This window comes from Bufo gargarizans, chromosome 5 (assembly GCF_014858855.1).
Source record: "Bufo gargarizans isolate SCDJY-AF-19 chromosome 5, ASM1485885v1, whole genome shotgun sequence".
In the NCBI taxonomy this organism is placed as follows: domain Eukaryota; kingdom Metazoa; phylum Chordata; class Amphibia; order Anura; family Bufonidae; genus Bufo; species Bufo gargarizans.
Genome location: NC_058084.1, coordinates 210,977,719 through 211,121,897, shown reverse-complemented (window position 1 = coordinate 211,121,897; position 144,179 = coordinate 210,977,719). Strand labels below are relative to the sequence as shown.

General features: G+C 45.0%; 1 protein-coding gene across 1 annotated transcript; it reads right to left on the bottom strand.

Annotated features, from left to right (window-relative positions):
- Nucleotides 1-62,625: 62,625 nt before the first annotated feature.
- On the bottom strand, nucleotides 62,626-133,335 carry SFRP4 (secreted frizzled related protein 4). Its single transcript, XM_044293640.1, has 6 exons — nucleotides 132,583-133,335; nucleotides 93,546-93,626; nucleotides 90,205-90,270; nucleotides 87,438-87,636; nucleotides 71,171-71,234; nucleotides 62,626-63,351 (listed from the first exon to the last, which is right to left on the bottom strand). Exons 1-6 carry the CDS (start codon nucleotides 133,019-133,021, stop codon nucleotides 63,172-63,174), a joined length of 1,029 nt encoding a protein of 342 aa, XP_044149575.1. The 5' UTR covers nucleotides 133,022-133,335; the 3' UTR covers nucleotides 62,626-63,171.
- Nucleotides 133,336-144,179: the final 10,844 nt, after the last annotated feature.

The following is a 144,179-nucleotide window of genomic DNA, read 5'->3' as shown; positions in this document are numbered from 1 at the left end:
GCGGTAAAGTGTGCAATGTGTATTTTGGTCGGAAAGGGGGCAGGGCCATTCAGCTTGGCCAGGCTGCCTAAACTCAGGGGTCCCATAGTGACTGTGCGGTCTGTCTCTGTAGATGGTATGCCTCTGTCTGATGCTATCTCCTTTTTCTTCATCTGCACCATAACCAATGCACTTGGCTAGACTCAAATTATCTGAAAAAGCATGTCTGCATAGGCATTTCAATGACTTATGCCTGTATTGTGGTACCAAGGGGCACCATGTCTGCACTTGTCCTTGCAAGGTCGAACTCCTGAGCCTAGGGATCATAGGAGAAAAGCCCTAGGTGAGACCCTCTCTTTCCAAAGTTGACTTTACCAGTATCATTGCCTTATAGTGGTACCCTGTCGTTCAGGTCTTCCTAGACTCTGGTGAACCAGGACTGTATACTAGTGTTGGACGAGCATGCTTGGCAGGACACCTTTTTCACTCGAGCATCGCGATGCTCGAGTCTCCTCCCTGGACGTTTGTTGGCTGCTATGCAGCCAATAAACATGCAGGGAAGTAGTGCAACTCACTGTAATGCCGTAGCCATGTTGGTTACTGGCATTACAGTGATTGGCTGGCTGAAACGCATCAACGAGTGCTATATAGCGCCCGATGACATGTGATTCGGCTTAGACTTAGGCAGAGCGAGCTGCAGCAGAAGGGACAGATAGTGTAGGGAGAGGAATTGTGTGTTTTTTTTTAGGGAGTTTTGAGTGTTGAAAGGTGTTATAGACCCAACAGTCCTTTTAAGGACTATTGTTTTATCTGGCTGCAAAATATGTTAGCGCAACGTGAGCTCAATTGCGTGCAATTGTTTGGCTGCTGGTGACATCAGCGACATTACCTGCGCTACATCTCCTGTATAACATTAGTCGCTGGTGACATCAGCGACATTACCTGCGCTACAGCTCCTGTATAATGTTAGCCGCTGGTGACAGCAGCGACATTACCTGCGCTACATCTTCTGTATAACGTTAGCCGCTGATGACAGCAGCGACATTAACTGCGCAACATCTCCTGTATAAAATTAGCCGCTGGTGACAGCAGCGACATTACCTGTATAACGTTTGTGCTCCTGTATAATGTTAGCCGCTGGTGACAGCAGTGACATTACCTGCGCTACATCTCCTGTATAACGTTAGCCGCTGATGACAGCAGCGACATTAACTGCGCTATATCTCCTGTATAAAATGAGCCGCTGGTGACAGCAGCGACATTACCTGTATAACGTTTGTGCATCATAAATATCTGTGACATTCAATTAACTTTTTCCCCGCTGGTGACAGCGACATTACCTGAGCTACATCTGCTGTATAACGTTTGCGCATTCCTTAATATTAGTGAGATTCGGTTTAATTTATTTGCGCATACACTTACAAAACCTGCGCTACTGTACGTGTGACATACTTTTAAGCATATATACCATTTAATATGCTCAAGGCGAGCAGTAAGGGACGGGGAAGTGGTCGTGCTGCTGATGGTGCACACAGAGGCCATGGCCCTGGGCGCAGTGAAACTGCCAGAGCACAAGAAACACACTCATCCACGATACCTAGCTTCATGTCCCAGTTTGCAGGGCGGAGCAGGACACCACTCTCGAAGTCACACCAGTGCGAACAGGTGGTCGGTTGGATTACAGCAGATAATGCTTCCAATTGGTTAAGCACCACCCTGTGTTACACAAAGTCCAGTCTCAGTAGCCAAGAGTCTGGTCAACAGAATCCTCACCCTGATCTTCCTTCCTCCCACCATGGAGAGTCTTGGCAAACAAGTGATCCCACACTCAAATATTCAGAGGAGCTCTTTTCATCTCCATTCCTTGATTTGGCCCTCTCGCCAAGCCCACTTGAAGAGTGACATGAGGAGATCTTGTGCACCGATTCCCAAACTCTTGAGCATCCATAGTCAGAAAAGGATGACGGTGGGGAACGCCAATTAGTCTTTCATGAGGTGGATGATGATGATGAGACACAGTTGCCAATAAGTCAACCGCAATTAGTGTCTCAAGAGGTTCATGATGAGGATGAGACACAGTTGTCAATAAGTGAGGTTGTTGTTAGGTCAACAAGTCAGGAGGATGACCAGAGTGAGGAGGTGGTGGATGATTAAATCATTGACCCAACCTGGGAAGGTGGAAAGCCGAACGAGGACAGCAGTACAGAGGGGGAGGGATCTGCAGGACCGCAACAGGCTGGAAGAGGCAGTTAGGTGGCAAAAGGGAGAAGGCGGGCCACACCAAACAGGCCCACAACTATTTCCCGGAGAATCCCCTTGCAGCAATCTCCCTTGCTAAGGGGTAGGTGTTCCGCAGTCTGGTCCTTTTTTTAGGAAAGTGCGGACAATTACAGAATTGTCATTTGCAACCTTTGCTGTACCAAAATAAGCAGGGGTGTGAACACTAGCAACTTCACCACCACCCTAATAGGTTGATCGAACGCCTTGGTCCACAATCAGTGTCTGCGGGTCACATTACTGCCTCCTTTTCCTATTACATGCTGGCTAATCCCCTGTCCAAGATGCAGGCCTGGATGCCTCCCGCCCTGCACCTGGACCTTCACCATCAGCTAGTACATCCACTTCTGTGTTCCAGCGCATTGTACAGATGTCCATACCCCAGGAATGAAAAAGTAGTGATGTAGAGTCGCACTCACCAGATCTTGCGGTCGTCCGGAATGCAGCAGCCTGCCTGGAGCCCTAGATCCATAAAGGCTCCTACATGTAGAGTCCAATAAGTGATAACGGAGGCAGCATGTCCGGTGAAAAAAATCCCTTTATTGGGAACTGCTTACATGCAAAAACGTGTTAGGAGAGTTGCTACGTTTCGGCTAATACATAGCCTTTATCAAGCACCAAGTGTTATCCAAAAGATCCTGTTTAAAAAGTATAAGCCACACCTACATGTATGGACGTGGCCAATTACATAATTGCACCCTCTAGTAATTATTCACAGTGTCTCCAAATGTATACATATAAATCCACTTTTCCTATATATCAGTGTTCTCCCATGTGGAGCATAAAACCTAGTAAGACACATACCTCTATGGTGCACACTTCCAGCACATTCCTCAGCAGCCAGTGTGTATGTCCGGGGAGGAGGGGCCATTCACTCACGTGTCCGTCACTCGGCACATGATCGCAGACTGACGTGCCCAAGCAATCATCAGTGACGCCAAGCCTCCTCCCACTCCTCACCCAGGCAGCGTGCCGTTGCCAGGGACGCACAGAGAGCCGCCCGCCCTCATTTCTACCGCTTGAAAAGGCATCCTGTCCATAAGCGCCAGCGATCGTATATGCACTCTTAGTTGTAGAGAGGGGCCAATTCTCCAATCAGGTGGATTGTGAGGCAGTGTTCAATGTATAACACACAGTGAACATAAGTGAATATAAAATTAGTGTAAAAAACAGTTATCAATTAAAAATCACTATACAGGGTACAAATTCATCTTAGCATCACTTGGATCACCTATACGTTCCCCACATAAAACTCCATGTTCATCCCAAAAGGCTGGAGTGCCTTCAATTCGAAGATCCACTTCAGTTCCTTTCTACAAAGGATGCGATCCCTCTCGCCCCCACGTTCCAATTGACCAACTGAATCAATAATCCGGAACCGAAGCTGGTTAACCAAATGTCCACGCTCCAAGAAATGTTTAGCTACAGGCTTATCCACTTGGGCTCTTCTAATATTGCTCTTATGGGAATTGATCCGCTCACAGGCCTCCATCGTGGTCTCACCTATGTAGATGAGACCACATGGGCACGTGATCATATACACCACATCACGGGATCTGCATGTGAAAAATTCTTTGATTTTGTAAATTTTACCACTATAGGGATGGGCAAAGGTATCTCCTTTCACCATGTTGCCACAGTTGCAGCAGCCAAAGCAGGGATAACATCCTAACTTCCTTGGCGCCAGATACCTTTGTACAGCACCTCGGGCATCCCCAACTTCTGTCTTCACCAACTTATCCCTTCAGTTGGCACCTCTTTTGTACGCAATCATGGGGAAACTCTCAAACTCAAGAATTGTAGGTAACCCTTTCTGTAGAATATGCCACTCCTTCCGTATGATGCGTGCTATCTCTCCACTAAGGGAATACCCCAGGATTGAAAGCGCAAATCCCCAGCCACCCACCCACAGGCCATAGCACTAATTGCTCACCTTTTCAAATTGCTGGCCCTGAAAATGCTGCCATTTAGGCTTGTGGACACTGAGACTTTCCGCAGCCTGATGGCGGTGGCGGTCCCTCGTTACTCAGTCCCCAGCCGCCACTATTTTTCCCATTGTGCTGTCCCTGCCTTACACCAGCATGTGTCCCTTAGCATCACCTGTGCCCTGACCAATGCAGTTATTGGGAAGGTCCACTTAACGACTGACACATGGACAAGAGCTTTTGGCCAGGAATGCTACATTTCCCTGACGGCACACAGGGTGAATGTTGTGGAGGCCGAGAGTGAGTCGTACCCTGAAATGGCACAGGTGCTACCGACACCAAGGATTGCGGGCCCTACTTTCATCAGGATTTCCGCCACCACCTACATTAGTAGCTGCAACCCCCCCTCCTCCTTCCCCACCTCCTCCTCCACTTCCACCTCTGAATTCTCATCTTGCAGCACCAGACAGTCAGTAGCTGGAAGCAGTGTAGCACTGCAGTGGGGAAGCGGCAACAGGCCGCGCTGAAACTAATATGTTTAGGTGACAAACAGCACACTGCTGCAGAGCTGTGGCAGGGTATAAGGGACCAGACTGAGCTGTGTCTCTCGCCACTCAACCTACAACCAGGCATGGCTGTGTCTGATAATGGCCGTAACTTGGTGGTGGCTTTGGAGCTCGGCAAGCTCACACACATACCATGCCTATCCCACGTGTTCAACTTAGTGGTTCAGCGGTTTCTCAAAACCTACCCCAATTTGCCTGAACTACTGGTGAAGGTACGCTGCTTGTGTGCCCATTTCCAAACATCATCTACAGCTGCCGCCTGTCTGGCAACGCTGCACCAGCGCTTGCAATTGCCAGCTCACCGACTGTTGTGCCATGTGAGCACGCTCTGGAACTCCATGTTCCACATGTTGGCCAAGCTTTGTGAGCAGCAGAGGGCAGTAGTAGAATACCAACAGCAACATGGTTGTCACCTTTCCAGTCAGCTTCCGCTCTTCACAAGCGACGAATCAGACGTGGATTTCTGACCTCTGTGAGGTTTTACGCAACTTTGAGGAATCAACACAGATGGTGAACGTTGATGCCGCTATTATCAGCATAACCATCCCACTTCTGTGTCTGCTGAAATGCTTGCTGCTCACAATAAAGGTGGACGCGTTGCATGTGGAAGAGGTGGAAATGGGGGAAGACAGTACACAAGGTGATAGCCAGATGATGGTGAGGAGGAGGAGCTGGAGACAGTTGTCTCCGCTACAGAGTGTAGTACCCATAGTAGTTAGCTCAGTGGTTAGCACTGTTGCCTTGCAGTGCTGGGGTCCTAGGTTCAAATCCAACCAAGGGCAACATCTGCATGGAGTTTGTGTGTTCTACCCGTGTTTGTGTGGGTTTCCTCTCACACTCCAAAGACATACTGATAGGGACCTTAGATTGTGAGCCCCATTGGGGACAGTTGGATGATAATATCTGTAAAGCGCTGCGGAATATAGTAGCGCTATATAAAATGCATAAAATAAATAGCAGGTTTATTCCATCTGTTCAGCGTGGATGGGCAGAGGAAGAGGATGAGAAGATTGAGAGTCATCCTCCTGACGAGCACAGTGAAGTCTTGTCTTTTGGGACCCCTGCACACATGGCTCACTTTATGTTATGGTGCCTTTCCCGTGACCCTTGCGTTGTACGCATATTGGCCAACACCGATTACTGGGTGTTCACCCTTCTCGACCCCCGCTACAAAGGGAACTTCTCATCTCTCATTCCTGTGATGGAGAGCAGTGCCGTAGCATCCAAGCATGCCAAAAATTGCACCCCCCTCTAACCCGGGCACGCCCCTTTTAACAGATACCGTAGTAGATCACTAGCAGTCCTATGTAACACCACAGATAACACACAGATAATGTAGTAGATTCACCTGCAGTCCTATATAACACCTCAGATAACACAGTGATAACTCTCTGAGTACAGATAATGTAATGTATTTTCCCTGCATTCCTATGTAACACCTCAGATAACACAGTGATAACTCTCCGTGTACAGATAATGTAGTAGATGTCACCTGCAATCCTATGTAACACCACAGATAACAGTAATAACTCTCTGAGTACAGCTAATGTAGTAGATGTCACCTGCAGTCCTATGTAACACCACAGATAACACAGTAATACCTCTCTGAGTACAGATAATGTAGTAGATGTCACCTACAGTCCTATGTAACACCACAGATAAAACAGTGATAACTCTCTGAGTACAGATAATGTAATGTATTTTCCCTGCATTCCTATGTAACACCTCAGATAACACAGTGATAACTCTCCGTGTACAGATAATGTAGTAGATGTCACCTGCAATCCTATGTAACACCACAGATAACAGTAATAACTCTCTGAGTACAGCTAATGTAGTAGATGTCACCTGCAGTCCTATGTAACACCACAGATAACACAGTAATACCTCTCTGAGTACAGATAATGTAGTAGATGTCACCTACAGTCCTATGTAACACCACAGATAAAACAGTGATAACTCTCTGAGTACAGATAATGTGATAGATGTCACCTGCAGTCCTATGTAACACCTTAGATAACACAGTGATAACTCTCTGAGTAAAGATAATGTAGTAGATGGGTGTGAGCCCCCAGAATTCAGAACACGCACAGTGTGATCTGAAGTCTGGGGCCAAGATGCAGCAGGGTGGGCCATATTCTCAATCTCATCCCCCTACCTTACCGTGAAACATATATGTGGATGGACATTATTATATACAGTAGAATACAGCACTATACCTGTTACACCCAGTGACGTCTCCTGTGATGTAGACTTTCCTTCAGCGTCTTCATTCAGAGATAAGACCACCATGATACCTTCTTTCAGCCACCTCTCGTCTCTGCAGAGTTTCACAGAAAAAAAGGAGATATGGGGGACACACAGCAGTTCCAACAGAAGCAGGGCAACACTCTCCAAGGCCTGGGACAGTTTCATGACACCCTGCCAGCACCCTCACCCTGATGCGCGGCCTAGTGTCACAAGTAGGGAAAAGTTTTGGAAGATGGTGAAAGAGTACATAGCTGTCAGCGTCCTCAATGATCCCTCTGTGCCTTACAACTATTGGGTGTCCAAGCTGGACATGTGGCATGAACTAGCGCTCTACGCCTTGGAGGTGCTGACCTGCCCTGCTGCCAGCATTTTGTCAGAGTGGGTATTTGGTGCTGCTGGGGGCATAATAACTGATATAAGCACATCCGTCTGTCAACTGAAAATGCTGAAAGGTTGACTCTTTTAAAAATGAACAAGGCCTGGATGCCCCTGACTTCTCTACTCCACCAGAGGAAAGCGGCTGAACATAAAGGCACTTTAAATGTGTCTTTTATGGTGTATTAAAATACTAACTACAAATTGGCGTGGTATTAAAAAGCAGGAAGTGCTCAACCCCATATGCAGTGGAGGATGCGTGCAGCGGACCACAAGTACCACAATGGACATCCTACACAGAATAGCAAATGTGTGGATGTGATAAACAGTATATATAATATAACAAAACCAAAGACAGGTGCACTCTGCGGTCTTACTAAGCCCTCAAACTGGTGTTAAAATTTAGAGATTAGCCAACATGTCCTACGTGAGGACATGTCTGAGCCCGAGCACCGCGTCAAGGTTTCTCAAGTAGCTCGGGACCTAACGCTAAACCTACCTGGGCCATGTGGGCAATACCAGGAGCCAGTGGGCGAATTGCAGGAGCGCAAGGTCTGACTCATAGCAATCTCCCAGTAACCTCCAGCATGTGACCATGCATACAATGGGAGGAGGCAGAGAGCTCTGAGCCCCATCCAAGACTGGCTGATATAGCCCGGGCCTTACATATGCACCAGAATGCTTCTGGGGATTGCCATTAGCAGCGGACCTCAAGTGCAGGATCTGCCCCCCCCCCCCCCCCGGTATAGATGCACCACTGCTCATGGTGTTGAGCACTTCCTGCTTTTTAATACCACGCCAATTTGTAGTTAGTATTTTGAATTTTTTGGAGGTGTAGAAAATCCTAGTCTGAATGTGCCTTTATTTCCATCTACAGGCAGCATTCTGGTGCACATGTGAGGCCCGGGCTATAACAGCCAGTCCCAAGCTACTTGAGAAACCTTGACGCGGTGCTCGGGCTCAGAAATGTCCTCACGTAGAACATGTTGGCTAATCTCTCAATTTTAACACCAGTTTGAGGGCTTAGTAATAGTGCACCTGTCTTTGTTTTTGTTATATTATATTTTATGGTGTATTGAATACACCGTATTACCATGCATCCCTTCCACCACAAAAAAGGGTATATGGTTCAATCTTCCTTTTCTCGTCCTCCTCCATCATATCAACATGATTATTAGGCTGCCCTTGCTCCTAATGTTTTAGAGGATCAGTTCAGCAGCAGACCCTCACCCCTAATGTTTTAGAGGGTCATCAGCAGGCCCTCACCCATAATGTTTTAGATGGTCAGATCAGCAGCAGGCCCTCACCCCAAATGTTTGAGGGTCAGCTCAGCAGCAGACCCTCACCCTTAGGCCTCATGCACACGACAGTATTTTTTAATGTCCCGCAAAACGTGGTTCCGTTGTTCCGTGATCCGTTGCCGTTTTTTCTTTCATTGTGCTTCCGTGTGTCCGTGTTACCGTTTTTTTTGCGGCCCGTCAGAAATCCTGGAATGGTTAAAAAAATGGCATTTTAATATCTCCACCCAGGATACTGGTATAAATGAAGGGCACCTGAGTTTGGTTTTGTGGCCATTTTCTGTAGTCTTTCCAGAGTACAGAGGTTATTTTGGCTGCTTCTCTTTGCTGTATCACCATGTCTAATTCAGAGGAAGAGGTCTTACTGCATTGGCTCGTTTCTCGGCAATGGGGTCCGCGCCCTCCTTTGTTGAATGAGGAACCGACTAGAAGGCGACGTTTTTGGGTCCATCCGATTGTTTCACAATGCTACCGGAAAGGACACTTCCATACCCTATACCAAGATCTTTGGCAGCATCCAGAGAAGTTCTATTCCTTCTGTCGGATGTCAGTGCCTACATTTGATCGCTTGCTGTTGTCTCTACGTACTGTCCTTACCTTTATAGACACCAATATGAGGCGCAGCATTACTCCTGAGGAAAGGCTCATCGTCACGTTGAGGTAAGCAGTATAGTACTTGTAAAGTTTCACCAGTAATGTGCACGGCTTGTGTCAGGAGGAACATGTCCTTGAAAATGGCTGCTGTGAAACATGTGCTACTGTTTCCTGAAGTAACCTACTTATTATTATATTTTTTTATTGGGGTGTGTTGTTTTTTGTTTAACCTCTTGAAAACCTGCAACATATGATTCATTTTTATTTGGTTTGGTTTATTTTGGCTTTTTTAAAACGTGTGTTCATCTAAGGGGCTCCAGACACTCCATGATTCCTCTGCATTCGCCTGTAGTTTGGTTAAAATGTTGTTTTTAGTCTGTCAGTCAGCCATGTTACTGCAGGCTGTAACATGCCTGTCTTTTTTGGTTTTTGGACAATTTTCCACAAATACAGGTGTATGCGTTTGTGTTTTGGAGTGTGTGAAAGAATTGGGTCACTCTGTCAGGTTCTCTATCGGTGTGTACCACCCTATTAGAAGTCTATATCCCAGTCTGTTCACTTTTTTAGGGGATTGTGCTGCTGCCAACCCCTCACATTTCCATCTAACGTTCTCATAATGCCTAATGCTCGCAGATTTTTAACCTTGCACATGACTATCTGCATTTTTCAAAGGGTATAAACACAGTTTTTGATAAATGATGCTTTTGTATGGTTTGTATTCACCTTTGCCAATTTAATTTAGTTTAATCAACCATGGACATGGTGCAGTGATGGCAAGCCGTTTTCAGACAGAGTTGCGACTGGTTTACTGCCAAATGCACACAAGACAATTTTGCAGGAATACTGTAGTACAATATAGTTGTGCCTTTTCGTTTTTAAGCATTTGCTAGCCAATGCATGATTAAATTCCATGCTGCCTGTCGTTTGAATTGTGTGCCTTCTGCAGATGAATGCTCTGTAAAGTCGAGGGTGTATATTTGTAAACCCTCGAATTTACAATGGGTGTGGGCGCACACAGAGAGGGCCTTGAGTGCTGCCTCTGGCACCTGTCCCATAGGTTACGCACCACTAGACATAGTGTGGTTACAATCATGTAGTGTATACAACATTGTTCATGAATCCAGACTCTGTTGTTCCCTTACTTTTAGTTTTTTTTTTCTCCACAGATTCCTTGCCACTGGGAACTCTTTTGCATCCCTGCATTTCGAGTTTCTATTAGGAACCTCAACGATCTCGAGAATTGTACGACACACTTGCCATGTCTTGTGGCAGCAACTCCGAGAGACGGTGATGCCGCAGCCCAAGGTGGACGATTGGCTTCGGATCGCTGAGGGCTTCCAAAATTCTGCGCAGTTCCCAAACTGCATTGGGGCAATGGATGGCAAGCACATCCGTGTGAAGAAGCCGCCACACTCTGGGAGCCGGTACTTCAATTATAAACAGTATTTTTCGGTAGTGCTGATGGCAGTTGCTGACAGTCATTACCGGTTTATAATGGTAGATATCGGGGCCTATGGAAGCACTGCGGATGCACGCATCTTTAGTGCTTCTAGAATGGGTGAGCGGCTTCTTGCCAACCAGCTTGCCCTGCCCGAGTCCAGAAGACTGCCCGGATATGCAGGTCCGCCAGCTCCATTTGTCATCGTGGCGGATGAAGGGTTTGCATTGACTCCACATGTTATGCGGCCCTTTCCAAAGCGTGGTTTGGATGTCAGGAGGCATATCTTCAACTACCGGTTGACTCGTGCCCGTCGGTATGTGGAGTGCGCTTTCGGGATACTCTCTAGCAAGTGGAGGGTGTTTTTGTCATCCATACAGATGGATCCGGAGAATGCTACCCTGGTGATTAAAGCTTGTGTTGTTCTGCACAACTTCACCAGGATTCACAAGGCTTCCTCTTCTGTAGACTTGGAAGATCTTCCAACGTCTTCAGATTTGGGCTTATTCTATCTACAAATTAATTTAAATGATGCTTTTGTCTAAATGTAATTAGACTATAACATCTTTCTACTTCGAGTCTTTTGTCCATAAAATTTTCTAATACCTCATCATGAAAGTATTGAAATTTAAAGGTGTGGTGCATCATAATAAAGTGTTGCTTTGGGAGATACTGTGCGTGTGGTTTTTTGCATGGAAGACAAATTGATAAGGTAAACGTTTTGTGGAATGTTGAAATTAAAAAGCAGACACATGTTGGGTGCACAAATGATTTTATACGAAAACTATTCTGCACCAAAACAGGTAAGGTAGGACATTGCTTTGCCCATGACACAACAAACAATTTTAACACTTAAAAACAAAAACAAAACACACAATTCACAACTCAAGAAGGTCCTGAGTAAAAGACCCTGCACAATAAACACATGCATCTATGTGAAGAGTGCAATTCCTAATGTAATTCCAATATAAATGGCAAGATGGGTCAAAACTGGTAAAGGGCTAATGGTAATGTAATGGTAAAACATTGTTTGCTGGTTGAAGCTGTCCTGCGAAAGAAGAGGAATACTCATTCCAGGCCCCAAACCAGTGCGGATATTGACGCCATCTCACCAGTATCTGGCCTGCTTCAACCATACCAACATACAAGACGTAGGGTATAACTTGTTGAACTTCTTTTACGGCTAACAATTAACATGTACTGGGCCACAATTGAGCATGATGAGAGTAGTCATTCTGCGACGGCTGGTCAAGCCTAGAAGGAACATCATTTTAAACCATTATCATAGGATTCTGTGTTTGTCATTTTAGATGAAAAATCCAAGGAATCAATGTTGTGCCTGGTGCCATACATTTAAACCAATGTAACTGACATGGGCAATACCGAATGGGTATCAAATTCCTACTCGTCATAAAAAAAAAGGTATCTATATGGGAACTTTAAAAGCTTTAAAAGCACCCGCTAAAGGCAAAAATGATATACTAATCTGGACTCCCATAAAAACGGGAGACATGCACATTTTGAGGTAGAAATAACCTATCCCTCTGAAATGTTCCAAATATTTTCTTGGTGTATGACCAACAGGAGACAAACACGCAGAACATCTGTATGATGAGATAATGCGTGCAGAGTGCACGTGGCATGTCGTTTGGGAAATCCTTTCCAGATTGAAAACATCTATGTTCCTGGACCAGCCCAAAATTGGTGCAGCAGGAACAAAACAGAGGGGGGGGGGGTGCTATATGCGCACTACACGTGTCGTCTCATCATACAGCTCATCAGCGGGATTGACTGGTGTGACTCTTCCACATAAGTGATGGACACAAACAACACCAGGCATGTGCAAACTGTTGCCCACCATCTGATGCACAACGACAACTCCAAGCAGGACTGGTTAACTTATAGCTATTCAGGCATGCTTGGCGTGTAACTTAAAAAAATGATGGATTGAGTCATTTTGTACATGGCAGGCCCACAGAAAGTATATGCCTTCAATAATACAACACAAATGAACCCATTACTTTCGTGTACACATTAGGTGAGCCATAGACAATCGTAAGTTTAAGCACAATGAGAAATGGAACAACAAATCATAATTTACTTACGGCCTCAAGTCCATAACGGGTTTTAGTAACTGCAACTGGGCAGTGTATATGTATGGTCTCTTCCTGGAGGTACCCTCTCCACTACGGCCCTTACTGGACACCTCACGCCGAAATTGGTACCGGCAACTGGCCCACCGAGTTTTAGTTTGTTTCACTGTTCATAAATAACAAAAAAACAAATTGAGCAACAAATTAAAAAGGACCCGAATAAAAGTACATAAAATGACATTTTACAAAAAAGGGAGAAAAAAAGGAAAAACAAGGTACCAACAAAAAAGGACAGAATAAACAGCACATGGTACAGTCCAGCAGGTGTCTGGATACTAATGCAGACAAACAAGATGGAGGAGACTAGTCGTGTAAGCCCTGTGGCCTTTCAAAAAAAAAAAATATGTGTAGGTGACAACTCTAAGATGCTCAAATACAAGGACATGTGTCTGGAAAAAAAGGGCACAAACATGTGATTATAAACATGAGAACTGTATGCTGGAGCAAATGGAGGGTCAGCCATTTACACATAAAAATGGTGTTGTATGGTATGTAATAGACGTCACTTTAACAAACCATGTTCAGCCCTTTATGGAAAATGAAGAAGAACCGCCCAGAAAACACTATTGGGAACTCAGGGATAAAAAAAAACATCTGGTTGCCACCCAGGGGGCACGGACAGCACAACTACATTGCTCTCACTTACCTAATTCGGCACGGCCTCTGCTATCTGCTTTGGCCCATTCGTTTCTGCGGAGGCTACGGGCCACCTGCTCCCACGCAGCATCCTTTCTGGTACGGTCCAAATAAAGATTACTGCAGGTATCCCAGATCTCTGGCCTCTCCTGGACCAGTGTTATTAATTTGTCCACATGCCACCTAGGCATTTTGGCTGGAAAATTAATGTAATGGCTCCCTCACCACACACAGAAGCTTCCAGACACAGGTGGCTAGAAACTAGCATAACCTGTGACCCTAAACTTCCTGTACATTTTTTTTTTTCTTCAATTTATTGCCACAACTTTTGCCCATGGCAAATGAAATAAATAAACATAGAAACATAGAATGTGTCGGCAGATAAGAACCATTTGGCCCATCTAGTCTGCCCAATATATCTGAATCCTATGAATAGTCCCTGGCCCTATCTTATATGAAGGATAGACTTATGCCTATCCCATGCATGCTTAAACTCCTTCACTGTATTTGCAGCTACCACTTCTGCAGGAAGGCTATTCCATGCATCCACTACTCTCTCAGTAAAGTAATACTTCCTTATATTACTTTTAAACCTTTGCCCCTCTAATTTAAAACGATGTCCTCTTGTAGCAGTTTTTCTTCTTTTAAATATGCTCTCCTCCTTTACCGAGTTGATTCCCTTTATGTATTTAAAAGTTTCTATCATATCCCCTCTGTCTCGTCTTTCTTCCAAGCTATACATATTAAGGTCCTTTAACCTTTCCTGGTAAGTTTTATCCTGCAATCCATGTACTAGTTTAGTAGCTCTTCTCTGAACTCTCTCTAGAGTATCTATATCCTTCTGGAGATATGGCCTCCAGTACTGCGCACAATACTCCAAGTGAGGTCTCACCAGTGTTCTGTACAGCGGCATAAGCACTTCACTCTTTCTACTGCTTATACCTCTCCCTATACACCCAAGCATTCTGCTGGCATTTCGTGCTGCTCTATTACATTGTCTTCCCACCTTTAAGTCTTCTGAAATAATTACTCCTAAATCCCTTTCCTCAGATACTGAGGTCAGGACTGTGTCAAATATTCTATATTCTGCCCTTGCCCTCGCCCCTTATGTTTTAGAGGGTCACCAGCAGGCCATCAATCATAATTTGTCAAGGGTATGTATGATGCCCTCCTTTATGTGTAACAAAGGGTGTATTGAAGTGCCGGTTCCTTGTAATTTTTGGCAGCCATTTCACTTAGTGCATAGGCTTTATGAGTTTAGGAGTCCCACTACATGAACAATTGTACCACAATGTGAATGAGGCCCTTCATTATTTGATATACAGGTTGTATCGGAGTGCCTCTTACTTGTAATTTTTGGCAGCACTTGCAATTTATATACAATTAAATATACAGGAAAGAATGTTTCCTAACAATTTTTCCTCTAAAATTGATTTTATCTTCGGTTTTGTGCGTATTATTGTGTCTGTAAAATTGGCGTACTACTCGGACAACATCATTCTCAGCAGCAACCTGGGAGTCCAAGATGCATCCAGACATCCTCCCCATGCTGTTCCCGACATTTCAGTGATGTTTCCATCAATTTCTGACCTTTTCCTATAAACCAGACACCCTCTCCTCTTCAGAGCAGGGGGTGCCTGGTTTAATGCTCGGGTTCTACCATTGACTTCCATCCCAAAGTGTTCTACTTGAGCACCCAAGCACTTTGGTGCTCAATAAACACTACTGTATACCCATCCAGCACCTGGTAAAACCCTTGGTGGTGAGTTCTGTCAAAGGAAAGGCTCTCTCTGAGACCATCTAGTACATCATTGTGCCCTTGGAGCTTCAAGTGGTCATGCTGTATTCAGAGAAAATTTCCCTATACGTGTTGCCTGTGTCTATCAGTCCACTTATCTTGGTACTGCCTTGGCTCCATTGTTAAAGGGGCTATTAATTATTGATATTTATGCCAATCTCAATAATTAATATTCATAAATAGGTGGAGATCGTCTAGTGATGACTCCGCCTATTTATGCCTAAATTAACAACAAATCACTACTGATTGCCTTACGCTAATCTCTAAACAAGCTGCATGCGTCTTACTAGCTACCGCCAGTAACCACACGTTACACAATAGGTATAAATAACACAGTATTTATTAATCCTTACAGAACATAACACACGTAATATACTAATAATACAATACCAATAATACACTACAACTATTGCTGCAGCGCCTTACTACTACAAAGGAATATATATGTTTATAACTATATATATCTAGATTAAGGGAATAGATATATATAGTTATAGCAGCACACAGCAATAAGTACACACACTATAACAACACACTAATACGGTTCTAACTACACTAACACAGTCCCAAATCCTCCCCAGAATCTAACTACAATTACAATAATACACATACATACACTTTACCAGCAGCCCACCCAATCCTGACAATATACTATCCCTACGGGGAATAACCAGGGGTTATTACGGACACTGTTGCTGCTGGGGTAAGCAGGACAGTCGTGACGGGTGTAGAGACACAGGGGCAATACCAGTGTAACAGGGGATATGAGGGATCTACAATCCTGGGGGAACACAGGGGATATTAGGAGTAAAGGGGGACTCAGGTGGCAAGGAGAAGTTAAGGGTAACCAAGGGTTATACAGGGGAAGGTAAGGGTTATAGAGGGATTAGGGGTATGATGCGTTGTAGGGGAAGGTACCAGGGTTATAAGGGGGTTAGGGGTGTATCAAGAGTCCAGGGGAGGTTCGTTGGAGGTATAGGGGGAGTAAGGGTTGATAATATTGTATGGGGGGTTAAGGGTTAATAGTAAGGGTTGATAGTATGGGGGGGAGTAAGGGTTAACAGGGGTTATTGATACTTAGGGTCTTATGCTCGTTGTCCAGGGGGGCTCATTTGTCCAGGGATGATCCTCTCCGGCTGGGGCTCGTTTACAAAAGTGCCTCAGCGTAGCGCCGCCAGACTATTTAAGTTCGGCAGCGCTCGCTCCCGAGGCAGCCCGTCCTGTGGTGCGCATGCGCACCGCCGGCCAGAACACGTGGGCCGGCGCGGTGATATGACGTCACCACCCCGGCCCGCGCATCCCAGAGAGCGCTTCCAGGCGGAGGGTTCCTTTGATCCTCCGCCTGTGGTGCATCTGCATACCTTGCGGTGCGATAATTATCGCGCCAGAGGTATGCAGATAACAGAGGGCCAACTAGTGGCCATCTTTGATGTGGTTTCTATCTCTTGCACTCTCACTGTGAATCTCGCGATAGCAGCGGTTACGGCGCATGCGCCGTGTTTCTTTCCGAACGCCAACAAGCTCCCATCACGTCCACCATGCCTGATGTGACTCATTCTAAGGTTTTAATCTTTTGTATTTTACACATATGTTCACTGATCACTTTTAATTAACAATTATGAAGTTTTTGTGATTTTATATTGTTTCCTTCACATCACGAAACATTCTGAATGTATTTATAATGCTGCTACTTTGAATTACCTTGTCACATTTATCAGCTTGATATTATGATTGTAATATATATGCATTTGCACTTTATTATATTTTACATCAATTTGTACTTGATTAATTGTTTGCACTATATATAGATGTAATTTGGCACATGTTACTCAGCTGGAAAAAGGCTCCATAGTGAGAGCCGAAACGTCGCTGAGCTGATGAGTGAATAAACCGTCCACTTTTTCACTTTCCATTGGAGTGCTGCCTTCTTTTTTCTACATTATATATATATATATATATATATATATATATACACATATATATAAATACTCATATACACTCACCTAAAGAATTATTAGGAACACCTGTTCTATTTCTCATTAATGAGATTATCTAGTCAACCAATCACATGGCAATTGCTTCAATGCATGTAGGGTTGTGGTCCTGGTCAAGACAATCTCCTGAACTCCAAACTGAATGTCAGAATGGGAAAGAAAGGTGATTTAAGCAATTTTGAGCGTGGCATGGTTGTTGGTGCCAGACGGGCCGGTCTGAGTATTTCACAATCTGCTCAGTTACTGGGATTTTCACGCACAACCATTTCTAGGGTTTACAAAGAATGGTGTTAAAAAAAGGGAAAAACATCCAGTATGCGGCAGTCCTATGGGCGAAAATGCCTTGTTGATGCTAGAGGAGAATGGCCTTGTTGATGCCAGAGGAGAATGGGCTGACTGATTCAAGCTGATAGAAGAACAACATTGACTGAAATAACCACTCGTTACAACCGAGGTATGCAGCAAAGCATTTGTGAAGCCACAACCCGCACAACCTTGAGGCGGATGGGCTACAACAGCAGAAGACCCCACCGTGTACCACTCATCTCCACTACAAATAGGAAAAAGAGGCTACAATTTGCACGAGCTCACCAAAATTGGACTGTTGAAGACTGGAAAAATGTTGCCTGGTCTGATGAGTCTCGATTTCTGTTGAGACATTCAAATGGTAGAGTCCGAATTTGGCGTAAACAGAATTAGAACATGTATCCATCATGCCTTGTTACCACTGTGCAGGCTGGTGGTGGTGGTGTAATGGTGTGGGGGATGTTTTCTGGGCACACTTTAGGCCCCTTAGTGCCAATTGGCCATCGTTTAAATGCCACGGCTACCTGAGCATTGTTTCTGACCATGTCCATCCCTTCATGACCGCCATGTACCCATCCTCTGATGGCTACTTCCAGGAGGATAATGCACCATGTCACAAAGCTCGAATCATTTCAAATTGGTTTCTTGAACATGACAATGAGTTCACTGTACTAAAATGGCCCCCGCAGTCACCAAATCTCAACCCAATAGAGCATCTTTGGGATGTGGTAGAACGGGAGCTTCGTGCCATGGATGTGCATCCCTCAAATCTCCATCAACTGCAACATGCTATCCTATCAATATGGGCCAACATTTCTAAAGAATGCTATCAGCACCTTGTTGAATCAATGCCACGTAGAATTAAGGCAGTTCTGAAGGCAAAAGGGGGTCCAACACCGTATTAGTATGGTGTTCCTAATAATTCTTTAGGTGAGTGTATATATATGAAGCCCACTCACATACTATATCCTATACATAGAGATGTATGCTGCCAAGGGGGCATACATACATCTCCATGTATATACCCCCACACACACGTCCCACCTGGACGGGCCCATAGAAAATGGCCAATACATATGTATATATGTCAGGGCATATACACATATGTATTTAAACACAACACTTCCCTCAACAATCCCCCTGTTGTCGGGAATACGACAAACACGTTTTGGGGGAAGGTTTGGGATGCATTTTCCTCCTCAATTGTACCCTTGGTGACAGTTCAGGGAGGACTAAAGTAATCTGACTCTTAGGTACCTAGACATCACCCATCGTGACTAACATCTCCGTCCTGCCTCTCATCAAAACGTCTCCATCCACCGAATACACCGTCTTCTTCTCCTTGGATAACTTTCTTGGCATCTTATCTTATGAGCTTCAGGTATCAGCCACTCCCAACGTAGTCTATTCCTGACTCCGGAATGGCTTCACCCTCGCAGTCTTTAGATCACTCCACTCAGCGACCGTGTACTGTCCTTTCTTTCTCTTTGCCAGTGTTGCTCTCCTGGCGTCAGTCACCCCCAATGTCAGCACCAGTCTTTCGGTGTCAGTCACTCCCAACGATTCTGGAATGACGTTACCCTTATGCAGCACCTCCTTCTGGGGTATGGACGGCCGTAGGTTGGCCTTTCAACACAAGTACGACTTTTATCTTGATTGAAGACTCAGTTGTTGGAGAGGTTCTCCCATGGACAGATACGTAGATATTTACAAGGCAGGACAGAATTTCTGGTAAGAGGTGATGTCATAGTACCTAAATTCTAACTGCAGGAAGGAACCCCGCACTACCACCATTCAGTCCAACCCTTACAAAAAGGTCACCATTGTCGATGTTAAAGTGGCAAATACTTTAGTAATGAGGGGCCTGACCCTAGGGAATCTACTCTTCCCCACTCACACAAACAGGTCACATCCCTCCCAATACAGCCCAATTCAATTTAGTGTGTACCCATAGAGGCTCCAGCAACCTGGCTTATCTCTCTACACCTCCAAAGATGCCGGTAGTTAACAGACTTCCGTATCATTGGGAAATGACTATAGGATGCAAGTGTGCGTCCAGCCACATTGTAGTATGGCTGTCGCACACTTGCACCTAGAGGGCACACAAGGAACTCACATGCCTATAATAAATATAAATCTATACACAGTATAATGAGATTACAGGGTGGCCTAGGATACATCCCGAACCCTCATACGAAAATCTACTACAATACAATATATATATATATATATATATATATATATACACACACATACACCCAATATTATGAGGTCACAGGATGGCTTTTGGATTTTCCTCCCGACCCTCATAGGAAACAGTATGTCCATACAGTCTCTGGCTTCAGGACTTTGTTGGAGCTAAGTCCTGAGTCTCCTACGATTAACTTCATGAAGCTCTGTCTGGTTCTGGTTTAGTTGGTCCACAAGTCTCTTGACCCTCCTGTAGATTAGACACAGTCCCATGTACATGACGATTACCAGAACCAGAAGAACTATCACCGGGTGTATCAATAGGTTGAAGTAGGATTTTGCCTTTGGACTGTAGCCGAACAGACTTTCCCACCAGGAAACCTTGGAGTCCTTGTCCAAGGCGGTAGTGATTGCCGTTATTTTGTTCTTGTCGTGCGTCAGTTGGATGGTGGCCCGTTTCTCTGTTTCTCGAAGATTCTTAAGTATTTCGTCTTCTTGGCTGAAGTCTAGCAGGAGGTGTTTGAGTTCTATCCCAAAGTCAAGAGGAATCTTCTGGAGTCTCACAGGAACGTCAGGGCGGATGTCGAGTCTCTTCTCTGGGGTGATTGGTGTCCTTCCTTGTAGCTCTGCGACATCTAAACCTAGGACGGGACTAAGGGTGCAATACGCTCCAGGGAGGAGTTCTCCTCTCTCGGTGCAATTAGTCCCATAAATGGTATAAGACATATTTTGCCTCTGGTACCAGCACCAATACCCTTGTCCCAAGTATTTAGGGGAGGAGGGTATTGGGCTGGCCTTCATCTCACAGGACCCCTTGGTGCTCCAACATTGGTGTCTTAACACCCGATCCTGACTACCTTGACAGAGAATGGCATCCTCTTTCTTCCAACATCCCTCTGTGTCTAACAGATAAGGATGGCCTCCCTCATAGGTTAGAACGCCCAAGGGGAGCTGTGGATGAAGCACCGTCTGGTTATTTATGACAATCCCTAGGTTAACTGCACTGTAACCCTGTCTGAGATGGCCAGATACAGGAGCCAATGACGAAGCAGTGCACATGAGATTCCTACAGCCATGCCACTGGACTACCCACAAGTTGGTGTGATTGGCTGCAAAAGGAGATATGAGAGGACTTACCCGTTGGCGGAGGTTAAATGGGAAGTGGCCGCCGTACAATGATGATACAAGATGTTTAAGGTTGCCCGAGAGTTCACTTTGGACTTGCGTACACGTCAGAGCGAGCTGAGCTCTATCCTGTTCCTCCAAGAGACCCACAACTAACCTTCTAAACTTCTCTCGTAAAGCAGAAGATAGAGAGGTAGTGGCATCTATGTGCGAATGCTGCAAACCCTCTAAGACGTGGTTTACATCAAGCTGGGTCTCGAATCCTTCTCCGGCGTGTCGCGCAACATCCCCAAGTTTACCTCTCAGGACTTCCATATCCATAGTGTTCAGGGCGCCCACTCCCAATGCACCTCCGCCTAGTCCCATGGCTATCAGATCTCTTCTTCCCCTGTGATTCCTGTGTATGAGATTGTCCTTCCTTACCTCTTGCCCCGCCTCTATCCAACCTCTTATCATGTCAATTTGTTTTCTCACAAACTCCCCACATCTGTGATCCCACTGGTCGACTCGGAAGTCATCTATGGAAATTCTCCAAGTAAATAGGACGAATTTTGTCCCTGTGATGATCTTCCATGGGGATGACAGTTGAGGAGATATAGGATCTGCCAATTGATGGATAGGGGCGTTGCAAGAGTCTAAATGCATTTTTACAGATTGGAGACCTGTCGCTTCATAGGGGATCCTCACCACTGTTACACAAACTTGCCCTCTACCTCTGAACGGATACCATTGGTCACTTTCTCCAACCTGTAGCACTAGTTTTCCTACGGGTTTGGATTTAGACAGATAGATCCATTGTGTAAATGTCCAGCACCCTTCATCTACTGCCTCGCAAAATGGCCATCTAAACGAACCATCTATATTGATGTCAAAGTTAATATCCCTGCCACTGGGGTCTTTCCAATCGGAAGACACATATCTACCCCGGTATTCCTCATTCATAGGGGTACCGTCCATCCATACATCCACTGTAGGGGTATCCACCCCATTGCACACTAAATCCCAACTCTAGGGATTAGTGTCCAAGGTTACCATCTGGGTATCTTGTTCCCAGTGGGCATAGGTGACGAAATAGTATCCAGTCACCTCCTGAACACAATTGTCTCTCATGATAGTGATCATAAAAGACCGTATGGATGGAGATCCCTTTAACTGAGCATACCTGGGATCCTTGGCATTTGTTCGTACTTTTAAAATGGTGGCTCGGTAAAAGCCTTCCAGTTTTACCGGACCACTCTGGTCATTCCAAAGGGCCTGGCCAGAGTTACCGCAGTTTAACTTTAGCATCATTATACTGGTTCGTATGTAATCTGTGGACACATGTCCCTGAACATAACTGGATTCCCTAGTGATAATCATCTGGGAATCTCTTAACATACAATAAGCTTTTAGGGTGCCCTTTACCGGAATGGGTCTGTCAAAATATGTCCTTACCCTCAGCCCATCTTGGCTATCCCTCCTTATAAAGGTAGCTTTAAGGATATACCAGCCACTATACTCTGCCTGTCACGGCTGTAAGTGAGCAACACACAGTGAATAGCAACTGACCAGACCCAAACTAGGGAGGATAAAGGGTGACCACTGTCAGACCCTAAAAGCTCTCCCTAAGCTGCTATGCACATGTCCGGATCCATATGGTGGATCGAGACATGCCCGCGTACCTTAGGCTGATGACCACTAAAACACCTACAATAGTGGAAGGGGCACGGCCACCGGTGCCCTGCTCAGTATATGGACGGAACCGTGGTCGCTTCGGATCCATTCAGCAAAGAAACAGAAACACACAATGTCTGAACAACTGAAGGTGCTGTGGCTGCAGTGAAAACAGATCCAAAGTCAGCAGACAATATCCGAAGTACTTGCTTCAGCAGAACACAGATCCAGTGAAAAGATATCACACAGGTGAAGATACTCAAACGAGAGATACAGCTCAAATGAAAAGTATAATCCGCACCTCTACAAAGGAGGAGGGGTGATTTAAAGGCAGCGAAATCAAACACAGGAGAGACAGCTTGGAGGAAGGAAACAGAAAGTAAAGACCTCATCACAGGGGCGGAGAAACAGGGCAGAGGGAACTCCTCCAAGCTCTAGTAGTGACATCATCACAGGGGTGGAGAAACAGAGCTGTGAGAACGTCTCAAAGCTCTGGTAGTGACAGTATCCCCCCCCCTCTACGGGTGGACTCCGGACACCCAGGACCCACCTTCTCAGGATGAGCCCTATGAAATGCCCTGATGAGGCGAGTGGCTTTAATGTCCGACACCGGAACCCACATCCTCTCCTCAGGACCATAACCCTTCCAATGAACGAGGTACTGAAGAGAACCGCGGACAATGCGAGAGTCCACAATTCTGGAAACCTCAAACTCCAGATTGCCATCAACCAAAATCAGAGGAGGAGGCAAAGAGGAGGGTACCGTGGGCTGGACATATGGTTTTAAAAGAGCCCTGTGAAATACATTATGTATCTTCCAAACCCGTGGAAGATCAAGACGGAAGGCAACAGGATTGACGACTGACAATAAACTTGGGACCCAATTTCCAGGAGGGAACCTTCAGTTTAATATTTCTTGTAGACAACCACACCAGATCACCCACATTCAGGTCCGGACCAGGCACACGTCTCTTATCAGCCACACGCTTATATTTCTCACTCATCTTTTTAAGATTACTCTGAAAAATCTTTCCTCCTCAGGCAAACCAGAGGGAGCCCCTCCCGAGAATGTCCCAAACTGCGGATGTAACCCATATGCACCAAAGAATGGTGACTTATCAGAAGATTCCTGACGACGGTTGTTCAGAGCAAACTCAGCAAGAGGGAGAAATGAACACCAATCCTCCTGGTTCTCTGCCACAAAACAGCGCAAATATGTCTCCAGATTCTGGTTGACGCGTTCAGTCTGACCATTCGACTGCGGGTGAAAAGCAGAAGAGAAGGACAGCCGAACCCCCAGGCGAGAACAAAAAGCCTTCCAGAATCTGGACACAAACTGCGTGCCTCTATCGGAAACAATATCCGAGGGAATGCCATGCAATTTAACAATATGGTCGACAAAAGCTTGCGCCAACGTTTTAGCACTGGGTAAACCAGGGAAGGGTACGAAATGAGCCATCTTGCTAAAACGGTCCACCACCACCAGGATCACCGACTTCCCTGAGGAACGAGGAAGATCCGTGATAAAGGATCAGAATACAGAGCAGAAACAACCACCCCCTCCGCCAAAATGGGACCCGGGTCCTCGAAGTTTCCTCCTCCCGGAAAACAGCGAGAGAGAGCATTAGCCTTCACATTTTTGATCCCAGGGCGGAATGTAACGACAAAATTGAATCTGGAGAAGAACAGAGACCATCTGGCCTGTCTCGGATTCATACGCCTGGCCGACTCCAAGTACGCCAGATTCTTATGGTCGGTAAAAATGGTGATAGGGTGCCTGGCCCCCTCCAACCAATGGCGCCATTCCTCGAAAGCCAACTTGATGGCCAACAACTCTCTATCTCCCACATCATAGTTTCTCTCTGCCGGGGAGAGTTTTTTAGAGAAAAAGGCACAGGGTCGCCACTTGGCAGGAGAAGGGCCCTGGGACAAAACCGCACCCACACCCACCTCGGAAGCATCCACCTCAACAATAAAAGGTAAGGAAACATCGGGATGCACCAAGACGGGAGCAGACGCAAAACTCTCTTTAATCTTAGAAAAAGCTGCAAGCGCCTGCTCCGACCAAGAGGAAAAATCCGCCCCCTTTTTTATCATGTCAGTGAGGGGTTTGACAACAGAGGAATAATTCAAAATTAACTTTCTGTAATAGTTCGCAAAACCCAGAAAGCGCATCAATGCCTTCTGATTCTCAGGAAGCTCCCACTCCAGCACAGCACGGACCTTCTCCGGATCCATGCGAAAACCAGAAGCAGAGAGAAGAAAACCCAGAAATTGAATCTCCGATACCATAAAAACACATTTCTCCAGCTTGGCGTACAATTTATTCTCCCGCAGAATCCGCAGAACCTGAAAAAGATGATCCTGATGGGTCTGAACATCAGGGGAAAAAAATCAAAATATCATCAAGATACACCAATACAAATTTCCCCATTAAATGGTAGAAAATACTGTTAACAAAATGCTGAAAGACGGCCGGAGCATTCATCAGGCCAAAAGGCATAACGAGATTCTCAAAATGCCCGTTAGGGGTATTAAAGGCCATTTTCCATTCATCCCCCTCTCTGACCCTGACCAGGTTGTACGCGCATCTCAAATCCAATTTGGAAAAAACCTTGGCCCCAACAATTTGGTTGAAGAGGTCCGGGATCAGTGGAAGGGGATAGGGATCGCGAATTGTGATACGGTTCAGCTCCCTAAAATCTAGGCAAGGTCTCAGAGAGCCATCTTTCTTTTTAACAAAAAATAAATAAAACAGCGGTAACAGGTGATTTTGAGGGATGAATATGCCCCTTATCGAGACTCTCAGAGATATAAGTTCGCATTGCGATTCTTTCCGGTTGTGAGAGATTGTAGAGGCGTGCTTTTGGCAGCTTGGCGCCGGGAATGAGGTTAATGGGACAGTCAAACTCCCGGTGAGGAGGGAGCTCCTGAACACCACTCTCGGAAAACACGTCCGAGAAATCAGAGAGAAATGATGGCACCGTTTTAGTAGACACCTCTGCAAGAGTGGCTGTGAGACAATTCTCTCTACAAAACTCACTCCACTCATTTATTTGCCTTCCTTGCCAATCAATAGTGGGGTTATGTCTAGTGAGCCAGGGTAACCCCAAAACTAGAGGAGAAGGCAATCCGTTAAGGACAAAACAAGATATATCCTCCACATGAGTGTCACCTACCGCTAACCGGATATTGTGAACAATGCCCTTCAGGGATCTCTGTGAGAGTGGAGCAGAGTCAATAGCAAAAACAGGTATATCCTTTTCTAATGTGCAAACCTGAAAACCATGCATGGCTAGAAATTGAGTATCAATAAGATTGACGGCCGCTCCACTATCGACAAAAATTTCACAAGAAATTACTTTGCTCCTTAGCGCTACCCTGGCAGAAAGGAGAAAACGGGAACTGCAGGTCAGAGGAAAAGCATCAATTCCTACATCAACTTTGCCCAAAGTAGCAGATGAAGCAGAGTTTGATGATTTACCTTTTGAGGTTTTTCTCTTATTAGAATTCTTAGTACAGTTCAAGAATTTCCTAGACGGACAAACATTTGCCAAATGACCTATGCCCCCACAACAAAAACACACCATTCTCTGAGGACTAAATCCTCTTTTATCAGTGGCAAGTCGACCTAGCTGCATGGGCTCCTCCACAGAGGGAACCGAGAGAGGATGAGGCCCCTGCACACTGAATGAGTCCGCACCACTGCCCCTAGACTGAAAATGACTGGACAGAGAGGTCTCGTTTCTTTCTCTTAGACGCCTGTCAAGGCGTACCGCCAATGACATGGCAGACTCTAAGGACGTTGGTCTCTCATGGAAAGCAAACGCATCTTTCAATCTCTCTGAGAGACCAAGAGAGAACTGACTCCGGAGTGCAGCATCATTCCAACCTGAATCAGCTGCCCATCTCCGAAATTCAGAACAATAAAGCTCCGCAGACAGTTTGTTCTGGCATAAAGAACGTAAGTTAGATTCGGCCAGAGCAACACGATCCGGGTCATCATATATCTGCCCCAGGGCCACAAAAAATCTTTCCACGGATCGAAGGGAGGGATCCCCCGATGGCAACGAAAAAGCCCAAGTCTGAGCATTACCCCTGAGCAGGGAGATGACAATCCTCACCCTCTGTTCCTCATTACCAGAGGAATGGGGACACAAGCAAAAATGGAGTTTGCATGCCTCTCTGAAATGAACAAAATTCTCACTGCCCCCGGAGAACATTTCCGGAAGTGAGACCTTTGGCTCGCAACAGACTCCATGGGCCGGAGCAGAGCCCAATGCTTGAAGCTGAGTCATAGATTGACTGAGATCCGCTACCTCCAAAGAAAGACCCTGCATGCGGTCAACCAGGTCAGAAAGCAGATCCATGTCAAAAAAGGACGGTTTGGTGGATTATAATGTCACGGCTGTAAGTGAGCAACACACAGTGAATAGCAACTGACCGGACCCAAACTAGGGAGGATAAAGGGTGACCCCTGTCAGACCCTAAAAGCTCTCCCTAAGCTGCTATGCACATGTCCGGATCCATATGGTGGATCGAGACATGCCCGCATACCTTAGGCTGATGACCACTGAAACCCCTACAATAGTGGAAGGGGCACGGCCACCGGTGCCCTGCTCAGTATATGGACGGAACCGGGGTCGCCTCGGATCCTGTCAGCAAAGAAACAGAAACACTCAATGTCTGAACACTTAACTGAAGGTGCTGTGGCTGCAGTGAAAACAGATCCAAAGTCAGCAGACAATATCCGAAGTACTTGCTTCAGCAGAACACAGATCCAGTGAAAAGATATCACACAGGTGAAGATACTCAAACGAGAGCTACAGCTCAAATGAAAAGTATAATCCGCACCTCTACAAAGGAGGAGGGGTGATTTAAAGGCAGCGAAATCAAACACAGGAGAGACAGCTGGGAGGAAGGAAACAGAAAGTAAAGACCTCATCACAGGGGCGGAGAAACAGGGCAGAGGGAACTCCTCCAAGCTCTAGTAGTGACATCATCACAGGGGTGGAGAAACAGAGCTGTGAGAACGTCTCAAAGCTCTGGTAGTGACACTGCCCCAGTGACATCCTCAGGACTCAGAACCCCCTCCTTGGTACACAACACCGTGGTAGTGTTGGCTTCCACTTGCTTGTAAGGATGCAAGTGAACAACATCATTATACTGGTTCGTATGTAATCTGTGGACACGTGTCCCTGAACATAACTGGATTCCCTAGTGATAATCATCTGGGAATCTCTTAACATACAATAAGCTTTTAGGGTGCCCTTTACCGGAATGGGTCTGTCAAAATATGTCCTTACCCTCAGCCCATCTTGGCTATCCCTCCTTATAAAGGTAGCTTTAAGGATATACCTGCCACTATACTCTGCCCCAGTGACATCCTCAGGACTCAGAACCCCCTCCTTGGTACACAACACCGTGGTAGTGTTGGCTTCCACTTGCTTGTAAGGATGCAAGTGAGGGTCCCTAGACACCCATCTTAAAGATCTCATAGGACTAGGGTCAGAGTCCTGAAAATCTCTGAATTCCTTGAGGCAGAGGGCATGTAAATCATGTTGTATGGCAGACACATTCTCCATAGGGGTATAATGTTGAATTACACCTTGGGCAAAACTCTCCCTCTGTAAACCATACAGATACCACTGTCCTGGTGTAAAGGAAAAGTATGGTTTCAGGATTTTGCCCTCCAAACATTCCACCATTAAAAGGTCGGGTTTATCAATAGATATGTTAGCCATATCGTTATTAACTCCCAGGCCCTCCCCCGAAGAGGTTGAGCCTGCCATCATCATGCTTACCACCAGTGCCACAAGCTGGAGATGTGCCATGTTCAGAGGATTTCTATATCTTTTTTGGTTAGTGTTAACCTTGGTGAGTCTCCCTCCCGTGATCTGTTAATTCAATGTGAATGTAATTAGTTTCATGGATCCACCCTCAACCCACCAAACCCCCCCCCCCCGGTCACCCAACTCTGCGAGGGTTCATGTTATTGAGTTGGGGAGGCTCGGGTGGCCTTGGCCTGGTTGATATGGATCCATAAAACTCCCTGCCGCCTACGTGACTTTTTCTTGGTCGTCATCGGCCTTTGCACCTTTAGCATGGTGTCACCCATTACTTCAATGACCTGATAGGGTCCTTCCCAGTTTGCATCCCAGGGGCAGGCCCGACGGAAGATTTTCACCAACACTAGCTCTCCTACAGAGGGCATTGGCGTTTCCCCCTGTAGATACGGTCTGTGTAGCCGTATCACTGCATGGGGCAATAACTCCTTCAGGTTTAGTTGTACCTGTTGGAGAAACAGGTCTCTGGCGATGGCGTTCTTCACTGGTTCTGACACTAGGGGTTCATTGGGCAGGCATAGGGGCATTTTACGTCCGGTCATTAGTTCAAACGGGGTAATACCGGTACTGGTAGCCTTGGTAGCTCGGATTCCCATTAGCACGGCTGGCAGAGAGGTTACCCATGAGGAACCTTTCTCCAGTAGTGCTTTAGAAAGTCGTGTCTTTATGGTCCGGTTCATCCGCTTCACGATGCCCGCAGAATGAGGATGGTAAGGCACATGAAATCTTTGCTTTATGTCTAAAAGACCACAAAGCGCTTTCATTGCCTTACCCGTGAAATGGGTTCCTCTGTCTGACTCTATCAATCTGGGGATACCCCATCGTGAGAGAACCTGTTCCCAGAGAACACGAGCAGTGGTTGTAGCCAAATCATTTACCGTGGGGATGGCTTCTACCCACTTAGAGAAGACATCCACTACCACCAGTGCGTAATGATTTCCTGTTGGTAAAGGTCCTATAAAATCTATTTATAGTGCGGATCACGGAACATCTGCAGGAGGAACTTGCTGCAACACCGGCTTCAAGGCTGACGCCCTTGGGTTAACCTGAGCACATACCAGGCACTGTTGTGTAACTTCCTCTACTGTGTTGGACATTCCCGGCCAGTATAATTTGTCTCTCAGGAGAGACAAGAGTTTATCCCGGCCAAGGTGTCCAAACAGTTGGTGGTTCAATCTGGTTAGCTCTGCTTGCAGATGCTGTGGAACCACGGGAAGAGGAAGTTGCTGTGTACCGGTATGTTAGCACAGGATCCCTTGCTATATTGACCAGGGATGCTGTGGAGATGTGAGGTGTGTCATTAGAAGAGGATCTTTGGCTTGTTCCTCCTCAAATGACACCGGGCCTTTACTCAGGTTGGTACGAACTGCAATCTGGTAGGCTGGTAGGGGATCCCAGACACTGCCGCTAGTTTGGCCAATTCATCCGCCTTGTTGTTACCTAGCGTCAAAGGCTCGTCACCTTTCTGATGCGCAGGGATTTTCATGATGGCTGCTTCCGCCGTGTGTGCCATACCCCATTCCCAAAGTTCTTTCAGGACCGACAAATGAGCCAGAGGTTTGTTTTGGCTGTCCACAAATCCTCGTCTTTTCCATGTGTCCAGGTGCAGGGTGAGAGAACGAACTACATATGAACTGTCACTATATATAGTTTGTTTCCCTGGGGGTTGAAGAAGCAAGGCTTCCTTGACCGCCTCCAGTTCCACCCGCTGTGCCAACATGTGACCTGGTAACTTGACAAGACTCTGGGTACTTGTGGTCTCATCCAGCACAGCAAAACCTGTGACATAGATCCCATCCATGTAAAATCGAGAGCCATCAACAAAGATGACTCTGTCTTCTGGATGTTTATCGGTCCTGAAAATTTGGGGCGCGTTAATATGCGCTGGTTGGCCACAGTCATGTTCGGTTCCAGTTAGGTTCAGTAACTGGAACATAACATACTTGGCTTTGTGGTTCACCTGCAGACTCTGGCCACTGAGGTCCATAATCCACCTCCCAAATCTCTGTTGGGAGACTCCAGGGAGTGTATCACGGAGCAAGAGGGACAATGGAGAGTGTGGAGTCTGCAAAGTGAGGGGCCTGAAGCCTACAATATGCTCGGTGGTTTTGACGGCATTGTGTATGGCTGCCAGTTGTTTGGCACACTCATCGAAACCTCGTTCAATGGGTCAAAGCAACCTGGAGAAGTATCCCAGCGGTCTAGTGTCATACCCTATCTGCTGTAGGAGGACCGCTGAGATAGACTCCGTCCCTGCATGCGCCTGTATGGCAATTTCCCCTTAAGGATGGGGTGTGGCCAATACAGGGGCAGAGGAGAGATCCATTTTCAAAGTAGAAAAAGCCTCTTCCTGTGCATCAGACCAACCTTTGATTGATGGGTCTTCTCCTCTGAGGAGTTCATAGAGGGGTTTCGCTTTGGCAGCAAAATCCTCTATGAACTCCCTCATGAAATTATCAACTCCCAGGAATTTTCTCTAATCCTTTAGAGTGCCTGGCCTAGGTAACTTTACCATGGCTTCCACTCTGGCTGCCACAATTCCTTTGGCTCCAAAAGAAATTTGGACTCCAAGGAAAGTCACCTCTGTTCTGGCCAAATTTGCCTTGTGGGGACTCAGCTTCAGCCCTGACTTGGCCAGGAGTCCCAATAGCTCTTTTAACAGGACCAAGTGTTCTTCTATGGTATCTGTGTGTAAGAGCTGGTCATCCACGTATTGCAGAAGGCATCCCGGACGTGAAAATACGGCTGCCAATGCCTGGTGAAAATACGTGGGACTACTGTGGAACCCCTGGGGGAGTACACCGAGCATGTACTGTTTGTCCCCTACTGTAAAGGCAAATTTGAACCTACAGTTTTCCGTGAGTTCAATTGAAAAGAACCCATTGGCCACATCTATGGTTGAGAATATGCGACTTTTGCCGCTTATTCTGGCCATGATGTCGGGAGTCTGTGCCACCACTGGAGCGGACATTGGGGTGTATTTGTTAAGGACCCGGAGGTCTATAGTGAGCCTCCATGCATTGGTGTCCTTTTTCTTCACTGGCCAGAGGGCATTGTTGCATTTGGAATTGCCCTCTATGACCACCCCCCTAGTTTTCAATTCCTGGACGGTGTCCAAAATTGAATGGGTGGCTTCTGGCGGAAAGTGGTATTGTTGTTGAGGTGGAGGGTCGGGGCCTTGTATGTCCACCTGAACTCCAATCAGTCTGCCACAATCATTTTTTCCCTGGGCCCACAGATCGGGGTACTCATACACAATAGGCTCAAGGTCTGGATTATGCGAGATCTCAGGCCATTTGTGTTCGAGTATTTCAGTAGAGTTATCTACTGTTGGCAATGGTGGTCCCAGAAACTGGTGTTGGATGACAAACACCTTGGATTGTCTGGGACACTTCCATACAATACTATTTGCCAGATCTAGGATCCACCCATTTTGTGTCATTGCGTCGGTTCCAATAATGTTATCAGAACCGGGGTAATACCACATGGGGATCCTATGGGTCATGTAACTGGTAATCTGGACGATTACTTCTTCTATTCTGTGGGCCTTCACCCCCCCTTGTTGGTGATCAAATCCGATCACCACACACTGAGGGCTGTTGGGATGTAAATCATGTTTGACATTGGTAATGGAAATTTCCGCACCAGTGTCAAGCATGATTTCAGCGTCCTGATTTTTTATTTTGGCCTTTATGTGGGGTCTCCCTGAAGAATCCAGTATGATGGGACATACTGGCGCCAGATCTTTAGGGATCCCTGATATTCAATCAATTTCCACCAGACTCCCAGTAGGTACCTGTAATGTACCTACTGCCACTTGGTGTGGATTCCGGGGATTCCACACCCCTTACTGAACTCGCCTGGAACATTCACAACAGCCACACGTTTTGGTGTCTGGACCTGTGAATGTCCCAGATTTCTCTCAAAACATTCCCCCACTGGTTTGGCATAATTAGGTTTCATATTGAAACCGTTATTATTGCCCGTTCTCTCAGGATTTGTCCGGTTATTACGTGGCCATTGCGGACAATTCCTCTTTATGTGCCCGTATTGTAAACACAGGAAACATCAAATGCCTCCTGTCCTTTCCAATGGCAGGGCCGTGGGGCGAACAGCTGAATTAACCTTTGTGTGCTGTACCCGTTCATCCTGAGATGTATCGTGTACAGACGCACGCTCCGTCACTTTGACGGATTTCTGTCTGCACTGCTCAATAATCATAGCAGCATCCATGAGGGATGGCTCCCTAGCTGCACTCAACCGGATTGCAGTGTCAAGGTATGGGAATTTCTCCACAATCATACGTATCATACCCTGTGGAATTCCGATACCATGATCCTTTGTAACCCTTCTGTACATTGCTTCAAACCGATTACACATAGACAGAGGTTCGTCATGTATAGTGGGTTTAAACTTGGACAGGATATCTGGAGTGACGTCCCAATGGCCCGTTGCCAGTCTCATGAGTATGGAGAGACGTTCCTCCTTGTCATAAAACTGTCCATTCATGGGTTGCATCCTCCCCGTTACCTCATACCTTTGGTTTAGGTGTGTAGGTAACCATAACTTGAATAACTCCATGCGATATTTGGGAGCCACTGAATACTTGTTACAGTGACCCTCGAAGATATCACACAAAGTAAACAGATCTACACTGGGATCATATTTTGAGATCTCCATGCAAATCCGTAACAGGAAGTTTATCCTTTCCATACTGGAATGGTTAGGATAAAAGTCTTCCTGTCTTTCCGGACGCGTTGGCGGATTGGAAGTGGTAAATGGCCAACCACTTTCCTCTCTGCAATCGTTGTCCTGTTCTTGGAGTAGGTTGCTACCCCTGTTCTCCCTGGGTGTTTGGGTGAAAGGTAGCGTCCGTTCCACCTGTCCCCTAGTCTCTACTGCGTCGGGTATTTGATCCGTGGAAGATCTTGGAAGCATCGCCGCTGTCTCCCCCTGTGCCGTTCCCGAAACACAAACCTGTTCCGTGGGCAACATGCTGTTAGCACCAGGCCGTGACAGATTTGAGATGACCTGCTGCAAATCCGCAATGGTTTGCGTATTTGCAGCCAGGTCCTCTCGAAGTTGAACAATTATGCTATCCATAGATACCGTATTGTTCCTGAACTGATTTATCTCAGTGTACAGTCTGAGCAGTTCCTTGTCCATGTCAGAGTAGAAACTCTCCTTGTCCGAGAGTCTAGACTCTAACACGCAGATCTCCCTGCCCCTCTCGACCGTACACTGGGACTTCTCTTGTAGTTGTGTTTGTAATGTGTGTAACTGTTTAATATTTTCAACACAACAATTGCAGTGAAAGTTTGCCATGTTGGAAACTTCCTCTGCCTTTGTTGTGCTGTTAAGTGTTTCTAGATGTTCTGGCTTCCAAATGATATCCTCAAAGGTGTGAACCAATTTGGCTAACATTTGGAGTTGTTTTTTTGAACACACTACGATTAATGCAGAGTTTATCGTGAGCGTATGCCTGGTCCAATAAAGTGGACCATAGCAGCTCAGTGGAATTGTACGTGGTGGGAATGATGGGGTTGTATGTGCTATGTTTGCTGAGGTGTTGCAGTGTGGTGAAGTTCATACTCACTTTTTGACGAGAGGCCCTCTTCATTGGTGTCGTTGATCATACTGTGTTGCTGCATGGAGGAGGTCCTTCAATATTCGGAACGCCTTCTCCCGACCAGCCAGACGACTTCTGCTTCAATGATGATGGTTCTTCAGTGGTGTATGTGATAACTTCTCTCCAGTTGGCGTGTGTCACGAGGGTGTCAAGAGCCACGTCTGACTCCGTTATACCCGGGGTCAGGAAGTCGCAGCGGGTGGCTGCGCGCTCTATGTCTAAAGATCACGGTGTTTCTTAGTGTTTGTTTTCTGTGTTTGCCTTGCTATCCTTTTTGTCTCACTCAGGGATCTGTAGCTTCTCCTCCTCAGCTGTTTCTTGTCTGCCACTCCCAAACTCCTTATATTCTCCTCTCACACTTCTCTTGGTGCCAGTTATAGAGCTTCCTGCCTGGACATCTATGCTGACCCACTGGAGCTGAGAATCTGGTTGTTGTTCCAGAGTGCTACCCTCCGGATCCCTGTTGGGCTTTTGTTGTCTCCTGTTGTTGCCCACCTGGGATTATATGTTTAGTTTGTATTGTCTGTCCTCCCCTTGGTGTTTTCCTTTAGAGCTAGTGGTGCGGACTAGTGTTCCCACCGCCCTGTTCACTATCTAGGGCTCATCCTAGGGAAAGCCAGGGTTTTAGGCAAGTGATCGGCGTACGGGTGAGGAACCCGTCTAGGGACGACAGGGCAGCCAGGCGCCAGCCGCAAGGTGAGTCAGGGGTCACCACCTTCCCTCTCACTAGGGCAGGCCTCCCTCTTTTCCTCCCTCCGTGTCACGTATGTGACAGTTACGCCGATCGTGATAGCGTGTAAGGGAATCCAAAAATATTAATACACAAAAATTCAGAAAAGATTTTAGATTCTCTGCTGTAGAGTTTCCTCTGTGTCTAGTTCTGATTGAGAAAAAACGCTCTACCTGTCCGAACCTGCAGGCTATGGACGCTCAGAATCCACTGACCGCGTCCTTCCCATCTGATTAGTTCACAGCGTAAGCGATTTTTCTTTCCAAAACCAAACACAGATACAAACTCCTAGCAGTGGGCCTGGCTCGTCAATGTTAAAGGGGCTATTAATTATTGATATTTATGCCAATCTCAATAATTAATATTCATAAATAGGTGGAGATCGTCTAGTGATGACTCCGCCTATTTATGCCTAAATTAACAACAAATCACTACTGATTGCCTTACGCTAATCTCTAAACTTGCTGCATGCGTCTTACTAACTACCGCCAGTAACCACACGTTACACAATAGGTATAAATAACACAGTATTTATTAATCCTTACAGAACATAACACACGTAATATACTAATAATACAGTACCAATAATACACTACAACTATTGCTGCGGCACCTTACAACTACAAAGGAATATGAATGTTTATAACTATATATATCTATATCAAGGGAATAACACAGGTAGAGAGGTGTGGGCAGCACAACTATCTGTAGGGTACAATCGGAGTGCCAGCGGCTGTGGGGGCGATCCACCTCCAAAATATAAAAATTAATAAATTCCACAGCACATCCAAGTAGTAAAAAAGTAGAAAAAAGGCTTTATTCACCAGACACGCGACGTTTTCGACCCGCTCAATGGGATCTTTCTCAAGCAGTGACACAGTGGGCAGTGCAGTGGGCATATTTATGCAGCTTCCCATCATTAAACAATCAACAAGTCAAATACATTCATTAGAGTTAATAAATTCAAAAATAATAATACAGACAGTACTATCCATATATTTGTACAATCACATCCTGTCTCGGATCTAAATACAATGATATAGTGTCGTTCCGTCTCATAACAAATTCAACATAACCACAAAATAAAACATAATACTTTGATTGTGACAATAATCAACACAGGTGTAGGTCTTCTCAAGAACCTAAAGTGTACAGGTGTACCTTCCGTGGGATGATGAATTGGGCCCCAGGAGTGTGCGATGAAGTCAATGCACTTGGATCCCGGCGTCTCAAACATTACAGTGCGCATGTCAAAGGACCTTTCAAAATGCTCTGATCACGTGATCACCTGTTTGAACCGATCGTTGAAGTGTGCATGTCCAAGGACCTTGGAACATGTGATCGTAACATGTGATCGCACATCCGATCATGTGATTAGGTGTATCACGTCATCGGAAACAATACAAGATTCCAGGTACTCTATCAGAGGACATGATCGCAAATCCGATCTTATCATCAAATGTATAATCGCCATATCAGAAGCATTGTAGCATTCCAAAAATGCCTCACAAATATCAGGATGCAAAATCGCCAAGGTAAAACCTGTAAACAAGAGCATGAAACTGACAAATTACACAAGCATACAATGGCTCTTGTCAGAGTCCCGTTGCAATCAGCACGATACTAGCTCCGATGTAAAGAATAAGACAAATGGGTCAGTGATCAACCTGAGACACAAAAGGGTGACTACAAGGACGGAAGTACCGTCACTATAGGGAAGGAAAAAGGTATATAATATGCGGTAGTACCGCCAATTTTCAAATCGAGTATTGAACTCAACATGGTTATTATTAAGTGGCCCCCTAGTCTAAACGAGGAGTCCAGCTAATGTGGCTCGTGCTGTCACCACAAAACCACAGGCTGGAGTATCCCCCCTGTCCGTAGGATACCTTTTCTGGAAATTCAACATGGCAGACCCGGGATCATCCTCTAGATTACGGGGGCAAACTTATAAAAGTCCATTAGGAAATCCTAAATGTCACCGATCTCTCTGAGGCCACTGACTCCAAAGACATATCCACACATCAAACCAGAACATGCAGATAACATAATTGGACATCATAGATATCCCATAGTAATGCTGTGTATGGTCATATTCATGCGCAAGGTACAGGAAAAATAATGCACAGAGATCACATAATCGATCTGATCATTATTATATCCACAAAAAAATTATGCTGTATATTGAAGGAAGTGTATAGGAACTTGTAGTGTAAATAATTCAGGTCCCATCATGATACAGTAGATTGATCTTCCACTGCTCACTCCTGGCGTACACGAGCCCAATATTCACCATAATCCTGAGGGTAATAAAAACAATATATAAGATCAAAAAAGTGTATTTGTTCACAAGAATATTCCAAGGTGAATTTAATATCTGCATCAATAGTGTTCAAAAATTGGAAGAACTCCATGAGTGAGTCCTCTGACCCAGTCCAAATCAAAAAAAATAATATCATCTATGTATCGCCACCACCTCAGAACATGTCGGAAGTGGGGCGATACATAGATGTACGTCTCCTCGAGGAAGGCGACCGCCATGTTGGCGTAAGTCGGGGCCACATTAGACCCCATGGCGGTCCCCTTCCTCTGGAGGTAAAAGTAATCTCCAAATAAAAAGTAATTGCATGTCAGTACCAAATGTAAAAGTTGTAAAATAAAGTCCTGACATTCAGCTGAAAAAGTGGACTGGGTCAGGGCCTTGGTGACCACCTCTATCCCAAAATCATGTCTGATTGAGGTATATAAACTGGTAATGTCTAACGATGCTAAAATTGCATCCGATGGTAAAGTAATCTCTGCCAGTTTATTTAAAAAATCAGAGGTGTTCTGAATGTAAGACTGGGCTGACAATGCATATTGTCGTAATACCCTATCTAAAAAGATAGAGATATTAGACAAAGAGGATCCGCGACCAGAAACAATGGGTCTCCCAGGGGGAGTTTTAAGATTTTTATGAATCTTGGGCAATAGGTATAGGAACGGTGTCATAGGATTTGAGATCGAGAGGAAAACTTTGAGCTTGTCATCAATGATGCCGGCATTGCTGGCCTCTTGTAGCAAGTTCTGTATCTTCCGTTCAATATCCCATCTAGGGTGTGCAGTTTTTGATAAACCTCACAATCTTCTAACTGTCTATTGGCTTCTGCAATGTATTGATGAGTGTCCATGACCACAATCGCACCGCCTTTGTCAGCAGGCTTAATGGTGAGACTGTGGTCATGGACCAACTCATCAATAGCACGCCACTCAATTTGTGTTATATTGGGATGTATAAAACTTTTCTTTTCACTCAATTTCAAAGTATTCACATCTTTCATTACCGCATCAATGATCAGGTCAATCGCAGGGGACGACACAGGTGGAATAAAATCACTTTTGTTAAACAAATTATAATCACTCAATTTCAATTCAGTGTTAGTACAACTATTACCCGTAGATGGATGTGTTGAGAACCAGGTTCTAAGCTTCAGTCTACGGAAAAATTTATATAAATCTGCTTCAAGTTGCAGCCAATCCGTATTATTATTGGGACAAAAGCTTAGACCCTTGGCCAAGACATTCAATTGTATATCTGATAAAACATGTGAAGAAATATTTACCACAATATTAGCATCATTTAATTGTTTTTTTTGACCAGTGGCCTTTTGCTCCTTGTTTTTATATTGGTAGCGGTGGCGCTTTCATCCTCCACGCCGCGTTCGTTTCTTCCTGATGAATTCGTTGTGTACTCTAAAAAAGGCTCAGTAGTAGAATTATTTTGTTGAATTTGGGTCAAGTCCCTGTAGGGTTTTTCTTTCCAGCTTTTTGAGTGCATTGTTGTAACTGATGATTGATTGTCCAATTATAAACATTCCCCGTATTGTAATCTAATGCATCACGTTGCCATTTGCTGTGCTTAGTGTCCTGTATTTCAGTCCTTAATTTATCCAAGTATGGTTGAAATTTGGATAAATAGTCCTGATATTCATCTGTGGACAGCAGGGAACGTAGTGTAACCTGTAGGGATTCTTGTTTTTCTGTAGTATCAACCAAATCTTTTTGGAGAAATTCCATATTCAACAAAATGAGATCCAGTGCAAATTCATTTGCAATGGATTCATATTTAGTGCGAAATTCATTATCATGCATATACATGGTGGGTTGTGAGTGTGTCCTTAATCGTCGGGGTACTCTGCTGGTTTTAAAATATTCACCCAATGTAGTAAGGTGCAAATCAAGACTCACCAATTTCTTGGTAATGCGTTCAAAGTCCCGTTTAGTATCCAAGATGTTAGGAGTGGACAAAAACTCGGCATCTCCCTTGTGTGCGCCAAGGATTCTGCTCGCCTGTTCCTGGGAGTATGAAAAAACCCTGGTGTAGACAGGTCCCCAGTGGGAAGATTTGTATCCCAAGTCATCTGGTGTATATTGGTGTGCTCAGCTCCACTTGATACGATAATAACACAGGTAGAGAGGTGTGGGCAGCACAACAATCTGTAGGGTACAATCGGAGTGCCAGCGGCTGTGGGGGGGCGATCCACCTCCAAAATATAAAAATGAAGAAATTCCACAGCACATCCAAGTAGTAAAAAAGTAGAAAAAAGGCTTTATTCACCAGACACACGACGTTTCGATCCGCTCAATGGGATCTTTCTCAAGCAGTGACACAGTGGGCAGTGCAGTGGGCATATTTATGCAGCTTCCCATCATTAAACAATCAAGTCAAAAACATTCATTAGAGTTAATAAATTCAAAAATAATAATACAGACAGTACTATCCATATATTTGTACAATCACATCCTGTCTCGGATCTAAATACAGTGATATAGTGTTGTTCCGTCTCATAACAAATTCAACATAACCACAAAATAAAACATAATACTTTGATTGTGACAATAATCAACACAGGTGTAGGTCTTCTCAAGAACCTAAAGTGTACAGGTGTACCTTCTGTGGGATGATGAATTGGGCCCCAGGAGTGTGCGATGGAGTCAATGCACGTGGATCCTGGCGTCTCAAACATTACAGTGCGCATGTCAAAGGACCTTTCAAAATGCTCCGATCACGTGATCACCTGTTTGAACCGATCGTTGAAGTGCGCATGTCCAAGGACCTTGGAACATGTGTGTCCAAGGACCTTGGAACATTTTACTGACATGGGCCACAAAGAAAGGGACCTCAAATGTATGTTGGTTGACCATATTCCCACTCCACGCAGGGGTGGCAATAGACATATTCTACTTAAAATGCGAGATTCGATGGATTGCCAAATTAAATACATTGAGACCCCAAGGATTAAATGTGGACTATAGGCCCTGGTTATTGTCCTGAGTGGTTGCGCTTGGGATTCTGCTCGCCTGTTTCTATATAGAGTTGTATGTGGTAGTGCCCCTTGTTTATTAAACAGGGTGATCTTATATATTGTTTTTATTACCCTCAGGATTATGGTGAATATTGGGCTCGTGTATGCCAGGAGTGAGCGGTGGAAGATCAATCTACTGTATCATGATGGGACCTGAATTATTTACACTACAAGTTCCTATACACTTCCTTCAATATACAGCATGATTTTTTTGTGGATATAATAATGATCAGATCGATTATGTGATCTCTGTGCATTATTTTTCCTGTACCTTGCGCATGAATATGACCATACACAGCATTACTATGGGATATCTATGATGTCCAATTATGTTATCTGCATGTTCTGGTTTGATGTGTGGATATGTCTTTGGAGTCAGTGGCCTCAGAGAGATCGGTGACATTTAGGATTTCCTAATGGACTTTTATAAGTTTGCCCCCGTAATCTAGAGGATGATCCCGGGTCTGCCATGTTGGATTTCCAGGAATGCTATCCTACGGACAGGGGGGATACTCCAGCCTGTGGGTTTGTGGTGACAGCACGAGCCACATTAGCTGGACTCCTCGTTTAGACTAGGGGGCCACTTAATAATAACCATGTTGAGTTCAATACTCGATTTGAAAATTGGCGGTACTACCGCATATTATGTACCTTTTTCCTTCCCTATAGTGACGGTACTTCCGTCCTTGTAGTCACCCTTTTGTCTCTCAGGTTGATCACTGACCCATTTGTCTTATTCTTTACATCGGAGCTAGTATCGTGCTGATTGCAATGGGACTCTGACAAGAGCCATTGTATGCTTGTGTAATTTGTCAGTTTCATGCTCTTGTTTACAGGTTTCACCTTGGCGATTTTGCATCCTGATATTTGTGAGGCATTTTTGGAATGCTACAATGCTTCTGATATGGCGATTATACATTTGATGATAAGATCGGATTTGCGATCATGTCCTCTGATGTGTTCGCAAAGCTATAGAGTACCTGGAATCTTGTATTGTTTCCGATGACGTGATACACCTAATCACATGATCGGATGTACGATCACATGTTACGATCATATGTTCCAAGGTCCTTGGACATGCGCACTTCAACGATCGGTTCAAACAGGTGATCACGTGATCGGAGCATTTTAAAAGGTCCTTTGACATGCGCACTGTAATGTTTGAGACGCCGGGATCCACGTGCATTGACTCCATCGCACACTCCTGGAGCCCAATTCATCATCCCATGTCACTGCTTGAGAAAGATCCCATTGAGCGGATCGAAACGTCGCGTGTCTGGTGAATAAAGCCTTTTTTTCTACTTTTTTACTACTTGGATGTGCTGTGGAATTTCTTCATTTTTATATCAAGGGAATAGATATATATAGTTATAGCAGCACACAGCAATAAGTACACACACTATAACAACACACTAACTACACTAACACAGTCCCAAATCCTCCCTAGAATTTAACTACAATTACAATAATACACATACATACACTTTACCAGCAGCCCACCCAATCCTGACAATATACTAACCCTACAGGAAATAACCAGGGGTTATTACGGACACTGTTGCTGCTGGGGTAAGCAGGACAGTCGTGACGGGGGTAGAGACACAGGTTTAACACCAGTGTAACAGGGGATATGAGGGATCTACAATCCTGGGGGAACACAGGGGATATTAGGAGTATAGGGGGACTCAGGTGGCAAGGAGAAGTTAAGGGTAACCAAGGGTTATACAGGGGAAGGTAAGGGTTATAGAGGGATTAGGGGTATGATGCGTTGCAGGGGAAGGTACCAGGGTTATAAGGGGGTTAGGGGTGTATCAAGGGTCCAGGGGAGGTTTGTTGGAGGTATAGGGGGAGTAAGGGTTGATAATATTGTATGGGGGGGTTAAGGGTTAATAGTAAGTGTTAACAGGGGTTATTGATACTTAGGGTCTTATGCTCGTTGTCCAGGGGGGCTCGTTTGTCCAGGGATGATCCTCTCCGGCTGGGGCTCGTTTCCAAAAGTGCCTCAGCGTAGCGCCGCCGGACTATTTAAGGAGTGTTTGCAGGAACATTTGTTCCCAATAATTTGCCTGATTATTAGGCGACTTTCACACTCGCGTTTTGGGCGGATCCATCATTGATCTGCAAAAACAGATCCGTTACATTAATACAACCGCATGCATCCATCATGAACTGATCCATTTGTATTATTTGTAACATAGCCAAGATGGATCCGTCATGAACTCCATTGTGCCAGAGAAAACGGATCTGTTTGGCTCAGTTTCGTCAAGCGGACAGCAAAACACTGCAGGCAGCATTTTGGTGTCCACCTCCAGAGTGGAATGGAGACTGATCGGAGGCAAACTGATGCATTCTGAGCGGATCCTTTTCCATTCAGAATGCATTAGGGCAAAACTGATCCGTTTTGGGCTGCTTGTGGGAGCCATGAACGGATCTCACAAACGGAAAGCCAAAACGCGAGTGTGAAAGTAGCCTTACACTGTATAAATCCACCTTAAGTCTTCCCTAGTATAGGCCTTTGCTTGTATGAAGAGAGTTGCTGAGCTAGTATTCAGAACAAGTATTCAGAATGTCCTGCTTCTGACGTTTTCACTTGTACCATTGTTCCATGAGCTCCAGGGTCGACTACTTGTGGGTTTGAATAGGGCCCATTGTGTTCAATTGCACTTCATGTTGCTGCTTCTCCATGCGTCCCGCTGTTGGTTACTTTTGGTGTGAATAATGCCGAGGTGCTTGTATTCCTCCTCAGTTCTGTATTGTGAGGGTTAATCAGTTCAGGACAGAAGCTGCTGCATATTCACGCTGCAAGTCCGTAGCGCGGAACTCGCTTGTCTGAAAGGGGTCTTACCCTGTGTCCTTGCATTCTATGGACACTGCTAGACTTTTTGAATGATATGTCCGCTGCTTGTGTGAGCATGCATATCTATGTGTCTTGACCACTGCCGTCCAGTATCCGCTATGTTTGAATGGGTTCTTGAAGTCTGTCTACTACTCTTGCTATATAGCTGTGCTGCTGACCTCACTATGCCTGGGCAAGTTGTTCTATACAGATAATTATGTATCTCTAGCTTGCTAGAGCTCATCAAGAGCTATAATACATTTGCCAGGGTACTGACCTCTGCCTGTTTCCTGGTTCCTAATCCGCTTCCACCTGACCCAACCTGTGCCTGTTTTATATACTGATCCTGTGCCGCCTGCCCTGATGTTTGGATTGTTTCATGGATTAACACAAACTCTGCCAGTCCTGACTTCTGCCTGTTTCCTAACTATGTGTATTGCCTGTTCCCTTGGTGCCACACACTGGTGTTTCTGATCCCTGTGGGTCAGATGCCAACCACACCAGGACTATTCCAGGAGGTAGCAGCCTGGTGGCTCCCCTGCAGCAAAGGTCAGTCCTTGCATAGGGATTAAAGGGTGAAAACCAGGAGACCGCTAGGATAACAACTTGTCATGGAACCATGAACCAGACGTACAACAAGAGATAAGTGGAAAATAAGAAGGTTTTATTGAAGAGCAAGCCGTAGCAAAGTCCGAACGGATGGCTAAACCGAAGCAGGGTCTTGCGGAGACAGAGGTCAGGAACCAGAAGGGTAGTCAGACGAAGCCAGGAACAGGAACCAACGGGGTAGTCAGACGAAGCCGGAATCAGGAACCAACGGGGTAGTCAGACGAAGCCGGAATCAGGAACCAACGGGGTAGTCAGACGAAGCCGGAATCAGGAACCAACGGGGTAGTCAGACGAGGCCAGGATCAGGAACCAGAAGCAGCAGCAGTCTTGGAAGCATGTGAACACAGGAGGACCAAGCAAGGAACTGAAGCCACAGACCTCCTATATATATGAGCTAGGCATCCAGCTCCTCCCAGTGGGAAGGAGGAGCCGCAGGGTGGGAGGCTACAAGAAAACCCAGAAACCAAGATGGCCGCCAGCACATGTCAAACGAAGGGAACAGCAAGGAGGTAAGACTATGACAGTACCTCCCCCTCAAGGGCCCCTCCTCCGCGGAGTAAGGAACGGTTTCTGATGGAAGCGTGCGTGGAAGGCTCGGAGCAAGACAGGAGCATGGACATCTGCGGAGGGAACCCAGGAACGCTCCTCTGGACCATAACCACGCCAATGGACCAAAAACTGCACCCGGCCGCGGACCAGGCGTGAGTCCAGGATATTGCTCACCTCATACTCCTCACGATTGCCCACTTGGACCGGACGAGGCCGAGGAATCGAGGAAGTGAAATGATTACACACCAGTGGCTTCAACAGGGAGACATGAAACACGTTGGAGATCCGCATGCCAGGAGGAAGCGCAAGGGCATAGGCTACCGGGTTTACCCTGCGAAGCACTCGGAAGGGACCAACAAAGCGAGGCGCCAGCTTGGGAGTGGGCACTCGAAGGTTGAGGTTGCGGGTGGACAACCATACGCGGTCTCCGACCTGGTAGGAAGGAGCGGGCGCTCGTCTGCGATCAGCCTGGAGTTTCTGGCGCTGCGCAGAGACCTCAAGGGACCTCTGGATCTGTACCCAAGAAGCACGTAGGACGGAAAGGTGATCCTCCACAGCCGGAATATCCTGGGGAGAGAATACCTCCGGTAACACGGCAGGTTGGAACCCATAATTGGCCATGAAGGGAGACGTCCCAGAGGAAGAGTTCACCGCCGTGTTCCTGGCAAACTCAGCCCAAGGCAGGAGGTCAACCCAATTGTCTTGGTGATCGGAGACATAGCAACGAAGGAATTGCTCCAAGGCCTGATTGGATCGTTCTGCGGCCCCATTGGACTGAGGGTGGTAGGCCGAGGAGAAAGAGAGATGAATCCCCAACTGGGAGCAAAAGGCGCGCCAGAACCTGGACACAAACTGACTCCCCCGATCCGACACAATCTCCTTGGGCAAACCGTGCAACCGGAAGACCTCCCTGGCAAAAATCGAGGCCAACTCTTGTGCAGAGGGTAACTTCTTGAGAGGAACACAGTGGCACATTTTGGAAAACCGATCCACAATCATGAGAATGACCGTATGGCCTCGGGATGCAGGGAGGTCCACAATGAAATCCATCCCCAGGTGTGACCATGGACGCTCCCCGGTGGCTATGGGTTGCAAAAGGCCCAACGGAAGGTGCCGAGGGGACTTACTCTGGGCACAAACGGAGCATGCCGCTACAGATGCGGCGATGTCGGAACGTAGAGAAGGCCACCAGAACAGACGTGAAACCGCCCAGGACAGCTGATTCTTTCCAGGGTGCCCCGCGGCCTTGGAGTTATGGTAGGTTCGCAACAACCGAGTGCGCAACTCCTCAGGCACAAAACATCTGCCGTTGGGTCTCCCAGAGGGAGCACCAGATTGAGCCGCCAAAATCTGCTCACCCAGAGGAGAAGTCAGGCTGGTGCGAATAGCGGCCAGGATCTGATTCGAGGGTATGACCGTAGTCGGAATCGACTCCTCCCCGGACAGCTCGGAGTACTGCCGTGATAAGGCATCCGCTCTGATGTTCTTGGAGCCGGGTAGGTAGGAGACCACGTAATTAAAACGTGACAAGAACAGAGCCCATCTGGCCTGACGTGGTGTCAATCTCTTGGCCTCAGAAAGGTAGGTCAGATTCTTGTGGTCCGTCAGGATGAGAACCGGAACCACCGAGCCCTCGAGCAAGTGCCTCCATTCTTTAAGGGCCTGCACGATGGCCAATAACTCCCTGTCACCAATCTGATAGTTGCACTCCGCGGAAGACAGTTTCCGGGAGTAAAACCCACAAGGAAGCAGAGGACCCTCTGGTGTTCTACGCTGAGACAGGAGGGCGCCTACTCCCGTCTCAGACGCGTCCACCTCGAGGACAAAAGGCAACCCAGGGTTGGGATGCGACAGAATCGGAGCCGACACAAAGGCGGACTTTAGAGCCTCAAAAGCTCGGATGGCCTCGAGCGGCCAGACCTGCGGATTACTGCCCTTCCTGGTCAGATCCGTGAGAGGCTTGGCTAGCATGGAAAAGTCCCTGATGAACTTCCGATAATAATTGGCGAAGCCCAAAAAGCGCTGCAGGGCACGAAGCCCACTGGGCTGGGGCCACTGTAAGACAGCCGAAACCTTCTCAGGATCCATGGAGAACCCCTCAGCGGAAATGATGTAACCTAAGAAGGTTACCTGGGATCGGTGAAATTCGCATTTCTCAAGCTTACCGAACAGCTTGTTCTCTCGTAAGCGTTGCAACACTCGTCTGACATCCAGAATGTGGGCCTCCATGGATGCAGAATATACCAAGATGTCATCCAAATAGACCACCACACACTGCTGCAACAGGTCACGGAAAACATCGTTGATGAATTCCTGGAAGACTGCGGGCGCATTGCACAACCCAAAGGGCATAACCAAGGATTCATAATGACCGGTCCTGGTGTTAAACGCGGTCTTCCACTCATCGCCCGCCTTGATCCTTACCAGGTTATATGCCGCCCTCAGGTCGAGTTTGGTAAAGACCGTGGCCCCTTTGAGGCGATCGAACAGCTCGGAAATCAAGGGTATCGGGTAAGCGTTCTTGATCGTGATGCGATTGAGACCCCTGTAATCGATGCAAGGCCTCAACTCGCCGCCCCTCTTTTTCACAAAGAAAAATCCAGCCCCTGCCGGGGACGAGGATTTGCGAATGTGTCCGCGTGAAAGCGCCTCCCTCACGTACTCCTCCATGGCCTCATTCTCCGCTACCGACAGTGGATAGACTTTGCCACGAGGAGGAACGGCACCGGATTGTAACTCTATGGCACAATCGTATGGGCGGTGCGGAGGTAGGGCAACCGCGCGCACCTTATCGAATACATCCCGATACTCTTCGTATTCAGGAGGCAACAGAGAGTCCGAGGAAGTACACAGCAACTTGACAGGCCCATGGATGCAACTAGCCCCACACTGCGGTGACCACGAGAGGATCTCGACCGATCTCCAATCGAAAGTCGGATTATGCTTCTGGAGCCAGGGGTACCCCAAGACCACCGAGTAGTGTGGAGACGAAATAACCTGGAGACAGACCGACTCTCTGTGAACGGCACCAATGGCCATCCCCACTGGAAGGGTCTCATGAGTCACGTGTGGCGGCAGAAGGGGTCTGCCGTCTATCGCCTCAAGAGCCAGTGGGGAACCTCGAGGCTGCAGAGGAATGGAATTGGCGGCAACGAACACTCTATCAATGAACAAACCACCAGCACCAGAGTCCACCAACGCCTGGGTCGTCACCGAGCCCCCGACCCAGGAGAGGACAACCGTGATCAGTGGTTTGTCAACACGGGAAACCGGGGACGAGGAGACTCCACCCAAGATCTGCCCCCGACAGGACCTCAGGTGCGAGCGTTCTCCCGGACGGTTCGGACATGCCAACCGAAAATGCCCACCGAGACCACAGTACATGCATCGGCCCTCGCGTCTCCGGAGTACCCTCTCCCCCTCAGACAGGCGAGCAAACCCCCGCTGCATGGGTTCACCCCCAGACAAGTCATCCCCAGGAGGCGTGGGAGGAGAGGGAGGCACGGGTGGGACAGCAAACATAGGCGCCAATCTGTTAGGAGACCTCCGCAGGCTCTCCTTAAAGGAAGGTCTCTCCCTGAGTCTGGTGTCAATCAAAATCAGGAAAGAAATAAGAGACTCGAGCTCCACTGGTAGGTCCTTAGCTGCAACCTCATCCTTCAAGGCATCCGAGAGACCATGAGAGAAAGCAGCGACCAGAGCCTCATTATTCCAGCCCACCTCTGCTGCCAGGGTACGAAACTCAATGGCGTATTCAGCTACGGATCGTGAACCCTGTCTGATGGACATAAGGAGCTTCGCAGAAGAGGCAGCACGAGCCGGCACATCGAATACCTTCCGAAGAGAAGCAACAAAACCGGAAAACTCGGCAACCACCGGATTGTTGTTCTCCCATAAAGGGCTGGCCCAGGCCAAGGCCTTGTCCGAGAGCAGCGAGATCAAGAAGCCCACCCTTGATCTCTCAGTAGGAAAGGCATGTGGCAGCAACTCGAAGTAAATGCCCACCTGGTTAAGGAAACCTCGGCACTGAGTTGGCTCTCCCCCAAAGCGCTGTGGAAGGGGGGCAGAACCGGTCATACCCTGAAACCCCACAGGCGCAGCAACAGGTGTCAGGGTAGACTCTGGCGCAACAACCGGAGCGGCAGTAGGAGCGGGCCCAGGAGCGACAACCGACCCATCGGCAACGGAAGCTAAATGAGCCGTGCGTTCAAGCAGGGTTTGCAACGCCACAGCGAACCGACCCAACAGGTGATCCTGCTGATCAAGTCTGGCAACCAGCGTAGGTAGCGAGGGTGGCCCTGTACCGTCAGAATTCATGGCTTGGTCCTAATGTCATGGAACCATGAACCAGACGTACAACAAGAGATAAGTGGAAAATAAGAAGGTTTTATTGAAGAGCAAGCCGTAGCAAAGTCCGAACGGATGGCTAAACCGAAGCAGGGTCTTGCGGAGACAGAGGTCAGGAACCAGAAGGGTAGTCAGACGAAGCCAGGAACAGGAACCAACGGGGTAGTCAGACGAAGCCGGAATCAGGAACCAACGGGGTAGTCAGACGAAGCCGGAATCAGGAACCAACGGGGTAGTCAGACGAAGCCGGAATCAGGAACCAACGGGGTAGTCAGACGAGGCCAGGATCAGGAACCAGAAGCAGCAGCAGTCTTGGAAGCATGTGAACACAGGAGGACCAAGCAAGGAACTGAAGCCACAGACCTCCTATATATATGAGCTAGGCATCCAGCTCCTCCCAGTGGGAAGGAGGAGCCGCAGGGTGGGAGGCTACAAGAAAACCCAGAAACCAAGATGGCCGCCAGCACATGTCAAACGAAGGGAACAGCAAGGAGGTAAGACCATGACACAACTTCAGGAATAGCCATAAGCCAAAACAGTTGTTTGGTACAGTGGATCTACATCCACTGTCCATAATGGACCTTTTACACAACCTCAGTTGATTTCATATTTGCAACACATTCATCACATCTATAGTTTTGTTCCCTAAATTATGCGCATTCTCTGATAATCATGGATTCATTTGGCCCAAGTATGTGATATCATGTACATGGACAATTTATACCAGACAGGCAAGATCAAAGTTGGATGTTTGGCACTTGATCCTGGCTGAAAACAGAACCTGTTCAGCGCTGTGCTCCCACTGTTCCAGACAATCACTGGCCTCTGTGGTCACATGGGATACTCAGGTACATTATCGCTGCAGCACCAGAAACAAGGACTGTTGCAAGCACTGGAGCAGCAAAACTGGAACTGTGTAGAATTGAGCAGTTGAGTGTACAATACATTCACAAAGTTTTCAGATCCGTTCACTTTTTCATTTTCTGCTATATTATGGACTTGTTCAAAAATAAAACAAAAACAAAAAGAAAATTTTCCTTTATCAATCTGAACTGTACAGTTCTGGGTTCCTGTGAACAAGACAGACATAGCAGAGCTGGAGAGGGTTCAGAGAAGAGGAACTAAAGTAATAACTGGAATGGGTGGACTACAGTACTCAGAAAGATGATCAAAAACTAAGGGGAGATCTAGAGGTCTCTCCCTTCATCTATTTATTTCCAGGAGTGTGACTAGGGGACATTCTTTTCATCTAGAAGAAAGAAGGTTTGTACACATACATAGAAGAGGATTCTTTATGGTAAGAGCAGTGAGACTATGAAACTCTCTGCCTGAAAAGGTGGTGATGGTAAATTCAGTAAAATAATTCAAGAGGGGCCTGGATGTTTTTCTGGAGTGTAATAATATTACAGGTTATAGTTACTAGAGATTGATTTAGGCAGATATTCTGACTGCCTGATTGGAGTCGGGAAGGAAATAGTGTGGAAAATTGGTTTCTATCTCACAGGGGTTTGTTTTGCCTTCCTCTGGATCAATTTGCAGGATAACAGGCTGACCTGGATGCACAGATGTCTTTTTTCAGCCTTATAAACGATGTTACTATGTTAATTTGCATTCAACACCCCACAAAGATAAAGTAAAAACTGAATTTTAGAATTATCTGCAAATTTATTAAAATGTGGGGGTCCCATTTCCATTGATCATCTTTGAGATGTTTATTTTACCTTTACCACCTGAGGTAAATTATTTGTATTGGAAATGATTTGAAAATACATACCCCTGACTATTTAAGGTCTCATAGCTGGCAGTGCATATCAGAGCAAAAACCAAGCAATGGGGGGGGATTGCCTATAGAGTCTAGATACAGGATTGTGTGTAGGCACAGATATGTATGCAGCTCTGAAAGTATCCAAGAGCAGGGTCCTCCATAATTACTGAATGCAACATGTTTGAAACAACTAGGACTCTTCCTAGAGCTGGCTGCCCTGCCAAACTAAGTAATCTGGGAGAAGGGCCCTGGTAAGAGTGGTGACCAAGAACCCAATGGGTATTCTGGCTGAGTGTCATGATAGGTAGGTAAGCGGGGAAATCCAAACACAGGAAAACAAACAGAACAAATGACTAGGCCCAAAAGCTAGAGAAAAAAGGGTCACTTCCTAGCGATCCCTAAATGTTTTCCCTAAATGGCTGTGCTCATTTGCATACTCTAATGGTGGATATGCACATGCCCTCATGCCTAAACCTATACACCCTGGGCAAACCCTAAGCTGTAGACAAAAGGGAAGAGGCAACCTGCTTCTTCAAACCCTGAGGAAGCAAGCGTCTCCCTAGAGGCCTAGATAAAACACACGATGGGAAATAACAGAGAGGACTTATCTTAGAGCAGAGCTGGAGCAGACGATCCACCATACATCCAGAGCTCACAGGAAAGAACTATAACCCGCACAGGCCACTGGGGGAAGGAGGGATAAATAGCCTCACTAACAATCAAACCCAGTACACCTGAGGGAAGGTGGATCCAGCTCAAACCCAAACCAAAACAAACAGAGAAGTCAGACATGTGCAGCCAGTCTGACAGACCTCTGTACATTCACAGGGCAAGGCGTGACACTGAGCTTCAAAATCCTATGTACAGATGGGAGAAATTTCCTGAATTTCAGCCATCACTGCAGCACTTCATAAATCTGGGAATTATGGCAGAGAGGCCAGAAAAAAGCATTTCCTCAGTAAAAGAAGCATGAAAGCAGGCCTAGAGTTTTCAACAAGCACCAAAAAGACTCCCAGACTGTGAGAAACAAAATTCTCTGGTCTGATTAAACCAAGATTTAACTTTTTGGCCTCAATTCTATGCATCATGTCTGGTGCAAACCAGGGACTGCTCATCACATACCCAATACCATCCATACAGGGAAGCAAGGTGGTGTTAGCATAATGCTATAAGGGTGTTTTTCAGAGTCTGGGACAGGGAGACTGGACGTGGGCGAGAGAATGCTGAATGAATCAAAGTACAGAGATATTCTTAATGAAAACCTGATCCACAGTACTCTAGACCTCAGAAGGGGCCGAAGGTTCACCTTCCAACAAGACAATGACCCTAAGCATGCAGCAAAGATAACACAGAAGTGGCTTAGGGACAACTCTGTGAAAGTACTTGAGTGACCCAGCCAGATCGCTGACCTGAACCCACCAAACACCTATGCAGAAACATGAAAATGGCTGTTCACTGACTGTCACCATCCAACCTGAAAGAGCTTGAGAGGATCTGCAGAGAAGAATAGCAGAAAATCTCTAAATCCAGGAGTGTAAACCCTGTGGCATCATCCCTTGTGGAGGCTGTAGTCGCTGCCAAAGGTCCTTCAACTAAGTACTGAGTAAAGGGTCTGAATACTTTTGTCAATGCAAGATTTTAGTTTTTTCTTTTCAATAAATCAGGCTTCTATTGGCTAATGCAGGTCATTTTTGGTAATATCTCAGGAACGGTACGACCTAGAGAGCTGTGACCCCCACAAGATTTCTTTCCGGGTAGCAAGGGATGTGTATACCAAGTTTAGTTGAAATCAATAGTTGCGTTTTTGAGTGATCGCGGAACATACATAGAAGTCCTTCTTTATATACAGGTGAAACTTGAAAAATTTGAATATCGTGCAAAAGTTCATTTATTTCAGTAATTCAACTTAAAAGGAGTTGCATTAGTGCAACTTAAAGGGAACCTGTCCCCTGGATTTTGGGCATAGAGCTGAGGACATGGGTTGCTAGATGGCCGCTAGCACATCCGCAATACCCAGTCCCCATAGCTCTGTGTGCTTTTATTGTGTAAAAAAAAACGATTTGATACACATGCAAATCAACCTAAGATGTGTCCTGTCCCTGACTCATCTCAGGGACAGGACTTATCTCAGTTTAATTAGCATATGTATCAAATCATATTTTTTACACAATAAAAGCACACAGAGCTATGGGGATGTGCTAGCGGCCATCTAGCAACCCATGTCCTCAGCTCTATACACAAAATCCCGGTGACAGAATCCCTTTAAAATTAGAATATTGTGAAAAGGTTTAATATTCTAGGCTCAAAGTGTCACACTCTAGTCAGCTAATTAATCCATACCCCCTGAGCAAAGGGAACCTTAGATTGTGACTTTGGGGTTTTTATAAGCTGTAAGCCATAATCATCCAAATTAAATAAAGGCTTGAAATATCTTACTTTGCATGTAATGACTCTATATATTAGTTTCACCTTTTAAGTTGCATTACTGAAATAAATGAACCTTGCACAATATTCTAATTTTTCAAGTTTCACCTGTATATAGATTTACTTGTAGTAACAAAAATTTACTGTGTCCTAAATATGCTGACGGTGATTTTCTATGACGAATCAATGTGAGTGCTGTGAACAGGATTTAAGATGCATAAATCCATGCTCATTTTAATCTCTATCCATGGTAAACTTTGTATTATGATACATTTTATGTGACAAGCAAAACTGCATCTTAGATATAATGCTGAAATGTGGATGGCTGTAAAGTCTATTGTTTGTTTTCATTTTTGGCATCCAACATAACCTTCTCAAACAGATTAATGGCCAAAAAAATCTTGGACAGTACCTAGAAATTTCTTTAGAATTCAGGAACTTGGTAGAATCATGCATTAAAACAATCATACAGTAAAGTTTATTTGTTTCTGAGATCACTGCGCTTACAGTTGGCACACTGCTGTTTTGTGTACGATTATAATTTAAGTCAGGGTTTGACAATTTCTCCTTCTGAGTTTTGCAGACTCTTGACCTACCAGGCCACCAAGTGAGATCCAATAAATACAGAATAAGAATATGGATTGCTTTTCTTCTGTTCTTGCTCATGTTCCTCTAAAAGGAACATTGTAAAATTATTATAATTCACTGTATAGCTATTCAGCTCGCCATTTTAGACTAATTCGGGAGTGTTGGTTAATTGAAATCTTTTAAACAGACTGTCCCGTTAAGAAAAGTTTTTCTTTATAAGAAACCTATTGATGTGAAAATACTGTTTAACCTACGAGTAGTATAATATAGGCAGGAGGCACTGAGCAGACTACTAAAGGTTTGTGAGATACGATTAAGTATAATTTATAACTTATTGATTGAAATCCCTGCTCTTTCAATGCTCAGGAGTCTATTAGGTGGTCTTATTCAGTGACTGACAGTTATCTGTATGCTATGGGGACTCACTCTGGTAGTCAGGATTAACGGACGCAGAATAGAGACAACAACAAGTTCTTTGGATCAAACAGTTCAATGTTTTATTCACACTTTAGGCAAGTGACAAAACAAGCCGTCATATTCAAACAAAAAGTCACCTTGCGGTGTTGGTAGTAATTCACACCATGCGGCAATTCTGCCTAGAAGAGTCCTTGCTGATAGCAGCACCAACCTGTTTTCACAACAAACAGGTAGCAAGCCTTTATACAAACACAAGGTCCCCAGATCTCAACACATGGCTTCTGTGCCCAGCTGCCTATTTAAGGACAGCCAGGTGCTGCCAAAACCTGCACCGGCATTTAAAATCCGGTCCGGTATTTGTCCTCACCTGGCTGTAAATCAGCCAAGCAGCACATGCTGGGAGGAAAATACCTGTTTTACCAGACAAAACCTCTCACTGTGTCACAATGCATTTACATAAAGGGAAGGCTGTCAATCAATAAGTAAGCTCACCCACTGGACTCCTAAGCCCAGAATAAGCAAAGACTGCAATTAATTAAATCAAAGTTATATTGAATAAAAAAAATCTAAATATTAATTTGCTCAGGTACTCTACTCTATTGCATGCTGGTGGCAGATCATATTGCATGTTCAACGTGTCAGATTTTCAGAGTACAGAGTACACTTTGATGATCAGTTGATTGCTGGTTGGTGAATCTATAAGTTGTGATATTGCATGCACTCTTACAACTGGCAATCCGGAATGGAAATTGAACTTTACAATAAGTACTCTGATTAATAGAATTTCTTGCCCTGAAAGCCCTCCATAGCATTCTTCATTCAAGAGAGAACCTCTATAAAACCATCAGTTGTTGCCTAATAACTATAAAACCATCAGTTGTTGCCCAATAACAACTACCAAAATAACAAACCGTATGCATGTCTCTGCACCTCCAATGGTAACATGTATTAGTTTTATATTTATTTAAAGGGGTTGTCCAGAAATGGAGCAGAAAAGCCCTGGAGTTCTCCCCTGTACTTCTGAACATAAAAATACCCACTCACCTCTCAGCAGTTCCGCTGCTCCCTTCCTGGCCGCTTCCAGTCTATGCAGTAATGTGGCGTCCAAGACACTGTGACTGCTGAGACCAAGGACTGGCTGCAGCATTCATGGAACCAAGCCGCTTCCTGGTCCTGCATGAAACAGAAGTAGCTGGAAACAAAGCAGCGGTGGGACCGTAAACAGGTGAGGTGATTTTTTTAAGTTCAAGGGGACAAGGGGGGACCTCAGCCTCAGGAGTTGTTAGCTCCAAGGCTGGACAACCCCTTTAAGGCTTATTTTTCCTTAATACTAGAATATTTACAGTACCGTGCAAACGTTTTAAGCAGTTTTAAAAATGTTGCAAAGTAAGAATGGTTTAAAAAATAGAAGTGTTATTGGTTTATTTTAACAAAATGCAAAATAAAGGAACAAAAGAGGAATCTAATAATGATTAGCATTTTCATATGTAAGTTGAAGCACTGCCATTAACTGAAACAGAAACTGCTTGTAGGAGGCTTAAAACTGGGGGGGGGGGGGAGGAATAGCTAAATTCTGCTAGAAAGATGAGGTTGTGGACGACAGTTTTATGTTACAGGTCATACGCCATGGTAAGACTGAGCACAGCACAAAAACAAGGTAGTTATACTACACTAGAAGGGTCTCTCCCAGGCAAAGATTTCAAAGCAGACTGGGGTTTCAAAATGTGCTGTTCAAGCTCTTTTGAAGAAGTATAAAGAAACGTTGAGGATCGCAGACGAAGTTGTTGGCCATTGAAACTTAGTTCAGCAGTTAAAAGACACATCATACTTTGATTGGAAGATGTCCAGCAGTGCCATCTGCTTAGAACTGGCAGAAAAAAAAGTGTGACCCAGGTACACTGTTCTACTGTTAAGAGAAGCATGGCTAGAAGTGGTCTTCATGGAAGGATTGCAGCCAAAAAGTCATACCTTCAATGTGGAAACAAGGCAAAGCAACTGAACTACACATGAAAACATAGCACCGTGGGAGAAGGGGGTGTATAAAAATGGCAGAAGGTGCTCTGGACTGATGAGACAAAATGTTAAATATTATATTTGGCTGTAACAAAAGGCAGTTTATTTGCAGAACAGCTAGAGAACGGTTCAATAATGAGTGTCTGCAAGCAACAGTGAAGCATGGTGGAGGTTCCTTGTAAATATGGGGCTGCATTTCAGCAAAATGAGTTGGGGGTTTGATAAATGGTGTTCTCAATGCTGAGAAACATAGTCAAATATTTATCCATCAGGCAGTTTCATCAGGGAGGCCCAAACATATAGCCAATGTCTTTAACAACTATCTTCAGCATGAAGAAGAACAAGGAGTCCTGAAAGTGATGATATGGACCCCACAGAGCCCTGATCTCAACATTGAGTCTGTCTGGATTACATGAAGAGACAAAAGGATTTTAGCAAACCTACATCCACAGAACATCTGTGATTAGTTCTCCAAGATTTTTGTAACAACCTCCATGCTGAGTTCCTTCACAGAGCACCTGCCACCTTCTGTGCATCTCTCCTCCTCAAAGTTGGTCACACCGAATATTAATTTGATTTAGATTTCGATTTCTCTTTTCTTGATTCACTTAGCATTTTGTTATTTAAATATGTCATTTTCTTTGTCGTCCCCCCCCAACAGACCTTCTGCTTTTTCTATGTTCTTGTCTCCTGCTTCCTTCTTTACAAAGTCCAGTCCACCCTCTTGCCCCCTGCCACCCCCCACACACACACAGTACTGCCACCACCTGTCTACTATATATGTCAACTGTGCAAAACAGTGCAAATACATTCTACATCTACTAGACGACTTACTATAACTGAAGTTCAAATAATAATGTATTCATTTTATAGTTTAAGATTTTTATTATCATAATTGTTAAAATATTTAAACAACAGAGTCCAGCCTGAAGTAAAATAGCAATAAAACTATACGATAGGACACATAATGTTAAAGGATAAAGCATACTCAATAGTTTGACAAACATCACACATTTTGTGTGCTAAATGGGCTTGTCCAATGAGAAATATTGTTTCTGGTTAAGTCCTGCCCATTATAAACATGGTTTGTATGTAAAAACAAAAAGTGCTTCTATCCCCAGATAGTTCAGGAATAATTTTAGTATAGAACCACCTGATTTTTTTATTGAACAGTCTTTCTGTGTCCATCTCAGTAAAAAGGTGGACATACCGGTACATGCTTAGTCATGCTTCTCTCTCTGCTCCTTCAGGTATGTGCAGAGATTCCTGGTGTGGCGACTCGTCCGCTTTTGAAGCTGCATTGTCTTGTCTGCTTTTCAGAAGAGATACTGCATAGAGATGAGCAAATCAATTTGACCAGATTTTTTTAAAACATTCTGATTCAATAGAATAAAAATTGGGTAGAATTTTTCCAGAGAGAGAGAAAGAGAGAGTGAGAGGGTGAGGAACAGAGGTTCTCCAGATGTTTAAAGCACTTTCACTTTGGGTAGAATCGATTTATATCCAAATTGAATTTCTTGGCTCATTTGGACGAATTGGACCTAAACACATTTTTAGAAAAAAAACTAATTTTTTTGTGATGGGAGTGAGAAAAGATTGCACATGAAAGGTGTCTGTATTTTCCCAATCAGTGGCTTGCAGACCAAAATATGAATACAGTCATGTGAATGAGGTCTAATGCTGACCAAGTGATAAGAGAGTGAGGCAGCATTGCTTTAATTGCAATTGCTCAACTTGCTTCACTCTTGAGAAGTAGAGAAGATGCTTCAGATGCAGTTGGCTCACCACACCAGGTATCCCATTGCATACCTGAAGCAGAGAGCGAGAGCGAGGCAAGGCTGAACATGTGTGTCTATCTTGGCACATTTACCCAGTTGGACACAGAAATGCTGTTAAAAAGGAATAACTGGTGACGCTATACAAATCTTATTCCTGGAATTTCTGGGGATGAAAGCATAAATACTAGAAATGTTGCTGGATTTAGCCCCTTCCCACTGCAGCTATTTTCCAGTTGTGCATTTTTTATTCCATTCCAAACGCCATACACTTTAATGTTCTGTTAACATATAAAGGTTTATAAAGGCTTTTAAGTGGGACAAGTTGTATTTTCTAATAGCACTATTTAATATTCTATACGTTGCACTGGCAAGCTGGAAAAATATTAACGGGCTGGAATTGGTAAAAATAAACACAATTGTGACATTATTTTATAGGTTTTTACTTCAACAGTAAAATGACATGTTATTTGTATTCTTCTGGTCAGTGCATTTTCATATTTTAACACCTATATATTTTATATGTTACCATCTACAGAGCTGTGCAATGACTCTTTTTATTGTGGAATGATCTGTCGTTTTTAATTATATAATTTAGGGTATTTATAAAGTTTTAATCACTTTTTACTCTTTTGGGGGGTGGGGAAAGGGAGCAAAAGGTGGTTTGGCCATTTTTTTTACAGTGTTCACAGTGAGGGATAAATAATTTTATATTTTAATAGTTTGGGCATTTTTAGCCATGGCTATACAAAGGATGTTTATTTTTTTAATTGATTATTTTTTAATGTAAAATGAGGTGAATTTTTGCTTTTTTCTATATATTTAAACACACTTTTATTTTTCCATTTCTTTAACTTTTTTAGCCCCGCCTAGGGGACTTTATCATGTGATCATTAGATTACTTATACCATAGACTGCATTGATTTACCATTACAACTTATGGGACGATTGTTGTGTTCCTATTAAGCCCTGCCATTAGCATGGCTTAATGGGAACTTTACTATGGCAGGCCTTAGAGCCTTCTCAAGACCATGGCCAGCAAATGGCTCCACCAATTTCATCACAGGGCCTGACAGAAGCCTTCTCCCACTAAATGACATTTAGATGCCACAGTCACAGTTGACCATGGAATCTAAGGGATTAAATGTCTGAGATCAGAGTTATCTCTGATCACACACACACTGCTGTTGAGTGTCTGCTTTGTAAAACAGCAGGCACCTACTGGCTATGGAATCTACTATTAAACAACTCCTGAGTGCTCACCGACTTTAAAGGGGTTGTCTCAGTTAAACAAATGGTATTTATCATGAATAGGAAGTTAATACAAGGCACTTACTAATGTATTGTGATTGTCCACACTGCCTCCTTTGCTGGTTGGATACATTTTTCCATTGTATAATATAGTGCTTGTTTCCAGAGGTTACGGCCACCGCTGCAGTACAGGTGGCTGGGACGGGAGCTGCTGTGCATGCATGCCTATATGTGCTCCCATGGTCCTGGCCACCAGAGAGGCCGGCGCTTTTTCCTATAGTGTGCAAGTATGGCCACTGCTGCTGGATTGCAGGTCATAACCCCTGGAAATGAACAGTGTATAATGCGACTGAAAAATAAATCAAGCCATCAAAGGACACAATATGGACAATCACAATACATTAGTAAGTGCCTTATATTAACTTTCTGTACACGATAAATGCCCTTTGTTGAAGTGAAACAACCCCTTTAAAACCCCTTCACGCAATATCACGTACATGTACGTGGGGGAATGTGGTGCCTCACCGCATCCCCACGTGCATGTACGTGATCGGCTTTCACTGTCAGCGCAGGGACCGAAGCGCTGAAGATTCAGTGAAGCCGGCGTGCTGGGGTTGCTAGGCAACCAGAGAAGCCGGAAGGAGATGTATTGGCCCCCTGACCCGCCCACGATCGCTGTGATTGGTCCAATACTGCAGAGGGACCAATCGCAGCGCATCGGGGCAGGTAAGGGGGGTTAGGGAGGGACTGTGTGCCTCTCCTTCTCTGATCGTCCCCATTCCTGTCAGGGAAGCGATCAGAGAAGGAGAGAGTGACAATCTGCTGTACCTGACATATGTATACTAGTCATGGAGCACTGCTACTTAGCGCTCCATGACTAGTATACTCCTCATCGCATTTAACTGTCACCATGTCTGCAGACATGGTGACAGCGCTGAGTGCCGGCTGTTACACACAGCCAGGCACTCAGGCTCAATGCCGAGGGGGGTCCTGTGACCCCCCGTATCGGCGATCGGGTAGTTAGGCACCCCCCCCCCTATGGGCGATCGCTTTATGTAGTTTCTGATCCCTGCGGTCCCTGACCGCAGGGATCAGAAACCTAAAAATTGCCCCAAACCGATTTTTTTAACCCCCCTGCACCCCTGAATTCATTTATGCGGCGGGGTGCAGGGGGGCGGTATGTGGGCGGTGCGGGGCGGTGCGGCAGTTGCGGGAGGCGGGCGGTGCGGCAGGCGGGATCGCGATCCCCCGCCCGCCTCCCATTATAATCATCGTTGGCGTCTAGTGGGTTATACCAGGGTGCCAGCACATTGCTGGAACCCTGGTATAAACGGCTGACATCGGTGATGCGATGTCAGCCGTTTAACCCTTTCCATACCGCGGTCCGTACGGACCGCGGTATGGAAAAGGTTAACAGCTCAGGGAGCTCCCTCTCTCTCCCATCGGAGGGCTGCTGTACCTTTGCAGCCCCCCGATGGAGAGGGAGAGAGCCCCCAGACAGCCCCCCCAGAGCCCCGTCCTTACCCTTCCCCGTCTGCGCAGTTCTGACCATAACTGAGCAGACGGGGAAGGTTCCCATGGCAACAGGACGCCTCTCAGGCGTCCTGCTGTCCATGGTGCTGAACAGATCTATGCTGAAAGCATAGATCTGTTCAGTGTAAGTATAATATAGCACAGTGCAATATATATTGTACTGTACTGTATTATACAGACATCAGACCCACTGGATCTTCAAGAACCAAGTGGGTCTGGGTCAAAAAAAAAAGTGAAAAAAGTTAAAATAAAGTTAAAATCAAAAAACACATTTATCACTGATTAAACATGAGAAAAATAAAATTCCCTACACATGTTTGGTATCGCCGCGTCCGTAACGACCTGATCTATAAAACGGTCATGTTACTTTTCCCGAACGGTGAACGCCATAGAAATAAAAAATAAAAAACTATGATAAAATTGAAATTTTGCCCACCTTACTTCCCCAAAAAAGATAACAAAAGTGATCAAAAAAGTCGCATGTACTCCAAAATTGTAACAATCAAACCGTCATCTCATCCCGCAAAAAATGAGACCCTACTTAAGATAATCGCCCAAAAACTGAAAAAACTATGGCTCTTAGACTATGGAAACACTAAAACATCATTTTTTTTGTTTCAAAAATGAAATCATTGTGTAAAACTTATATAAATAAAAAAAAGTATACATATTAGGTATTGCCGCGTCCGTATCGACCGGCTCTATAAAAATATCACATGACCTAACCCCTCAGGTGACCACCGTAAAAAAATAAAAACGGAGTAGAAAAAGCAATTTTTTGTCATCTTACGTCACAAAAAGTGTAATAGCAAGCGATCAAAAAGTCATATGCACCCCAACATAGTGCCAATCAAACCGTCATCTCATCCAGCAAAAAATGAGACCCTACTTAAGATAATCGCCCCAAAACTGTAAAAACTATGGCTCTTAGACTATGGAGAAACTAAAAAAAAATTGTTTTAAAAATGAAATCATTGTGTAAAACCAACATAAATAAAAAAAATGTATACATTTTAGGTATCGCCGTGTCCGTGACAACCTGCTCTATAAAATTACCACATGATCTAACCTGTCAGATGAATGTTGTAAATAACAATAAAAAAAAACGATGCCAAAACAGCTATTTCTTGTTACCTTGCCGCACAAAAAGTGTAATATAGAGCAACCAAAAATCATATGTACCCTAAACTAGTACCAACAAAACTGCCACCTTATCCCATAGTTTCCAAAATGGGGTCACTTTTTTGGAGTTTCTACTCTAGGGGTGCATCAGGGGGCTTCAAATGGGACATGGTGTCAAAAAAACTGTCCAGCAAAATCTGCCTTCCAAAAACCATACGGCGCACCTTTCACTCTACGCCCCGCTGTGTGGCCGTACAGTAGTTTACGGCCACATATGGGGCGTTTCTGTAAACAGCAGAGTCAGGGCGATAAAGATACAGTCTTGTTTGGCTGTTAACCCTTGCTTTGTTAGTGGAAAAAATGGGTTAAAATGGAAAATTAGGCAAAAAAATGAAATTCTCAAATTTCATCCCCATTTGCCAATAACTCTTGTGCAACACCTGAAGGGTTAACGAAGTTTGTAAAATCATTTTTGAATACCTTGAGGGGTGTAGTTTCTTAGATGGGGTCACTTTTAGGGAGTTTCTACTCTAGGGGTGCATCAGGGGGCTTCAAATGGGACATGGTGTCAAAAAAACTGTCCAGCAAAATCTGCCTTCCAAAAACCAAACGGCGCACCTTTCACTCTACGCCCCGCTGTGTGGCCGTACAGTAGTTTACGGCCACATATGGGGTGTTTCTGTAAACGGCAGAGTCAGGGCAATAAAGATACAGTCTTGTTTGGATGTTAACCCTTGCTTTGTTAGTGGAAAAAATGGGTTAAAATGGAAAATTAGGCAAAAAAATGAAATTCTCAAATTTCATCCCCATTTGCCAATAACTCTTGTGCAACACCTAAAGGGTTAACAAAGTTTGTAAAATCAGTTTTGAATACCTTGAGGGGTGTAGTTTATAGAATAGGGTCATTTTTGGGTGGTTTCTATTATGTAAGCCTCGCAAAGTGACTTCAGACCTGTAGTGGTCCCTAAAAATTGGATTTCTGAAAAATTTCAAGATTTGCTTCTAAACTTCTAAGCCTTGTAACATCCCCAAAAAATAAAATATCATTCCCAAAATAATTCAAACATGAAGTACACATATGGGGAATGTAAAGTCATCACAATTTTTGGGGGTATTACTATGTATTACAGAAGTAAAGAAACTGAAACTTTGACATTTGTAAATTTTTCCAAATTTGGGGTAAATTTGGTATTTTTTTATGCAAAAAAAATTAATTTTGGGACTTAATTTTTCCAGTGTCATGAAGTACAATATGTGACGAAAAAACAATCTCAGAACGGCCTCGATAAGTCAAAGCGTTTTAAAGTTATCAGCACTTAAAGTGACACTGGTCAGATTTGCAAAAAATGACCTGGTCCTTAAGGTGAAATAAGGCTGTGTCTTGAAGGGGTTAAGGATCTGACATCCCCATACATGTATGATGGATGTAGGGAAGGGCACAAGTACAATAAACTCATTTTTACTCTTACAATGCTCCTAAAGGCCATATCAAAGGAAGTAACAGACAACATATTTGCACCATAAATATTAAAGTAAATGTAGATTAATGAATGCTTTATTCATAAATATGGTGCAAAGGGTTTGCCCCTACAGTTGCACCAATATTTCTTAATACTAACATCTTCAATACAAACCCTAAACGTATGGATTGTAGTGGTCAAAGTATATAAAGCAAACACTGGTAATTAAAGTGCAGCAAATAAAAAGTCATTGCAAGATCCTGCAAAAGTGTTTCCTGGTGAATGAGTTTAGGAATAATATGTTCTGTCACTGTAGCCAGCTAGTGACTCTCATCATGCAAATACAAATGTTCTTTTGTTGAAACATAGAGCAACTTATGCTCGCTTATCTCCCTGATTCTTCTTGGTTTTAACATTCTTTTTGAAGGTCCCAGGAGGAGGGTTAGGATTCTTAGGGCTTGTCTTTGGGTTTCCACTACGACCAGTTCGTCCCACATTCTTAGTTTTTTCCTGTGCCGTTTTCACTTGGTGTTCTTGTAAGGTTTGCTCCCATCTCTTAAAAATAATAGTATTGGCTATATTAATTCATATTCAATTTGTGGACATCACATACAACACTAAGGACTCTTTTACATGGTCAATTTTTGTAAGTCAAAACTTGGGGTGGAACCTGCAGAGGAAATGTATAATGGAAATATTTGTGTCCCTTCTGTGCTTTGAACTCATTCCCGATTTTGGCCTACATATACTGATGCAAAATACTGAGCAAATACTGATCATCTGAAAGTGGCTCAACACTGGAAGCTAACAAATGTACACATATGTGTCTACCTTAACCTTATTTCAACTTTTATGAAATGGTTATTCCAGAGTTGAATACGTTTTTAAATTATCCCTCTGGGGCACATGCCGCTTGGAGGTCATGTCACTGCTGCAGCCAGTCATTAGCTGCATCGGTGCACGTGACCCCGTCCCTGGTGGAAGTTTACATGCAGGGAATGGAGTGCAGCAAAGAGAGTTGGAAACCAATTGAGTCAGCGTCAATTGGTGGGGAGCAGGTAAGTATTGTATCTTTGACTCCACAGGTCTAGCGGGGAGAAGGGAGAATTAAAAAGACTTAGAAAAAGCTGGAATAACTCTTTGAGGGTACTAATTTCTCATGAAGCTAATTTAATACAATCAGTGGTGGTCTTTACCACCATACAAAGCATGCAATTGTGTTGGGCCCCTTGACAGATGGGTCAGACAGCGCCGCAACTTTGAACTGTATCTACGTCCTAGGGGTTCAGCTACGTTTGTGAAGAAACAGGGAGCAGCCACTGGGAATAGCAGTTCCTGGCTGGCTATCCTAACACCTTACAGCCAGCCAGTCCTCGTGCTGAGCATTTAATCCTGCCTTTGCTGTGGAGTGACAAACTGCCCCAACTGCTGGTGTGATGATCTGGGGAGTCAACGTATATATGACAATCAGTCATTCCTAGTAGTGATGCGAGGGACACTAACAGCTCAGCGATATGTGCAGGACATCCTGCGGCCACATGTGTTTTCAGCAGAATAATGCAGAGCCACACACAGCAAGGGTTTCCCAGGAATGTCTCCACCACATTGCAACACTTCCATGGCTTGCCTAGTTGCCAGATTTATCACCAATCCAGCATTTATTGGAACAGCTTTGAGAATCTACGAGTGTGCAGGATCTACAGGTCCAAATGCAAAATCTGTGTGCAAATGTGCCTCAGGATACAATATGGATCCTGTGTGCCTCCATGTCCAGCCATATCTCATGTTGTATCCAGGCTAGCGGAGGCTCAAAAAGAGACTAGACCCTCCTTTCAATTGTACTTTTATATTGTAAGCACTTACATACAGTATATCATTACAACACGTAAAACGTTTCATTCAATTCCAACATCTCCTTCTCGGTGCATTTTTTTATTTTTTTTTGTTAATGATTGTATTTTGCTTATGTGCATCCACCATGTCTACCCATTTATCAAGTTAAGAAATACTTGAACATCACAGAGCAGGCTCACAATAATTATTTTATGACTTCTCTCTTGCTATGACAAAAAAAAGTACATTGAAGAGAAATCTGCTCAGAGTGTATTGTTTATTTGTGATCGTGGCTACGGCCGGGAGCTAGCGCCACGAAGTGCCGGGAACCTATCAGAGAGAAACTACCTGCCTAACTAACTAATATGGCTGGAGGGGTGCCCTTAGCCATGCCGTGGGTAGGCCTAAAAGGGGGCAAAAAACACACATGAGTAGGGAGAGGAAAACCTTTATTGCAGTGTCCAATTATAGAACCAAACTGTGAAACGCCTGGGATATTTCGGCTTGAGGGTTCGGTATGTAGCGTGTGAAGCAAGAGGAGCGCCAGCGACCCATTTTATGGATGACGTGGCCGGGGACGTTATGCTTTGAAGCCGCGGACGCTGCTCCAATACGGAAGGAGTGCCCCGAAATGGCCTTGGGGTCGAAACCCAAGCCCGATGCCAGGGTGCGAACGTGCGAGATGAACTGTGTGGTCGTGAGGGCCAAGGCCTGGAACGGGAGCAATGGGCTGTCCGGGGCTGCGTCCCCCAGGGATGCCAGCAAACTCCTGAGAACCTGGACCGGGCACCAAGCGTTGGCAGACTGGTAGAACTTCACCTCCACCGGTGGACCCACCTGCGTGGTTTTGGAAGTGAGGAGGTGTAAGGAGAAATGGTCGTCGTGCCATCATAGCTGATCCCTGGTTAAACCCTTGGCCCTGGCTGAACTGCGGGTGAATTCGCCGGGTCTTAAGAACCCGTAGAAACTAAGCTACATTGCCGCCTTGATGACCGTGCTGGAAAGGAGCCCAAAAGGAAGACCATCTAGGGAGGTGGAAAGCTTTCTAAATAATTCCCCTGACACAGGCTGTCTGGACGGAATGGCTGCGTGACCACTTTTCTGAACGCCCCTGAGTGTCGCCCTGACTGCTTGGGATAGGAAAACCAACCTACTTTCGGGGTCTTTCAACATGGAGAAATGTTGGACCCCGGCCAAATACAATTTAATGGTATTGAAGGATAGCCTGAGATCCATGTGACAGTAGGCTATGAAAGCTGTGATATAAGTGGTCTTATCAGTGTCTTATCTTGGATGCAGGCCCATGAACCTGTTAAAGGTGTTCCAAGCGGTCCTATAGTTCCTGGCAGTGTTATGAGATAAAGACTTTTGCATCAAAGACTTTGCTGAATCAATTAAAAGGTTTAATCCATCACCAGATTTTGATACATCGGAGGAGATAGCCCCACACGGTCTGCCTCTGGCATGACCTGAAAGAAAGTTTTAAAATTAAAGCGGGACAAGGCGTCTGCGGCCACATTATGAACTCCTTGAATGTGCCTGCATGCCACATGGAAGTTGTGTTCCAGCGATAGCCATACTAACCTGCGGACAAAGGACATGATCTGGGGAGACTGTGATCTGCCCTTGGTGATTATGTCCACCACTGTCTGGTTATCAGTGACAAACGCCACGGAAGAGTTGGCCCACAAGCTGCCCCACACCTGGGCCGCCGCTACAATTGGATAGAATTCCAACAAGGGGGATGATTTTAACGCGGCTCTGGCGGATGACACTTCCGCTGGCCAGGGGCCCGCAAACCATTGGTTTCCACAGATCGCCGCGAAACCTCCGGAAGGTAGCGGCGTCCGAAAAAACCAATGTGGATGCTGGACCCAGCTGAGGTACGAACAAAGAGACTCCATTCCACGAGGCCATGAAGTCCTTCCACATGGCCAAGTCGGCCATGGCTTGGGTGTCCAAGGTGACGAGGCTGTCTTGCTCGGGGGCTGAGGGAAGTAGCTGAAGGAGTCTGGACATGAAGGCCCTGCCCTGGGGGATGACTCTGGTGGCGAAATTGAGCATGCCTAGCAGGGACTGCAACTCGACCTTGGTGCACGTCCTGCTACCTGCTGCCTTGGCGATGGCCTCCTTGATTTTTGCTAACTTCTCAGCTGGCAACCTGGCCTCCATCTTCCCTGTGTCTAGGATTATGCCCAAGAAGGTAATTACCGTCGCGGGGCCTTCTGTTTTGGAGGATGCCACCGGGACGTTGAGTTGGGCAAACAGCTGAAGCAGAGCCTGAAGCTTGCTCGGCTGGCAGTCTGGGCTTTCGATCAACAGAAAGTCATCCAAGTAATGGATGACCAGAGGGCAACCACAGTGGTTGACCAGGATCCAATGCAATGCCTGGGCGAACTGGTCGAACAGCCAGGGGCTGCTCTTGGACCCGAACGTTAGGCGATTGGCAAAGAAATACTGGTCTTCCCACCTGATGCCATAGAACCTCCAAAGCTGTGGATGAATGGGCAGTAATTTAAAGGCATCGGCGATGTCCGCCTTGGCCAACCATGCCCCCCGATCTACCTGCAGGATCAGCTGGATGGCTTCATCTATGGTGGCGTAACTCATTGAAAATTCCTCCGAGGGCACTAAGGAATTCAGACTGGGTGTGCTGGAGCCATGTGGAGCGGACAAATCGTAGATTAGACGTTTTTTATTAGTAAACTGCTTGGACACAATACCAACGGGGTTTATCCTCCATAGATCAAAAGGCACGAAGGAAAAGGGGCCGATGAGGAACCCCTTTTCTACTTCTGACCTGATCAACGCCCCCACCGGTTCGGGATCACTGGTTGCCGACAGCAGATTGGGCCCCTCCCAAGAAGCTTGTGGGAGAGCTATCAGGCCTGTGTGGAAACCTGTGGCGAACCCGGAGACCAGGAACTGAACGAACTGTGGGTTATGATGATCCTGTAGCAGGGATGCCAGCAGAACCACATTGACCCCGCTTAGTCAGGATGGCCTGGACCTTTGAGGACATGTCATCTGGGGGTGAGCCCTGAAGCAAACTGCACAAACGTGAAGGGCCCTACATTTGTTGTAGTAACAGGCATTTTGATTAAAATTATTACAAACCTGGCTGTTGCCCAGGAAAACTATCGGCCGCCCTAGCTTGTCTGTGGTTGGGCCAGACCGCTGAAGGGACCCGGAGCTGCTGGGGAGGGATCTGCCCTGGGACGTGGAGGGACCTGTATTGGGGCACCACTCTGCGGAGTGGGCAATTGATTGGCAAGAGGCACATGCCGGGGCCCTGAGCCCTGCAAAGTGCCGGCAAAAGAGCTCCATGTCCATTGCGGCCCAGTTTGTGATATGCTGGAATTGGACCAGTGCGGCGGCGGCTTTGGCTGAAAAGGAGCGATGGTAATCGTAGAATGCCTGCCCACCGTACTTGTGGCCCAATTCCGTGACCCTGTAAAGGTAGGTGTCTAACTCCTCCCGCCTCTCAGGATGGACAGAACAGATGACGTCCCTGAATGATGGTTAATTTTCTGTTGAGACGGGGATCCCTAGATTTGAGGACGATGGACATGTCGCCGCAAGCTATGGTTTTGCTCTCTACCGTGTTGTGGGTAGCTATCAGGATGGACGCCAGATTGACGTCCTTGCCCTCTAAAATATCCTTTTTGATGCTGCTGGGGATGAAGTGCGCAGAAGCTACCTCAGGTGCGCAAGGGACCCTACCTGGGGGAACGAGCCCAGAAGTGGAGGCTACAGGCACGGGAGAAGCGGAACGGTCGGACGGCCAGGAGTCTGGACTGCACGTCCGAGACCAAGGAGGCAATTGTGTTCATCATAGCATGTAACTGTGTCAGAGACACTTGCAAAGTGGACATAGAGACTTGCTCCAAGTCCGGGGCAGCTGGTTCAGCCATGAGCAGCCTATACAATTCAGCTTTCCGGGCGGAAGCAGGGTGTTGGATCCCTCTTTTGTTGAGCTCCGCAATTAATTTCGCAATTGTCCAACTCCTTAGTGATGAGGAGCTGGGCCGCTCGGATGCGGGTGTCTCGGGAATGGATAGGGCTTCCTCGATGTTAGAGATATGCGACATGTTGCAGCTGTGAGGTGACAAACAAAAATTAATGCTGAGCTGGAGGCCCCGTATTTATGAAGGCGACACCCGAGCCGTGACTGGTGATAAAAGAAACTAGGGTGGCGAGTGCCTAGCGCTGTAAAACGGGCGTTATTGTGGAGGACCTTGCCAGACTAAGGCATGCAATGACGTACGAGCTACAAGGCTGTGACTTCCGACAGGGAGATTTTTAAAAACATAACAAATAAACATCAAACCTGGAATCGTACCGAAGCAAAAGAAAATGGATTTGAGTCTGAAAAACGTGACAGGCGATAGAAATGGTAATTATCAATGTGATCCTGACACGTAACAGGTTACAAATAAAAAGCTATGAACGTAAGCCCGGCGCAGAACGGGCAACAGATGATAAAATAGGAACGTGAGCCTAAAAAGGTAACAGGTAACAATCATGATACATTGGACACGTGAGCCTGAAACGTAACAGGTAACAGTCATGATACATTAGAAACGTGAGCCTGAAACGTAACAGGTAACAGCCATGGTACCCTTGAACGTAAGCCTGAAACGTAACAGGCAACAGACATGGCACATAAGAAACGTAAGCCTGAAACGTAACAGGCAACAGTTATGGTATGTTAAAACGTAAGCCTGAAGCGCAACAGACAACAATCATGTTATGTTAAAAATGTAAGCCTGAAACGTAACAGGCAACAGATGATGAAAATAAAAAACGTGAGCCTGAAGTGTAACAGGCAACAGATGATGAAAGTTAAAACGTAAGCCTGAAACGTAACAGGCAACAGATAATGAAAATAAAAAACATAAGCCTGAAGCGTAACAGGCAACAGATGATACATTGCAATATGTGAGCCGCCAGAGGCGAGACTGGTAACAGATGAGAGATTGACGTGAGCTTGAACGTGACAGGCAACAGATGATACCTTGAACACCGTGAGCCTGAACCGAGGCAGGCACCCGACATGGTGGGACGTGAGACGTTGCCTTGAGCGTGACAGGCTGAAAAGGTCAACAGTGCGTGAGTCTGAAAGTGTCAGGCCAATGAGGAAGAAGGAGCGGACGCCTGGGCAGAACATGTCGGATGGCCAGAGGCGAAACCTGGCCGAAAACGGCCAATGATACATAGGCCTGACACTAAACAGCCACAGCATGCTATTGACCGACATGACAGTGAAATAAGCATGGTGACATGAACAAGCCGTAACCTGAGCCGCGACTGGGAACAACCCGGTGACTATGGAGTGACCCTGACGCGGGTGACCAGAAGGATTGGAAGTTGCATCGCAGCGTGGACTGAAAGACGGTGAGTGTGTGGGAAAACGGAGCAGTTACCGGCAAGAGTCCGTGGACGAGGCGAAGTAGAAAAGAGATGGTCGGCTCAGACGGTACCCAGGAGAGCCACCTAGCTGACGAGCGCCGCAAGCGTGATGATGCACCCGGGGTCTGCAAAATAATTGTTGGCGTGAGGGGGAGAATATGCAGACCAGAATGCGCAATGGTGTCCCCCGGTGATTTACGGACTCCCTTGAAGGTTTTTTTTTTTTTTTTGCAGAGCGGCAAGTGACTTTGGGGACTAGGAACACCGACACCTCTTGTCAATCCTGGAGCTGCACGTGACCTCGGCAGTGCCAGAGACCGAGGTGCAGCTCCTGCATACTGGGTGTGAATCTGCTGTGGATGACAAGCAGCGTGGATGAAAACCTGTATTAAATAGAATGTTAATTTTTTTAATTTTTTTTTTAACTTTATTGAGAGACAACCGCGGGAGTACTGTGGGACTAGCGGCACCCTGGAGCGGCCCTGGCCCGGGGCGGACCCTCCCCCTGGGGAACGACAGGGCCGAACCATGGGAGGAAGCGAGCTGCAGCTTGCGCCTGGAGCCAGGAGGGGGAGCCTGTCACGTGACGCGGGCCGGGACGCCGCCTCCGCTACCGAGGCAACGGAGACGCTGCACGGCGAACCTGCCCGGCGCCCCACGTGATCTGCAAATGCCGGAAGCGGGGAGAGGGCTGGACGCTTCGCCGGGACCGGAGGTGAGGAGGAGAAGCACGCGGTGGAAGCGGAGCACGTCGGGGAAGGGGATTTGAGAGTAAGACATTGAACTTACCCCAGTAGACGGCACGAGCGACGAGCATCGAGGAGGAAGACCTCGCGGCAGACTTACCTGCTGGGCAGCACGGCAGTAAAAGGCGTGACGTTACTGGCGGGAAATGGCACCGAAAACGCACGCAAGTAAGGAGAGGGCGTGCCTCCTTTTAAGCGTGCCCACGCCCCTCCCACAAATGCAGGCTGACATGTCAGCCTTTAATTACTTGTCCCACCCACTCAGTTCTGTAAGATCTGCTATCGGGGAAATGCTCAGCGCAGTTTCTGGGATAAGAACTGCCAATACAGTAACTCATAAAATGTCATGATTACCACTACAATATAAAAGTCAGTAAAATTACCTTGAATCTCTTGTTTAATTGGTCTTTCCACTTTTCAACTAAACAGCCATCAAGAAGCATCATCCTAGGAGTTAAATATAATTGACATATATGACAGAATACCTAAATGTCATGTGTTTAAGCAAGATCTATATACAGAAAAATCTGAAAAGACAGACAAGACAAAAAACTATATAGACTATCTGTACATAAAGGAATGACCACAAATTAAAGGGATTATCCCATGACTAATGTAAAAAATGAAAATCAGACATCATATAGTACATGCCAACCGCTTTCTAACAAAGCTAGAACCAGCCCTGTACCTCACATGATTCCAGAGATCTCACCATTCATTGCTCTGCTAGACATATATCAAGCTGGCAGCTCAAGGGGAGTGTCTTTTCTGATGCAGCTCAGGGGGCGTGTCCATTCTGCTGGAGCTCTCTCCCTATCACAGCTCAGGAGGCAGTTAAAGGATGTAAGGCTACTTTCACACTAGCGTTCGATCGGATCCGTTCTGAACGGATCCGATCATAATAATGCAGACGGAGGCTCCGTTCAGAACGGATCCGTCTGCATTATTTTAGCATATAACAGCTAAGTGTGAAAATAGCCTCGTACGGATCCGTCCAGACTTTCAATGTAAAGTCAATGGGGGACGGATCCGCCTGAAGATTGAGCCATATTGTGGCATCTTCAAACGGATCCGTCCCCATTGACTTACATTGTAAGTCTGGACGGATCCGCACGCCTCCGCACGGCAAGGCGGACACCCGAACGCTGCAAGCAGCGTTCAGCTGTCCGCCTGTCCGTGCGGAGGCGAGCGGAGCGGAGGCTGAACGCCGCCAGACTGATGCAGTCTGAGCGGATCCGCTCCATTCAGACTGCATCAGGGCTGGACGGCTGCGTTCGGGTCCGCTCGTGAGCCCCTTCAAACGGAGCTCACGAGCGGACCGACGAACGCTAGTGTGAAAGTAGCCTAACTGAGCATGTGCGGCCATCTCAGGGAGCCAGACAAAAAAAATAAGAAGAAAACAAACAGCAGGTGGCGCTATACAGACAAATTTTATTAAATAACTCAGTGGCTATGCTAAATTATTGTAAATTTTTGTGGGACAACTCCTTTTATGGCCATAGACATGAGATTTTTTAGAGCAGATACTGCAGTTTTCTGTAGAAACCACAGCCCATCTCATTACTATAGAGGCTGCCTCCTGATCCCTGTTGGTGGTGGGGAGATAGGGCTCAGATATTGTCTGACCCACTGTTTTCATTGGCGCCACTGCTTCTTTCGCTCCATTAACTGTTCAGCTGGGATAAAATACATTTTCATGAGGGAGCTGGGAAAGAAAGTTGTCATCCAGGTCTAATGCCTATGGCCAGCTTTAGACATTTTCTAGTTGTGCTGTTACTTTTCACATGAGTGATGTAGATGTTGGATGTCTTTCTTTCACAAGTACTTAAATATTAGTAAAGATATAAAATAATCAGTGATCTGCATGAATAGGCTGTTTGAGTTTACCTTATCCAAGATTATATTTTATTTAACCCATTAATTACCAGACCTGTTTAGGCATTACAGGGGTTGTCCCTTAAACAATATTCTACAGTTTTTTAAACCAGCACCTGGATCTGAATACTTCTGTAATTGCATGTAATTAAAAATGTATAATAGCCACTGAGTTAGTCAAAGAAATCTGTATATCGCCACCTGCTGTTTGCTCTTTTTTTTCTAATTTCTCTGTCCTGCTCACTGACATGGAAGCACATGCTCAGTTCCATCCCTCAAATGCCACTCAGCTGCAGCAGACAAGACAGGCCCTCTGAGAAAGGACACGCCCCCTGAGTTGCCCGCTTGAAATAAGTCTAGCAGAACAATTGGAGTAATGAATGGGGAGATCTTTGGATCCACATGACGTATACCGACAATGGTAATCAGACCTCAGCTTAGAGCTCCAATCAAAACCACAATGTTAATCAGACCTCAGATCAGAACCCCCAATGTTAATAAGACCTCCAATCAGATCTCAGATCAGACCCCTAATGTGAAAAACACCCCTCCTATTTCTTTGCAGGATGTTAGAATAGCCTCCCAGAGATGCTGTTTTGATGTGAACTGCCTCCCACCATCATAAATCTTTTACTTGAGGAGACTCCAAAGCTTCTCAATAAGACCATGGAAGAAAGTGGTCAGTCAAACTCTATATACTTTTACCAAGGTCATTTTCACATCTTCAGGGATCCTAATGGAGCCTACAGCTCTCTTCCCATGATTTTGGCCCAAAACATAAGTCCACCACCTCCTTGCTGACATCAAAACCTTGTTGGGACATGATGACCATCCACCCACCAGCCATCCACTACTCCATCCATCTGGACCATCCAGGGTTGCACGAAACTCATTATTAAACAAGACTGTTTGGAAATTAGTCTTCATGTATGTCTGGGGCCACTTCAACTGTTTATGCTTATGAGCATTGGTTAGGGGTGATCGAATACTAGGTTTATGCACAACTGCAAGCCTCTGGAGGATACCACACCTTGAGATTCACGTGACTTCAGAGGCACCGGCAGCTTCAAATACATTTTGTAATGGCATTTTAAAAGCTGTTCTCTTAATCAGTTGTATTTGTCATTATGCCATTATCTGCACAAACCCATTTATGCTCTGAATCAGCCACAAATCTCTACACTGTACGATGATTAATTATCACAGGTGTTTGAGATTAATTTCAGTGATCCAAAGAGCCCTGAGACACACTACCATCCATGAGTTTAATTGAAAAACAAAAAATGTGATCTCTATGACACATAAATCTAATCTGAATAATAATTTGGAACGCAGTGTATGTATACAGATAGCTGTCAGCCATTGATGATAAGATGGTGCTCATGTACAACTGAGCTCAGGGAAAAGCAGAGATTTTTCCCACATAACTATATATCAGTTTACTCAGCTCTATCTGCTGCATAGCATGATAGCTTCAGATTGCATATTGCAGTGCATTTCATGGTGACAGATTCTCTTTAAGGTACTTTCCCACTAGCAAAAGACAGATCGGGTATTTCAATGAATAAGTCCATACCTGTATCTGGAAAAAATATATATCCATTTGCAAACGGATTTCTGGATCCAGCAGGCAGTTCCGACAACGGACCTGCTTTCCGTATTCTAACAACGCTAGTGTGAAAGTACCCTAATTCCTGTAGGTTGCAAGGTGAGGCCTCCATGGATTGAGCCTCATGCAGACGTCTAGTGTTGATCACGAATATTCGAATTTCGAATTTTTATTGCGAATATAGGTACTTCGAAAATTATATAGTTATATATATTCGCAATTTCTTTTTTTTTTTTGATTTTTTTTTTTTTAAATCAGTACACATGATCCCTCCCTGCTTTTAGCTTGTGGGCCAATAAGACGGCTGCAATATACTTGACTTTAGGAGTAGTAGTGTTTGCAAATTTTGCTCTATATTCGCTTTTTACGAATATTTGCTATATTGCTATATATTCTTGTTTTAGAATATTATGAATATTCGAAAAAACGAAGTTATAGCAATATAGCGAATATTCGAAAAAAACTAATATAGAGCAATTTCGCTAATATAGTGCTATAATCTTCTTTATCTAATAGTTGTAAGTTGAAAAATTCGCAATAAAAAATTTGAATCCGAAAATTCGAATTCCGAAAATTTGCATATTGCACAATCATTACCTTGCCGATTTTTCGAGTAAAAAAAAAAAATCGCGGATTTTCGCATTTGCGAATATTCGCCGAAAATTCTACAAAATATTCGCGAAATATCGCAAATTCGAATATGACCCCTGCCGCTCATCACTACAGACGTCCATGGAACACGATCCGTGAGATACCGGACTGGCATCCTGCTTAGTGCAGGAGCGCACAGCATCATTGGTTACTATGACTGTGACGAGACCAATCTCTCCACATTGCATTGGAAAAGCCTGGTTGCCTGCCTGCTTCCTTTAGACTATGGCCACATGTTGAAACGCTTGATTTTCCCCTGCAAAGACATGAAAGCCGGGTCATTTGGTACTTGCCCTATTTGCACAGTGATACCCCAGATAGCTATGCCATGGAGCCCATTCGGATAACGAAAGACTATGTGAAAGACTTTGGCTCCATGGCGATTCTACTGTATTTGTGTAATCTGAGTGCCATTCAGCTAATAATATGCGCTCAGACCTGAGCTATCTGGGGATATGTTAAATGTCTATGTTTAGTTAAATATTCTTATGTCTTTTATTGTCTTTTGCTACCATGTGGGTAATGGAGTTTTGCCTCTGCCCTTGGAAATAAATTTGATTACTTCCCAATCATCTCCAGGACAGAGGACATTGTGTAAAACTGTGTATTCTCCTGCCTGTGATAATTACATTAACCCATTGTGTAAGGTAATTGTATCACAGGCAGAGGGGAGGATTTTGTGTGGGAGTGTCTGAGTGGGTGGTACTAATGTGTAAGAATGTGTATATAAGAACAATAAACACACAGCTCTGGCTGTCCACTGCTTTACCCTCAACACAGAGCTTGGTCTCATTCTTGGTGGGATTGTATGCTGTTCCAGTTCGACTTCTAGGAGTGTAAACCTTTCATATGGTTTTTGCTATTCGGCTGTATGAGGCATTCATATGGTTTCCAGTTTGGGAGATTGGTGTCTTTAGTAGCTGCCTTTGCATCTGGAAAGGGAATATCTCTTAAACAGCTTTTACCCCCTTTTATGCCTGGAGTGCTGTTACAATGACGTTGTGCGCTTTGTGCCACCACCGCAGTACAGTAATACACTTGTATGATCTATACAAGTGTATTACTGTACAGCAGCAGCGGCACGAAGCACGCGGCGTCATAGCAACCAATGAAGCCGTGCGCTCCTGCACTAAGCAGGATACCAGTCCGGTATCTCACGGACCATGTTCCATGGACGTCTGCATGAGGCTTTACATTTATTTTTCCTGCACATCCCACAGATACGAAATTGGACTGAAATCTTCGGAATTTGGAATGAAATGCTGCAGTCACATCCCTGTCACCCACAGCAACTAGAGCTGAGCGTATTGAAGCTGATGAAGTGGAATTCAATCCGATTTTCAGGAATTAATCGATTTGCACCGAATCTGCATTTCCTCACGCTTTGTGGTAACGAATCACATTTTTTCCTAAAATGGCTGCTGCACATGTTAGGACATGGAGCAGGGAACTCTGGGAACGAGGGATTACCTGCAATGCTATGCATGCAGCCAATCAGCAGCCAGCCAGCCTTGTGATGTCACAGCCCTATAAATAGCCTTGGTCGTGTGCATGCGGCCTTACTCTGTAATTTCTCTAGCGCCGTGCTATGGAAGCAGTAGGTTTAAAGAGCACACCAAATGCTTGAAATAACTTTTTTATTAACTTAAACTTTTCTTCATATATGACACTGCCACCTCCGCAGCAGATAGTCCATGTACAAAACACGTGTTGAATAAAGTATCATAAAATGGCGGTATGCATAAGATTGTGGTTCAACTGTTCAATCTTGTCATTCAACATAAAATGGTGGATATATTTCTCTCTTGAGTATCTGTACTTTAAGTTATTTAAGCACTTTATGATTTCTCTGAGAGGTATATCTGAGGTTAACCAATATTTCACTTGCTGAACTTGGTTTGAAGTTTGTGCTATACAATTGCTTATGATCTGGTATGAGCAGTTCGCATATGTATGCGATTTGTTTGGATTGTATGGCTCAGTAGTTCGTTTGTATGCAATTTGCAATTTGCATGGTGGAACTGTAAGTAAACAGATATAACCATCATTTTTTTTGTGATGAAAATTGGTTGGTGAATGTAGACCTTCTTATGTAGGGACTGAGAAATTGCATCAATTAGCCATTTAGTGGTGAAATTTGTTTGTGATACAGCCTTTTTTGGGAGAATTGGTCGGTAGCTGTAACTACGGTTAAGGACAATATATGTCCTTTACGGCCCACAGGTGACACAACGCTTCTGCCTCCACGTTTTCATGCCGTTGGTCCTACAACAATGTCCGTCTCAACCTCCTCATCCTTCACCGTGTCCTCAGCCTCCACTGCAGGGACAATTCACTGTGCTCCTCCAGCATACCACATGTGCAGGGTACGGCGGTGTCACGCTGTTCTAAACCACGGCGAACGGAGTCACACAGGGGAGGATCTGCTCTGTGTCCTTCATCAAGAAATTCAAAACTCAAAATCGGAACCATGGTGACCGACAACGGAAAGAACATGGTGTCAGCGCTGCGTCAAGGAGGACTGAGCCATGTGCCCTGCATGGCCCACGTGTTCAATCTGGTTGTCAAGCAGTTCCTGAAGTCTTCCACCCATCTGCAAGATATCCTAAAAATGGCCAGGAAACTTTGCATGCACTTCAGCCACTCGTACACTACCAAGCACACCCTCCTTGAGCTGTAGTGGCATAACCGCATCCCCCAACATAGGCTGACATGCAACGTTTCTATCCGTTGGAATTCCACCCTCCATATGTTGGACTGACTTTACGAACATAGAAAGGCCACAAACGATTTCTTGATGATCCATGCGGACAGAGGTACTCCCCTGTGTAACTTCGATGTTAGCCAGTGGCAGCTCATGTGTGACACCTGCCGTTTGCTCGTGCCCTTTGAGGAGGCCACTTTATTTGTAAGTCGCCAGGACTACGGGATGAACAACGTCATTCCACTGATTCATATCCTGGAAAAGATGCTGGTAAATCTGGCTGGTCAGGGGACTGGAGACGTGGCGCCTATATCTTACGGCCACATGAGCCCTGTGGGGGCTGAACTGGAGGAGGAGGACATTGGAGCACAAGCAATGTGTAGCTAAATGGGTGGTTTTTCTACACATGTGACAGGAGAGAAGGAGCATGAGCACCCAGAGGAGCAAGAAGGAGATGAGGAAGATGACCCAGGCACACCGTGACAGTATGCAGTGGAGATGGAGGCAGGGAGTCCCTCCGAGTCACTTGCGCAAATGGCCTGATGCATGCTCACTTGCAATTGTCACCATTCGCAAGAGCGATGACTACTGGCTCTCCACCATGTTAGACTCTCGCTACTGGTCCAAAATGGGGGCCTTTTTTGAACTTGCTGAGAGGGAGGAAAAACTTAACTACTACAGAGACATCCTATGTAGTCAGTTGGCGCCATCATCCATCCTCTTACTCTGTGCTCATGTTCCACCACCATGGCTGCTGGGGGGGGAGGGGGGGGTGGCAGGAGCTGTACCAGCTCCATCAGCAGCAGCCTGAGACTAGATTCACTGATGAGCAGCTTTCTTCACCTACATAGTGAAGAAACTACTTACCAGCAGCTAGAACAAGAGCAGAACCTGAACCAGCAGGTGGTGGCATACGTGAGTGCACCATGCCACCTGTCATCGAAGATCCGCTGTACTACTGGTCAGCCAAACTGGATTTGTGGCCGCAACTGGCCAAGTTTTCCCTGGAAAAGCTGTCTTTCCCGGCCAGTAGTGGATGTTTAGTGCGGCTAGGGCCATAGTTACCCCAAGGAGAACTGGCCTTTCCACCCAAAATGTGGAGATACTGACCTTTGTCAAGATGAATCAGGCGTGGATCAGCCAGGATTTCCACCCACCAATGCCTGATTCATCAGATTAGATACATGATACCTCACCCAAACTCTGACAAAAGAGACCGGTTTCTTCTGGCTACCTGCCTCAGCTACTATTCTGATACTGCCACCCGCCTAATGCCACTCATCTGATGACAAATGCTCCTTCTTACACCCACCATCATCAGCGGGTACTGTATTTGCCAACCACCTCCCCACTCTGTTACCGGGTCACTCTGTGGTCTCCTGATGCTGCTGCTGCCACCTCCACACTGTCACCTTGCGACTCTGTGGTCTCCTCATGCTGCTGCTCCTGCCACCTCCACACTATGTCACCTTGCCACTCTGTGGTCTTCTCATGCTGTTGGTACCTCAACACTATGTCACCTTGCCACTCTGTGGCCTCCTCATGCTGCTGCTCCTGCCACCTCCACACTATGTCACCTTGCCACTCTGTAGTATCCTCATGCTGCTGGTACCTCAACACTATGTCACTTTGCCACTCTGTGGTATCCTCATGCTGCTGCTTCTGCCACTCTGTGGACTTCTCAAGCTGTTCTCCCACTCTCCCCACTCCATGACTGGGCCACTATTTTGCCTTTTCGATCTGGATGACATCACCATTTATTTGACCTTTCTTCTGATCTGTCAGAAGGAAGGAAAAATGAGATGCACAACGGATCCTGTCTGTGTAGCAGCTGTAAGGCCTGCATGACATGATCCCTATTTTGCATCAGAATTGGGTTATAATTTGGTAGCCACAAGCTGGAGTGGGTACAAAACACAGAAGACATGCAAATATTCAATTCACGTGTCATCTCTGTTTTGGATCCACTCCTGTTTTTTTGGGGTATTAGTAATACTGATGGATTACTGACCAAATGCTGACCGAGTGAAGGCGGATGCTCCACAGACAGGATCCATTTTTGTGGGGTTATTGTTCTGACGGATCAGAGGAAGGGCAAAATAATCAGTGACGTCAACACAAACTTACTGCTGACACCCTCTCCACTCTGTCGGGGGGCTCTACTTGTATAAGCTTTTAATAGAACATGTTCTATAGACATCTATGTGGAATCAGCTGACGATGGTGTAAAAGGAGTCCGCTTCTTCTTGACGCTAACATCGACCTGTAAGACTGAGTTCATACTTTAGTTATTTGGTCAGTTTTGGCCCCGTAACTGCGAGTGACGCCTGTCATCTGCGTGTCATACTGACTCACAGAGGGAAGGGATGCAAATGAGCTATTAACAAGCTCTGCCTCTAATGCCACCAGATGTAAGGCAGCTATCCTATAAGTCAATGTTCAGCTCTTAAAATAAGCCTTGAGACATGACTTGGATATTAAATAAGCCAGCACCTCTGAGCATGTATGGCCTATAAGTCTCATCACACTAATTAAGGTGCTCTCTCCCTAAGGAGAGTTCGTAGGTGTAGCCCTGTAGCACAGGTGCAGTCCAGCAATTAGTGGTAAATGGCATGTAGGTCCCATGTCCTGGCCGCACTATGTAGGGATACCCTTACTGCTAGTGTAAGTAACAGCCTAATTCAGTGAAATGCAAATGTCAGAGTTTGAACTTTATTTTGCATTTGTTGAAAAAGTTTTACCCTGAATTTACCCAGAACATTATATTTAATTCACTACAATGTTCTTATGTTGTAACCATTATTATGTATTACAGGGCCGGTGGTGCACTAAAACAACCGGAGATGAAGTTTAGTACTGAGCTTTGCAAAATTCTGACAGTTCTACAAGTATAATTATCCAATTCCTGTTTGGATTTATGTCAGACAGAGTGTTCTTGCATATTGGCTTAAGTTGAGGGTAAGTAAATTGTTATAGGGTTTTTACGGTCTTAAGAAATAATGTTTATTTAGTTGAGAACTAAAAATGTTCCAGGTTTGTAATACACATCCTGTCAAAATTCCCTTTCTGAGGTTCAGTGATGGAAAAGGCAGCTACAGAATTGAAATATATTTATTACACAGGTGTCAGGATTACAGCTTATACTGATGTGCTGCGTATGTAGAAGCCCAGGCTTTTCATATAATGGCTTATATTTAAAGGGTCACTGAGTTTTGAGAAAACTTTTGATATGTCATTGACATAAATATAAAAAATCTTTTTTATTAGTAGGAGTCTGAGTGTTGACACCCCCACCAATCGCTAGAACGAGTAGAAAGAAGTGCTCCCATATCTCACTCTCTCTCCTCACTGCAAGAGAAGAAGCGAGATGGACTCAATTGAAAATCTAGGGTCCCTTCTGGAGTCCGCCCTCTGCATTGAGGGGAGATAGCACAATATGCAAGTGTTTCTCTCTCCTCATTCTAGCAATCAGTGGGGGTCTCAGCCCTCAGATTTGATATATCACTTTCTATGACATGAAAAGTTTTCACAACCTCAGTGATCTTTCAAGAGATGTCTTAGGGCATGGCCACATGATCAGGTTTCCTGATACAGTTTTAGAAGCCAAAACTAGGAGTGATAAAAAAAAAAGATGTTCTATCAAAGGCTGCAGTATATGATTATTTTAGAAATTGAGTATTCTACCAATTATTTTTACGATCAATCGAGTATTCTAATAAGAAAAAAATAATTAATAGACTGTTTTCCTTTATAAAAACTTATCAGACCCCCTGCCATCAGTCCCCAACACCCTTCGTTCTCCTCTGTGCGATCTGCCCAAGTGCATCAGTTCCCCCCCAGTGCCATCAGCTCCACTATTCCCCAGTGTCATCAGCTCCATCCCCCCAGTGTCTCCAGCTCTCCCCCAACCCAGTGCCATCAGCTCTCCCCCAACCCAGTGCCATCAGCTCTCCCCCACCCCAGTGCCATCAGCTCTCCCCTACTCCAGTGCCATCAGCTCCACTCCCCCAGGACCTTCAGCTCTCCCCCACCCAGGGCTATCAGCTCCCCCTCCAATGTCACCAGCTCCCCCATGTCATCAGTTGCTACACCTCCCAATGCCATCAGCTCCTCCCCCAATGCCATCAGTTTCCCCCTCCCCCTCCTAGCAATCAGTGCCCAGCCACAGCGCCAGTTAACTAAAATGTCCTGACAATATGTGTACGTCTGGATCCAGTGCAGCATTGTGCGAGCAGGCGGGTGACACTTTTTTTGTTAATCGATTAATTTGAGTAATCGCTTCAGCCCTAGTTCTATCCATCCTTTATCCTGGGATGGCTAACCTCCGGCACTCCAGCTGTGGTAAAACTGTGACTCCCAAGATGCACACTTGCTTGGCTGCTCTCAGAACTCTATAGAAATGAATAAAGCATGCTGTGAGTCGTAGTTTCACCACAGTTGGAGTGTCAGAGGTTAGCCGTCACTGCGAATTTATACCTTTTCTCCTATTATGATTCATTACTGATTTTGGGTTCCAAAACTGATGAAAACCTGACTGTGAGGCTGTACTAAAGCTAGGTTCATATTGCATTCAGGCATTATGTTCACATTTTAAATAGTGAGTCTCACATAAAAAAATAAAATAAAATAGCAAAGGTACACTGACTCATCTCAACCAAACTTATTCCATAAGGACACATTCATTTCACTGCTAATGATAATCTATGGTCATGTCAGAGACTGATCATAATACTGAGAAACTAGCCATGCAAACAGTTGGGAAGAGAGATTGTTTATCCGTATATGGAGACAGTCCATCCTGACAAAGTGTCCACTTGATTTATGATCATTAAAAAAAATTGATGGCAATAATGCAAAAATGAATTCCATGGAAATAAAAAATATGGCCCATCATACTTAGGCGTAGGTCCAGATCTGAAGAGATACAAATCTTTTCATTATACTTTTTCTCCGTTTATGTTTCATTCCAGGTTTTGGCTTCCAAATACCGGTGTGAAATAATAAACAAAATAAGTCAGTGCACCATATTCCACCAGAAAGATAGTATAATGCAAACCGGAAACTTAAAGACACAGATGATATAGGGCACGGGTGTCAAACACAAGGCCCGCGGGCCGAATCCGGCCCGCCAGACCTTGTCATGTGGCCCGCGTAGCCGCCGCCGGCCGCCAGCCTTCACCTTTTTATTATCATTATCACTTACACCCGATACAGGAGCCGGGAGGATCAGCTGTGAGGGAGGCGGTACTTACATCTACAATCGCTCGCCGAGAGGAGGGAGGAGGCAGGCTGGGAGGATGGGCGCTGGCAGTGTGAGTCATACGTCACGCGCCTGCGCCGCCCACTTTATGAATGAAGCAGGCGGCGTGGGCGCATGTTGTATGACTCACACTGCCAGCGCCTGTCCTCCCGGCCTGCCTCCTCCCTCCTCTCGGCGAGCGCTTGTAGATGTAAGTACCGCCTCCCTCACAGCTGATCCTCCCGGCTCCTGTATTGAGTGTAAGTGATAATGATAATAAAAAGGTGAAGGCTGGTGATTGTGAAACTTGAAAGGGGGGAAAGACCGTATGTGAATGGCTACTGGGCTGGCGCTGCTGAAAGGGGTTAATTATAACTACTGTGGGAGCAAAGGGAGGAATAATTAGCTACACTGAAGAGGGGACTGAAAGGGGTTAATAAATACTGTGAATGGGGGACTGCTGAAAAAGGGGTTAATAACTACTGTGAAGCCCCTTCACAGTAGTTAACCCCTTTCAGCAGTCTTCACAGTATTTATTAAACTCAGCAGTCCCCCTTCAGTGAAGGGGGGACTGCTGGGGTTAATAACTACTGTGAAGGGGGACTGCTGAAAGGGGGAAATAACTATGAAGAGGGGGCTGCTGAAAGGGGTTAATAACTACTGTGAAGGGGGACTGCTGAAAGGGGTTAATAACTACTGTGAAGGGGGCTGCTGAAAGGGGTTAATAACTACTGTGAAGCCCCTTCACAGTAGTTATTAATCTCTTTCAGCAGTCCCTCCTTAACAGTATTTATTAACCCCTTTCAGTCCCCTCTTCAGTGTAGTTATTTATTCCCTCTTTTGCTCCCACAGTAGTTATAATTAACCCCTTTCAGCAGTCCCAGCAGGGGACTGCTAAAAGGGGTTAATAACTACTAGGGGGGGGGCTTGGGGGGTGACACCATTTTCTACTGCACCGGGTGACACCAGCCCTAGCAACGCCACTGTCAGCGCTCCTTATGCGATTATATACATACGGTAACCATTAACTATTAGAGATACGATTATACAGTGAGTGGACACATAATCCTACAGATACAACCGGCCCTTTGAGGGTGACCAAACTGCTGATGCGGCCCCCGATGCATTTGAGTTTGACACCCCTGATATAGGGCAATGAATAAATTCCATGATTGGAGAGTAAGGGATACATGTATGTATTTTTATAAATAAATAAAAAAAACTCATTAAATGTTGATGTACATGAGTGACTTGAAGCCCTACATGAACAGGCAAGGACATACACAGTTGAGTCACATTATTATGACCATGTCCTACTTTTGACGTCAGCAGCGCATAGCTCATGAAGGAAGTCACGTGTCCTGAGCTGGCTTGGTGGGTATAGGATGTGTGATATGCTGTCTGTACATATATGCCTTCTTGCTGTCGTGGGTAAAAGGGGAGATTTATCAGAATTGCAATAAGGGATGATCATTGGCTTTTGGGCCAAGGGTGGCAGCATTTCTGAAAATGGACAGCTTGTGAACTGTTCGAATGCTGCTGTGGTGAAAGTGTATCGTGAGTGGATAAATGGCAGCATTGTAAATAGGCGACGTGGAAATTGCGGAGCACCATGGGGCATTGATGTGAGAGGTGAACATACATACAGAGATGTGCAAGGGCGGACCGACATGTTACGGTGGAGCAGCTCACTGCCAAAATGGGGGCTACCAGATGTGTATCTAAAAAAACACATTAACCCTACTGCGTATGGGGCTCCAAAGCAGACGGATGGTCACTGCACCTCCGCTAACAATGTTGCATCCAGCGAAAAAAACTTCAATTTTCTTGGCAATATAATAATTAGATATCAGCTGATTGGTAAAAAGTTGCCTTCTCTGATGAGTCACGTTTCTGATTTATCCAGCGGATGGATGTTGGTGTGTCAATGTTGAGGAAGGGTTGAGACGTATGCATATATATCCATGCATGCCTGCAAACACGTGCGGGCATGTATGGTATATATGCATACATTAACCACAGCATCATGGGACGATGTGCGCAGATGTGCCCAGCATCTGCGCACGTCTGCCCATGGTGATCCCCAGGGGCTCATGGTGGCCCCTGTGGGAAATATGTGCCCCCTTAGTGTATATGTATATATTTATATAGGGCTGTGCCCCCTTGTAATGTAGGGGCCGTGCCCCCTTATAATGTAAGGGCTGTGCCCCCTTATAATATATATGTGCCCCTTTAGATCCCCCTTATAATAATAAGATACATGCCCCAATATCTACAACCAGGTGCATCAGTGTGAATGTGCCCCAAGCACATGTCCGGTCATCCTGATGACTACAAAGGACTCAGGTTCAACAGAATCTGAGTCCTTTGTTCTAATTATGCATGATAGAAGAAGGGGAGAAGCCTCCCCTCCTTCTATTTTGCGCATTCCGGCAGCGAAATTAACATCTCGCTGTCCGGAATGCTAGAGGCTACAGGCGGGAGATCAAAGGCATCTCCCGCCTGTTAGCCCATAGTGCGTCCCCGATGTGATGCGGGCCGGCGCAGTGATGTCATATCACTGCGCCGTGGGCGGCGCGGCGCGGGAGTGCGGGCCGCCGGGGATAAATATCCGGCGGCCTCGGCACTCAGGCAGTTAGGGTTGAAGGCGAGCGCATCCTGCACTCAGGAGAGAGCCCGACCGGACCCCCCTCCTGAAGGAGAGCGCTTCCTGCACTCAGGAGGAATACCAACCCCCCCCCCAGAAGGAGACTGAGACCGGCTCCCCCCATGAGAGCGCAATCGGCGCTCAGGGAGAAGAGATCGGCACCCCGGACCCCCCTCCCCCTCTTGAAGGAGAACGCGATCCTGCGCTCAAGAGAAGAGCCATGCCGTCCCCCACCTGGAGACCACCTCTGGACGCAACAAAACCTTAAGTAACTCCCCCTGTATTAACCCCTATCCCACCAACGATCCCTACCACTATCCCACTCTCCCCCTACTTAACCCTTCCATACCCCGTAACCCCTCATCCATACCCATAAACCCCTGATCTGGGCCCCTGATTTCCCTAGTGGCCCTGATTAACCCCTGGTGGCAAACCCCTGTCCTGCCACCCCCCCCCCCCTTACTGTAACCCAAGCATTGCTGCTGTTCTTAACCCCTGCTCTGCTGCCACAATACAGAGCGTTAACCTCTTCTGTAGAGCATGCCTCTGCTCTGCAAACAACCCTTTAACCCTGTATTCCTTGGCCTGCAGCTATTAACCCCTGCAGAGCCACTGTTGTGTTTAACCCTCGTCGTACCCCATAGGAATAGTATATAGTCAGGTGGGGTGGGCTGTTAATATTACTTGTACGTGTGAACTGTATAGTTAGTTTATGGGTGGAATTTGGGAATATGTAGTGTAGTTTAGGCTGTGTATTTACTGTATATCGTGTGCGTCAGGTGTTAATAAATATTTGTACCCTTTGTGTAGCGTGTACTTGTTAGCGGTAGTGAGTTAGTTAGGCGCATGCAGCTAGCGTAGTGATTAGTGTAAAGTATAGCAAAGGTATTGTGTTGTTATATAAAGGTATAAATAGGCGGAGTCATCAATAGACAGCTCCTCCTATTTAGGAATATTAATTATCGATATTCGCATAATATTGGTGATAAATATTCCCCCTTTACAGTCAGGCGAGAAACATCAGAGAACAAACACCCTGCAACCATTTCTGGAAGAACACGGCTGATGGTGGAAGCATTCTGGTCTGGGGAATGGTTTTGTGGCATTCTCTGCATCCACTTATCCATTTGGAAGGCACTCTCAACCAATTTGGGTATGATCCTTGCAGATCATGTACACCCATACATGCTGATTGCCTTCCCTGGGGCGATAGGGGATAGGATCTTCCAGCAGGACAATGTAACATGTCACATGGCTAGAAATGCCATTAGTTGGAAGAGCATGACGAAGACTATCACATGCTACTCTGTGCCCCATCTGTGGGACCACCTCGATTGCCATGTTTGCTCAATGGATCTTCCTCCATACACCCTTCTGCATCTGTGGGATGCACTGCAGTCAGCATGGCTTCAGATACTTGTGACAACCTACTGTAGCAGGACCTTATTCAGTCACTCCCAGCCCATCTAGCTGCTGTCCGTCCTGCAGTTACTCTGGATATTAGCTTGTGACTCAACTGTAATAGGATGCTTTCAAGGCAGAACAGGACAGTGGTTCCTAAGAAAAGGCCTTTCTGATCTCACAATGCCTGTCTTTGGCACTAAATTGAAAGCATAATATGCTTGAGTTCCTTTAGGGTTGCCTCTATTAAAGGGTTGCTGTATTTACAGTATATACAATGTTTAAGAAAATGTAACAATCATATTTTTATAATCACACAATAATAGTAGTAGACTTAAAAAATTAAAACCCATTATTATATATAGTGTATTTTTGGTTTAACCATTTACTGTAGGAGCAGGACACCAACAATCTAAAATAAACATTATAATGGACCTTTACATACTAGCTCAGAGCAATGGAATAGTTTCTGTTCTAAAGGCTTTTGTGCAAGACTTTTTTGATAATATAGCAACATTTCTCACCTTGAACGCCACTGGTAGCACATGATAAGTACATCCTGGTTAGGAAGTAACTCTGGACACTGACAAGATGAGTTTGTGATAAGAGGAACTTGGGATCGAGGAATAGATGTTGAAGATTTCAATGTATCTTTCACCTCCACCGCTGTAGTTATTTCATTACAATTGCTTCTAGTGACACTTTTTACTTTTGCATGGATTACTAGAAAACAACAATATACATTTAAAAATGTTGTGTATTTTGTTATAGCAGAGCACCACCCCAGGCCTAGCACCACACAGGGACTAAATAACGTGAAACCAGCTCTAGAGATCAGTGAGTGTCAGAGTTGTCAGTCTCCCAATGATCAGTAAGGTATGATTTATCCTAGTGATATGCACACCCCAATCCATGCAGTTTTCAGGTCTCCCTGTGCAGTGCCCGGGTTTGGGGGTGGCCCCAACGCTATGCTGGTCCCCCAGACACGGTTGAGGTGTCACCTTGTGTTGCTGCTCTCTGGAAGGGATGGTAAGGCGTGGTGCACCGCTGGAGGAGTCCTGGTGCAAAACAATACAGGTGAAAGCATAGGGCTGGCTTCTCCAGTCTCCTCACTGGGAGAAAAAGAGTTTGATGCTGTGGAAAGGCCTGAGCTAGCATGTCCCCCTCTCTCTCAGAAGGCTGGTACCATGGCCAAAGGCTGATGATCCAAGGTCTGTGGCAGAGTATCCCTGTCTCAGCGCCTTCTTCTGGTCACTTAGTAGTCTGGTAGAGTCTCCCCTTCCTATCACTGTTCCCTAACTGCAGAACACTAGGGGCTCTGACTTCTCTCCTTATATACTGTTCCTGGCTGAACTAGAACCTTCTAGTGGGAGGGGTGGAATGGAGAAACTCAGCACAAACAGTTACGATGTTACAATTCCTGTCTCTATCTGACTTCCATTACAGTCCCAAAGTCCCAAAAGTCTCTCGGTATTTATTAACCCTTTCCACAGTGCTGTTCAAATACAGTGCAATGAGCAAGATATATGTGGCACAAAACATATAAAATGCAGCTACACAATAATAAACAGTATAAATCAGTTCAAGTTAACCCTTTAAAGTGAAATAAAGTTAGGAGTTGATGACTTTGCATAGGGGAAACAGGGGCAAATGTCCAGACTTAAAAGTATCCCTGCTCCAGGGAACTATACCTGAGTCAACATTCAGCTTCACATGGGTCACGTGGTCGCTGATTGGCTGCAATAGTGACGTGACTTCCAAGTATCACATGACCCAGTGACAGGATGCATGGGCGACACAGTGGCCATGTGACCCAAACAAAACCAGATGTTGACGCAGGGAGACCTGAAACCTGCAGCTGCCTAGGAGGCCCAAAAATGGGCCAGAATCCAGAGCCAGGGATCTGATAAGTATAATTTCCTCCACAGATCTGTCCATGCTGGACGGTCTGCTCAAGGGGCCCCCCTGGTGAACAACCCCTTTAATTGCTTAAAGGGAACCTGTCACCAAGTAAATGCAGTCTGACCTGCAGGCAGCGTGTTACAGAACAGGAGAAGATGAGCAGATTTATGGGAAACAAATTTTGGGCAATTTTTTTAGGAAATAATTCAGCAAAACAGCTATTTCTATATGTACATTCATGCGCATTCTGCGCTTAGAAGTCACGTGGGCTCTCTGTCTTTGTGACTGACAACTACCTTTGTACAAAAATAGTTGTTTTGCTAAATCTTCTCATATAAAACTATATTTCAATATGATCAGCTCTTCCTGCTCTATAACATGCGGTAGGTTAGACTGCTCATTTTCATGGTGACAGGTTCCTTTTAAATGGGTTTTGCAATACTTAGATGTCGATGACCTATGCTCAGGATATGTCTTCAGTATGAGATAGGTGGTTGTCCGACACACTGCAGCCCTATCGGCCAGCTGTTTTGGGAAGTTACCAGTGCCAGAAACTATATAGTAGAAGGAAGCCTAACTGCCTTCCACAGTCCACAACCGGCCCCCTACATCTTCAGTCCTCTAAGACCTTCTTCTCGATTTTCCTCTAGTCTGCTCCTCTTGTCATCATCTGCAATATATTTTACCTTTTTTATTGTTTATTCATATTATGCATTTAAACCTCTCTACATTTCATAAGTACAACGCCCTGGAGGTGTATGGCACAAAAAAAAAATATAATTCATATTGGTGAATATACCCTTTTAAAGGGGTTTTGAAAAATGTCAAATTCAATGTAAAAATTTTGCTTTATTTAACCGGTTACAGACCGCCCTGTTTAAGCAATTGAGCAGCTGAATGTTGGGTCCCCTACTGGAAAAGACAGTGGAGGACTCAAAACAGAAGGCAGAGGTGGTTCTGTCTTCTTTGTTGTCTCCTGTAGAGAGTTCAGTGAGTGATGTGTATAGAATAGAGGCAGTGGTGTTGCCTCTATTCATCCCGTTCATCATGAGACTGGTCACAATTGCCAGGATGCTAATTCTAGGAGAATGCTGCTGTGTCTGTTTAGACCTGGGCAGATTTACCCTGTGGCTACTGTGCTCATGCAATTTGATATAAAACCTTTAGTAGTCCCCTTTAATGCACACCTGTGTAGCCTATAAGTACTAACATACAGGCTCATTGGGACTTGGTGTATATGGAGAAATTTTCACTATATGGGGAGTCTGATTAAACATTTCCTTCTGTTTAATAACATCTCCTACAAACAGAGCTGCATGACATACAGTCATGTACATAAGCTCTAAGTCTTTGTTTTGCCGCTATAAGCACAGTCTTGCTATCACTTACCATAGCTGTAATTTTTTGCCAAGTACATATTGAGACTTGGTTTGATTGTTTTACATTTGCAGCGATCTGAAAAAAAAAAGAAAAGAAAATTCTTATGATTGCAAAATAAAAAATGTAGTATACAAATTAAAGGTTTTTTTCTCATCTCAGACAATGGGGGCATATCACTAGGACATGCCCCCATTGTCTTATAGGTGCGGGTCCCACCGCTGGGACCCACACCTATATTGAGAACGGAGCTCTGAATGTGAAGGAGAGCACACTGCGCATGCGCAGCCGTCTCCTATTCATATCTATGGGGCCGCCGAAAATAGCCAAGATGCCCCATAGAAATGAATGTGAGCATGGGCCGCGCATGCGCGGCATGCTCCCATTCACTTCTTTGGGAGAGGCGGGGATTAGGACTTGGTGGACAAACCCGGGAAATCTGGGGTCCTCCAGCCACAGCTCTCCCCGCTCCGTTCTCGATATACAGTACAGACCAAGTTTGGACACATCTTCTCATTCAAAGAGTTTTCTTTATTTTCATGACTATGAAAATTGTAGATTCACACTGAAGGCATCAAAACTATGAATTAACACATGTGGAATTATATACATAACAAAAAAGTGTGAAACAACTGAAAATATGTCATATTCTAGGTTCTTCAAAGTAGCCACCTTTTGCTTTGATTACTGCTTTGCACACTCTTGGCATTCTCTTGATGAGCTTCAAGAGGTAGTCACCTGAAATGGTTTTCACTTCACAGGTGTGCCCTGTCAGGTTTAATAAGTGGGATTTCTTGCCTTATAAATGGGGTTGGGACCATCAGTTGCGTTGTGGAGAAGTCAGGTGGATACACAGCTGATAGTCCTACTGAATAGACTGTTAGAATTTGTATTATGGCAAGAAAAAAGCAGCTAAGTAAAGAAAAACGAGTGGCCTCATTACTTTAAGAAATGAAGGTCAGTCAGTCCGAAAAATTGGGAAAACTTTGAAAGTGTCCCCAAGTACAGTCACAAAAACCATCAAGCGCTACAAAGAAACTGTCTCACATGCGGACCGCCCCAGGAAAGGAAGACCAAGAGTCACCTCTGCGGAGGAGGATAAGTTCATCCGAGTCACCAACCTCAGAAATCGCAGGTTAACAGGAGCTCAGATTAGAGACCAGGTCAATGCCACACAGAGTTCTAGCAGCAGACACATCTCTAGAACAACTGTTAAGAGGAGACTGTGTGAATCAGGCCTTTTATGGTAGAATATCTGCTAGGAAACCACTGCTAAGGACAGGCAACAAGCAGAAGAGACTTGTTTGGGCTAAAGAACACAAGGAATGGACATTAGACCAGTGGAAATCTGTGCTTTGGTCTGATGAGTCCAAATTTAAGCTCTTTGGTTCCAACCACCGTGTCTTTGTGCGACGCAGAAAAGGTGAACGGATGGACTCTACATGCCTGGTTCCCTCCGTGAAGCATGGAGGAGGAGGTGTGATGGTGTGGGGGTGCTTTGCTGGTGACACTGTTGGGGATTTATTCAAAATTGAAGGCATACTGAACCAGCATGGCTACCACAGCATCTTGCGCGGCATGGTATTCCATCCGGTTTGCGTTTAGTTAGACCATCATTTACTGTATTTTTCAACAGGACAATGACCCCAAATACACCTCCAGGCTGTGTAAGGGCTATTTGACCATAAAGGAGAGTGATGGGGTGCTGCGCCAGATGACCTGGCCTCCACAATCACCCGACCTGAACCCGACCTGAACCCAATCGAGATGGTTTGGGGTAAGCTGGACCACAGAGTGAAGGCAAAAGGGCCGGCAAGTGCTAAGCATCTCTGGGAACTCCTTCAAGACTGTTGGAAGACCATTTCAGGTGACTACCTCTTGAAGCTCATTAAGAGAATGCCAAGAGTGTGCAAAGCAGTAATCAAAGCAAAAGGTGGCTACTTTAAAGAACCTAGAATATGACATATTTTCAGTTGTTTCGCACTTTTTTGTTATGTATATAATTCCACATGTGTTAATTCATAGTTTTGATGCCTTCAGTGTGAATCTACAATTTTCATAGATAAAGAAAACTCTTTGAATGAGAAGGTGTGTCCAAACTTTTGGTCTGTACTGTAGGTGCGGGTCCCAGCGGTGGGACCCGCACCTATCAGACAATGATGCCCCCATTGTCTAAGATGGGAATACCCCTTTAAGAAAAAACTGTGGAGGAAGCTAAAAAGACTTTTTTTTTAGGTTATTATTTTCTGTAAAAATGTAGAAAAGTTCTCTGTCCATTTCCTTCAAGAGAGAAGATCACCTTGTGGTATTACGCTAATAAAAGGCACAAAACTACTGTAGTTTTTTTTCAATTAAATATATTGGTTGTCCCTCATGGATTCTATTCGTACAGAATCAGTTTGGATGACCCCAGAAAATTGTATAAATCGGGGTGCCTTATGAAACGAGAATGATGCTGCATACTTGTAAACACTCAGATTACGTATATCAAGAGCATGCCACTCTTTTCAACAGATTGGTAACACATTTGAAAAAACTCCAACTAACTTTCTACACCATCCAGACTTTTATATACCTTAGCAACTCATACTCCATGGTTCATAGGGGTTGTCCAGCCTTTATTAAGCGAGGGCCTATCTTCCCTTGCTTTACTGATCACCAGGATCGAACAGCCCGCACCTGCGCTGATCAGCGGTTTGGATGTAGCTCTACAGCCAGAAGTTGGTTCCCTTTAAGCTTTTGTATCACCAAGCAAACAATGATGCTACAGAAGTTCTTTCCACATATTAATAACATATTTCAAGTATCCGAAATAATTTTCCATCATGATCTGCGATATAATCAAGTATTCTAGGACAACCCCAACAAGCTGATTATTAAAATTTTATTTTTGAATCATTCATTCACTGTACACGATAGGGACATCCTATGTATAAGTCGGTCTTTTCACCATTCTTACCTGTTTTTATAAATTTGTCTATGCATCCAGTTGCTTGATACTAATGTTTTTTGCATTATTTTACATATTCATTAGGTTTTATATTTACACTGTTCACATTACAGATTTGTGTAATATCTATTATTCCTCTTGACCCTTGAACTTTTAGCCTTTCTCCTTTTTCAAAGTGTTATGTATCAGATGAAAACAGTGGTACACACTTCAAAGAAACATCTTGGTATCCGGCATGATTCCTGTTCCATGATACATCTGTGACTCATCTAATTTGTTGGGGTTCACCCATATAGATTTTTTTCTAAACTGGCAGGTGACAGATGACAAAATAGTTCTGCATGTCCTCAAGAGAACAAGCAATTCTACAGTATCAGTTATCATAAGAAAATACAGACATTACCCATGTTTAAACTTTTGCAATGATTCAGTCTTGGTCTTTCTGGGATTATGACATCTTGTGTAAACTCCGTCCACTTTATATCTAAAAAGAACAAGACAAGATTTGCCAATGAAAATAACTGCAATGTGCCAAACACACCAGGAGAAACTTGATTCTTTAAATACACCTCTTGAACCGGATAAGACAGTCTCCTCCACATCTGCAGTAAAAATGCTTTTAGTAGCATTAAATAAACCTGCGCTTTTTGATGGTGCTATTACTTTATTATTTTGATAACAAGTTTTTTTCTTTTTAATAAAGTTTCATAACTATAGAAATGATTCCATTACTTGGAAGTTTCTAATGTGATGGGTCTGAGATGGCCAAACCAAACAAAAAATAACCGGTGAACCAAACAAATTCCCTTTTCACTAGTCCAGTTATTTAAACAGGTGCTGAAGTAATTTCCGCTCATTACCTCTCATTATCACACACTTGCAGATTTACAGAAGGCTAACTGACTTGACTTGCACAACTGAAATTCTATGCATATTAAGCTATCTGTATTCTTTTGGGGTTTATATTTAGCAAAAATTGAAGAAAAGAAAATAATGCTGCTTTTGGCAAACACCTGTCTGATACATGTTTAATAGTGACATTATGCAATGGGGGGGATTTACTAAGCTAAGCATGCCAGAATTCTGGCATAAATCACCCCCCAAAAAACTGGTCTGCATGCCTTGTCCCAGATTTATTATGTGTTTTGGACCCCATCTGCAAGAAAGCATGACTTAGCGTAAAAGGGATGTGGCTTGATGAGAAAAGAGCGTGGTTTACGTTGCATCAAAACGTTAATAGAATTTAAGCCAACCAGGTGGTCAGGGGCATAGCTATAGGGGACTCAGTGCCTCTAAGCCAGGGGGGCACACAGGGCCCCTCTTGCTAGTGGCACACCTTCAATTATGTATTGCTGTTAGGCTTGAGCAAATTGAGCTTCGTATCTGAAGTCAATTCATTCCAAAACTTTGTTTTTAATGCTGTTTCCGTACAGCATTAAAATGTATTGTACCAAAGCCCACTTTGGATTCCTATTTTAAAATAGGAATACCGTACTAATTGCCAATACATTTGAATGTTGTATGAAAACAGCATTAAAAACTACGTTTTTGAACGAATCGACTTTGGATCTATGATCCGAAGCTTGATTTGCTCAAGCTTAATTGCTGTCCTCAAAAAGGCGATAGGTGATGTGCCCCATCTTTCCCTCTGATAGGCTTCAGGAGTGTTGTGTGCAGTGTACAGCTCAGGAAAAAAGCTGCATTGCTAAAAGCTACATGGAGGTAAGTATTTGAGTTTATTTTTTTTTATAGCGCATCTACTGGGGGCGCTGTGAGGACATTGGCTCTACTGGGAGCATATTTTGTACGGGCACACAGAATGGGGCATATTTTGTACTGGCACACATTTTAAGGGGGTATTTGTTGTACTAGCGCAAACTATAAAGGGGTATTTGTTGTACTAGTGCACATTGTAAGGGGTGAAGCGGCTCATGTTGTACTAAAGTATTTTTTGTACTGGCACACATTATAAGGAGAATTACTGTATTACTACTGGGGCACTATGGGGAACATGATTAATAGTATGGGCACTATGGAAATTATTACTTCTGGGGCACAATGGGGGACATTTTTACTATTAGGGGCACTATTAACATTTTGTGCACTCTGGCAGATAACTAATACTACTAGAGATGAACGAATCGAAGTTGACGAAGTGGAATTCGATTCGAATTTCAGGAAAAATTTGATTTGCAACGAAGTTGAATTTGCTCATGCTTTGTGGTAACGAATCAAATTTTTTCGTAAAATGGCTGCTGCACATGTTAGGACATGGAGCAAGGAACTCTGGGAACAAGGGATCACCCACAATGCCATGCATGCAGCCAATCAGCAGCCAGCCAGCCCCTGTGATGTCACAGCCATATAAACAGCCTCAGCCATCTTGGATGATGCCATTTTAGAAACTACACCCCTCAAGGTATTAAAAACTGATTTTACAAACGTTGTTTACACTTTAGGTGTACCACAAGAATTAATTGAAAATGGATATGAAATTTCAGAATTTTACTTTTTTTGGCAGATTTTCTATTTTAATCATTTTTTTCTGCTAACAAAGCAAAGATTAACAGCCAAACTAAACTCAATATTTATTGCCCTGATTCTTTAGTTTACAAAAACACCCCATATGTAGTCATAAACTGCTGTATGGCCAGGGTTCAGAAGGAAAGGAATGTCATATGGTTTTTGGAAGGCAGATTTTGATGGACTGTTTTTTTGACGCCATGTCCCATTTGAAGCCCCCCTGATGCACCCCTAAAGTGACCCAATTTTAGAAACTACACCCCTCAAGGTATTCAAAACTGATTTTTACAAACTTTGTTAACCCTTTAGGTGTTCCAGAAGAATTCATTAAAAATGGATATAGAATTTCACTTTTTTTGGCAGATTTTCCATTTTAATAATTTTTTTCCGCTAACAAAGCAAGGATTAACAGCCAAACTAAATTCAATATTTATTGTCCTGATTCTGTAGTTTACAGGAACACCCTATATGTGGTCGTAAACTGCTGTATGGCCACACGGCAGGGCGCAGAAGGAAAGGAACGCCATATGGTTTTTGGAGGGCAGATTTCACAGGGAAAATTTTAACTTGCCATGTCACATTTGAAGACCCCTGATGCACCCCTAGAGTAGAAACTCCCAAAAAGTTGTTTCAGTTTTACATAATATTTATTTTATTTTTTATAATTTTTTTGTGTCTCCATATTATGAAAGACATTTATTTTATTTATTTTATTTTTTGGGCGACTGTCTTATGTAGGAGCTCATTTTTTTCAGTATGAGATGACCGTTTGATTGGTACTATTTTAGGGTGCATATAGTTTTTTTATCACTTGCTTTTACACTTTTTGTGATGTAAAGTGACAAAAAATGTTTTATTTTACGGTGTTCACCTGAGCGGTTATGTCATGTGATATGTGGAGGTGGCGATACCTAATATGTATACTTTTTAAAATTTATTTCAGTTTTATACACTAATATCATTTTTGAAACAAAAATAAAATCATGTTTTAGTGTCTCCATAGTCTGAGAGCTATAGTTTTTTTTATTTTTTGGGCAATTGTCTTAGGTAGGGTATCATTTTTTTGGGATGAGATGACAGTTTGATTAGTACAATTGTGGGGTGCATATGACTTTTTGATCGCTTGCTATTACAAAATGGCGTTTTGACACTTTTTTTTTTTTTTTTACGGTGTTCACCTGAGGTGTGATATTTTTATAGAGAAGGTTGTTACAGACGTGTCGATACCTAATATTTATACTTTTTTATTTAAGTTTTATACACTAATATCATTTTTTTTTTTAAACTAAAAAAAAATCATGTTTTAGTGTCTCAATAGTCCGAGAGCCATAGTTTTTTTTATTTTTTGGGCGATTGTCTTAGGTGGGGTATCATTTTTTCGGGATGAGATGACGGTTTGATTGGTACAATTTTGGGGTGCATATGACGTTTTCATCGATTGCTATTACACTTTTCTGATGTAAGGTGAAGCAAAAATTGCTTTTTTGACACCGTTTTTTTTTTTATGGTGTTCACCTGAGGGGTTAGGTCATGTGATATTTTTATAGCGCAAGTTGTTACGGACGCAGCAATACCTAATGTGTATACTTTTTTTACATTTAATACAATAAAGCATTTTTGAAACGAAAAAAAAAAATCATGTTTTAGTGCCTCCATAGACTGAGAGCCATAGTTTTTGAATTTTTTTGGGTGGTTGTCCTATGTACCGTATGGGCTAATTTTTTGCGAGATGAGGTGACAGTTAGATTGGTACTTTTTTGGGGGGCATACGCCTTTTTGATCGCTTGGTGTTGCACTTTTAGTGATGTAAGGTGATAAAAATTGCTTTTTTTGACACAGTTTTTATTTTATTTTTTATGGTGCAATGCATTGCCTGTTAGTCGATTACAAAGAGTAATACACTAACAGGTTGCCTAAGAGACCCAGCCTGAGGGTGGATCTCTTGGGCACCCGTAGAAGGCAGGTCCCCATGCCGTGCAAGGCATTGGGCAGCCTCTGCACGGCATCAGGCTGCCTTGTCACACAGCAGCGTCACACAGGCACCCGATGCACTCATTCACCTGCCGCAAACCACTTCTATGCCGCGGTCATTACTCTTTATAATCGACTAACAGGCAATGCATTGCAATACAGATGTATTGTAATGCATTGCAGAGGGGATCAGACCCCCAAAAGTTGAAGTCAGCACTGACTGCGGCATAGAAGGTGTTAATCCACCGACATCGCTGCAAACAGGCACTGCCGGACCCCTGCAGTGATCAGTGCGCAGTGCATGTACAGCGGAATGCGTTCTGGCACAGCATCCCACGCGTTAAGGGGTTAATAAGAAAAAAAAATACATGTAATTAGCCATTTTGCGGTGAACGTACATTGTTTCATAGACATTTTTGTGGTGTATAAATAAGAAAAAAAAAGGGCTTGTTGTTAGCCATTTTGTGGTTAATGTGCATTGTTTCATAGACATTTTTGTGGTGCATTAATAAGAAAAAAAGGGCTCGTTATTAGCCGTATTGTGGTGAACGTAGATTGTTTCATAGACATTTAATTCTTTTATTTTACAGTATGTCAGACAGACAAGTTACAGGCCCTTCAAAGAGAACGGGCAGTGGCTAAAATGTTTCTGGCGCAGGCACAGAAACAACTTTGTCGCAAGTGACATCAGACACCCCCAGCCAAGAGTCGGTGGGTTCCTCTGACATGACACTTAGTCGGCATAGCCCGTTAGAAGACCTGTGCCAACTGTCCTGAACCTGCCTCTGTTATTTTCTGTTCCCTCGGAGCGAGAAGTATTATAATGCTGTAGGCTTGGCTCCACTTTTCAGAGAGGACGACTTATTAGACGACAGTCAGCAGCTACTGCCCAGTCAAAAATCTGGAAGAGACATCTGCTGCTTCCTCCGGTAGGTGGGCAAGTAGTGATGATGAGAGTCACGCGGAGCTTGTGTTGCGAGCGGTCAGGCTCCTGGCCCTGGGACTGTTGAAGGGGACATCAGTAACGTGCAGACAGTAGGATGATGATTATGTAGCCGATCGCACTTGGGAGACGGATGAAGAAGGAACTTCATCATTATCAACTTGCACGTGAGGCAGCGGCTGAGCCAGTAAGGTAGTAGCGTGGCCGTGAGTCGGCAGGTAAGGCAGCAGTGAGAGGTCGGGAGCCAAACGCACTCAGGGTAGACCGCCCGCTTTGCAGGAGCCTGCCGGCCCAGAAAGTAGCGGTGCAGGTGTTCACTGAGGCAGCGGTAGCAGGCAGACAGCGTAGAGTGTTGGGGGGAAAATGCCATACTCGGCAGTTTGGCAGTTTTTTGTCAAGCCTCTGGAGGAGGTAAACATGGCCATTTGCTGAATCTGTGCAGAAGGTGAAGCGTGGCCACGGTGCCAATGTTGGCACCACGGCCCTGCATCAACAAATGCAGCGTCACCATAAAGTGGCCTGAGAGAACCGTGGTGCTAATGTAGTGGTCCAGCCTGCTGCAGCAACAGCTGCATCACCCAGTGGCCCGCACCCTTTTTCCGCAAGTCAAGGCTCCACCACCTCAGCCGAAGGGAGATGTCTGTCCTTCCCATTATCTACTGGTCCTGATGCTCCTGCTCCTCGTCCCCCTACTCCTCATCAGTCATTTCGTCAGCAATCGATCACTAAAGCGATTGCCAAAAGACAACATTATGCTTCCACTCATCCAACAGCGCAAAAGCTGAACGTGCTCCTGGCCAAGTTGCTGGTGCTGAAGTCCCTCCCTTTCCAAGTGGTGGACTCTGCAGCTTTCAGAGAACTGATGGATTGTGCTGAGCAGAGATGGAAAGTCCCAAGCTGTCATTTATTAGCAAAAAAGGCAGTACCAGCCCTGCACACCTATGTTGAACAGAAAGTGGGCCAGTCCTTGAGCCTGTTGGTGTCAGCCAAAGTGCATGGTAGCCCCGTTGTGTGGAGCTGTAACTACAGTCAGGGACAATATATGCCATATACGGCCCACTGGGTAAATGTGGTTCCTGCCCAGCCACAACAACAACTTGGTCACGTGACATCGCTGCCGCCTCCACGTTCTCACGCCGCTGGTCCTGCTACAATGTCCGCCTCTGCATCCTCATCCTCCACCGTGTCCTCAGCCTCCACTGCAGGGACAATTCACAGTGCTCGTCCAGCATACCACATGTGCAGGGCACGGCGGTGCCACACTGTTCTGCACCTAGTTCGCCTGGGCAAACAAAGTCAAACAGGGGAGGGGAGGAACTGCTCCGTGTCCTTCATCAAGAAATCGAATCCTGGATTTCTCCTCGACAACTCAAAATCGGAAGCATGCACTTCAGCCACTCTTACACTGCAAAGCACACGCTCCTTGAGCTGCAAAATCATAATGGCATACCCCAACATCGGCTTATATGCGATGATTCCACCCATTGGAACTCCACCCTCCATATGTTGGACCGACTATATGAACAGAGAAATGCCATAAACAATTTCTTGATGATACAGGCAGACAGAGGTTCTCCACTGTGTAACTTCCATGTTAGACAGTGGCAGCTCATGCGTGACACCGTTTGCTTGGGCCCTTTGATGAGGCTACCTTATTTGTCAGTCGCCAGGACTACGGGATGATCAACGTCATTCTACTGCTTCATGTCCTGGAGCAGATGCTGTTAAATCTGGCTGGCCAGGGGACAGGAGACGTGGCCACATGAGCCCTGAGGGGGCTGAACAAGAGGAGGACGACATTGGAGCACAAGCAATGCGTAGAGAAATGGGTGGTTTTTCTACACAAATACAAATAGCCCTATGCATGCTTAGTTGCTTGCGCAGTGACAGACGAATTGTCATCAGATGACTACTGGCTCTCCACCATGTTAGACCTTTGCTACCTTTTTTACTCCCACCTGGTGAGAGGGAGGACAAACTGAATGAGACATTCTATGTAGTCAGTTGGCTGCTGCCTATGTGCGCCATCGCCCATCCTCATGCAGGTCTGACTGGGGGGGCCCTCTGCACTCATGTTCCACTGCCATGGCTGGGGGAACAGAAGCAGTACAAGCTCCATCACCCACAACTTAAGTCTAGAGTCGCTGATGAACAGTTTTCTTCACCCACCTAATGAAGAAACTACTCACCAGCAGCAGCAGGTAGACATGGAGTAGAACCTGAACCTGCAGGTTGTGGCATACTTGTACTGCACCCTGCCACCCCACATCCAAGATCCCCTGGACTACTGGGCAACCAAACTCGATTTGTGGCTGGAAATGGCCGAGTTTGCCCTGGACAAGCTTTCCTGCCCCACCAGCACTGTGGCATCAGAGCGTGTGTTTAATGCGGCAGGGGCCATAGTTACCCCAAGGAAAACTCGCCTGTCCACCCAAAATGTGGAGAAACTGACCTTTTTAAAGATGAATCGGGTTTGGAGCAGCCAAGATTTCCACACACCAGTGCCTGATGCATCAGACTAGATCATCCATCGTAAAACTTATAAACTTTGTCAAAAGAGAACAGTTTCTTCTGGCTACCTGCTTCAGCTGATGCTGCCACCCGCCTCATGCCACACACACCTGCTGCTCCTGCTGACACCCACCATCTTCAGCTGGTACTGGTATTGCCCCCCACCTCCCCACTCTGTCAATGGGCCACTCTGTGGTCTCCTCATGCTGCTGCCACTTTACCACTCTGTGGTCATCTCATGCTGCTGCCACCTGAACATTATGTCACTGGGCCACTCTGTGGTCTCCTCATGCTGCTGCCACCTCACCACTATGTCACTGGGCCACTTTGTGGTCTCCTCATGCAGATGCTACCTAAACACTCTGTCATTGGGTCACTCTGTGGTCTCCTCATGCTGCTGCCAACTCAACACTCTGTCACTGGGCCACTCTGTGGTCTCCTCAGGCTGCTGCCACCTTACCAAACTGTCTGTGGGCCACTTTCTTATCTCCTCATGCTGCTGTCAACTCAACACTCTGTCATTGGGCCACTGTCATCTCCTCATGCTGCTGCCACCTCGCCACTATGTCACTGGGCCACTCTGTGGTCTCCCCATGCTGCTGCTACCTAAACACTCTGTCACTGGGCCACTTTGTCATCTCCTCATGCTGCTGCCACCTCCCCACTTTGTCACTGGGCCACTCTGTGGTCTCCTTATCCTGCTGCTACCTCAACACTCTGTCATTGGGCCATTCTGTGATCTCCTCATGCTGCTTCCAACTCAACACTCTGTCACTGGGCCACCCTGTGGTCTCCTTAGGATGCTGCCACCTCAAAACAATGTCAGTGTTTCACTCTATGGTCTCCTCATGCTGCTGCTACTTCCCCATTCTGTCACTGGGCCACTCTGTGGTCTCCTCATGCTGTCGCCACCTCACCACTATGTCACTGGGCCACTCTGTGGACTTCTCATACTGTTCCCATTCCATGAATGGGCCACTATTTGCTATTTTGGCCTGGGTGACATCACGATTAATTTGAGCCTTCTTCTGATATGTCGGAAGGAAGAAAAAATTTGACACACAATGGATCCTGTCCATGTAGCAGGCTGTAAGGCCTGTATGAATTGGTCCCTATTTTGCATCAGAATTGGCTTATGATTTGGTGGCCAAAATCAGGAGTGGGTACAAAACACAGAAGACATGCAAATATTCCATTCACGTGTCATCTCTCTCTTTTTTTGGCCTTAGCAATACTGATGGACTACTGACCATGTGAAGACCGAAGCTCAACAGTCAGGATATGTTTTTTTGGGGTCATTGTTCTGACGGATCAGAGGAAGCGCAAAATAATCTTGTGACGTCTACACACAAACTTTTTTAAAATTCAGAGAAATTCGCTCATCTCTAATTACTGCTGTTGGGAGTTTTGGGAGCAGTTCTACTGTAGGGGGCACCCTGGCACAGTATCAGCTTGGCTCAATTAGCTGGGAAGTAGGAAACTAAGATGTCTGAGATGTCAAATTTTGCAGAGACAAGAGATAAAGTGTTCTGGTCTGAATAGAGAAGATGAGGAAAGAGAACATCTACATCTGAGATGTCACTGGATGTAAGAGGTATGTGGTGCTGTATTACCCTGTATGTTTAGTAGCGCTGTATATAATGTTTTCCAAGTATGTCTTTAACAATAGTGCTGGAGTGAAGGGCTTAGGTAAAGAATTTGGCATGGGGGAGGCAGCATTTACATTTTTTGCATCAGGCAGCAGAAAGGCTAGGGACACCCCTGCCCCTTGCCAGAAAGCACTGAGGGAAGGGATGCCCAAGCTAAACTGTTGCACCTAGGCCCATGAGCCTTTAGCTACACCCGTGCAGGTGATATATAGCTATAGATGGGACAAATTCATCATCCAACAGGAGTCACTCTCTAAACAATACACAGGTTTAGTAAATCTGCCCCCATTACTCAGACAGCTCCAATTTTGGAAAAACGAAACCGAGGCACAGCTTTACTACGTAGATAAGGTTCAATGTTCCAGTTAGTCTAATTATACCCAGAACTGTATATGACTGAAAAACATGATAACTAAAATACACACATAGTTAAAAGGGAGTGAATAACTCCATGCAAATACTGTATGGTGCTACCACACTAATAAATACTCGAGAGATAATGTGACCAAAATAAAGGGCTGTATCGAAGGTTAAACCCACATAACCCCAGGAAATGAGAAGGTAAGGGGAAATATATCAAATAAAAGCAATATGCATGTAAAGAAATAAATTATACAGACCAGTAGGGAGCACCAAACAATCCCGAAAAATATTTCACTTTGCTCTTTCTCAAGGGGACCCCTTTCCCAAGTCCATGTATAAAAAATAAACCTCATAAAAAATAAACAAAATTGGTATTGCTGTGTTTGAAAATGTTCAGACTATTAGTCCCTTCAGGACACAGAGTTTTCACCTGACAGACCAAGCCAAATATTGCTAATCTGACGTGTCAGTTTATGTGATAAATAACTTTGGAATGCGTATACTTATCCAACAAATCCTGAGACTGTTTTCTTGAGACACATTGTACATGCCAGCAGTAAATTTGGGTTGATATGTTTCATCTTTATTTGTAAAATAAAAAGGCAAATTTGGAAACATAAATTTTCTAAATTTGAATTTCTCTGCTTACTACACAGATGGTGATACCTCATAAAATAGTTATACCTTAACATTCACCACTTTTTTTGGTATCATTTTGTAAATGTTACTTTATGTTTTTAGGATGTTAGAAGTCTTACAATTTTAGTAGCAAATGTTCAAAAAAAATTCAGTTATGAAGGGACTTTGAGGAGCTTACATAATAGAAACCACCCAAAAGTGACCAAATTTTAGAAACTACACCCCACATTATATAAAAAATGATTTTATAAACTTTGTTAACCCTTTAGGTGTTCCACAAGAATTAAAGTAATTTTAAACAGCAGACACCTGGGGCTAATGAATATGGTCAACGATAGACATTTAGGCTAGGTCTACACGACGACTTTTTATAATGATAGTCTACGGTGTTGCACTGCGACATGTGACATGCTGCGACTGCGACAGTCGCAAAAATCCTATTCGAGATGGATTATTCTGCGACTGTTGAACCGCAGTCGCAGCATGTTGCATAGACTATCATTATAAAAATTGTTGCGCAACATTGGTGCGACAAAATGTCGCGCAACAAATGTCGCAGTGTAGTTGTACCCTATCTGTCGCTCGACTTATTGTCGTGCGACACATGTCGTCGTGTAGACCTAGCCTTAATCCCTCAGATGCCATGGTCAAATGTAACCAAAAGATCTTGGAGCGTAAAAAAACAGAAGCGGATGCTCACATGCGTGCATCGGCTCCCAATAGCTGGCATCGGGGGAGACAGATTGTGTGTGTGGCAGCATCTTTCCTCCTGAGTGATCCAAGGCTGTTGCACATATGTTCGTTCGACACAGAAACAAACTGTAAGTTTCATAGACACCAATGCTAAGCAATTTCTATGGGAACTATAAAAAAAAGTGTAAAAAAATATATATTTTTAAAATCTAAGAACTATATATATATATATATATATATATATATATGTATATTCAAATCACCCACCCTTTCCCCAAAATAAAAATAAACAATAAAAAAAATAAACATCATGGGCCCAAACTATATATTAAAATGTAATCTATAAATATAGATAAAATATACATTTATCCCATATGGCAAACAGAAAAAATAGTCAAAATGGCAATTCACCTTTTTTAGGTTGCTTCACCTCCCACAAAAAATTGAATAAGAAGTCATCAAAAAGTCATATACGACTTCCGGTTCCGGCGCTGCCATGTCAGAACGCAGAGGGAAGAGCTCCTCCGTGGCACTGATCTAACGAGCAACTTTAACGTGAGCCTGCATAGCATTCTCTCCCCCGATACCGGGACACAACATCAGGGGATCTCACTCACTGCACATGGAGTGATACTTACTTCGCAGACCAAGATATATATATTTGTCTTAAGCTAGTTCATGGGGGTATTTAAGAGGTTCTTTGTGTGTGTACTCAGTGTGAAGTTATGGGGGTTATGATATGCAAATATGTTTCAGTGCCTGCAGGTTAGAAATATCTCTGGCAGAAAAAAGAGAAGTCTCCAGCTTACCACCAGGAAGTGTGTACTTACCATTCTTACTTCCACATATGGTATAGCACTAGTCTCTAACTCAGCTACTACATAATTAGTTAATTTGTTGATTATTGTTCTTCCCTCCCTTTCTCCTTTTTTCCTACTTCCCATACTTTCCTGACCCTTTCATCGCGCTCCATTGGACACTACCAAGCCAGAACAGTGATGCATATACTTTCCTGGAACGTGAAAGGGCTTTGCTCCCCATCGAAGCGCTCTAAAATTCTACGGCACTTGAAACGCCTCCTTCCTGATATTGTTCTCCTCCAGGAGACTCATCTAGTCAAAGAGGATTTTTTCTGAATGCAGAAGATCTGGGTTGGTAGAGTCTATGGATCTCCGGCGGTAGGCCGCAAAGCTGGAGTGATGATCTTACTCCACAAAAACTTTCCAGGGGTAGTTCTTTCTGAGACATATGACGAGGGCGGCAGATGGCTTAGATTAACCCTAGAATTTGGGAAAACTGGTTACTATCAGATGAAATGCCCAACAAGATTTTAGGAGGAGATTTAAATACCGTTGTTTCGACCCATGAGTTAATCCACGCCCCACTGATAAGGTTTTACAACCCCTTATGTCCTCTTCTGGTATTACAGACATATAGAGAGCTCTTCACCCATATGATAGAGAATACACACATTTTTCTCATGTGCACCAGTCATGGTCTCACATTGATTATCTGCTGCCTAGCACAAACATGGAGGGCAGAGTGACCAGTGCAGACATCCATGATTTGGTGATCTCAGATCACTCACTTGTATCTATTTACTTGCAGAACGCACATCCCAGGGGAACTGATTTTATAAGGCGCTTTCCTTCCTTCTTGGCTAAGGATGATAACATTCTGGATATCTTAAAAGGTTGGTGGTTGGAGTTTCAAGATGTCTCTACTAATTGGGAAACGGCAAAAGCGGTTTTGAGGGGTAAGATAATAGGGTATATCAGTAACCTGCACAAAACAATATCTAAACAATATTTGGCGGCCAGTAAGTCCCTAAGAGAAGCTTATACAACATTTCTAAAATCAGCTTCCTTAGCAGATAAAGATAATTGGATCAGGGCCAGAAGTGACTATGAATTATAGGTGGACAGGAGAGAGGCAATGTATAGGTCGGCTTTCCAAACAGACCTCTTCCGTTTTGGCAATAAGTCAGGACGCATGTTAGCCAATTTAGCCAGAGTTAGATTCACCCCTACGAACATCACATTCTTACGAGATGCCAAGGGAACGACACATACAAATCCCAAGACTATCAATAGACTCTTGGGAGAATGTTATGCTGGCCTATACAGTGACTCTCCAAGGGGGGCTGAAGCAGGTAGAACCTTTCTGTAATCCATTAACATGCCATCCCTAGATGCAGCTCAACAGGATAGCCTGAACTAAAAAATCACGGAGGGGGGAATTCTAGCCACCATCAAATCACTGCACAACGGTAAACCCCCGGGCCCAGCCGGGTACTCAGGGGAGTTCTACAAAGTGCTGCAAGCTCAAATTTCCCCCACTTTAACCACATATCTTAATCACCTTCTCCAATCTGGTGACTTCCGGATACACTCCAAAATAGCCCACATAAAACTTATATTAAAGCCCCACAAAGATCCATTTGATCCTAGTTCTTATCGGCCCATATCTTTAATCAATCAAGATCTAAAAATCTTTAAAAAGATATTGGCGGATAGGTTGGGGGCCTGGATGCCTGATTTGGTGGGACCTTCCCAGGTAGGCTTTATCAAAGGTAGATCCGCAGTAGCAAACATCAGAAAGGTGCTAGCTACCCTGGATTGGGTCCAACACCATTCCCACCCAGGAGAGTCCCCCATTTTGCTAGCTCTAGATGCGGAGAAAGCTTTTGATTCGGTGAAATGGGATTGGCTGGAGGCGGTTTTGGACAAGTTCCAGATTACTGGCTTTTTACGCACCTTTTTAAAAGGCTTGTATACTGACCCATTAGCTAGAGTGCATACGGAAGGTTTTCTTTCCCCCACCTTCTCATTATACAAGGGCACGAGACAAGGGTGCCCCCTATCCCCGCTACTCTTTGACCTAGCCCTAGAGCCCTTAGCACGACTCCTGGAGGGGTCAGATGTTTATTCTGAAATTAAAATTGGCAGAAAATAAGTAAAATTGGCCTTGTATGCAGATGATCTGCTATTGTTCATGTCAAATCCAGCCCAACACTTATAGTCTGAATAACCCGTTTAGGTCTGGATTGGTCTGGTACAGCAGATACATCGATGACCTGCGCATGATTTGGGCGGGCGATGTGTCTGCCGTCCCGGACCTCCAGGCCTATCTAAATGCCAATGATTATAATTTGTGCTTTACTATAAACCACCTAATATACCAGAGTCCACAGAAAATCTATTACTAAACGAGATAGACGAGGCGGCAAATCATAATGAGGTGGTTATTATGGGGGACTTCAACTACCCAGATATAGACTGGGAAACTGAAACTTGTATATCTCATAAAGGAAACAGGTTCTTGGCAATAACCAAAGACAATTACCTCTCCCAACTGGTTCAGGACCCGACTAGAGGGACGGCCATACTGGACTTAGTATTAACCAATAGGCCGGACAGAACAACAGACGTGCAGGTTGGGGGACACCTGGGAAATAGTGACCACAAAGTAATAACCTTCCAATTATCATTCAAAAGAGCGTTTCTACAGGGAGGAACAAAAATACCAAACTTCAAAAAAGCTAAATTTAGCCAACTAAGAGCGGCCATAGGCCAAACTAACTGGGACAAAGTCCTCAAAAATAAAAATACAGCCACAAAATGGGATATCTTTAAAAACATCCTAAAATCTCATTGTGAGAGGTACATACCGTATGGTAATAAAAGGTTAAGGAATAAAAAGAAACCAATGTGGATAAATAGAACTGTAACGAAAGCAATAAATTACAAAAAGAAAGCATATCATTCACTGAAACAGGAGGGGAGCACGGAAGCACTGAAAAACTATAAGGAAAAAAATAGAACATGTAAAAAACAAATAAAAGCGGCCAAACTAGAGACCGAGAGATTAATTGCCAAAGAGAGTAAAACTAACCCTAAAATTTTCTTCAATTATATAAATGTTAAAAAGTATAAATCTGAAGGTGTCGGCCCTTTAAAGAGTAATGAGGGGGAAGTCGCAGAGAGCGATGAGGAGAAAGCAAAGCTGTTAAATATTTTTTTCTCCAATGTATTCACTGAGGAAAATAAATTGTCAGATGACATGCAGAATGCAAAAATAAATTCCCCATTAAAAGTGTCCTGTCTGACCCAGGAAGAAGTACATCAGCGACTTAAAAAGATTAAAATAGACAAATCGCCAGGACCGGATGACATACACCCCCGTATCCTAAAGGAATTAAGTAATGTCATAGCCAGACCCTTATTTCTGATATTTGCAGACTCTATACTGACAGGGAATATCCCACAGGATTGGCGCATGGCATATGTGGTGCCAATATTCAAAAAGGGGCCAAAAACAGACCCTGGAAACTATATTAGAGCATCTCAACAGAAATAAGCAAATAACGCCATATCAGCATGGCTTCGTGAGGGATCGGTCATGTCAGACTAATTTAATCAGTTTCTATGAGGAGGTAAGTTCTAGACTTGACAGTGGCAAATCAATGGATGTCATGTATCTGGACTTCTCCAAAGCATTTGACACTGTACCACATAAAAGGTTAGTATATAAAATGAGAATGCTCGGACTAGGAGAAAACATCTGTATGTGGGTAAGTAACTGGCTCAGTGATAGAAAACAGAGGGTGGTTATTAACGGTACACACTCAGATTGGGTCACTGTCACTAGTGGAGTACCTCAGGGGTCAGTATTGGGCCCTATTCTCTTCAATATATTTATTAATGATCTTGTAGAAGGCTTGCATAGTAAAGTATCAATTTTCGCAGATGACACTAAACTGTGTAAAGTAATTTACACTGATGAGGACAGTATACTACTACAGAGGGATCTGGATAGACTGGAGGCTTGGGCAGATAAGTGGCAGATGGGGTTTAACACTGATAAATGTAAAGTTATGCACATGGGAAGGAAAAATGTAAGTCAACCTTACATAGTAAATGGTAAAACACTCAGTAACACTGACATGGAAAAGGATCTAGGAATTTTAATAAACAGCAAACTAAGCTGCAAAAACCAGTGTCAGGAAGCTGCTGCCAAGGCCAACAAGATAATGGGTTGCATCAGAAGGGGCATAGATTCCCGTGATAAGAACATAGTCCTACCACTTTACAAATCGCTAGTCAGACCACACATGGAGTACTGTGTACAGTTCTGGGCTCCTGTAAATAAGGCAGACATAGCAGAGCTGGAGAAGGTCCAGAGGAGGGCAACTAAAGTAATAACTGGAATGGGGCAACTACAGTACCCTGAAAGATTATCAAAATTAGGGTTATTCACTTTAGAAAAAAGACGACTGAGGGGAGATCTAATTAATATGTATAAATATATCAGGGGTCAGTACAGAGATCTATCCCATCAGCTATTTATCCCCAGGACTGTGACTGTGACGAGGGGACATCCTCTGCGTCTGGAGGAAAGAAGGTTTGTACACAAACATAGAAAAGGATTCTTTACGGTAAGAGCAGTGAGAATATGGAACTCTCTGCCTGAGGTGGTGGTGATGGTGAGTACAATAAAGGAATTCAAGAGGGCCCTGGACGTATTTCTGGAGCTTAATAATATTACAGGCTATAACTACTAGAGAGGGGTCTTCCTCTGGATCAACTTGCGGGATAACAGGCCGAACTGGATGGACAAATGTCTTTTTTCGGCCTTATGTACTATGTTACTATGTACTATGTTACTATGTTACATGCGTAGTAAATGAATCCAGTATTAACTTTCTGGACCTGACGCTCCACGGTTGTCCAGATGAGGTTGTGCACACCCGAACATATAGGAAAAAGGTGGCAGGGAATTTGATCCTGAATGCCAGAAGCCATCATCCCCTACATACTATCAGAGCGATCCCTGTGGGAGAATACATACGGACTGCGAGAAATTGTAGCTTACCAATGTTCCTGGAAGAGGAATTCAGTATAGTGGACAAAAGGTTAAAAGCGAGAAACTACCCTGATTGGCTGCTTCTGAGGGGTAGAAATATTGCGATGCAAAAAAATTGATTAGACATGCTTTTTGGGTCCGGAAAGGAAAAGAGAAAATCCAAAATTCCAGGAAGGAGTGTGATGGCACATGGAGACAGGGAACAGGACAATATTCAGATTCTATCCATAACTTACAGTAAGAAATTTAGTAGAATATGTTCTGTGATTAAGGGATGCTTGCCTATTCTATATGATGATGAGATCCTATATAATGCACTAAAATCTGGTTGTAGAATTGTACCTAGGATAGGAGGGCTGCCACATTGTCCTGCTCTCTGTCTCCGTCTCTATTCACCTCCAATAGATCAGGTGTTAACAAAAAACAAAACTGGCTCAGTTACAAGGGGTTCACAAGATGCGGGGGCAATCCTTGCAGAAACTTGCAACTATGTGACTCCCTTGCAATCCTTTGAAAATTCGGACCACTCCTGCAGCTTTCCAATCAAAAGTTACATAAATTGTAACACTACAGGAGTGGTTTACATTATCCGTTGTACCGAATGTGACTTGATGTACATTGGGAGTGCTATTCGGAAATTCAAGAATCGGCTCTTGGAGCATCTAAATTATATTAGTAATCCCAACGCATTCAATATTTCCAATGTAGCAAGACATTTCGTACAAATGCATGCCCGTAGAGTAAAAAGCTTCAATACTTTTGCAATAGAGAGGGTGTTCGCACCCACAAGAGGGGGTGACCACAGGAAAAAACTCCTCCTACGGGAGGCGTTTTGGATATTTAGATTAAACAGTAGAGTCCCGGCTGGCTTAAATCTAAAAAGGGAGTTAATGTACATCTACCAGTAAAAATTGCAATAAGGGAGGCACTGTATCATTCATGTCATTCTCTTAAAAGCATTAGATGGAACCCTTTATGTTAGGAATTCAATGCAAGATCAAGGTCATATTAGTAGTGTTATTATATGTTTTTATATGTAGTATACCATTCACATTCTGCGGTTTCTCTTCCTCCCATATTTAGCTCAATATGACGGGGCTATAGCCCCTTAGGGGTTAATTGGATTAAGAGCTCTGGCACAATGTGAAGCACATCTACCCTGTGATTAGCAGGTTAGATGATGGGTGTGAAACGTAATGAAACAACCTATGAAGAATGTGCTCTCCTCCCCTGGAGTTTGGAGGAGTGGGCTTAGAATACTTTCAAATTCCTGTGTTTCATCATGTAATGTTGTTACGACTAAGGGTCAAGTACCCGAAACGCGTCATCTTGTCTTGTGTACCAAGTGGCTGTGTCTGCTGTAAATGAATTATTAATAAAGAAAAAGGTTTTAAGAGGATCTCCATTTGAAGTCAAAACCATCCCTTTTTTTTCAAGTTTCATGCAGACTGCAATAGGGACACTCCCCTAAGGTTTCAGGAGTCGGGAGCATACATTGACCAGGAAGGTGAGCTGGATAAAGTGTGTTTGTTATATACAACACTTACACCCCCTAATGGATTTAATGCGGATCTTTGGGTCTCTTTCAGGGTACCAAATCAACTCCTCCTTCTTGAACTACAAGCCAGGAAGCCCCCTCAATTATGGCAGACTAACGGGTTCGCCTCTATTCCGGTTAAACAAAATATAACATATTTAGGGCTCAAGATAGGCAAACTTCCGAGCTCCCTATATCATCTAAATTACCCGCCTCTTATCAATAACATAGTGGCGGACTTGAATAGATGGCATTCTCTTCCTCTGTCGTTCATGGGATGATGTCATCTGATCAAAATGATGAGCTTTACCAAGCTACTTTACTTTTTCAAACCCTTCCAATTTTGCTGAAACACTCCGATGTGAACATACTTAAGAAAGCCTTCACAAAATTCATATGGGTTGGGAAACGACCCTGAATCTCCCTTCATAAACTGATGCTGTGGAAGCCTGAAGGGGGAAAAAAATTCCCAAACATTAGGGGCTATAATATTATCTGCCTTACGAGACATATCTTAGACTGGCTACATGGGACAGACCACTTCTCCAAAAGAGACTTAGGACAGAATTTAGTAGCTCCGTGGGGCCTGGTGTCATGTCTCCACTCCAATTTAGCTACTCTACTTTCGGGAATAAAAAAACTATACTAATAAGATACACGGTAGTTGCGTGGAAAGTGGCCAGGAAAGCATTTGGGCTCCCTTTCTCGACATCCAAATGGATGCCACTATGGGATCATCTGGAGTTCCCTCAGGGCAGACACAACGCATTTTTGGAGACATGGAAAATGAAAGGGATCATTAGGGTGTAGCATCTGATGCATGTGGAGGAAAGGAGATGGTTGTCTACTGGAGAATTGAAGGAATGATTCCAACTACCAAATTCCCAATTTTTACATATCGTGCAAGTATTGAGATTTTGCGGATCTAGGATTCGTGACCTCTCTGAAGAAGCTGTTAAACATAAAACTCCCCACAAGCGGTGTCACTCTCTGGTCTTTACAGAGACATGTCAGGGGTCTTTACGAAGGCTTCTCCAGCTAAGCTTTTCCACACATGGGAAAAAATTACGGATGATGCGGACATCAAGGAGAAAATACTGGAGGGCTGGACCAAGATTCGCTCCTGTGTCATCAAAGAAGGTTGGCGGACATTGTATTTTAGGATAATGCATAATGCGATATATGGCTTCAATTTCCCAGCCTCACCTAGTTTTCCAGATCGCATTACCCATTGTCCTAAATGCAGAGAATCCTATATGGATTTTCGGCATGGAATATGGACCTGTGTAAAGGTGACAGGATTCTGGAAAGACCTGACAGCTTATATTAGGAAACACTGGAAGGTGGACCTCCCTATAGAACCCAGGTGCTGCTTTTCCACTATATTCACCTCCCAAAGCCTCAATCTGTTCCCTTCTTCCTCCACTCGATCTTGTTGGTTGCGAAGAGGGTCCTGTTACAGCATTGGCTGTCTGACCGCATGCCTGGGATGCCAGACGTGATCTCACAACTAAAAGTGCTACTAAGACATGACCGATTGGAGGCGGAGAGGCACAAAGAGAGCCCAGCCACGAAGTTCTTCAAGAAATGGAAAATTTTCCTCATTACTCACTTTAGTCCCTCTGAGATCCAGGGGATGGTCAGTCCATTCCTCTACACCTCTTGGTACCTTACCTCCTCTTTAAAAAGGCACTTTAGGTGCCCTTAAGTTGTAAAATCACTCTGTGCTTGACATGTGACTAGAATTATGCTACAGATGAGATGTCAATTGTTTAACAATTATGTCAGAAAGTACTCTGATTGTCTTCTCTTTCCTTTTTGTTTTCACTTTGTTTTATTGCATTTAAAACTACTTCAATAAAAATAATTTAAAAAAAAGTCATATACACCCCAAAATGATATAAATGAAAAGTGCAGATCGCCCTGCAAAAAATGAGCCCTCACACAGCTCTGTATACATAGCTACAAAAAAGTTATAAGGTGATAATAAAATGTTGCTTTAGCCCCAAATTTTTCAATTTCACAAGGTGTAACAGGAGAAAAAGGACCCCACAATCTGTTATGCATTTTCTCCTTAAGGGCTCGTTCACACGAAAGTATTTTCTGTTCCGTATACGGGCCGTTTTCTGCGTTCTGCATACGGTCCGTATACGGAACCATTCATTTCAATGGATCCGCAAAAAGAAGCGGACAGCACTCTGTGTGCTATCCCCATCCGTTGCTCTGTTTCATGGCCCCGCAAAAAGGCCTGTCCTAGGCATTTCTATAATGGGCCTCCTGTTCCGTTCCGCAAATTGCGGAAGGCACACGGGCAGCATCCGTTTTTTGCTGGTCCGCAATTTTTTCATTTACATTCCATTCTTTGCGTTCCGTATACAGACCGTATATGGAACCATTCATTTTAATGGATCCACAAAAAAATGGAAGGTATTCCGTATGCCTTCCGTTTCCATATTTCCATTTTTCTGTACCGTCCAAAGATAGAACATGTCCTATTATTGTCCGCATAAGGCTACATGCACACGACCGTATGTGTTTTGCGGTCTGCAAATAGCGTATCCGCAAAAAAAACTGGATGACATTGGTATGCCATCCATTTTTCTTTTGCTGATCCATTGTAACAATGCCTAAAACGGACTAAAGAATAGGACATGTTCTATTTTTTTTGTGGGGTTACGGAACGGACATACTGATACGGATAGCACATGGTGTGCTGTCAGCATTTTTTGCGGACCCATTGAAATGAATGGGTCTGCATCCTATCCGCAAAAAAAAAAAAAAAACGGACACGGAAACAAAATACGTTCGTGTGCATGAGGCCTAACGGACAAGGATAGTAGTGTACTGTCAGGGGCCAGCTGTTCCGTCCCGCAAAAAACAGAATGCACATGGATGTCATGCGTATTTTTTGCGGATCCGTTTTTGGCGGACCGCAAAATATTGAAAAAGCCCTACAGTTGTGTGCAAGAGGCCTAAACTGCTGTTTGGGTACATGGCAGGATTGAGAGGAGAAAGAGCACCGTGTGCATTTGAGGTCTGGTTTGGTGATTTCTACAGCACTGGTTGACAAGTGTAGAGGCTCTAAGGGTAAATAAAAAAAATAAACCCCCAATAAGTAATTCCATTTTAGAAACCACACCCCTAGCAGAATTTACCAAGGGATGTAGTGAACAATTTGACAACATCCAAACAAATCGCAGGGCAACCACACCATAAATGCAATAATCGTGAGTGGGGATTTACTACTCAAACAATATAAGGTACATTAACCCGTTGCCTCTGCAGACAATTTTGGTCTTAATGCACAAGTCCCATTTTTCAAATCTGACATGTGTCTATTTGGGCTCATTGACACGACCGTGGTTTGGTTCCGCATCGAAGCCGCATTTTTGGCGGATCGGGTGCAGACCTATTCACTTCAATGGGGCCGCAAAAGATGCGGACAGCACTCCGTGTGCTGTCCGCATCCGTTACTCTATTCCGTGGCCCCACAAAAATTATAAATCATGTCCTATTCTTGTCCGTTTTGCGGACAAGAATAGGCATTTCTATAAAGGACCGTCCGTTCCGCAAATTGCGGAAGGCACACAGGCGGCATCCGTGTTTTGCGGATCCGCAATTTGCCGACCGCAAAACACGGCACGTTCGTGCGAACAAGCCCTTTATGTGGTAATAACTTTGCAATGCTTTTACTTAGGGTACTTTCACACTAGCATTAAAGTTTTTACGGTAATGACGGGCTCAATACCAGAAAAAAACGCTTCAGTTTTATCCTAATGCATTCTGAATGGAAAGCATTCAGTTCAGTATGCATCAGGATGTCTTCAGTTCAGTCCCACTTACGGTATTTGGCCGGAGAAAATACCGCAGCATGCTGCAGTATTTTCTTCGGACAAAATTCCAGAACACTTGCCGGAATGCCGGATTCGGCATTAATTTCCATTTAAATGTATTAATGCCAGATCCGGTACCAAGTCTTCTGGAAAAACGGATCCGGTTCACGGAATGGTTTAAAAATGCAAAATAAATAAATACCAGATCAGTTTTTCCGGATGACACCAGAGAGACGGATCCGGTATTTCAATGCATTTGTCAGACGGATCAGCATCCGGATCCGGAAACAAATGCTATCTGTTTGTATATGGATTTCCGGAAAGGAACTGCCTGCCGGAATCCTCTAACACAGGTGCGAAAGTACCCTTATCCAAGCAATTCTGAGATTGTTTTCTGATAACACAAAGTATTCCATGTTAGTAGTAAATTTTTGATATGAGTTTTAACTTTATTTATAAAAAAAATATGGAAAAATTAGCAAATTTAGAAATTTTAATTTCTCTGCTTTTAAGAGAGTTATACCTCATAAAATAGTCATTACTTTACATTAACCATGTGTATACTTTATATCGGCATTATTTTGTAAATGTAATTTAATCTTTTAAGGACGTTGGAAGGCTAAGAATTTTAGAAGCATTTTTACCATTTTCAAGAAAATTTCCCAGACTTGTTAAGGGCCAATTCAGTTATGAAATCCCTTTGTGGAACACAATAAAAAAAAACACAAATAAACGACCCCATTTTGGAAATTACACCCTTAAAATGATTCAAAAATAATTTTGAAAGTTTGTTATCCCTTTAGGTGTTCTACAGCAATTAAAGAGGACCTTTCACTTGGAAAAACATTGTGAACTAAGTATCAGTGACATATACAGCGGTGCCCAGGAATCTCACTGCACTTACTATTATCCCTAGGCGCCGCTCCGTTCTCCTGTTATGTCCTCGGTATGTTCGGGGACTTGGTTATAGTAGGCGGAGTCTGCCCTTGTTCTGCTGGGCGCCTCCTCCTCCTAGGCTGTAGCGCTGGTCAAACGCAGCGCACAGCTCACAGCCTGCGAGGAAAAAACCTGCCAGGCTGTGAGCTCTGCGCTGCGATTGGCCAGCGCTACAGCCTAGGAGTAGGAAACGCCCAGCAGAACAAGGGCAGACTCCACTTACTATAACCAAGAGTCCTAAGTCTCTGCCTACTATAACCAAGTCCCCGAACATACCGGAGGACATAACAGGAGAATGGAGCGGCATCCAGGGATAATAGTAAAGTGCAGTGAGATCCCTGGGCGTCGCTGTATATGTCATGATACTTAGTTCACAATGTTTTTCCAGGTGAAAGGTCCTCTTTATAGCAAAATGGAGGTGAAATTAAAAAATGAAGGGAATTATTCATTAAGCTGAAATATGCCTATAATAGGAATATTTCAGATGCAGATTGCGGCATAACAGTTAGTTGTGCCTCAATCTGGGACTTCTCCCCGCTCACTCCAGGTCTAAATAAGTGGGCGTGATATGGGTGGGGACAGGCCAGCAGGCCTGTCTCAGTTACCATTTTCTATGCCTGTTTCAGGTGTAGAAAAAGGTGTAAGGCTAGGGCTACACAACGACACAGTCGCAGCAGTGCGACACCATAGGCCATCATTATAAAAATTGTGATTAATGTTGCACGACACACGTCATCGTGTAGCCCTAACCTAATTGTAAGACATCTTGGAAACTGTCTTACATTCAGAAATGGCGGCACTTCTTCATAACTTCGACGGAACCACAGTCAGCACAGGGGTTTATTAAGACCGGCAGCTAAAACACGGATCTTAATGACTGTGCCCCTTAATTTTTTGTGCAGATTTTCCATTTTAATCCATTTGTTCCTGTAATACAACAGCCAAACAAACCTCAACATTTATTTCCCATATTCTTCAGTTTACAAAATCACCCCATATGTGGTTGTAAACCTCTTTATAGACACATGGTAGGCCTCAAAAAGGAAGGAGTGCAATATTGTTTTTGGACGGCAGATTTTGCTGGAATGGTTTTCGGGTGCCATGTGCATTTGACAAGACCCTGAGGTACCCCTACAAAGGAAACTCCCCAAAAGTGACCCCATTTTGGAAATTATACTCCACAAAGAATTTAGAATAATTTGGCTGTGAAAATGAAAAATATTTTTTTTTCCAGTAAAATGTTTTAGCCCCAAATTTTTCATTTTACCAAGGAGTAACGGGAGAAAATAATGTTTGGGGACACGGCAGCATTCATAAGGAAAGGACTGGCATCTGTTTTTTCCTAACATGGAATTTGCTGAAATTGTTTTAAGGACCATAACTTTTTTTATTTTATTTTTGTGACTGAGCTATGTGAGTGCTCATTTTTTGCAGGACAAGTTATAGTTTTTATTGTTACTATTTTGGGGGGTACAATCACTTTTTAAATTTTGGGGGAGTTGAGGTGGGCAAAAAATGCAATTCTGTCAGTGTATTTTATTTTTATAAAGTTCTTCATGCAGTATATATGCTATGATAACTTTACTGCACAGGTCAATATGATTATGGTGGTAGCAAAATTATAGTGTTTATTCTTTTTATGGTTTTTGCATCATAAAATCACTTTTAAATTAAAAATAAATTATATTTTACTCTGCAATATACTAATATCTATAACATTTTTATTTTTCCTCCAAGATAGCCTGAGGCCTTGTTTTTTTGTGAATGGGCTGTAGTTTTTATTTGTACCATTTAAGGGTACATATGACTTTTTCATAACTTTTTATACCATTTTTGGGAGATGATGTGACAAAAATAGCACCTCACCTCAATTTCCCCCATATCACGACAGCACCACCAGAGAGATGGGCTCCTCCCCTAGGGACAGGAAACCTAAAATACAAAAAGGAAGTACTTCCCTCCTAACATCATTGGTTTCCTGTCCCTAGGAAGCCTAGAGTGTTCCATAGCCAGGTGGCTGTGTTGTGTATATGGCTGGTGCAATCGTAACAGAAAACTGCAGCACTCTCCAGCCTTGGTCTTTACAAACTTTTATTCACCAATACAAATGCAAAGGCATTTGTATTGGTGAATAAAAGTTTGTAAAGACCAAGGCTGGAGAGTGCTGCAGTTTTCTGTTACGATTGCATCTGGATTTGGGAAGCACAAGACTGGCTTCTGACACAGCGGGCACCACCACAGTAAGGAACAATACTCATTTTTTGTAGTGCTGCTACATTTTTCTTTCTGTGTATATGGCTGGGGGACCTGGGAGGCAGAAAAATCCCTGTGGTTCAGGGTGGCTGGGTCCCCTGTATGACTCCCGGTGTGAAGTCGGTTCCTCCACCCCAAGCAGCAGGTCCGTGTACTTGCAGTCTGCCTCCCGCCCCCTCCGCCCGCTCCTTTCTACCGCCGCGGCCCGCTCGTGGTTCCGAGGGAGACCGCGGCAGTTAAGGTAAGTTCACCTGTTGGTTGAGTCTCCGGTGAGAAGCTGGAGAGGGTCCGGAGCTCCAGTGTGGTGGCGCGTGGAGCTCTGGTGGGCATGGCCATCTGGAGGCGTAGTCTGAATCACATGATGATGGCTGGGAGGAGTGGGAGAATGCCGATGCAGAATCATGACGTCAAATGCTGGGTCTCACGAATCTTTCTGCGGCAGATATAAAAGTAAGTGCTTTTTGTTGCAATCGGTCACGGTGTGTGAAGTGAACAGCCATTAGGTGCAGGGCCGGTGCTACCATAAGGCAGACCAAGCGGTCGCCTTAGGGCGCACCCTGGGGGAGGGCGGAAAAATGTGACATGGAGGGGGAGAAATGTGACATGGGGGGCTGATGGCTGACATTGGGGTCTGATGGCTGGGGGATGATGTCTGACATGGGGTTCTGATCCGAGGTCTGATTAACATTGGGGGTCTGATTGGGGCTGTGAGCTGAGGTCTGATTAACATTGGGGGTCTGATTGCTGGTCTGACCTGAGGTGTAATGGAAAATATTTTTTTCTTATTATCCTCCTCTAAAACCTAAGTGTGTCTTAGAGGGCGAAAAAATATGGTCCATAAACCAGCCATTGACTGAAGCAGAGAGAAGATACCAGGACCACAGAGAGGAGAAGCATGGGGGGGGGGGGGGGCGCCAAAATATAGCTTCGCTTGTGTTGGCAAAAATCCTTGCACCGGCCCTGATTAGGTGTTATCTGCTTCCAGGAGGGGGGTGCTGTGTCTAAGATGAGTGTTTCCAGCGAGGATACGAACTCCAAGAAGGTTCACTCAGAATCTTCCTCCAAGGTCCCATCTACAGATGAGGGTTCCAGAAGATCTAAAAGGTCTAGAAGTAAGGAGTGCGTCATGTGCAGAGTCAGTCTTGCTGCTGACTATAGCAAAGCTAACTGTATCAGTTGTACTAATAAGGTTATGGCACAATAAGCTCCTTCACTGCTGCTGCAGTTGCAGGAGATGGTCAAAATTCAGATGGAGGCCTCCTTAAGAGGTTTTTGGTCAGCGTCTGTAACATCTATACCTCAGCCGGCTGTTGCTCCCTCTGTCACAGTACCATCTGACGTTGAAGAAGACGGTTTAATTATGGTTCAGTCAGACTCAGAAAAGGGGTCTGACGGGTCTGAGGATGATTTATCAGCAGAGTGGCAGTTGATAGCAGGAAGTTTGTGGGTTCTAGAAACCATAAAAGAGTTCATCTCGAGTTCATCAGTCTGCCACCTACCCGTTACATAGTCACAAAGTGCTCTTCGGGGCCCTCGGGTCCAGTCTCTTCTGGAGTCTGAGGTTTTGTCCCTGATAGAAAAGGGGGTTCTGGTTCCGGTCCCTGTAGAAGAAATAGGTCAGGGGTTTTATTCCACTCTGTTCCTCCTTGTAAAAAAAAAACGAATGGAACGTTCAGGGTCATTATAAACCTGAAGCTGCTGAATCTGTTTCTTGTTTACCATCGGTTCAAAATGTAGTCCCTAAGGTCAACAATAAATCTATTGACAAAGGACTGTTATATGGCATCTCTAGACTTGAAAGACGCTTATTTTCATCAGGGCCGGCGTCATAACCCGGCATCCCCGGGCAAGTGCCGGGGCCCAATGCTCCTGGGGGGGCCCACTGAGCTGCTATGAGCACTTCCATCAATACAGATGGGAGCTCTCACTGCTGTCATTTCAGTTACGCAGTACCCCTTTGGTGGGGCCCCCTGAGCTGCAGAGACTCAGACCACACCCCCTCTACACAGGACACACGCTGCCTGAGGAGAGAGACCGGAGGGCTGGAGGCTGGAGCTGGAGCAGAGACGTGTGTAGACAGTCTGTGAGTGAGTCTGCAGTCTGCACTGTGAATGTCTCTTGTCTGTGGGACAGAAGGGGGGGGTCTCTTCGATCGGCTGCTGCTTCATGCTATTTAGTTGTGTTACTGTTTCATTAAGCAGTTTGCCCCCATGACACCTGCCCCTCCCCATATCCTGTCCTATCTCATCCTCATGGGGCCCCTGCTGTCTCCTTTCCTCCCTCATGTATCCAGAGCTCCTGTTTCACCCTCCTATCTCCTGTTGCTGCCCTGCACAGACCTCCTGCCCCTTCTTGTATGAATTCCCCTCAGAGCCCCTTCCACCTACTTGCTGTGTCCACCCCTCCTGTCCATCCAGGGCCCCTGTCTCACTCCTCTGCCTCTCATTATGGTGGCATCTGAACCGCATTCACCATAAGGACCTTCTAACATCACAGGGTCATGTGACTGTGCCCCCAACCCCGTACTGTGCCGCTTTATACCCTGCATTGTGCCCTCTTACCATACCCTGTGCAGTGCCCATAGTCATTCCCTGTACTGTGCCCTCTTATACCCTTTTATCCAGTCACTGTATGGTGGTTTTATCATTGTATGGCGGTGTTATTACTATATGGCGGTGGTATCCAATAACTGCATGGCCATAACTGTATCCCTTTCCCTGCCCACGCCATCCTTTTTTAGACCTGGCATGAGCGGGAAAAGATACAGATTGCGGTGCTAAGGACCTTTGTGCCACAATCTGTGTCAGAAATACGCCTAAGGCTACTTTCACACCTGCGTTTAGGTGCGGATTCGTCTGGTATCTGCACAGACGGATCCGCACCTATAATGCAAACGCTTACATCCGTTCAGAACGGATACGTTTGCATGATAATGCAAACGGATCCGTTTAGACTTTACATTGAAAGTCAATGGGGGACGGATCCGTTTGAAAATTGAGCCATATTGTGTCAACTTCAAACAGATCCGTCCCCATTGACTTACATTGTAAGTCTGGACGGATCCGTTTGCCTCCGCACGGCCAGGCGCACATCCGAACGCTGCAAGCAGCGTTCAGGTGTCTGCCTGCTGAGCGGAGCGGAGGACAGACGGTGCCAGACTGATGCATTCTGAGCGGATCCGCATCCACTCAGAATGCATTAGGGCTGGACGAATCCGTTCGGGGCCGCTTGTGAGAGCCTTCAAACGGAACTCACAAGCGGAGCCCCGAACGCAAGTGTGAAAGTAGCCTTACATAGACGTATTTCTATGTAATAAATGACCCCCTAATTGTATTATTATTCGGGGGAGGGCTAATATCTTTATATTATATAGATTCTAGTGTATTATACTGTGCCCTGTATTTCCCAGTAGAAAATGATCCTTGGGAAGCACAGTCCTCACCCCTGACCACCAGGACCAGGTAGCGCTCTGTCAGTACATGGCGGCCTCCCTCTCCGCCACGCTGCTCCGCTGTGTACTGGGGCTTATTCTGACACTAGGGCTGGGTTCACATCCCATTTGTGCCATCCATTTAATGTATACCAAAAATGTATGCGTTACCAGATGCCTCAGACTGATGCCGTACAGTGGTGTCCGTTCACCATACAATCCTCAGACTGATGCCGTACAGTGGCGTCCGTTCACCATACAGTTCCATTGTAAAAAAAACATATACGTTAACGTATGCATTTTTTACTTGACTCTGCAGGATACAAAAACGTGGAGCGCTGCACATGACCACCAGAGCCCCCATTAAATATAATAGCCCCTCGTGCCCCCTCCATACAGTATAACCCCCAGTGTGGGGGCGACTGGGGGTCATTATTCTGCATGGAGGGTCACTGTGGGGTCATTATACTGTGAGGGCCCTTTACATAGTATAATGACCCTCAGTGTCCCCCATTTAGTATAATGACCCCCAGAGCCCCCTCCATACAGTATTCCCCCAGTGTGGGGGCTACTGGGGGTCATTATTCTGAATGGGGGCGACTGGGGGTTATTATTCTGAATGCAGGGCCACAGGTGGTCATAATACAGTGGGGGGGGGGGGGGAATTGGGGGTTCATTATACTGTGTGAAGGGCCACTAGTAGTCATTATACTGTGTGAAGGGCCACTAGTAGTCATTATACTGTATAGGGGCCACTGGGGGTCATTATACTGTGTGGGAGCCACAGGGGGACATGTCAATGTAAAAAAATGCCTCACGGGGGCCCACTGGGATTTATCGCCCAAGGGCCCACATGAACCTGGAGCCGGCCCTGATTTTCATGTACCAATCCACAAAGACTTCCAGAAGTTCCCGAAGTTAGCAGTTCAGATAAATTCCTGTTTGATGCACCTACAATTTTATGCACTGCCATTTGGGATTGCTGTCGCTCCGAGAGTCTTCACAAAAATCACATCAGACAAGGAGACGGCATCTTTATCCCGTACTTGGACGATTTTTTGCGGGTGGCAGAATCCAAAGAAAAGGTACAAAATTTCCTATTTCATGCCCAGGGAATTGTTGAAAAGCTGGGTTGGGTAATCAACTGGGAAAAATCTTCTCCTCTCCCTACAAGACAAAAGGTTTTTGGGGGAATCTTATTAGATTCTGTGGCTGAGAAGTAATTTCTTCCCAGGCAGAAAATTGAAAAGATTTTTTCTTTAATTCAGGAAGTTTCCTCGGTTCCCTTTATTACTATTAGGAAAGGGATAGCTCTGTTGGGTCTTTTTACCGCCGCTTTCCCTGCGGTTCCATGGGGTCAGCTGCATTCCAGGAGGTTGCAATTAGAATTGTTAAATACCTGGGTTGGTACTCAGTTAGACCTGGATAGTAAAATTAGATTGTCTAATGAGGTAATCTCATCCTTAGGTTGGTGGTTACAGGAAGATAATGTTTCCAGAGGTTATAATTGGAGCCCCCAGTGTCAGTAGTAATAACCACAGATGCTAGCTCTTATGTTTGGGGGGTGCACATGGGCAGTCTAGATTTCCAGGGGTCCTGGGAACCATAGGTTCAAGCTAGATCCTCAAATTACAAAGAAACCCTGGCGGTTTTTAGGGCCCTTCAGTCCTTAGCCCCTTCTATCCAGGGTAAAGATGTAAGAATTTTGTCCGATAATACTACTACAGTATTCCTGATCAACAGACAAGGAACTACCAGATGTCCAGTTCTAATGTCGTTGTCTTTTCAGTTTTTCTCCCTGGCAGAATCGCAGCTAAATTCAATATCAGCGACCAACTTAAAAGGAGATCTGAATTCCAGGGCGGTGGACTATCTCAGCAGATATCTGATTTGCAAGGAGAGTGGCAGTTAAATCCAGAAGTGTTCCGGAAGATTTTGGCCTTATGGGGCAAGCCTCAGGCGGATCTCTTCGCAACAAGGATAAACATACAGGTCAGCAATTTCTACTCCCTATCAACATGCAGACAGGCCTCTAGCAGTGGACGCTCTATTTCAGAGTTGGGATTGGGACCTAGCGCATGCCTTCTTCCCGCTGGCACGTCTTCCCAGGGTAATCAAGAAGATAAAGAAAGAGAGAGCAAGAGTCATCCTGGTGGCTCCCTTCTGGTCGTGGAGAGCCTGGTTCTCCTGTCTGAGGGTCATGTCTCTGGGAGATCCCTGGGTCCTTCTGGGGCTTCCAAATCTACTCATGCAGGGCCCAATATGTCATCCAGAGGTACGAAATCTCCATTTGACTGCTTGGCCTTTGAGAGGCTGACCTTAAGGGCTAAAGGGTTTTCTGATGCGGTTATCTCCACCTTACAAGCTAGTAGAAAAGATGTGATGTCTAAAATTTACTTTAGAATCTGGGGAAAATTATTTTCTAGGATAAATCTTGCTTCCCTTGACCTAGACAGACTTAACATGGCGGACATCCTGGACTTTCTGCAGAAAGGTCTGGAGAAGGTATTGAAAGGGGCCACTCTCAAAGTTCATGTATCAGCTTTAGGGGCGTTTGGCCAGAAGATCGCTGATCATCCCTGGATTAACAGATTCCTTAAGTCCGTCAAGAGACTGCAATTATCCGTACCAATGTGTGCTCCATCTTGGGACTTATTGTTCTCCAGTCCTTCTGTATAGTTCCCTTTGAGTCTTTATATGATATACCCCTCAAAGTGCTGGATCAGAAAACTGCCCTGTTAGTTGCAATAACATCAGCACGTAGGGTAGGGTAGTTAGCAGCCTTATCCGTTAGGGAACCCTATACCCAATTTTTAGAGGACAGAATTATCCTTAAGCCAGACCCAGCATTTATACCCAAAGTGGTCGACACCTTCCATATGTCCCAGGAGATGTTGCTGCCCTCTTTCTGTGCTGATCCCTCTTCTGAGGGAGAAAGGAAATGGCATATGTTGGATGTGTTCTGGAGTACATAGACAGGACTAAAGACTTCAGGAGATCTGATAGACTCTTTATTCAAGTGTTGGGGCTGAATAAAGGAGATAAAGTGAGGGGAGATACCATCGCTAGATGGGTTAGGCAGGGTATTTCTGCTGCTTATGTTTCTGCAGCTTTATCTCCCCCGGATAATCTGAAAGCCCAATTAACACGGGCGGTGGCATCTTCCTGGGCAGAAAGGAAAGGTGCCTCCATTGATCAGATTTGTAAGGCGGCTACTTGGTCATCTCTGCACACTTTTTTCATCACTATAGACTTGATGTGAGCTCTTTTTCTTCCTTAACTTTTGGGTGTAAGGTGCTTCAGGCAATGGTCCCACCCTAATTTTCTTCTCTTGTATTCTCTCTGATGGTGCTGTCGTGACATGGGGGAAAGCAGGTAATTACTCACCGGTAATTCTGTTTCCTCATGGTCACAACAGCACCATGGCTTCCCACCCTTCGATCTTGGTTGTAACAAGTGGTTTCACGGGGTGTTGCATAAAAAAAAAGTTTTGCTATGTTTTTGTCTTGCTAAAGTTGTATTATTTCAGATGTTAACTACCTGGAAGGCTTCCTAGATCTCTGTAATTCACTGATGTTAGGAGTAAAGTTCTTTTGTACTCTAGGTTTCCTGTCCCTAGGGGAAGAGTCCATTTCTCTGGTGGTGCTGTTATGACCATGAGGAAACAGAATTACCGGTGAGTAATTACCGGCTTTTTTATGGCTTTCACCACGTAGGGCAAGTAACCTGATTCTCTTATAGATCAGGTCATTAAGGACATAGCAATACAGCTTTTATTTTTATTTTTTTAACCTATTGCGGCCCAAATATATAGAGTCTGCAATAAACGGGGCACCGTCCGTGTGCATTCCGCATCACGGATACAGACTTATTCACTTGAATGGGTCCGCAAATCCAGAGATGCGGTGCGGAACGGAAGCACGGAACGGAACCCCACATGAGCTTCCGTTGCACAAAAACATAGAACTTGTTCTATCTTTTTGCAGAATGGACAGATCGCGGACCCATTCAAGTAAAAGGGTCCGCGATCCGCAAGCGGCTGCCCCATGGTTGGTGCACGTGCATAGCGGACCGGAATTTGTGGTCGTGTGAACAAGCCCTAATTCTCCTATGGCAAGGCCTGGCAGGCTTCAGTAAATGACAAGCCTGGAAGCTTTTGTAACCCCTGGTTGCCATGGCAATCATTGTGATCATGCAATTGCACCGCAGAGGTTCAATAGGGAAGAGAGGGAGCTCCTTCCCTCTGTAAACCCCATGGATACTATAGTAGCTACTGTCCACAGCATCTAAGGGGTTAAATGCCCAGGATCGGTGCCAGCACCAATCTCAGCCATAACAGCAGGGTTTCAGTTGTATGTTAAATTATTTTTTTTTTGTAAGTTTACATTTATTTTTACTCTATTTAGACATAAAAAAAACTATTCATATGTGGTGTCATTGTAATTGCAGGGGTTAGTTTTGCTGCAAAGAAAATGCCGTGGGAACAAAAACTGTAAAACTGTGGAGGAATTGCATTTTTTTTCCAATTCCACCACATTAGGAATTTTTTTCCCCACTTCCCACTACATTTTATGCCATATTAAATGGTGGCATTAGAAAGTACATCAGAGTTTTGAGTAGAGGTGGCTCACTCCCTGAACAATGAGTAGGATGGGTGCACCTACAAAAAAGATTTCACCCAATCTTCAAAATGGTAACAATATAGAAAAAAGTAGTAGGGCACACCTACAGTTGGGTACACATGGGAGATTTATTATACATTTATTCGTACAACGGTATATAATATCGCATAAAAACAAATTAAACAAATATTAGCATGCGGTTACTGTGTAAATAAAAAAGTAAAATCGCTTAAAAAAAGTGCAAAATGTCACTGGGTAGAATAATCCTAAAATAGAGAAGTCTTTTTACTGAGTATTTCTCCAAGTTATGGATATTAGTATCGCAAGTTTAATTCCTCAGTCCACATGGAGTGAAGTTCCCAGAGCAGTTTCAATACAATGGAAGGGTAATTTTGTTACTTATATTTCCTTTACTTGATTCACTTTCTGTGTGTATATCGGTTAAACATTTGTTTGTCTACTCACATTTGTACTGGCTGTGTTGCGGTTTATCGTGGCGTCCCACGTATAGTCTGCTTGCAGTCAGCGGTATTATTTCCAGAGTGTGAATCCAGGGATCCTCGGTAGTGAATTGCAGGGGTGCCGTGGATAAAGATCTGTATGTGAGAAACACTGCCAGGTGCTTGAATCAAGCTGCAGGTTTGTAGGCACTTCGGCAATCAGGCTTTGCTTTCTCCACTGATGAAGGAGTCGCAGCCAACTCCGAAACGCGTTTGGTGAGAGAGGACCCCATAAGACTGGATATGCAGCTTTGAACATTGAAGCGCTTTAAACCAACTACCAGGAGAGGGATCGGTATTAAAAAGAATTGGCACGAGAAAGCAAAGCCTGATTGCCGGAGTGAGTACAAACCTGCAGCTTGATTCAAGCACCTGGCAGTGTTTCTCACATACAGATCTTTATCCACGGCACCCCTGCAATTCACTACCGAGGATCCCTGGATTCACACTCTGGAAATAATACCGCTGACTGCAAGCAGACTATACGTGGGACGCCACGATAAACCGCACACAGCCAGTACAAGTGTGAGTAGACAAATAAATGTTTAACCGATATACACACAGAAAGTGAATCAAGTAAAGGAAATATAAGTAACAAAATTACCCTTCCATTGTATTGAAACTGCTCTGGGAACTTCACTCCATGTGGACTGAGGAATTAAACTTGCGATATTAATATCTACAACTTGGAGAAATACTCAGTAAAAAGACTTCTCTATTTTAGGATTATTCTACCCAGTGACATTTTGCACATTTTTTAAGCGATTTTACTTTTTTATTTACGCAGTAACCGCATGCTAATATTTGTTTAATTTGTTTTTATGCGATATTATATACCGTTGTATGAATAAATGTATAATAAATCTCCCATGTGTACCCAACTGTAGGTGTGCCCTACTACTTTTTTCTATTAGAAAGTACATGTCCCATAAAAAATAAGCCCTCATACAGCTATGTGAACAGAAAAATAAAAAAGTAATGACTAAAGATAGGGAAAGAAAAAGAAAAACCTAAAAAACCTCCGGTATTCTAAGGGTTAATAGTATTTGGTTTAAGTCTGACCCCTTGTGGTTGTTTTCTTGTAAGGCAGGTTCATATTTACTAACGCTGGGTTCACACCTGAGCGTTTTACAGCGCGTTCCTACGCGCTGTAAAACGCACAACAGGCAAGAACCAATGAATCCCTATGGGAATGGTTCTCACCTGGGCGTTTCACAGCGCGTACGATCGCGCTGTAAAACGCCCGACGCTCAAACAAGTGCTTGAGCTTTTTTTTGGGCGTTTGTCGCGCATTCCCGCACATAGAAATTCGGGAACGCGCGACAATATGTGAACGCCAGTCTCTGTATGCGCGATTGTAAACGCCCGTACAATCGCGCATACAGAGAGCTCGTTTCAGAACGCTCAGGTCTGAACCCAGCGTAAGACTTGTCTCATTGGTTTGTTTGCACATAAACATTTTTTGCAAATGACCAGAAAAAAAAATTGCAATGCTATCTCTTTCGATGTCAAAAATTGAGCAAGCTCCTCCTCAAAACAGATGGGGAAAAAAAGACCTTTATGCGCCTAATTCAGGCACAAAAAAAGGAGCACCAACATAAACAGTGATGGTTAGTTTGCATTGTTTGCCAGCGAACACATGCGGGCTGCCATCCTCACAAGTCCGGCGATGCACAGGTAAGCCCTTACCTGTGACTGTTGCGGGAGCCGGTCTAAAATCAAATGCGGTCACCGGGAGCAGTCAGTTCCGAGAACAGCCGCTGGGGGCCTTCATCGGGCTGTTCGCGGAACTGCCTGCTTCCGGTGACCGCATTTGATTTCAGACCGGCTCCCGGCACAGGCACAGGTAAGGGCTTACCTGTGCATCGCCGGACTTGTGAGTCAAGATGCGAACTGACCATCACTGAACATAAATACATCAGCAATAAGGTGCAAAACAAGCACAATTACAAAATTAGTCTCAAAATAGGAATTAGACAAACAAGGCGCAAATTCCTCCTAAACAAGCGCAGAATCAGTTGGTAAATAAGACTTAAAGGGAACCTGTCACCGGGATTTTGTGTATTGAGCTGAGGACATGGGTTGCTAAATGGCCGCTAGCACATCCGCAATACCCAGTCCCCATAGCTCTGTGTGCTTTTATAGTGTAAAAAAACTGACTTGATACATATGCAAATTACCCTGAGATGAGTCCTGTCCCTGACTCATCTCACATACAGGACTCATCTCAGGTTAATTTGCATATGTATCAAATCGTTTTTTTTACACAATAAAAGCACACAGAACTATGGGGACTGAGTTTTGCGGATCCGCTAGTGGCCATCTAGAAACCCATGTCCTCAGCTCTATACAGTTTGAAATATTTTTTTTACTCCTGAAAACAGACGCAGACACTATAATAAATGTGCCCCGATGGATCCATAAAAACTAAAGACACAACACGGATGACATCCGCGTTTGGGCAGTGGGTTTCATGGACCATTGGTAAAAGATGCTCTGGAAATTAGCTCTCCACCTAGCAGTGTCCATGGTATACAGATTACACACAGAAAGCAAAAAACGGACATGTGGACCAAACATGGATTCTTCACGGACATCTTCACAGATGACCACTGACCATCTTGTCAAGAATGTCATTAGGGACACGGACATGTGAAAGAGGCCTTAAAATGAAGTGTTAAAATAAATGTATTGATAAATATGTCACATTGTATAAATATGGAATAACCAAAAATGAAGTCCAAAATTGGAAACCACGACTGCTTTCTTTCAAAAATAGTGGCACCTCTGTTAATGGGCAATGCGTAGTATTGCAGCTCACTTCCATTGAAATGACTGGAGTGAGCTACAACAACAAGATGTGGACAGGTGTGGCACTGTTTTCAAATCAAGGCAGCCATAATCCCTTCCGCTTATTGAGGCACCTTAATAATTGACACAGTCACATGACAATTTATCTCTATGGGCTCAATATGACTGAAAGTTATTCAACACCTGGGATAGAAGACTAGCAGCAAGTGACATGACTAAAATTTTAAGTGGGGTTTTCAAGGCATCTATACTGATGACCTATCTTATGGATAGGTCATCAGTATCTAATCGGTGAGGTTTCGATACCCAGGACCCCCACCAATCAGCTGTTTGAGAAGGCACTGACGCTCGCAGCGGTGCTGTGGCCTATTCACAGTAGCGCCGCTGCCTTTTCGCAGCTTAGCCTTGGCCATGTGACATCACGTTCATCGGTCACATGGCGTAGAAACAGCTCAGCCCAAATGAAGTGAATGGGGATGAGCTGCGATACCAAGCACAGCCACTGAATCATGTACAACTCTGTTCTTGGTAAACTACAAGAGGGCCGCAGTGCTACTGCAAGCTCCGGTCCCTTCTCATACAAACTATATGCAAAGTCGCACATTACCCCCCTACAGAAGAACCTCCGTGAGCACTACAGGACACTCTTTTGTGCCAGTAACATCACTGGGCTCATTGCTAGGTGGAAGTCTCTGCTTAGAACAGTGATGAGAAGCCCGAAACGTCACCGACACAAAACAAACAGATCCTTGCGCTGCGCAATGCAGAGTGATAAGAGGGGGAATCAGAGAAACGAAAGAAAATGCTCCTATGCTCCACATATGTAGTCTATAAATAAAGAGCAGCTTATAACCAAAAATTGCCTTGAACCTGAACAACCCCTTTATTAAACTTTTTTTATTGCCTGAATTATGGACAGCCCCTTTAACAAGAGAAATGTTTTCAATAATGGGGAGTTTCTGAACAGACACTGTGAATGGCTGAAATTGTTTAAAAAAATAGTACATAAAAATATGGGGGGGGGGGGCAAGGTTCTACATTAATTACACTCAGTTCTAAATAAACCTCTTTCCAACATCCGCAGTACATGCACCGCAGATGTCAGGTCTTTCAAGATTTACACAGCAGACATCCAGGGCTAATGTCTGCAATTGGCGATAATGTCAAACACAGACATTTAACACCTCAGATGCCATAGTCAATTTTTACCATGGCATCTGAGGCGGCTTTCCTCAGGAGCGCTGTGCTCCCAGGGCTGGAACGGATCCCCAGCGTGGTGATCAGGGAAGCTGTTGGTTGTTTCTAATACCTTGCGTCTCTCTGAAAAAACCTATGGTATTAGAGCTGTAGTTCTTATGAAGGCCTGCAGGTGGCAGTGCTCCATACGAAAAGACTGAATTATTTGTAATATGCTGTGTAAAATCACAGCAGAATATGAGAAATGCAATCTAAAGACTGCATGTTGAAGATCTCTAGGGTGTTTTAAAAAGTAAAAAATAAATAAATTCAAAACAGTATTTAAAAATATTAAAAAAAATATTCAAATCTCTTCCTTTCACCATAATAAAAATAAACAATAAAAATTAAGATCACATGACCTGTTGCATCCTAAAATGCCTGTACTATCAAAATATAAATGTATTTATCCCGTTCATTGAATGCTGTACCAGAAAAAAATATCTAAATTGCTAATTTGCTGTTTTTTCATTGCTTCACTTCATAAAAAAAATTGAATAAAAAGAGATCAAAATGTTATACACCCCCCCAAAATATCAATGAAAACTACAAATCGCCTCTCAAAAAGCCCTCAATCAGTTCCGTAAATACAAATATAAAGAGGTTATCAATATGGCGATGAAAAGAGGGGGGAAAAATCCAAAGATTACATTTTTTTAAGCATTAAAACACTATAAATAAAAACTATATAAATGTGATATTGCTGTAATCGAACTGACCAGAAGAATGAAGGTAACAGGTTGCATTTTTTTTTTCCAATTACACCCCACTTGTAGTTTTTTTTCCCACTTCCCACTACATTGTATGCAATATAAAATGATGCTATGAGAAATTACAATTTGTCCTGCAAAAAACAAGCCCTCATACCGCTATGTAAACAGAAAAATGACTCTGGGATGGCACGGAGTAAAAAACGAAAAATCAAAAAACTGAAAATCGCTGCGTCAGGAAAGGGTTAAAAAAAACTATTAAACATATAAGCTATTGCAATACAGTAATAGGATCCCTTGGATCCCTTTACAATACTGCAAGAAGTAATTGCAGCACTTTAGCAAACTTAAATGGAAGAAAGTTATACATCATGATTGAAGCATGTAATTATCCACATATATAGGGTCGCCTTACCTTCTGGGATGTCAGTGACTATGGCTTCAGGAGCAATGCACACCCCACGATCATATACTGGCAGGTCATCACATGCCAGGTTCTCTGGCCAGCTGTGATTGTATCTTTTCATAATGGGTTCGCATCCATCCTTGGCTCTTTGGCACACCGACTTGCATGGCTTAATAGGATCATGAAGGAACTCCAGGGTGCAGATAGGTGCATACATGGCACAAAGGAAGAAGCTCAGTACAGGACTGCAGTTGATGTCCACCAGCTCCTGGTACTGTTCAATAGCCAGTATAGCATTCTCCTGGGTGCTATGGTGGAGGTGGTTGGGCATCCTGGTAATATTCCATGGCATCTCTTTACACATGGGGATTCTGACAGTCTCACAGGGCGCAGGATGGACTCCTGTGCCCAGCACTAGTAGACAGAGGGCAGCTACAAGCAGCATCATGATGGCAGAGGATATAGTGCACTTGCAGGCAGGTTGGTTTCTTGTAAAGCCAGGCTGCTTTCGGCAGTAGAATAGTAGCTGAGAAACTTCTTCCACACTGCACTGTAGATAGGTGTGTGCATTGTTCAAGTACCCACCTTTATAGCAGTGCCACCAGTGACGTGCTGCACATCTATTTCTTCCATGGCTGCAGAACTGACTCAATTACATCATCCTATTCCTTTAACCCCAGGAAGACATCATCACATTTAACATTATCTCCAAGTTCAGCTGCAGTCTCCTCCTCACAACTTTTCTGTTCTTCAACTCCTGCACTAAGGAAGTGAATTAATGTCTCTATCACCTGCTCCACATGTTGCTGAACAAAGCTAACAAAAATAAAACCATCCTATAATAGCAAAAAGAAAGGTCCAAGAAGATTAACTCTGAGGTCCTCATTTCCCTCCCTACACTCCAGGCAGGGAAACTGTTTGCAAAACCCTGTGATGCACCACTAGAGGGCGCTACAGCTGGTTTTATGCAACTTTTAACCTTCTTACACACTTTTACACTTCCTAGACAACTAAATGTTCTTGCTGAGTGCAAAGCCATGGGCATAAACCCCTTAAAGACCAGATCTATTTTCATTTTTACACTTTTTATTTGTTGTCTACACATTCCAATAGCCTTAACTTTGTTTTTCCGTTCACAAAGTCATATGAGGACTTTAATTTTTTAATGGTACCATTTTTGTAGCATGTATGACTTTTTAATCCTTGTTATTAAATTTTTGGGACCGGACAAAATGAAAAAAAAATGTTCACCACACAAAAAACAAAATGGCTGCACACCATTATATATACACAAACAGTAGAGCTGAGAAATGGGGGTCATTCTAGATAAAAGTGGTACAATACCGACTATAAATCAGTCTAAATGAATAGTGGAAGCTCTTAGTGCACAGACATGTCAGGCCCATCTACCATGATATATATATATATATATATATATATATATATATGTAAAATTGGGAAAAGGGGATGATTTGAACTTTTAATATTTTAGTGTTCTTTTTCATTGGGCTAGAACCTGATCCCTTGTCCTATTCACCCTAATAGAGATCTATTAGCATGACTATGATTTTTACACTGTCCATGCTGAGCTATGCCTTGTGTATAGTTCAGCAGGCAGCAGGGACTGGCAGGCCTGAAAGGCTAAAGCAGTGTCCAGGATGCCATGGTAACCAATTGGAGCCCTGCGATTTTGCTGCAAGTGCTCCGATAGGAGCTGCATCCATCTGCCTAACTCTCCAGATGCCGCAATCAGCGGTGATCACAGTAAGAGATGAGCGTGGTTTTCAAAAATTCGATTCAGCCACATCGCTGAATTTTTCCAAAAAATTCACTTCGATCCGAATTAATTTGTCATGAAGCATGTTTAATCAGGTCTATCACATCTGCAGTTCAACTTTAGGGAGAATGTATCCTGGTGAACATCACTATGCAGCGCAGCAACATGCATAGTTAATCCTTTCTGGTAGCGAAACAGTTACTGTGCATCTGAATGACAGGCAGGTCATATATATAGATGTGTGCATCATTGTGCAGGTCACCAACATTCCTAATCCCTAGCTAAACAAAAAAAAAAGCATACAGTATCCTTCAGCAAAGCAAACAAAAAACGCTGTGCACCCCTGCAGGTGTCTCAATGACTCTTTAGTGGAACAAAATAAGGACATGGAGGCAGCGCCAATAAGGTACAGTAGTGGAGTAATAAGGTTCTTTTAATCCATGTTATAGCAGTGCAAACACACCTGTTGGAATCCCTTCTGTAAGATATAGAATGTGGGTCACTATTAAGCTTAGTTCACACTTCACTTATTTGGTCAGTTATTGTCAGCCCAAAGCAGGTACGGGTCAAAGCCACAGAACAGGTGCAGATCTATTCATGATATCTAATCCAAGAGTAGGCTTGGCTCCAGAATTTACCTCACAATAACTGATGGAAATAACTGACAGAACTGTGACCTCTGCCTTACAGGTCAATGTTAGCGGCGGGTCTAATTTATCGGTGTGGAAATAACCATGCAGTGGCCCAAATTTAAAGTAGTGGCCCTATGACAGTGGGGGTGGTGTCAGCAGTAAGGCTGTATTTACATCACTGTTAATTTTTCTGCTCTTCTGATCCGTCAGACATCCCAGAGTATGTCACTAAACTCTGTTCCCCTGCTACAACATGTCAGGTGCATATTTCTTATCATCTTGTGTAATCTAACTTTGCATTTTCCTGTATATGTACTTTCCAGGCTTTTATCATGTATTTGCTGTAATTTCCCTGTCCACCAGCAGGTGGCAGCAATATGTAGGCAGACCAAGGTCCATTGCAGTCTAGGCTCCCCTGTGTGAGCAGAGGTGGGACGTTCCCATGTCCTGTCTCATGAGGAGAAGGAAGTGTAGGCAGTGTACCAGCCACCCCCTGCTGGGGTAGGTTGTGTTGGTAGGAGCTCCCAGAACCAGGGATCCCAACCCTGGATCCCACCTCGGCTGAGGCTAAGGATCCATCTTCCCAGCCTGAGTCATCTACCTCAGCTGGTTGACAAGCAAGCAACCTTCCAGAACTACAGATCTCCAGGGCGACATCATTCCCTGCGAGTAGTCCTGTGAGTACCAATCCAGAGTCCAGGGTCCAAGCCAAATTCCTCCTCAGCTAGTCAGGCCCACTACAAGCAGAAGACAGACAGAGCAGAAGACTAATACCTGCCAGATTCTCTAGGCATATGATCAGAAGCAGAATACATATAGATTCCTGCCACATATTGCCAATACCTGCTGGGACCCAAAAGAATATTGCTGTAACTTGTGTGGCTTTAAAGCTGCTATTAAGTAAAGACAAGTTGGATTACATCTCTTGTCTGGTTCTCTATCATTCCACCATAACTCCTATTAACCACACTCAATTTATTGCAAGTGAGCCAGGATCCAGGAGTCCAGCAGTACCAAGGTAGGAGACACAGTTGACACTACCATATCTGCTACACAGAGACATTATACCCCTCTGGCATTCCTCACCTGGTACGTGAGTTATAACATCTTAAAGGGCCCTGCTACAGTACCCGTGCAAGCTGCAATTGGCATCACGAACTACTACACTTATATACTGACCCACTGCATGGCTGACCCACTGTACCAGTGTCCTGCTCATTGCATAAGTGGTGTCACAAACAGGATTGGATTGAATTGTGTGCTATCCCTGTTCAACAGAACCGGATCCAATTGTGTGTAAAGAAACTGATCCAATCGAATGTTTCATAGTATTGCAAGGGCTGAAGATTGTGCAAAAGCGTTAAAAATTGACTTTATTACTTTAATTGCTGGCCCAGAGAGCGCTGCATTGTGCGCATTGGCACTACAAGGGTTAATCGTCCATGTCTCCCTCGTGGCGCAGCTTCTTTATGATCCCCAAGATGGCGAATATAGCGAATACACGCCCCTGCAAGAAGTTGTTGTAACCGAACCCAAGAGATGGGCAGAGTCAAAGACGCGAAACTAGTGAATAGGCCCCCCAGAAGCAGGAAAACTTAGCAACTCCCCCTCAAAGGCGCAAAGATGTCGAATACGCCCCTCCGGGAGCGGGAAAAAGAGAGACTGCCCCCAGTGAACATTCTAGTGCAAGCAGAGGTGATAAAGACTCCACCCTCTGGGCTGCACCCTTAGAACTGGCAGCCTGCTGGATTGAGGAGGTTGTGAAAATGGCGTTCCCTCAGCCACAGTGGAACCAGATGGCGTTCGGTGATGAACTGGTATATGAAGAGCACCTGCCTGAGGTCCATGTCTCTCAGCTTATAAGAAAAAGTGGGCCCTTGATTGTGACTATTGTGCCGGAGGCTGTGGATTCCTCCCTGCAACAAAGAGCCAAGCCGCCTACCTTATCCAGCATCCCGGGGGTTTCGGAGAAGACCGCTGCAGAGGTCCCGGTTCCTGCTGCTCAAGGCTCGGACTTGATGGAGTTTCCAGAGGCCGTGGATCCCTCCGCCTTGTCAAGTGCCCCAGCGGAAGGCGTCGCGCCTATGCGAATGGAGGTAGACGTCAAGCCAGCACCTGCGGAGGACGCCGCTGACGTAACGACCGACGCCGTTGACAAGCCGCTGTTCGAGGCCAAGATGGCACCCCCAGATGGCATCCAGGAGGCACCGGTACTGGCCGCCCGGCCGCAACCACAGGTAGGAGCTACCCCGCTCCCTGAGGCCCCAGGCCGGTCCGAGTCCGCCCCTGCACCGCGTCCAGAGACCCCAATACCTGCTGTCAGGCCCAGGCCCAATGTCGCTGGATCACAGCCTGTACCGCTGTCTGTACATCCTGGTGCGGTGGAGGCGTCCAGTGATTCCACTCCGCCGCCCAGCCATGAAAAATTGCGGAGCTTGAACCCTGAGGTCCCACATGAGATAACTGCTTTTGCCCAGACCGCCTGGGAATATAAATCAGCTGTCGAGGAGTGGGTGAAGCAGGTAATCGATGACCCCCAGCCAGGGGATCCCAAGTTAACCAGGAGAACCGGGACTGTGTTGTGGTTCTCTGTAGAACGGGGGTCGGGTTCCTCCAAGATAATTATTCGGGCACCGAGGTTTTTGTGGGTCGACGCTCCATCAAGAGGCACTATCTGCCCCAGGCCAGGCACAACCTTTATGTGGGGGACCAGATTGAGTACACCCCCATGCGGTCCATGCAAAGACTCTTTGCCGCCGGAGTCACCTTATTGGATAAGCCACTCTCCCCTGCCGTCACCCCAGAGTCCTGGCAGGAGGACCCAGGCTCTGCGGGTCGTGTCAGGTGCCTTGAAGAAACCCCAGATGGCCGCATGCAGTTTAAAGAAAAGCCCCAACCTGAGCCTGCGCCTCTCATCCCAGATCTATCACCACCACCAACCCTGAGGGTAGGACAAATCAATAATTTGGTCCTGACCTTTAACCCTAAGGTACAGCCCTACCTCAGGCCACCATACCTTCTTCCCTGGAAGCAGCCTCAAGCAGCTGTTCCAGCTTTTCCTGAGCCCCTGCAGCCAGAAGTTCTTCCACCTCCTGCACCGGCTGTGGATCCCGGGCTGCGGCGTGTTACTGCTGCTTTCTCAAGATTGTCTGCTCAACCAGTACCCAGAGCCACCAGTAGAGGCCAGTGGCGCACCACTACAAATGCTACCATGTGCTACCACCAGAGTCAGGAACATCCTCTGATGAGGTTTAGCAGCTCCAGCAGCGACGAGGAGCTGGACACCTACTTGTAAAATGTGTCCCTTTTAAAATAAAAATAAAAATTAACCATCAGTGACATTTTTGGAGGCACGCCATGGATTTATTTCCTGATGTGTGAGGACCTGTTTGGCTTTTTGTGTGCAATGTTAATGTTTTATCTTTCAGGTTGCCAGTGTTTGTCCTCATCCAGATGGTCATGTCAGTAAGGACTCCCCCCATCAGCACTTAACCCCTTCATGTCTAAGTTAACTGTTTTATCCCCTTTCTCAGGTTACTTGATAGCCTTTGCTGCTCTTATGACATTTTAACCCTTGGATTACAATTAACTTTTAACCCTGTGGATTACAAATTGACTTTTGTCCGTTTCCAGAGAATTCTACAACTTCAAGCACTTCCAGAAAAAAGGACTCAAGTTACTGTTGAGCCTATCCTCGTATTAAAATTTGCACCATTTTATAAAATGTTTTATTGCAATGTAAACGTTTGCACCCAAAGAAAGGACTCAAACGTGATACCTGAGCGCTTTGTGATTTTCATGCAATTGCACTATTGTACCAGTTTACAAGTTTAGTAACATTCAAGATAACATGCCCATTGTGTGCATTCTCTTTCTAGGTGCCACAATGTGATTTTATGCACTGATTGTCATGATTGCACTTAACCATTGCACTTAACAAAAAATGTAGCAACTTACTTAAAGTGTGCCTTTTTTTACAGCTCTTGTTCTCTCCCCCCTTTGTACGGACTGTCATTATAGGGATGTTTTATACTAATGGCCTATACCCGGTAGGACCAAGTGGTAAGTCCAGGCAGATCCAGTTACTACACAGGTACCCCTGCTGCTTCAGGAATCGTTAGAAGCCCTAGGCTGCTCCTTCCCGCTTGTTAAATGTTCAGGATTGTTCCCATCCTGAGGTGTCTCACTTCCAGGAACGCACGGGATTAAAGGCCCTCCTCCTGTGACATTGCCAGAAGACTCGGAGACGATAAATACCTTCCCTTCTGAGCCTTTTGCCTAAGGTAAGGCGCCTCAAACCTTAGAGCCATACTTTAGCTTCCTCTTAGTCATCATAGTGATCGTGCTACAAGCCAAATTTCTTCAGGCTATGGTGCAGGGAAGGGAATACAGGATAAAGCCACCCTTCTATTTGCGGGCTTTGCATTACACGATGGCGGGATTCCGGAGTAAAGACACCCCCATACTTTATTTGATGTTTTAGGGCCAGAACATACAAAGTCAGTCAGTAATGTTTGCTTAGTGCAGTATTAGGTTACCTGGTTATACCAAGAGAAGGAAACTGTGTTTTGGACACCTTACTCTAGCGGGCAGGAACCTCGAGAAAGCTGTTATATGTTTTGTCTCTGTATGTCATTATATGTATTTCATGCAGCACTTTGTATTTTATTGGGTACCCAGAGCTGATTCCTCCACCCTCTTAGCATACTACGACCATGTGCTTGAGGCATTTTGCTCAATTTGCATGAGTTTTGGCCATTTACCTCTGAAATCTGTTTTATTCAGATGGAAAAGAAGTCCTGCATGCAGGACTTTAATGGCCTCTATCACACGATCAGTATTTGGTCAGTTTTTTGCATCAGAATTTGATCAGTACTGGTAAGGCAACAACATGAGTTTCAAAATAGAGATAACATGTGATGGAAATATTTGCATTTCTTCTGTGTTTTGGACCCAATGCTGCTTTTGACTTCCAAATCATGATCATATCCTGATGCAAAATACTGAACGTGTGATAGAGGCCTTCTGGATTCTCACCTTCTGACATTTCAGAAGAACAGAAAAATAAATGGTGATGTCAGCAAGCCAAACAGGGATACTAATGGCTTCATAACAGACTGGTAAGGGTGGCAAAAGCATGAAGAGTCACAATAGTGGCCCCGAAATGGACTGGTGAGGGTGGCAACAGCATGAAGAGTTTCAATAGTATGGTGAAGGTGGCCACAGCATGAAGAGTCACATTAGTGGCCCCGGAACAGACTGGTCAGGGTGGCAACAGAAGTAGCAGTAACAGCACAAGATGGTGGCAGATCACAGTAGGAGCAGATGTCAATAGAGGCAGTAGATGTGTGGCATAAGGTGGGTGACAGCATCAGAATAGTGGCAACAGCACATGGGCAGAAATAACAGGCCAATAGTAGTTGAGTTTTTCATCCATCTCAGAAAGTGTAAAAAAGGACCACATTTTGGACTGGTAGCAAGGGTCTTACATTGTGGGCAGCCAGTAGTCATTCCTCTGCTGTATGGTGATAATACGGCTGTCACTATGCAAGCAACTCAGCATGCATCTAGCCATTTGCGCAAGTACTCGAAAGGACTCTCTGCCTCCATCTCCATTGCACACTGCCACCATCTGTCAGGGTCATCTGCATCACCCTGTAGCTCCTCCTGCTCCTCTCCTGTTGCTTGGGCAGATAAACCACCTAGGTCTGTATAGAATTCCTGGGCCTTTATGTCCTTCTCCCCTGGTGCCAGTTCAGCCTCTACAGGGCTTAGGTGGCTATGAGATGTTGGTGCCACGTCTTATGTCCCCTTGCCAGTCAGATTTACCTGCTTCTTCTCCAGGACTTGAAGGAGTAGAATTACATCATTCATCCAATAGTCCTGGTTACTGACAAATAAAGTGGCTTCCTCAAAGGGCCTGAGCAAACAGCAGATGTCACACATATGCTGCCACTGTCTAAAGTAAAAATGACACCAGGGAGTAGTCCTGTCTGTCTGCATCATCAAGAAATCAGTCACAGGTTTCCTCAGCTCATACAGTCGGTTCAACATGTGAAGGGTGGAGTTCCAATGTGTGGAAACATTGCATATGAGGCGATTTAGGGGAACACCATTCTGCCTTTGCAGCTCAAGGAGGGCATGTTTTGCACGGTAAGAGTGGTACAGTTTTCTTGACATTTTCAAGAAATCTTGCAGTTGGGTGGAAGACTTCAGGAACTGGATGAGAACCAGATTGAAGACAATCACCATGCAGGGCGCATGGGTCAGCCCTCCCTGACGCAGTGTAGACAGAATGTTCTTTGCGTTATCGGTGTCCATGTTTCCTATCTCCAGTATGACCCCATTCACCCCGGCTGACCAGGTGCAGAACCATGTGATAAGGCCATGCTTTGCATGGGTGGTATGCTGGAGGAACACTCAGAACTGTTCCTACAGTGGAGACTGAGGACAAGGTGGAGGATGAGGAGGCAGTAGAGATCATTGGCGCAGAAATGCCACAATAACAATGTGGAGGCAGCATTGCCATTACCTGGCCAAGTTGCTGGTGTGTCTGGGTCAGAACCACATTTACCCAGTAGGCTGTGAAGGACATATATTGCCCTTGACCATAATTATAGCTCCACATGTCAGCATTAGCATGAACAGTACCAGACACTGACAGGCTCAAGGACTGGCCTGCCTTCTGCTCAATATACATGTGCAGGGCTTGTACAGATTTTTTTTAGAGAGAAGTAATGATGGTTCGGGACCAGTGGCGTAGGGATCGCCATAGCAACCATAGCAGTGGCTATGGGGCCCTACGCCACTGGGGGCCCGTCCGGACTGCATTCATTTTTTTTTTTTTTTTATTAACACAGACAGGCAGCCAGGCCCGCCCGCCCGCCCAGTGTAGTGGGCGGGGCTTGGGCGGTCCGCGGCTCGGGCCTGGCTGAGGGGAGTAGTCACTGTCAGGTCAGGACTGGAGGAGGGGGACTCGGGGCGCACTGCCTCACAAGCAGATGATGAGGTAGGCGGTGGAAAGGGGGCCGCAACGGGGGCGTACCTGTGGGTTAGCCACTCTGTGAGCTGGTCTGCTGTAGACTAGTCACTAGTATGAAGGACCTGCGATGATGTCACAGTCATGTGATCCATTACAAGAGGGGCGGAGTTTAGTGTGGAGGCGGAGCCCGGAGAGGATTGTAAAGACTGAGTGGAGGACCTGTGGTGATGTCACTCGGAGGCGGAGCCAGGCACCAGCATCAGCACCACAGGGCAGGAAAGATTATTTCCTCCTATGCCTCCTCACACAGCCAGGGAAAAGAGCTCGGGAGCCTCAGCCTTGAGTGAGACTTGCAGAAGGAGGGGCCCCAGGAAAATAGCCCGATCATTGCCTCCTCCTTCTGCAGTCCTCTGTGCTCCTGACATGCCCCACGTTCTTCTGTGATCACCAGAGGGTGACCGCTCAGTGTGGCTACCATCACTGCAGAGTTGCTTCCTGTCCTGCTTGCTGCTGGCCTGTCTTCAAACTAGTAAGCTAGTAAGGTCCTTTTTTCTTTTTCTTTTTCCTTCTTTTGTCCAGTTGTTTAATTTTAACCCCTTGAGGCTCATCCATGTGACAGTGACTGAGCTTTTTCCATTAGCCAAATAGTGAGTCTCAGCCAGCACCACTCCACTCCCATGATGTCCCATTTACTTATAATTAGGACACGTTGTAAGATTTAGCATGGAGAAGTAGTACCTGTCATGCTAAATCTTTAGAGCGTGTCCGCTGTCACCACCAAGTATCGCTGATGACCCACCTTTAGGGTCCAGTCACACGACCGTAATTCTGGGTCTGCCTCCGTGCCACAATTTTGCGTAATGTGTGCGGACCCTTTCATTTTAATCGGGCTGCAAAAGATGCGGACCGCAACAGTTGTCAGTGTTCCCTGTACAGAGAGAGAGAAGGGGGCCCGTATAGAAAGGATCAATATGAGGCTTCGTTCACATCACCGTTCAGCCATTCCGTTCTCCTGCTCAGTTTAGGAGCAGGAGAATGAAAAGGACAGATTCGGAACATAACGGAGCCTACGGACCACATAGACTATAATAAAGTCTGTTAGGTTTCTGCTCAGAACATGATTTTGGAGCAGAAACAAAAGTAGTGCATGCAAGACTTTTGTCTCCGCTTCAAAAATCTTCTTCTGAGCGAACACCTAATGGACCCCATTATAGTCTATGGGATCCTTAGGATCGGTTAGGCTCAGTTATGTGCCGAATCCGTCCTTTCCATTCTCCTGCTCCTAAATGGAGCAGGAGAGCAGAAAGGCTGAACGGTGATGTGAAAGAAGCCTGAGCTGTCACTGGGTTTTCGCCACTGTCTCAGGCGGCTGCCTGCATGGCCCAGCTTATGATAAGCCGGGCCATGCAGGCAGTGTTGTGCTCCACTCACTATGCGGTGCTGAGACAATGTGCGGAGCGGACTGCGGCGGTGAGCCTGCCCCATACACAGCAGGTGCTGTGACGATCTCACCATCGTATAATTGTCTGTCCATATGTATGTGTCTGTCCCTGTGCGTGTGTCTGTCCATATGTATGTGTCTGTCCCTGTGTGTGTGTCTGTCACCTGTGTGTGTGTGTGTGTCTGTCACCTGTGTGTCTTTCCCTGTGTGTCTCTCCCTGTGTGTGTCACCATCACCATGCCCACAGTGTTCCTATGTCTTGACGCAGCTGCATCAGGACGTTCTGTGCGGGGCAAGAAGAAGATGGAAGAGGAGGCAGCGCCGCCAGCATGGAGTCCATGGGAGAGACACAGGGAGGCACACTAAGGACGGTAGGTAACACTACCACACGATCTACACTAGTGTTATCTGTGGTTTTACATAGGACTGCAGGTAACACTACCACATTATCAGCTCTAGTGTTATCTGTAGTTTTACATAGGACTGCAGGTAACACTACAAAATTTTCTGTACTTAGATAGCCAGTACTGTGTTATCTGTGTTGTTACATAGGGCTGCAGGTGATATCTACTACATTATCTATACTCAGAGAGTTATCACTATGAAAGGGGGCCCACTGAGACTTTATCGCCCAAGGGCCCACAAGGACGGATCCGGCATTTTTCCCCATAGGAATGTATTAGTGTTGGATCATAAAAATGTGAAAATAACGGATCCGTTCTTGCAATGCATTTGTGAGATGGATCCGCATCTGGATCCGTCTCACAAATGCTT

Excerpts from the sequence above, each read along its gene's own strand:
- SFRP4 (XM_044293640.1), bottom strand. The coding sequence starts at position 133,021 with ATGATGCTGCTTGTAGCTGCCCTCTGTCTACTAGTGCTGGGCACAGGA. Across the intron at positions 90,271-93,545 it reads TTGCAAAAGTTTAAACATGG|ATCGCTGCAAATGTAAAACA; the intron begins GTAATGTCTGTA and ends TTTTTTTTTCAG. Across the intron at positions 71,235-87,437 it reads TGCTACCAGTGGCGTTCAAG|GATGATGCTTCTTGATGGCT; the intron begins GTGAGAAATGTT and ends TTTAACTCCTAG.